Source organism: Mytilus galloprovincialis, chromosome 4 (genome assembly GCF_965363235.1).
Source record: "Mytilus galloprovincialis chromosome 4, xbMytGall1.hap1.1, whole genome shotgun sequence".
In the NCBI taxonomy this organism is placed as follows: domain Eukaryota; kingdom Metazoa; phylum Mollusca; class Bivalvia; order Mytilida; family Mytilidae; genus Mytilus; species Mytilus galloprovincialis.
The window spans coordinates 90,805,355-90,938,375 of NC_134841.1; the positions used below are offsets into that span (position 1 = coordinate 90,805,355).

The 133,021-nt window shown below is 32.0% G+C and overlaps 2 protein-coding genes and 1 long non-coding RNA gene across 10 annotated transcripts; 1 reads left to right on the top strand and 2 right to left on the bottom strand.

Moving 5' to 3' along the window:
- The first annotated feature begins 5,338 nt into the window (after positions 1-5,338).
- On the top strand, positions 5,339-9,845 carry LOC143073370 (uncharacterized). The gene is made up of 4 exons (XR_012977484.1): positions 5,339-5,550; positions 6,475-6,647; positions 7,621-7,747; positions 9,704-9,845. It is a non-coding gene; the product is annotated as an uncharacterized LOC143073370 (long non-coding RNA).
- An 867-nt stretch (positions 9,846-10,712) lies between these two features.
- Positions 10,713-96,654, bottom strand: LOC143073368 (uncharacterized). 8 transcript variants are annotated; one of them, XM_076248854.1, is made up of 40 exons: positions 96,501-96,654; positions 89,671-89,835; positions 88,819-88,866; positions 88,136-88,276; positions 86,689-86,859; positions 85,895-85,966; positions 84,885-85,001; positions 82,711-82,839; positions 81,858-81,941; positions 76,856-76,921; positions 76,100-76,210; positions 56,605-56,721; positions 55,363-55,506; positions 53,833-54,495; positions 49,009-52,065; positions 46,509-46,615; positions 40,987-41,311; positions 38,481-39,392; positions 37,864-38,142; positions 36,627-36,698; positions 36,146-36,206; positions 33,590-33,780; positions 32,582-32,644; positions 28,107-28,590; positions 27,611-27,762; positions 27,162-27,227; positions 25,503-25,565; positions 23,783-23,878; positions 23,199-23,345; positions 22,752-22,928; positions 22,071-22,238; positions 21,574-21,696; positions 17,052-17,147; positions 16,419-16,544; positions 15,730-15,916; positions 15,125-15,403; positions 13,756-13,853; positions 12,918-13,271; positions 12,442-12,507; positions 10,713-11,698 (listed from the first exon to the last, which is right to left on the bottom strand). In XM_076248854.1, exons 1-40 carry the CDS (start codon positions 96,579-96,581, stop codon positions 11,660-11,662), a joined length of 9,897 nt encoding a protein of 3,298 aa, XP_076104969.1. In that variant the 5' UTR covers positions 96,582-96,654; the 3' UTR covers positions 10,713-11,659. The 8 variants fall into 8 exon arrangements, with proteins under 8 accessions (XP_076104969.1, XP_076104968.1, XP_076104972.1 ...); XM_076248853.1 differs by having other exon boundaries at positions 13,756-13,859; XM_076248857.1 differs by lacking the exon at positions 53,833-54,495 and having other exon boundaries at positions 13,756-13,859; positions 96,501-96,653.
- A 21,812-nt stretch (positions 96,655-118,466) lies between these two features.
- LOC143073371 (uncharacterized) lies at positions 118,467-120,162 on the bottom strand. The gene has a single exon (XM_076248861.1). The coding sequence runs from the start codon at positions 120,158-120,160 to the stop codon at positions 119,015-119,017; it is 1,146 nt and encodes a 381-aa protein (XP_076104976.1). The 5' UTR covers positions 120,161-120,162; the 3' UTR covers positions 118,467-119,014.
- Positions 120,163-133,021: the final 12,859 nt, after the last annotated feature.

Here is a 133,021-nt window from a genome sequence, read left to right on the forward strand (position 1 = left end):
GAAATGAGGCCGCTCCAATCATGCTTCAGTGATACCCTATATAATCAACCAAAATCCCTCCCCCCCCCCCCCCCCCCCCCCCTCGCTGGATTCGTCTATGCTAAGATACATGATGTTTTATTAGGTAATATCATCTTTAGTACGGAACTTGAGGTGAATTTAATTATGAATCCAAAAAGGCATCTTTTTTATGTCGGTGCTCTCTTGCACGTGCGCATTTCAACGTGCCAAACTTAAGTTTGAGAAGATTCTCTGACGCTTTGTTTCTAAGACATAGACCACACACTCTTCGTTAGAGACACGCGTAAAATAAAGATTGAAATAAACAATTAATTTCCCCATAGGCGACAATGGTAGCCTTTTTCGAGATACAGACTTTAGAAAGTTGATTTTCTTAACGAAACCTTGCTAGAATCAAAGAAAAGTTATTATGACAGTATTTTTTGGTCCAAAAAATATAGGTTCGCGTTGCTTTTCTTAGCGTATTTTGTACTTATCTCCCATGCCTATCAATTTTGCCCTTAAAAATACGTGTCTTGTCCTAGCGTTGAAAAGTCATCTCAGTGCCTTTAGGGCTACGGAATAATTTTTATTTTGCCTTTTGTATAAAGCAGAGTGCACGAAGTCTCTAATAATAAAAAACAACGGGCGCACATATCGACCAATCAGGATAAGTCATACTCTTAATTCTGAATACCATGTTATGCTCATAAAATGGCTGCGCCCATAAAATCTAATGGTGTATTGTAACCTATACGGCATTTAATACTTTCTTGTGTCGTGCAATTCATAGTGCGTTAGATGCACAAATATATATGCCACAAATAAATCATCTTTAAAACGTTCTGGCAATCCTCTCTGAATTTTTACAATTTTTTATCGGAGGTGACCCCAGTCGAAAAATGTGAAGAAAAAAAATCTGGTTTTTTGAGTAAATGCGGTACTGCTAAAAAGGGCCTGAAGATAATGCCCACTTTCTCCAATGATTCTTTATATATCATCAAGTACTGATTATATTGATACCAAAACCAATCCAATATGTAACTACTACGGTGAATTTCGAACAACAGTTTTAAATGAAACCATTTTCGTAAAAAAGAACATTTTTGAAACAGACTATAGCATTTCAAAATATGAAATATGTGTAAAAATTTGTGTTTTAACATCGATAACTGTTTGTTAACTACAAAATGGCATGCCTATTCTTATTCTTTTATTTGTAATTCGTGTGAACATTTCAATGTTCGAAGGGGATCATTTTCGTACATTTTCGCTGAATTTGATAATTTCGATAACAGCATTTGGGTCGAGATTGTTATGTTTAAAAATCGATTTATATTCACAAACTCTAGATGTGTACTTGCTCTTTTCGAACAAATCAACAGAACTTCAGAAAATGACATATTCGCTCCACAGTAAGTCAAAAGTCGAGCCCACCCTTGTTTCTAAGGTAAAACGCAATACAAATATGAAACAGACTATAGCTTAAAAACTAGATAATCAATATTTCATTTGTCACCAAAAAATATGGTTTCACATCAAATGTCAAGTGAAATGGCTGTTTTTGACACTCATAAAATGGCTGCGCCTATAAAATCTAATGGTGTATTGTAACCTAAATTGCACACTGTTAAATGGAGGAGTCGCCTTATTTGTTTTAACATTCATTGTTAAACCCGAACACATTACTATTTTATTGCGTATTTGGTGTAACAGGTTGGAATGATTTTAATCCGCTACAAAGTACAATTCTTCATAGTGTTATACGATGGATTAGGAAGTGAAAATATCGATGAAGTTGCGACGTGATGAAGTTTTGTATTTTTGTTTTATTCTTTGTACTAATTGAAAAACAATGCTACTCTTGGTGCATGTATTACGAAAAGCAAGGTATGTACACTTTCATTTTAAACCATTTAAGCTCCACGAAAAAGAAGAAAGCGCCACCTTAAAAAAAAGTGATCAGTTTATTCAAACATGTAGCTTGTAGTAAATCACAGGCACATATCAACATCTGATTTTAGTCTATATAGATGTCTTGGTGATATTTTAAACAGAAAACTATCTGAATGCTTTTAATATTCTGATTATGTATTCTAATATTCTTTAATCTTTCATATATGATTTGTTTTACAAGATAGTGTCCTTTCCATTTGGTTGTTACTATGGAGGAGACTACATACCCAATGACAAAACCAAAATGATAAATTGTATGAGTTGTAACTGCAGACACAGTGGACTACTCAGGTGTTGTCCGTAAGTATTGTATGAGTTGTTTCTGCAAACACAGTTGACTACTTATGTGTTGTCCGTTAGTATTGTATGAGTTGTTTCTGCAGACACAGTGGACTACTAAGGTGTTGTCCGTAAGTATTGTATGAGTTGTTTCTGTAGACACAATGGACTACTCAGGTGTTGTCCGTAAGTATTGTATGAGTTGTTTCTGTAGACACAGAGACTTACTCAGGTGTTGTCCGTTAGTATTGTATGGGTTGTTTCTGCAGACACAGTGGACAACTAAGGTGTTGTCCGTAAGTATTGTATGAGTTGTTTCTGTAGACACAATGGACTACTCAGGTGTTGTCCGTAAGTATTGTATGAGTTGTTTCTATAAACACAGTGGACTACTCAGGTGTTGTCCGTAAGTATTGTTTGAGTTGTTTCTGCAAACAGTGGACTACTTATGTGTTGTCCGTAAGTAGTGTACGAGTTGTTTCTGCAGACACAGTGGACTATTCAGGTGTTGTCCGTAAGTAATGTACGAGTTGTTTCTGCAGACACAGTGGACTACTCAGGTGTTGTCCGTAAGTATTGTTTGAGTTGTTTCTGTAAACACAGTGGACTACTTATGTGTTGTCCGTAAGTAGTGTACGAGTTGTATCTGCAGACACAGTGGACTATTCAGGTGTTGTCCGTAAGTAGTGTACGAGTTGTTTCTGCAGACACAGTGGACTACTCAGGTGTTGTCCATAAGTATTGTTTGAGTTGTTTCTGCAGACACAGTGAACTACTCGGGTATTGTCCGGAAGTAGTGTACGAGATGTTTCTGCAAACACAGTGGACTACTCGGGTGTTGTCCGTAAGTAGTGTACGAGTTGTTTCTGCAGACACAGTGGACTACTCAGGTGTTGTCCGTAAGTAGTGTACGAGTTGTTTCTGCATTGAGACACAGTGGACTTCTCAGGTATTGTCCGTAAGTAGTGTACGAGTTGTTTCTGCAGACACAGTGGACTATTCAGATGTAGTCCGTAAGTGTAGTATGAGTTGTTTCTGCAGACACAATGGACTACTCAGGTATTGTCCGTAAGTATTGTATGAGTTGTTTTTGCGTACACAGTGGACTTGTGTTATCAGTAAGTGTAATTACTATGTTATAGTTAAGATTAAAGACCTGAAAAATAGCACGGATGATTCTTATTTCCAATCTAAAACTTTGAAGAAAGATCCGAATGTAAAACAGAGCAGCTATTAAATGCCAACGTTAAATAAATGAGAACTGTAATTTGATTATATTAAGATGAACGATTGTGTTGACATATGAATGTATAAAATCATTACATGTACGGTGGTACAAGTGTGTAAGCCGAGTTATAATTACAGAATTATCATGTTTTCCTTTTCGGTTGTTTCTCATACGAGGAAGTGTTCGTCAGTCTAAACATCAGCCCAACAATGTTAAATCTGTAAATTTGCTTTCTCAAATTTTTTGTTATTCCCTCATCGGGATTCGAACTCATGCTACTGAGATCTCGTGTCACCAAATCGCCTTGCACTGTATCCGACACGCTAGACCACTCGTCCATCTATGATTCACAAATAATAAAGCTTACGGTGGCCGGGATATATATACATATTCATAAGATCCGAAATCAAAATCTACTTTTGGAAAATTTAAATATATTTATAATACTTTTCCAGGGCGAGTGACGCAATGGACGGAGAAGAATGTCGACAAAAGCCAGTTAAAATGCTGCATCGAATTATGTATAAGGAACTAAAAAACATACATAGATATGGTGGCGGCTACAGGGCACAAAAACTAAATAAAAAGTTTTGAAAAAAGAAATTTCTTTTTTCTTTTTTCTTCAAAAAGGTAGCCTACATTTGTTTTCCTGTTTGAATGGTTTTACACGAGTAATTTTGGGGGCCCATTATAGCTTGCTGTTCGGTATGAGCCACGGCTCCGTGTTGAAGACCGAAATTTGACCTTTACAAATTATGACTTGGATGGGGAGTTGTCTCAGTGGCACTCATACTACATCTTCTTATATGTATTACCAATTAGAATCGGAGAGAGAGATTATCATGAGAACACATTGTAGCATACTAGAATGCACGTGGAATACTCAAACCTAAAATGGTATCGATAATCAATTCTATATATATATGCTGTCATCTCAGTCGGAAACCAGGTTGAAATAGAACAAAAGAATCGAAGCTCTTTGTTAGAGAAGGCGATAAATGTTTACTGTATTGTTTACTATAGTGACAAATTTTTTAAAAGTTAATAGAAACAAATAAAATTGCAATTTTCTTCTCAATTACGAGGTGTTTTATTTTAAAAACACCATTTGTATAAGTTTTCAATTTATCTAGTACATAGTTAAGCAGAACAATTAGATATCAAGTCGACGACATGGGTATCTTTCAAGTTGGATGAAGAAAATGCATAACCTCCGATTTTTATGAAAAAATTACCACGGACGGAAAACATATCAATCTATTAGTTCAGTAATTTTCGTGTCTGCCCTTCCATTATGTGACTGAAGAAAAAATTCCAAAAAATGGGTAACAATTGTATCGAAAAGAGAAAATCGAGTGCACCTTTTTATGTTAGGGCGTGTTTGAGTTGAGTATTTTGTCTTGATATCGTACAAAGTAAGAATATTTCATACATCGTCTCGCTTCATTTTATTTTTATATATTAAAGCTACAGGTTGACTTTATAACACAAAAAAATCACAGTACTAAAAGATGAAATATATAGGTCAAGTGAAATACCTATCTAATGAGTCACAAAAACAGAGAAGGTGTGTTCGAATAGCTATCTTTTTACTGAAAGTACTTGACGACAGTCTTTCAAGTTGGATGATGAAAATGCATATCTTCGAAAAATTCTAATTTTTGTGTGTGATTACCAGGGTTTATAGTCTTCATACACTAAAAAAATATAGTCTGCCCTTCCACGAAATATTTAATTAGAATTTTTTTAAATGTTTATGAATTTTCGAAAATTCCACCTGACAACCGATCAGACAATAGTTTTAAGTTGAATCAATGCAGACAAGATTATTAACTGATGCTCATTAGCTAGTTGATACATTATTCTTTTAAAATACAACTGACATATAAGGATCGTAATGGTGCAATGTGGATAAATTTATCGGTTTCCAAGAGCAATATTGGTAGCGCGTCATCCCTACAATGGCTTCCATTTCTACGATTGTGAAAATGAACTGGCGTAATGGGGAGATAATTTTGACGAAGTAGACTCCTGACTGATCTATCCTAATGTGTATTTATATTGAAATCAGTATGGTCGTTGACAAAGTAAGTGATTCTAGCTAGCGCACACTTCGATTTTGATTAAGCATCAACTCCTTCCAAAACACATTATATAGTTGCGTTCGTGCTGGTTGTTAACCTATACATTTCGTTCATACCCCATAGTTTAAGTGTCTTTAAAAAGTACATAGTGAGCAATGGTCGTTACAGACAAACGTTCACGTAAATTGTCCCAGTCAATGGATGAATTTAATGTGTCAATCAATGGCCACAGCCACACTGTTTTGAATTTCATTCTATTGGTATTGAATAGGATATAGAATTGCTAGGAACATACGGATTTTGAAAGTATGTAGGTAATTTTTATTGGACTGCTTTATGAAGCATATTGTTCAAATTACTTGCAAGGTATCTCTGAGACTTCTTTTAATTCTGTTTTTGTTTATAGTTTGACCATAAACTGTGATTTATAGAACCATAGGAACAAGTCAGCTACCAAAGGGTCGCAATAGGTGCCTATTGGAATACCTTCAACCTGTCAATAAACTTTATAGTTGATGTGTTCCTCGCATATCCATGTTTCCTTGTGTCAATTTAAATTTTGTAGAAAACACAAGTATATGTAACCACTTGATAAGGGACTTTGACGTTTTAAATTTCCTTGTAGTTCTGTATTTTTGTCATTTTTTTTTATATGCATATAGTACCCTGTACACAACAGATTCCACTTATTGACCTATGCAAACAAAATAGAAGTACTATAGATATGCAGACAACAGCTTTTTTAAGTACGATTGTTTTCATCTTACTGATGATATGTGAAATAATCGCACTCATCAATATCAGATTGGCCTATACTAAACTTGGTTTCAATTAGAAATCATTTTCTAAAACGAGTAAAGCAATGGTCTTAAGAAGAAAATAATAATTTGAAACAGCTGAAACTTAATTACATTGTTATAACAACAGTACAAGTAAGAAATAGAGACACATAGCCAAAACGACGGTCATATTTAAATCAGATATAGACGTATACAACTAGGAAAGGAAGATGAAATCTACTTTACCAGTAACCACAATGCTGTTGATTCTAACGTTTATGGTGTCTGGGTATTGCTGTCTGCATTGTTCTTTTCGTCCAGGTAATGTAATTTCTGATATAAAAATGACTTGCCAATATTCGGCATTGTACGTGTATTACCTTTTGTATTTGACAGATTTTAAGTAGATATAGAAAGACAAATAAGTATTTTTAATTTTAGTTTCTTGTGTATAATTCGGAGTTTAGTATGACGTCCATTATCACTGAATTAGTATATATATTTGTTGAGGGGCCAGCTGAAGAACGCCTCCGGGTGCGGGAGTTTCTCGCTACATTAAAGACCCATTGGTGGCCTTCGGCTGTAGTCTGCTCTATGGTCGGGTTGTTGTCGCTTTGACACATTCCTTATTTCCTTTCTCAATTTTAACTGTTATTTTTCACAAAATCGGATTGCTGACTCAATGAAAATTAAAGAACATCTCCTTTTTCATATATATTCATATTGAAACTATCAATTGGAATACGAAAGCTACATATGAATTGAATAAGATGTGGGGTAAACGTCAGTGAGACAGCATCTCAACGACAAAAATACATCTAAAGGGCAACATACAGTTCCCAGCAATAGACAGGACTGTGTTTATACAATATGCCAAGCTCTAAGTCGTCACGAATCTATAAAAGGTGTGAAATGTAACAGAAAAATCCAAGATCTTTCATTAACACCAAGTTCTGCAAACAATGAAAACCATTACATAAAATATTCAGCAAATATGGACGAGCCGGGTTCTCGACTTGGGACAAGCACACGGAAGTGTGCTAGTCTGTTAAACTAGTCAATCAACACATGTTTACATCTTCTTGAAGATAAGATATCAAGCAATTAAAAATATTAATCAAAACTCTTGAAGGAACTTTAAGCTAGCTGATAATAAGCTTTCAGATAATGATTGGTCCAACCAGCATTGTCTCCCTTGTTTTGAGTAGATTATTGTCTTTTTCAACTATACAGTACTTTTATTTATATACTATTACGAATCAAGTCATGTCACGGGTTTTAACTATATTAAAAGGGTTCGGAATATTTGGAATGCATCGCTGTCATCATGGCGGTAAATGGATAGCACACGGATCTTCTGTTGTGAACCGGGACTTATGTGAGAAGTGTACATGTATTAGAAATGGAATGCAGTGTTGTCAGTAAGTAGTAAATACGATTATCTGGTTAATGTTAGTAAGTTGTCAATACAGGAAGATAGTTAGTGTCAGTAAGTAGTCAATTAGGGAAGATGGTAAATTTCAGTAAGTAGTGAATACGGGAAGATAGAAAGTGTCAATAAGTAGTCAATACGGGAAGATAATTAATGTCAGTAAGTAGTTAATGTTCGAAGATGATAAATGTCAGTAAGTAGTCAATATGAGAATATAGTTAATGTCAGTAAGTAGTCAATATTGGAAGATGGTTAATGTCAGAAAGTAGTCAATATGGAAAGATGGTTAATGTCAGTAAGTAGTCAATATGGGACGATAGTTAATGTCAGTCAGTAGTCAATACAGGAAGATGATAAATGTCAGTAAGTAGTGAATGCGAGAATATAGTTAATGTCAGTCAGTAGTAAATTCGGAAAGATAATTAATGTCAGTAAGTAGTCAATGCAGGAAGATGATAAATGAAAGTAAGTAGTCAATACGAGAATATAGTTAATGTCAGTCAGTAGTCAATACGGAAAGATAATTAATATCAGTAAGTATAGTCAATACGGGACAATAGTTAATGTCAGTGAGTAGTCAATACGGGACAATAGTTAATGTCAGTGAGTAGTCAAAACGGAAAGATAGTTAATGTCAGTCAGTAGTAAGTGCAGAAAGATGGTTTATTCCAATAAGTTGTCAATACAGGAAGATGGTTAATAATGTTGGAAGTAGTCAATACCAGAATATAATTAATGTCAGTCAGTAGTAAATACAGAAAGATAGTTAATGTCAGTCAGTAGTAAATACAGAAAGATAGTTTATGTCAGTCAGTAGTAAATAAGGGAAGATAATTAATGTCAGTGAGTAGTCAATACAGGAAGATGACAAATGTCAGTAAGTAGTCAATATGAGAATAGAGTTAATGTCAGTCAGTAGTAAATACAGAAAGATAGTTAATGTCAAGTCAGTAGTAAATAAGGGAAGATAGTTAATTTTAGAGAGTAGTCAATACAGGAAGGTGAAAAATGTCAGTAAGTAGGCAATACGAGAATATAGTTAATGTCAGTCAGTAGTAAATACAGAAAGATAGTTAATGTCAGTAAGAAGTCAATATTGGAAGATGGCTAATGTCAGTAAGTAGTGAATACAGAAGATGGTTAATATCAGTAAAATGACAATACAGGAAGATGGTCAATGTTAGTAAGTAGTCAATACAGGAAGATAGTTTTAAATGTCAGTAAGTAGTCAATATTGGAAGATGGTAAATGTCAGTAATTAGTCAATATGATTTTCTGTTTAATTAAGATGTCAATACAAGTAGGTAGCTGGTTAATGAAAATTTGTAGTCAAAACAGATATCTGATTACTGGCATACAGAAGTCAATACCGGGTTACAGGTTTACAATCTTGATGTACCTATATTATAGTTTGGTACGTACTCAGCATCATACATAAACTTGATGGTTTTAACCCAAGTTACCTGCTAAGTTCTGTCAATCCTCTTAACTGTCGTGTTATCTAAAGATTGGTATAAACACATAAAGCAAAGCAATTATAACCATTTCTGTTGTTAGTTGCCACTAAGTCAGGAAACTGACATTCAAGACTACATTGATCAAGATCACTTAATCATTAGGAAAAAGACTACAGAGAATAGAGATTCACAAGTTAAAACTTTTTAACTTAATAATGCAGAAAAAGTGTGTTTTCACAAATCAAACATTTGCTCTTATTTACTATATATTAGTGTCCCCCTATTTTGAAAAAGTACAAGATACAAGTCACACAATAGTTTCATCACAAACAAAATTAAGAAACCAATAATCAGTCATATTAAAAACATATTTCAGGTTTATATGGTGTTTTGTGCTAGTAATATTACATAATTACTCTTTTAATATCACACAAGTATATAGATATATATTATATAAGCTCATTACACAAATAGTTTTTTCTTTTCAGTGAAGGTGTACATATTACACATCATCCACATGACTGTCATGTGATACAACATGGCTGTAATGAGTTGGCTGTCAATATATGGAACCATAACAGAATATGCCATGATGGAATCACAGCTCTTTTGTTTTAATAAAAAAAACTATGAAGATTTAAATGAGTGATAAGTTTCTGATAACAGTTAATAATATGATCCATTTTTTCTTACCCAGGCATAGATGACCTTGACCTTATCCAAATTAGGTGAAACTTTTTTCTAATTTTCAAACTTCCTTATAGATATAGGCCTTCCAACTGTTTTGTCTAAGGCACCACTAAGGAGTTGCATGAACACAGAACATGCATCTGGCATATCAAATTATTAGCCAGGTATCTTATAGACTGTAAATTGTCCTCAGGATGTCGTTCGATAATTAGTGTCAATTGGTTGCTGTCTCTTTAATGTGTACTACCACATATTGTTGATTATAAGAATTCATGTTGCGTTATGATAGAAAAAAATCTATGGTCCATTTCATTATATTAAACAGCAAAACGACATATGAATCTTATTTTCAAAGATTCCATGCATGAAAATGGTGTCACTATACATTACTGACAAGAATTACATAGAGGACTAATTTACGTTTTTTCCTGTAACTTCCTGATTTTCATAGTAAGTGCCAGCATACGTCCACTGGTCTTTTGAGTATCAATATGCATATGTTTGTATGTATCAAAAGTATTGTAATTGTCAGATTATATTTCGAGCTGGTGTTCACAATATTCAGACATCTTTTTCTAGCCAGTCATTTTGTTGTTACATACCTTGGATTATGGCTGTTGCCCTTAGTATGTACCTAGTTGTTTTAATTGTCTATAACTATTATCTTCTTTTTTTTTCTTCCTTTTTTGATGTTGCTCTTGGTTATAGCTTTTTGTTTTTATGATAGGTTTTTTTCTGATTGAAGTCTTGTTTGTTGGTTGTTTTTTCACTGTTATTGTTTTCTCTGAAATTAAATCAAATACACAGTTTCTGTTTCATAAAATATGTTTATTACTTACTTATAAAAATATATAAATAACAAATAGCTTTGTAACAAAGAGATTGCAAAACACATGATCTTCTTTCGATGCTTTAACAGAGTTATGTGCCCTTGAAACATTAATTCATATCATCTGACATCACAACCGAAATGTTTCTTTTATTGATACAACCATTAAATGATTTATAAATGAATATGAAGATTTTACAAGGTGTCTTTAATAATGATTATTTGTAAATATTTGACAATGATTTACTTAAATTGGAAGCAATGGACTCACAAAATGGTAGACTTTACTTATAAATATATGTCACAAAATATACACATTTAAGCATGTTTTATTCATAACAATATACAAGTATTAGAAATATATTTTAAATTACAAAATATAATTTCTTAATCAAAACATAAACATGTATTGCATAGCAAAATCTAACAAAATATTAAACAACAAGACAATAAATTGTGTAAAAATCATATATAAAAATTCCATTTCCTAACCAACATTTTTGGGGCTAACTTTTCATTTTGAAAGTTTGATAACAAATTAAATATCAGCAGATACTGTAACAAATTATTTTTGGCAAGATAACAATCCTTTCTATGTTAAAATGAATTGTATGGTTTGGCCTTTGACAATGCTGTTGGTTTAAACAAAAAATGAACTAAGTCAAGTTAAACTATCATAATGATGCCATATAATAAATACAGATAAATGGTTTGGCAGTAAAAGTTATAATTAATTAAGATGTTTACATATTGCACATTTTCAATGATTTCTCAACACAATGATACAGAATCTAATGCACAGTGGCCCATTCTTTAGTACTGTTTATATAGCACTGTTGTCATTGGTCAGCACTGGATCATGTGACCAATTCTAATCTTCCTGAGTAGTTGGGTGTAGCACTGTTTAACTGCTTCATGTGAGATGTCATCTAGTGTTGTATTTATGAGAATCAACATTAAATTTCTGTAATAAAAATCAATAATAATATCAAATCTAATGTATACATAAAAAATTTAAACAAATCGTTTTTTTTAAACTTAGTATGCCTTAGACGTATCCATATTTGGCATATTTTTTTTATTTTGATGCACTATTACTTTACATTAGCTCTTTTTTTTTGGACTGTCTTGATTAGAGACTCAAGATTCACTAAAGAGTCTTTTGCAGGAATAATGCACGTCTGGCATACCTGGGTGATTGCAACTGACTGCTAGCGGAAATTTTGCCTAAGCAGGTATCATTGATATTTTCATTTCCTATAAATTTACTTTATATAAATATTGAAAGCACTAAGATTTTAAAACCCCAGTCGGAGATTGATTGTCTAATCCATTTTTGGCACAACTTTTAAGGAATTTTCCTTTTTGATCCTCTTCAATTTTCTATTTGTTTAGCCTTCTTACTGTTGTGATTCCAATGTCACTGATTGGTCTAAGTAGACAGAATGAGCGTCTGGCCTATTATTGCTGAATTTTTATATATTTTAAAATTTTTACACTATGGCCGTCATATCAAGCCAATTTTTATGTCACATGAATTTGGTTTGAGATACTTTTAATGAAAGATATAGATAATGTGGTTTACAACTGGGTTATCCTTTATTGTATTTAACTATTTATGCATTGGATGAAAATGTATGGTTGAGGGTGGGAATCTGAAAAGGCTATCTGATGTCTAAAGAAGGGGTTAATGATATGACTATTTACCTGTCTATTTGTCTTTGGAATTTCTTCAACGAAATAAGACGGGACTAAACCATAATGTCCATCAACCTAAAAATAAAAGAATATAAAAAATTAAAAATGAAGCATATTTACTTATGAATAAACTAAAAGGCTTTAACTAATGTAAATCAACGAAGCTTAAAACAAATCTTAACTAACTAAAAAGTTTAAATCAATTAATATATTCATTAAGCAAATCTCTTCAATGAACACACATTTACTAAAAGAGAGAAAAAAATACTATTTGTTTCTGGGTAATTGATTACAGTGGTAAAAGAGATCAAATTATTAAGAATTGCAGGTTATTTCCAATCCAAATCAGCATGCTTTCTCATAAACATAAAGACATTTAACAGTTCTGATCTGCTGACTTCAAACATATAAATTCCAGATTTGCAGTTATATTATGATGTACAAGCTTTATCTTCATCTGTAATTTGTAATTAACAATTACTTACACAACCATAAAAGTATCCATCCCGTCTTTCTTCTCCGTATATTGTTATGGAATCTCCAGCACTAAATGCCAGTTCCTGTGACGTATCAGCTCTAGGAGACTGTTTTTGTGGGTCATAATCATAGATGCCTAAGTATTGTCTTTGATGTAACTTAATAAATTCATGACTTGTTAACACTCTGTCCTCTCTAGAATCGTTGTCTCCGTAGAAGATATCTATAATCTCTGACACTTGTCTGTCACAGACTGACTCGATACCAAATATGTGGTCCCTGTCCATACTGATACTGTGGAGGACCAGTCTGGTTATGCTTGCTTTGGTAAGGTGTCGGTGAAGTTTGCCATCCACAAATATCTACAAACACCATACACGTTATAAAGATTTCAAGCTTAGTTCATAGCTTTCTATAGATTATTTATATAAAGCAATTCACAATGAAATATGACCTGCCTGTTTTAGTGTTGTACCAGTTACTGTCAGAAACTCAGTATTTTTTCTTAAATATTGAACAGGAACCTCATTTAGAGATATTATTGTAACATGCTTATGACTACCAAAAGTTAGGTTTAACACCACAGACTCTGACATCAACTTTTCTTTTTCTAAGAAATGAAAAACTGGTAACTAGAGTGTCAGTTGTTGCATGATATTTATAGGTACAAGTAGATGTTACTGTCAAATTATGAATCTAACCAATAAATGATAGAATTTCCATTAAAATCAGGACTTTTATGTCATATTCTGCTTTCGTGTAAAATAAAAATTTACCCACAAAATCACAACCAATTATTAAGAATCCGTGGTTTATTATTTAACCACAAAGACTTGAAAATAATACCTTATATCCAGTAACAGGTGTTGCAGGAGGTTTCCATGACAGAGTAATCCCCCTTTCTGTTTCCACGGCCTGGAAATCTTGTGGTGGATCAGGAACGACTGTAACTAAAAAAAAAAAATGTTGAAGCCAGATCTTGAACAGCCTCTGTATGTCTATGAACTATATATTTTTTTCAATGATTTTGACCTTTACATGTTTTATAGACACTGTTCTATTGATGAAAACTATGTTGATCTCAAATTAGTTTTGGTAATGGGTGTTGATGAGTTGCTGATGTAAACCACATAACTGCTTTTATTCATGTTAAAAAAAATAAGTCATCTTTGAAAAATTGGATGAGTCTTCAAATAAAAATAATCAATAAAACAATAAAAACTGTTCAGCAAGTTCTTAACATTTAGAATTTTTCAATCTGTTAACATATAAAAACAAGTGAAACTGCGAGCTACTGCTCACTGATGATACCCCCGCCGCAAGTGGATAATATTAATAGTGTAAAAATATGCAAGTGTTCGGTAAACAGGAAGTTGTCAAGTGATGAATCTGAAAACGCATCACACGGTATAGCTGACTTATATAAATCCTGAAACCAAATTTCAGAAATCCTTGTATTGTAGTTCCTGAGAAAAATGTGACGAAAATTTTCAACTTGGCTATCATGTGTAAAATCATACAAGTGTTCGGTAAACAGGAAGTTGTCGAGTGATGAATCTGAAAACGCATCACACGGTATAGCTGACTTATATAAATCCTGAAACCAAATTTCAGAAATCCTTGTATTGTAGTTGCTGAGAAAAATGTGACGAAAATTTTCAACTTGGCTATCATGTGTAAAATCATACAAGTGTTCGGTAAACAGGAAGTTGTCAAGTGATGAATCTGAAAACGCATCACACGGTATGGCTAACATATATAAATGTTGATACCAAATTACAGAAAGGGTGGATGTGTAGTTCCTGAGAAAAATGTGACGAAAATTTTCAACTTGGCTATTATGTGTAAAATCATACAAGTGTTCGGTAAACAGGAAGTTGTCAAGTGATGAATCTGAAAACGCATCACACGGTATGGCTAACATATATAAATGTTGATACCAAATTACAGAAAGGGTGGATGTGTAGTTCCTGAGAAAAATGTGACGAAGTTTCATGGGACGGACTGACTGACGGACGGACTGATGGACTGACGGACGGACTGACGGACGGACTGACGGACAGACAGAGGTAAAACAGTAAACCCCCCCTTTTTTAAAGCGGGGGTATAATTAAACATATACAAAATGTAAATGTACATAAGCTGTCAGAATATCAAATAATTTCTGTAGATTTGTTTGCTTTTAAAACATATCCAACAGTTTGTAAATTATTACCTTGTTTGATGTTTTGACCTGTTGTTTTCCTTAATCCATTAAACTTAGGACTGGAACATCCAGATTTCCCTTGTTTAACCAACTGGCCATACATCTGAACAATATTTTCTGGTGAGGTATCAAGATGGTTTGGTGGCTTGTCATACTGTTGCCACCGCCTGTCATTAGCTATGGGAAAATGGTGGCCATTTACAGGAGCTCTACCTAAATAAGCTGCTGGTACCAGTCCTACTTTTCCGTTAACCTCAGCCTCAAAATACCCTCTATCATCTAATGGACCTGTTAAACAATAATCTATGTCATTTAATTTTCATATCTTTTACTTTATAGTTCCTATTTACTTTCAGCAATTAGTGTTCTTTTTTTCTGATACAATATCTGTATTTATTTATTTATTAATTCCCTAAATATTGTCATGGTTTTTACCAAAAGCATTAGTAAATTATATTACATGATTTTTTAAAAGAAAAACAGAAATTTCTTATTATTTCAATGGATAAGTTACCTGTACAAGAAAATATATCCCAATTTTTTCAAGTCACATTTCTAATTAAGGAATTGTTACCTTATGAAATGAAAACCTTTTTTAAAAATATAGAACTTACCTGTAATGAGGACATTATCTCCCTTTTTCAGTTGTAGTTCCAGTCGAGGACTGTTACTTTTAGAAAACATAGAAGGATCATAATCTGATACTACTGTGAAGTGTGGATTCTTTGGTATCTCTCCTTGTACAAACTGTTCTGATATTAAATGTCTGTCATTCTGATCAGGGACTTTACCATTAGATAACTATAAAATACAAATATAAATTGACATGTAGCTATATATAAGATTTATTTAGACTAATTTTTCCACTAATTTTGGAACCTAAACAAAATCATGTGCATACAAAAAAAGATGGACAAACCAGAAAACATGATAAAAAACTTTGTTATACCTGCACACCTTCAGGAGCTACAATGTGGAAGATCTCCATCCAGCTCGATTAAGGGGAGATAATTCTTGACATTTTTGAATTTTCATTCAAAATTAAGTATTCAGGGTACATGTCCAATGATAGGTATTTTATATTTATAAATAAAGAGGAAGTTTCACCCTAAATCTGATGTGTTGTCAGTTATACTGTCTTGAATATACCTGAGTTTATGATAACATTGTCACAGAGTGTATACATCTGAAATAATTTTGATTACCGGTATAGTATATCACCAAAATTCTTTTGATTTTTTAAATCTAAAACAATTCATATCTTATTTTTAGAAAAAATCTCTTTTATAACTAAATAACATACCATTGATGGACTTTCATTATCTTGTTTGTCCATATAAGATTCCATAACTTTAAGCTCCTCTAGCAGAGCTGATGATTTCCCAGATCCCTGGCAAAATTCATCTTTAAGGCGCCGTAAAAGGCTGTCCTGAAAATATAACAAAACAAATGCTTCTTTCAAATCACTACCTTCTGTATAGATACAAAATAAAACAGCTGATCTAAAACTTTTTATGTTGTTGGACATATATAGGCTTGATCTGAAAAATATGCCTTTGTAATTTTCTGTTGATTTTCCTTTAAAGTTAGTTGAGAATAATTCATGGGCGCTTGAATATATCATGATTTTATCAAAGGTTGGCCTATTATGTCAAATATTTTTACCACCTGCTATTTATATTTGTATTTTAACATGGGTGTGTACTCAAAGCATTTGAAGGACGTCATGTTATAATATCAAGTAATTTTTATGAGTACATCTAGATTTGACCACAACATCCAGTGAGATTCAATATTTGTCTACATAAGATAATTATATAATAAAATGTAACTGAGTTTATCTAATTCAAATATCAGAATATCCCATCACACATGATGCAGATAATTTATTTTACAAAGCCTAACTTGAAGAGTTTGCATCAGTAGCTTTTTATACCTTTTCTTTACATTTCTGTGACAGATGACTAATCCTTGCTTTCAAAATAGCAATGTTCTTTGTTAAATCTTCTTTATTTGTTTCTAATGTTGAAATCTGTGAAAATAAAGACAGAATAACATGTATTAAAATTACTAATCAATCATTTAGTTATTATGTAACTTTTTGTTGAAAGACCAATTAACATGATTTGACTATACACCAACTAACTCCAACTTTATTCATACAATCCTCAGTCTTAAATTTATAATTTCATCCTTCAAAAATACAAATCCAACTCTAAAAGTAGTCAGTGAGTAAGTAAATAATTGAGAAATTAATTTATGTTTGCACACATATACAGTTGACAACAATTTCAATAACACACGAGCTCTGACAACATACTTTAACATGCATACATCTCATTTGCATTGTTTAACATTGTCTTATCAAGGCCTTTTATAGCTGACTACGCGGTATGGGCTTTGATCATTGTTGAAGGCCATACAGTGACCTATAGTTGTTAATGTCTGTGTCATTTTGGTCTCTTGTGGACAGTTGTCTCATTGGCAATCATACCACATCTTCTTTTTTATATACAAAACATCACACAAAGCAAACATTCAACACGTACTGTATTAACTCCTATACTTATTTTATCAACAAAGGGAAATCAGGTGGGGCATTGAGATACCCTTCGATTGGAAAATAAATATGTTTTAAGCATTTCTTTTAATCGTAAAAAAAATGTGCATATCTCAGCTTCTTTTTACCATATGGGACACTTACGCCCCTTTCCTATAACCCTAGATATGTTCCTGGTCAGTATAAATTTTGAAAAAAAGAGACAGACAAGTAAATATATTAGTCTTGAAATATTAAGCAGTCATGCAGTTTGGTTGAAAATGAAGCCAAGATCTACCTTACCTATAGGATCCTCAATACCAATGAAAATGTACTACACTTTTTAACCAACAGAGATGAAGCAAGGTGTTTAGTAAAAAGCCTCGGAATTACTGAAGTTGACAAACTAGAGGCTCTAAAGAGCCTGTGTCGCTCACCTTGGTCTATGTGAATATTAAACAAAGGAAGCAGATGGATTCATGACAAAATTGTGTTTTGGTGATGGTGATGTGTTTGTACATCTTACTTTACTGAACATTCTTGCTGCTTACAATTATCTCTATCTATAATGAACTTGGCCCAGTAGTTTCAGTGGAAAATGTTAGTTAAAATTTACAAATTTTATGAAAATTGTTAAAAAGTGACTATAAAGGACAATAACTCCTTAGGGGTCAATTGACCATTTCCGTCATGTTGACTTATTTGTAAATCTTACTTTGCTTAACATTATTGATCTTCACAGTTTATCTTTATCTATAATAATATTCAAGATAATAACCACAAGAGTGCACACACTGAAATGTCTCGCCTTCTTTACTAATCATTGATATTACGTTGATACTCCTAAATATAAAGCTTTATTACGACTGTCACATAAACTTAACATGAACCATGAAAATGAGGTCAAGGTCAGTTGAACCATATGCCAGGCAGACATGTACAACTAACAATGCTTCCATACAACAAATATAGTTGACCTATTGCTTATAGTTTAAGAAAATAGACCAAAACACAAAATTTAACACTGAGCAATGAACCGTGAAAACCAGGTCAATGTCAAATAAAACCTGCACAACTGACAGATAGATCATAAAATATTTCCATACACCAAATATAGTTGACCTATGGCATAAAGTATTAGATAAAAAGACCAAAACTCAAAAACTTAACTTTGACCACTGAACCATTAAAATGAGGTCAAGGTCAGATGAAATCTGCCCGCTAGACATGTACACCTTACAATCATTCCATACAACAAATATAGTAAACCTATTGCATAAAGTATAAGAAAAACAGACCAAAACACAAAAACTTAACTATAACCACTGAACCATGAAAATGAGGTCAAGGTCAGATGACATCTGCCCGCTAGACATGTACACCTTACAATCATTCCATACACCAAATATAGTAGACCTATTGCATAAAGTATGAGAAAAACATCCAAAACATAAAAACTTAACTATAACCACTGAACCATGAAAATGAGGTCAAGGTCAGATGACACCTGCCAGATGGACATGTACACCTTACAGTCCTTCCATACACCGAATATACTAGACCTATTGCTTATAGTATATGAGATATGGACTTGACCACCAAAACTTAACCTTGTTCACTGATCCATGAAATAAGGTCGAGGTCAAGTGAAAACTGTCTGGCGGGCATGAGGACCTTGCAAGGTACGCACATACTAAATATAGTTATCCTATTACTTACAGTTAGAGAGAATTTAACATTACAAAAAATCTGAACTTTTTTTTCAAGTGGTCACTGAACCATGGAAATGAGGTCAAGGACAATGGACATGTGACTGACGGAAACTTCGTAACATGAGGCATCTATATACAAAATATGAAGCATCCAGGTCTTCCACCTTCTAAAATATATAGCTTTTAAGAAGTGAGCTAACACCGCCGCCGTAGCCGCCGCCGCCGGATCACTATCCCTATGTCGAGCTTTCTGCAACAAAAGTTGCAGGCTCGACAAAAAACAGCAAAATTTCCTTAAAATTACCAATTCAGGGGCAGCAACCCAACAACAGGTTGTCAGATTCATCTGAAAATTTCAGGGCAGATAGATCTTGACCTGATAATTAATTTTACCCCCATGTCAGATTTGCTCTAAAGGCTGAGGTTTCAGAGTTATAAGCCAATATCTACATTTCACCCCTATGTTCTATTTTTAGCCATGGCGGCCATCTTGGTTGGTTGGCCGGGTCACGGGACACAATTTTTAAACTAGATACCCCAATGATGATTGTGGCCAAGTTTGGTTTAATTTGGCCAAGTAGTTTCAGAGGAGAAGATTTTTGTAAAAGATTATTACTAAGATTTACGAAAAATGGTTAAAAATTGACTATAAAGGGCAATAACTCCTAAAGGGGTCAACAGACCATTTTGGTCCTGTTGACTTATTTGTATATCTTATTTTACTGAACATTTTTGCTGTTTAGTTTATCTCTATCTATGATAATATTCAAGATAATAACCAAAAACAGCAAAATTTCCTTAAAATTACCAATTCAGGGGCAGCAACCTATCAACGGGTTGTCCGATTCATCTCAAAATTTCAGGGCAGATAGATCTTGACCTGATTAACAATTTTACCCAGTCAGATTTGCTCTAAATGCTTTGGTTTTTGAGTTATAAGCCAAAAACTGCATTTTACCCCTATGTTCTATTTTTAGCCATGGCGGCCATCTTGGTTGGTTGGCCGGGTCATCGGACACAATTTTTAAACTAGATACCCTAATAATGATTTTGGCCATGTTTGTTTAAATTTGGCCCAGCAGTTTCAGAGGAGAAGATTTTTGTAAAAGTTAACGACGACGGACGACAGACGACGCCAGACGCCGGACGCCAAGTGATGAGAAAAGCTCACTTGGCCCTTCGGGCCAGGTGAGCTAAAAATGTGGAAATCTCATTTGTTACAAATATCCTATATGGTTTTTGTGTATAGAGAGAACATAAATACATAAAACAGTATATACAATATATTACACAGTATGATTTACTGATAAATAAATCAATTAAGAGCTAAAAAAAATAGGTAAGCCGTGATTTATAGCTGCTAAAAATTCCCAACACACAATTTTGACTGATGCATACACATATAGATACACAAACAAACAAAAAACAAAACAGAGATTTAACGTTTGACTAGCAATTTTCTGTGACATTTAACCCACCCACCACCAATTTTAATGTTTAAATTGTAATTCAAAACTAAATACCATAAAATTTGCAGTTTCCTTTTTTTAAATCTAAAGTGGAAATGACATCCCCATTTAAATAAATTGGTTACAAAATTTTAAAAAATATCAGCAAGTTGTCTGAAGGATAGTGAGGAAATAAACTTTTAATGGTATATGAATATTAGCTCCACTTTGTAGTGGTTGACTTGTTGAAATGAAGTTTCACCATGCTAGCTAACAAAGTAAAATTCCACAAAACCCTCATTGTGACACTCCAAACTTGATCATTGCTCCATTTCCTTAGCATAGAAGCAGACAAGAACTATGAATTGTGTCCTACTTAAAATCCTCCATAAAATCCCAATACCTCCAACTAGTTTCAAAATAATAATACAAACAATTTTTCAGTAACATTAACCTGAATAATTCATTAATTATATTCCGCTGCTCTACCATTACTACATTTTTTGAAAGTAGCAAAGATTGATCACTGTGCGGGACCAAATTATTCGGGGTACAGTAACATACAAATATAATACTCTTTATTGCAAAACATGAAACCCTGGCGGGTTAAAATGCAAACATAGTAAAATGCAAACATACACAAGTGACAAGAAACATAATACATGATAAATATTTAAAACAAGTCAAGTTGATATCAATATATAAGTAAATGTGACATTCAGTATAATTGAAACAAGTGCCAACAACACTTATTAGTACCCTTGTCTGAATGTTAACATAATCCCGTAGTTTTCTCTGTAGGTGATATTTCTCTTCCTCAAGGGAGATAATCGATACTTTCAGTTCTTTAACCTCCTTCATTTGGTTGTTAACTGTCTCAGTCTGTTTAGTTTTAAATATACAAATTGCTAAGTGTTTCACATTTAAGATTGAGTAACCAATAAGAATATAATTGATCTGTAAGTGGCATACATTCCTTGATAACGTTTATAAGAAAGTGAAATTTAAAAATAAATCTCTCATACCACATACTTGAAAAACAAAACAGCTTATCTTACAAGATTCAAATGTATTTCAGTTAAAAGACATTTCTTAATCATTTTAACAGTTAAGTTTTCTAGAATTAAAATTGAATCCACAGCTGACAACAAAAAAAAGCAAATATCTTTAAAATTTAACTTTTGAACTTTTGTTAATGCTAAATATAATACTAAATTCAAGGTGGATAATTTGTATTTATTACATAAAGGTAATACCTTGCAGTCTAAAAGTCTTGAAACACTTTGCATTTTGTCGTCAAGGCTATTTTTCTCAAAGTCCAGATGACTAAAGTTTTTGGCTTTCTCTTTCAACTGAATAATTTCAAATCTGAGTTGATCCCTTTCAACTTTCAATGAACGAGCTTCACTATCCATGAATTGCAGCTAATAGTGTTAGATAAAGAATTCACAGCTTATATTGTCAGTAAAAGTAGTGATTTTGTATGTATTAAAATGTTCATATTTCCATTCATTTCAGTATAGTCTAAATTTTTGCTTTGTGGAACATTAAATATATTTGTCATTGACTGGAACCTAAATTCAATAAATAAAGCATACTATGAGATGGGTGATTTTTTACCTTTTACTAAGTTTTACACTTTGAAGAATAATATCACATAATTGCTGTTACTCAGCCACACACGAGCCAATCCAGTAAACAGTACACACATATTTCTATCAACTCAACTAGACCTAATAATCCCAGTCCAAAAAGACAACACTTGCTTAAGTTTCAAAGTATACAAAAGGAGATAGAAATGAAATAGATGTTATCTTACTGGTTGGTGTTAAAATTACTCAAGTTAAAAAAACTGAATGCAAGCTTTCCGAGAAAATATTATATAGATTTATCAAATTGTAAGAAACAGGAAAAAGTGAAATGTTTATACAATTTACCTGTTCGTGCAGGTTATTATAGTCTTGCTTCAGGTGTTTTTCTGATGTGTGTGTTTCTGATACTTCTTGTTCTAGACAATGTAAAGCTTCAAGGGCATTAACTCTCATATCCTCTATTGTTCTACACTCCTCCTGCCATTGTCTTAACTCCACCAATAAACTGTCAACTTCATTTCTCTACAGAAAAGAACAAACATTATAATTTTTGTTTAGTTAAAAATGTTCACAACTAAAAGAGTCCACTACATTTGGTATAACTAATATTAAATTATAAAATCAGCTTTCATTTTAACACTATAAATGTTGGCCAATTATTTAATCAGTTTGTGAATCTTAGCTCATTATCATAATTTTATTGCAAAAGTGTGACAGAAGTTTGTACAATGTAGTATGTTCCACTGTTACTATTGGAATCTCATATTAGGTAATACTTGTAAATCTAAATACCTTTGCTTGAAGTTCTCTGTCTTTACGTTTGAGTTGTGTTGTGACATCACTTCCTGTACTACCTGTCACCTGATCAGTAAGTTTTTCTTTCATTCTGTGCACCTCAACTTCAATTTCATTTAGCACTTCTCTATCTTTTTTATTCTCCTTCAAAAGAAAAGAGGGTGGTAATGGGTTATTTTCGTGCAACATATTTTGCCATTTTTATTTTACGTGAAGCTGTGAAAAAGGATCGTTATTCAACATGTTTCGTGAAACCAGTAAAAAGATCAACTTGCAAAATTTTTTTAATTGTTCTTTCATTGTGAAATGAAAATTTTATTTCCCGTTCTTCTGTCAGATACCCCTCTTTACATCCCTCAGAAAACAGTAAGTAAGTTACAGAAATAATATAAGTAAGGTTTGATTACAATCTACAAGGACTTCTCTTCTTCTATGTTTTTTTCAGGGAGTTAACAGTAAAGTTTGTAGAATTCACATATTTAGTCATATTTATACTAAGATACACAAAAAAACTATTAAACATAGAAAAACTTATGTAGGAACACTAGTAAAGATACATCCATTGGTTGATTTATACTTACTTTGTTACAAAGTATTTTCTGTAACATTTCTACAAAAGCTTCTAAAATTTCTATGTGTCTACATTTTTCTTCAAGTTCTTTCTCTAACTTGTTAATCTGTAAATAAAAAAATAGGTTACTTGCTTGACAATATAAAAAAGAAGATGTGGTATGATTGCCAATGAGACAACTCTTCCCAAGAGACCAAAATGACAAGGTTGTTTTGAAATGACTTTTAACTACTTTTGCATAATACCAAAACTCTTTCTGGCAGTAACTAGTGTAGTTATGGATATTTCAAGGATATCATGAAATTCTGTGAGTGTCACAATTATGATAATTAAACAACATGTAAGTAAGATCTTTATATTATTCAACGCCTACCAACAACATCAAGTAAATATGCCAATCCACAATTTACAACAAGTCAATTATACAAGATATATAAAAACATATAAAATACAGAAATATTTATCCACAAAATTTTATTCATAAAATTAATTTCCTAAAATAGAATGTCACCATCTACAGTTTTGCATTAACTCCATCTAGTAACTCTTGAATAGGATGATGATGTCCTGGTCCAATGAAATTCTTCATCTTGAACAATACTGTATGAGTATTCCTTACTTATATTGTCCAAAAATTATCTGTCTATCAAACTCAGCTCATAAACAGGGAAAATATATAAATTTTTAAATATCAGTGGAAATATTTGTGTGCAATTTTCAACATGCATTACTATAAGTGATGTGGACAACATGTGACATACCCTTTGTCTACGTTTTTTGGCAGGAGGAAGCTTAGATAATAATGTAAATGGCTAAAATCCATAATAGTACATAATGTATTGTAGTGTAAATGGTGTAAAGAATCACTGATGTTAAACAAATAATTTGTTAGTTTTTTGTGTAGAGAATTCCCAGATGAACTTTGATTTTTATTTGCATTGAAATCACACTATATAACAACAAATTTTACTGATGATTACATAAAAAGTTTAGGTCTTTTAAATTCACAGATAAACAATAGAAAAACTATATTATTATTATATATAATAACAAGAATGTGTCCAAAGTACACGGATGCCCCACTCCCACTATCATTTTCCATGTTCAATGGACCGTGAAATTGGATAAAAAATATAATTAGGCATTAAAATTAGAAAGATAATATCATAGGGAACATTTGTACTAAGTTTCAAGTTGATTGGACTTCAACTTCATCAAAAACTACCTTGACCAAAAACTTTAACCTCAAACATGCACTTTCATTTTCTATGTTCAGTGGACCGTGAAATTGGGGTCAAAAGTTTAATTTGGCTTTAAAATTAGAAAGATCATATCATAAGGAACATGTGTACTAAGTTTCAAGTTGATTGGACTTCAACTTCATCAAAAACTACCTTGACCAAAAACTTTAACCTGAAGCGGGACAGACGGACGAACGAACGGACGAACGAACGAACAGACGGACGGACGAACGAACGAACGGACGCACAGACCAGAAAACATAATGCCCCTCTACTATCGTAGGTGGGGCATAACAAAAAATTTTTAATCACAAGAATCTTTGTTTTATTCCTACAACCACAGCAGTTCTCTTCATTCTACTGAATAAACAACTCTTGAAGTTGTGGGAAAAAACTATGTAAATTAAGTTTTTTATCCTACATTGAACTTTTCATGTCGTCCCTAACATAAATAGAATCAGAAATCAGACAGATTAAATGTAGCAGTACCTCATCTTTACTGTGTTTCATTTCTTTCTCTGCATTATCAAAATTTCTTCTGGCTTCATAAGCCTAAAAGATAAATAAACCATACTTATCCATAAAGAATATTTGTAGTATTTGTATTTTTATCCATCTGATGAGTTAAGCCTTTTTCAGCTGATTTTTATAGTTCTTTCTTATATTGTATTGTTACAACACTGTCCCAGGTTAGGGGCAGGGTTGGGATCCTGCAAACATGTTTAACCCTGCCACATTCTGTATGTATGAGCCTATCCCAAGTCAGGAGCCTGTAATTCACTGGTCGTTTGTTTATGTGTTTTTCGTTTATTTTTTGTACATAAATTAGGCTGTTTGTTTTCTCGTTTGAATTGTTTTCACTTGTCATTTGGGGGCCTTTTATAGCTGACTATGTGGTATGGGCTTTGCTAATTGTTGAAGGCCATATGTTGACCTATAGTTGATAATTTCTGTGTCTTATGGTCTCTTGTGGAGAGTTGTCTCATTGGCAATCGTACCACATCTTCTTTTTTATATTATACATGTATTCATATAGATATGCACCAATATTCATCATTGTTTATTATTGTACTAGTACTTGTTTTTTTCTTCTTCATGGAAATAGTAGGAATCTATAAATATGGCATTTACTTTTGTACCCGAACTATTCTGTTTTTCTTACACATAGAGCATTAATAATGACAATAGTAAAGGAGTAGGTCTGGTTAGGGCCGATTTTGGCCTCTAATTTCAGGTTCATCTAAGGAAAGATTTTGGGCCCTTTCTCAACACTTAAGTGTCTATTTCAATTGATTTAAATAGTTTTTGTGAAAGATTTGAACTGATTTAGTCATTAAAAACGCTCTGATTCAAGCTTATATATGAAAAATTTATCAAATATACCAAAAAACGTCACTTTTTAGATGGTTTTTGTCAAAAATGAAAGTGGCCGCATGTGTGTTCATCCTCAACCTTTTTATATACTTTGTATTATCATCAAATACAACTTACATTTCAATATTATGAATGAACACGAATGCGGCCACTTTCATTTAAGACGGAAACCGTCTAAAATTTAACTAAAATGTTAAAATTGTGAAGATTTCAGTAATTTAGCATGACTTAATGATGCTAGTACACCATATATGTACATTGTATTGTCAACAGCCTATATCTATGTAGCAGAAGCACTCACTTTCCAATAAATAGCTAAAGGATTACAATTTCACAATTTTGTAAAACTGCTATATTTTGGGGCCAAAAAGGGGTCTTACTGACCCTACTTCTTTGTGATAAAACCCATTCCTTAATCAAAGTGAACGCTGAAAGCAAAATATTTGAATTCATTTTGCAGTGGAACTTAAATTGCATTGTATTAAAAATAATATGAAAGGGAATAATGATGAACGGAAATATCTTCCTTTGTGCAAAATTGTTGTTACCTTATCTGCAATAATAGACAAAAGAAAGGTAACTCCAATTAAAAATATCAAACAGTGACATCCTTTATATTTCTAGAACTAAAATTTACTAATTCATATTTTATCTTAATGTTTTTGTGTTAAAATTCTTTATTTTCATTTTTGGGAGGCATGCACATAATGTAGCACGTCACTGGAATTCCTTTGAGCCATTAAATAAACTAAAGATCTTTATCAACCAGTTTACCTTTGTCTTCCATGTAAACAGACTCTCTTCTTCATCTGATATTTCTGAATTAGGAGCTGCTTTTTTCTGGAAATAAACAAAATAAATTTGATATATTAAATACAGAGAAAACAATGAAAATGCCTATCATGTTTGTAAACAAGGTTATTTTTAACACCACTATCTTTAAATCTGTAATGTTTACAGGCAGCTAGGTTTATTAATGATTAAAAAGGATGCAATTTTGAGCAAGTAACTCACATACATTCTCTCTGTCATATAAGCATATTCCAGAGTAAGGCTTGAACATTTTTAAAATATGAAGATCATAGAATGAACAATATGTGGAGGGAATTCTGACCATCAAAGTAATCTGTTTAAATCATTGCTTGTTTTTTACATCCTTTTTGTCTCTTTAGTAACTGATTACCAATTCTCATAGATTTTAGTTAACATCGTCAATAATTTACCTCTAGAGTTTTTCCAATTTCCATAATTCGCTCCCGCAGAGATGTGCCTCTTCCTGTCGAGGCAGTCACATGACCACTGTCATGGAGACTACCTGTTCTTGGAGCAGCATAATTAATGGGGGCAGCATGGCTTTTTATCTCTTCTACAAAACCTGAAAACAAAACAGATTTAAATTTCAGAATAAACTCATCCCTGTGTCAAATCACACGTCTCTCCCAATAAAATATGATATAGCTCAAAATTTCGGGAAGTACAGCATTTTGAATTTGCTGAAACCATGAATTGCAGTTGACCAGCTAACATTTTGAAAGAAAATTGCAACTTTTAATGAGGACATGGATAATGTTTAAATCATTTGATCTTATGCTATATCAAAAGATTTTTTGTAGATTTCTTAGCTATTTTTTTCAAATAAAGAAGCAAACTTAAACTCTCAATCACCAACTGTTTATGATCAATTAATTTTCAAAACAACCAGATATAAACTTTATTTACCATGCATGTCATCCCCACTATTGTGTTCTGAGCTTGGTAGATAGTACGATAGACTATCAGGAGTCTTAGAGACTGTTGATGGAGGCATCGTGTGGTGTTGTCCTGAGTGTGACTTTAACTTGTCAGTGCCGTCTGCTGAAAGGAACTTTCTTCTTTTCAGGACAGGACTTGACGTATTGGAATCTGTGCCATTCTGTGTCATTCCTTCACTCTCTGAAGGTAATTCTAGACTGAGAACCAGTTCCTCTTCTTTGTTCCTGGTATCACCTGGTTTGCTGGAATGTAAACTAGTTGCTTGCCCAACTGTTATCCATTTTCTCTCCTGTGATTTCACAGGGAGTAGTGATTCAACCTTTTTCCAATGAATCTCCTCTATGGAGCTGTCAAGGTCATCACTATCTTTATCAAGATGGCTGATAAGATCATTTATTAATTTCCTCTTCTCCTCTGCTGTAGGTTTACTTTGATCTGTACCCCTTTTACTCTAAAATCAAAACAACTTTAATTACTATCAATATCAAATTACTAAAACAATGTTATATATATTAATCAGAAAAGTAGCTAGTATGTCATCCCTCCATTCACTTTAGAGTAACTGATCAACCCATCCAGGGGTCGTCTTAGGACTTGCAGTGAAATTTTAAAAAAAATATTTTGGGTCCGTGTCAAAGGCTTCATTGTGACTTTAAGATCAAGGATAGCAATAAAAGAGCTCTCCCTTTGCTTTTTGTGTGTTATTTTCAGTGTATGTATTGATGCTTTTGTGTCATGGATGGATACACCTTATCCTTTGTTTTTCTATACCACTATACTAAATTAATCCAAACCCACCACTAATGATAACCGATAAATAATCCTAACAGAAATTCTAGTCCTAAAACTAAACCTAACCTATTTCTAACAATATAAAGCTGGTTCCTATTTCTATAGTACAGTGTCCCTTACACAAGCGAAGGTTGTAATTTGTATAGCTTGTCATTTACCTGCTAGTGGCAAAGAAACTGGACAAATGTGAATTTGTTTTTATATATAGTCTTTAGGCAGATAAATTGTTGTTTTCTTTAGGAAGATTCAAAGTGGAATTCCATTATCTATTTTTTTCCTTTCTTTTTGTTCTTTTCTTTTGAATATCAAACTTAACACATTGCAAAATGACCAATGAGAGACATACAACATGCAAAAAGCAAAAAATGTTGAAACATATTTATGAAATGTCTAATTTTCCTGTTTATTATCCCTGAAATTATTTCCAATCCATTTCTAGCTAATTATTATATAATGTTCAATATTTTCAAAGCATTTACTTGTGATAAGCAAGTACAGCCGTAGTAGTATTTTACAGAAAAGCTTATATTTATAAATTATTTTTATTTTTTCAATCTTAAACCAGGTGCTCCGCAGGGCGCAGCTTTATACGACCGCAGAGGTCGAACACTGAACAGTTGGGGCAAGTATGGACAAAACATTCAAGCGTGATACAGCTCTGAATTTGGATTGTGATCAAATTTTTGACATTACATGTTTTTTTTTTACACAAAACAAATGTCAAGATTTTACAAATCAATTAAAGATTTCTTCTTCAAACTTTTTAAATCTAAAATTAAATAGTTGACACAGCATAGGTTTCTGACACAGAATGAATGTGGTCTAATGAACTTAAAATATTTTTTTTGCCTTTGAGCAATTCACTATGCTGTTGAATATTAATCCTCTCAAAAAAATGTTTGAAGAAATTTTCTTTTTATTTATGAAATCTGAAATGAGAAAAATTTAAACCCCCCCCCCCTTTTTTTTTCACATCCCCGTTTCCCTTTTTCCAAAACTGATATCAATTCAAATTTCTAACGGAGTTTGCAACAATAACTACTCTTTTAAATACATCATAAAATATTAAAATGTAAAATAAAGTGCTTGTTATCACTGAATGGTAAAGATTGGTTGGTAGTAAAAGTGAATATACATTGTTTATTGTATAAAACAATAAAAAAAACTTCATCAGCAACATTTTATATTGGCAAATTTCCAATGAAGTTATTTACATAAAGTTATTGGCAAATAAAAATAGAAAATGACATCATAGTCATGTCTGGCAAATGTCCAACATACATTATCTAAAAACATTTTAGATAAGATAAGGAAAAAAAGCTTCATCAGCAACATTTTATATTGGCAAATTTCCAATGAAGTTATTTACATAAAGTTATTGGCAAATAAAAATAGAAAATGACATCATAGTCATGTCTGGCAAATTTCCAACATATATTATCAACTTCTATTCTATACAAAGAAAGATAACTCCAATTGAAAATTAATTGCTATTGCACAATATTGTGCAATTAGATATTTCTTGCTATTGTGCAATACTGTGCAATTGAAAATTTCTTGCTATTGCACAATACTTGATATGGAATCCTGATTTGGACCAACTTGAAAACTGGGCCCATAATCAAAAATCAAAGTACATATTTAGATAAAGCATATCAAATAAGCCCAAGAATTTAATTTTTGTTAAAATCAAACTTAGTTTAATTTTGGACCCTTTGGACCTAAATGTAGACCAATTTGAAAACTGGACCAAAAATTAAGAATCTACATACACAGTTAGATTTGGCATATCAAAGAACCCATTTATTCAATTTTTGATGAACAAAGTTTAATTTTAGACCCCCATTTGGACCAACTTGAAAACTAGGCCAATAATTAAAAATCTAAGTACATTTCTAAATTCAGCATATCAAACAACCCCAGGATTCATTTTTTGTTAAAATCAAACTAAGTTTAATTTTGGACCCTTTGGACCTTAATGTAGACCAATTTGAAAACGGGACCAAAAATTAAGAATCTGCATACACAGTTAGATTCGGCATACCAAAGAACCCCAATTATTCAATTTTTGATGAAATCAAACAAAGTTTAATTTGGACCCTTTGGGCCCTTTATTCCTAAACTGTTGGGACCAAAACTCCCAAAATCAATACCAACCTTCCTTTTATGGTCATAAACCTTGTGTTTAAATTTCATAGATTTCTATTTACTTAAACTAAAGTTATTGTGCGAAAACCAAGAATAATGCTTATTTGGGCCCTTTTTTGGCCCCTAATTCCTAAACTGTTGGAACCAAAACTCCCAAAATCAACCCAAACCTTTCTTTTGTGGTCATAAACCTTGTGTCAAAATTTCATAGATTTCTATTAACTTAAACTAAAGTTATAGTGCGAAAACCAAGAAAATGCTTATTTGGGCCCTTTTTGGCCCCTTATTCCTAAAATGTTGGGACCAAAACTCCCAAAATCAATCCCAACCTTCCTTTTGTGGTCATAAACCTTGTGTTAAAATTTCATAGATTTCTATTCACTTTTACTAAAGTTAGAGTGCGAAAACTAAAAGTATTCGGACGACGACGACGACGACGACGACGCAGACGCCGACGCCAACGTGATAGCAATATACGACGAAAAATTTTTCAAATTTTGTGGTCGTATAAAAAATGATAACTTGCCCACAACATATAAATACCAATGTTAGAGCAAATGAAAAAGGATTTACTATCATCGGAAACTTTGCCCCCTGTGCAAAACTTGTTTTTTAATAATTCTATAAACCCTTGTATGATTATTTTAACAAGAGGCTGTCACAACGACAGCAAACCGTATTTATTAACATTTATTTGTGTCCTGGCAATATCACAAGAACCATAACTAATGAACGGTGAAAGTGAAAATTGTCAATATCAAATTTGACCTCCATTTTGTCATCAGTATCAACATATTAAAATTTGAAAAGCTTTGGTTGAACAGTTCATGAGTAAATGCACGGACACGACTGGAAACGCCATTTTTTAATCTTTCAAGAACCATAACTCCTGAAAGTCAAAATCATAATTATTGAACTTGATCTCCATTTTGTCATCAGTAACAACATATTAAATTTTGGGACGCTTTGGTTCAACAGTTCATGCGTAAATGCACGGACACGAATGGAAACAACATTTTTCAATCTTTCAAGAACCATAACTCCAGAACGGTAAAAGTCAAAATCATCATTATTAAACTATTAAAATTTGGTAAGATTTGGTTGAACAGTTCATGCCTAAATGCACGAACAACATTTGGTTGCCGCCCGCCCGCCCGACCTCCCGCCGTATATCCCCATACCAATAACCGACATTTTTGTCACAAAAATCCGGTTAAAAAGTATTACACAGTTTATTTATACTTAATTGATAAAAAACTTCTGTTCATCAATGGCCTACGATTTACTGGTTATGGGTACTGATATTACTCGTGTACAAAAACACTAAACCTATAGTCCTTTTTAAAAATTCTAACAAATTTTAGATTAATTCAATTTGAGGACCCAATTCTTGTAATACTAGAATAAAACTGCGGCAGCATTGCAGCTAAGCAAATATTTTTAATGTTTAATAGAGCTACCCTGACATGCTAATGCTATCCTTTTCCAAAGCAGCAAGTTACCTGATTCAAGAGAATAAAATGTCCGTCCTCAGTGACCTCTAACTCAGCACAACTTAGTTCTACCTTTTATCAGAAGGTTGTATATCAAAACTTGTGAATTATTCTTTATATTGCTTTACTAATTGTAGAGTTCAGTTCTTTTTATGCTGATTTGTATAGTTATTGTATATATTGTAAATTCAGAAATTATTGCGTGCATTTATTATTGCGATTTTGTCGTTTTAGACTGAAATGAGATTTTAATTTAAATCCTGTTCAATTCATATAAAAAATTTCAAAATGCAAGTTATTATGATTATTACGATTACGAAATTATTACATTTATCGCAAAAATAAAAACATATCACAATAATTTGTGAATTTACAGTACCCTTTGTATGCCCACAGATCAATGATTAAAAAGGGAGATTGAGATGTTACTACACCAGTTTTACAGTCACATGTTCATGAGACTGTCCTAACCACCTTACTGTCTTTTGCCATATCTCACTGTTTGTTTTTGTTAAATTTGGAATTTGATCAGATCTTAGATCATGTAGATAGTCTCTTCATAATGTTTTCACAATTCTTGGTAATTAAAAGCTTCAGATATTGTAAGACATTTTTATGTTGTTACATATTATCCTTGAGGGGTCTTTTGATGAAGTTGTTTTATAGACCTACAACCCCACTTCCCTACCAATATTAGATGCAGTAATACAATTTAGTTGCATCTGTCCACATAACAGTCAGTGTTACTTTGTATGTAGCAGCTAATACATAAAATGACATTTTAAAATGACCTACATGCTTCAATTTAGAGTATTAGCTCATTTTAATGTGTAAGATCAATCCAGTATGATACACCTTTAAAGTACTTCACATCAGCTCTGACTCAATTTATAGTTCTTATTTTACTTCTTTTTCTTTCATTTTCATTCTCACTCCAATTATTTTGACTAAATCATTCACCAGTGTCTAACTAAAGCTCTTAACATCTGATTATCAATCCCTGTGCATAAAACTTACCGGAGTTATATACTCATCTACCATACTATCATCTGACTGGTCATCAGGGTATCTGGCCATATGTAGGTCAGTACTGACCATCTGTTTGGTCAGTTCTTCTAAAGGTTGACCAGCCATAGAGGTAACAGTCTTTCGTCCCTCTGTTGGGAGACCAGCTGATTCCACAGGTCGATAGCCTTTTATTAAATTCACTAAAAATACAATAACATTACAAATATAACAAAAATTCACACTGTAAATACAAATATTCATAATATATAAAACTAACATACCAATTATATACAAAATCCATCGTACATGTATGATAAACAAGGATTTTAGTGGTCTTTGTAAAATTATTGTTTTGGATGATGGATAACTAGTCAGATTGAGAAACTAGTTCATAAATAGTACATAGAAACTGACCCTTAATGCTAAGCAGATCTGTATGTACCTGGAGGTATCCTTTATTTCAATTTTAACAGAACAGAAGTGGCAAGACGCTGATTTATTAAGAGAAAGGCTATCATCTACTGACAGGAACACAATTTTAAATCATAACACTAGCTTTGAAAAGGCAAACTCAATCAACAAATAAGTACTATAAAAGAATGTTGACTGCTTAAAAGATAAATCATAAATATATTGTAAAAAGATATTCAAGCATCTTGATACAAGGTATGATCCTAATTAAGATAGTAACATTTACATTGGCCATCACATCACCCCTGGATCAGATAGCTACTTTAATGGTCATTAATAATTCAGCAACAGGATTTTCCAAGCTGACATTTCATGTTTTAGTGGAATCAATAGCTAAACTAATTAATTAATTATCATCTCAAGTAAAAAGGCCAATACTAAATTAAGATAGATCTAATATTACAAATAAACCAACAAATCATATTTTTTATTCGTTTGTCCTATATCACACTAATGTCTTAAAATTTCCATAAAAAGATGTCAAATCAATCAGTATTAAAAGGCTTTAACCAGCTTATCACAAAAGATAACTTAACAATAACTCTAGTAATTCTATAATTCACCAGCTATAAAAATTCAGGGTCTGCCAAGCAAATAATTTAATGTTTAGTTTATGCAATATCTTTGATGGGATGAACTGATCTTGACCTAAAAGTTTTGACAATAATTTGTCCACAACATGGTCCCCTTTATTACTGTATTATAAAATTCCTTTACAAGTCAAAACCTTGGTTGTAATGATACAATAATTATAATCCAGTTAATAAAATATTTAAATCCCACTGGTATAAAAGGTATTTAACCTGTCAACATATATTAAAGACATATGGGTGTAAGATATTGACAGTGTAAGCTTTATTGTGTCGTCCAAATGAGGTCTCTTGTAGGTTAATATCCCAGCAACAATAGCTCACTCATAATCCTGATGTTATATAGATGTTCCTCTAACTTATGCATGGAAATGGAGGAAAATTAATGGCTATAAAAATAAATGGCCTACCGAAATCATCTATATTAAGTACCCTGGTCTAATTATAGATAGGGCAATGTTAAGAAAACCAGATTAAGTGTTTAAATCTGTAGAATAATGCATGGGTTTACACTTAGAACTTTTAAGATCTATTTTGTAAATGATATTCTTACTCCCACATCTTAAAGTTCATTGGGTTCTTCAAGATTTATATTTCTTGGTTCTTTAATTTTTATTTGTTTTATAAGCCTTATTCTATTCACTGAAGTCATTTAATGTTCTTTGCATAAACGTATTATCTTGAACAAATAGAACATATAGTTTAATAAGATGTCAGGTTAAGATCCCAATTACAAAAGATTGGATCAATGACCAAATATGGTAATCCTTAACATTTCCCCTTGGTTCACTCCAAGCATCTGTTGCCTTATATAGATCAATGAAATAAGTAATAAATAAAACACTGCCTCTTCACATTCTCATGGGAATATCAATAAACATTTCATAACAATCTGTTGGAAAAAATAAAATTTTCACTTTACGACAAATTCCTTAAAAAAATGTGGATAAAAGGTTTGCTAATTCTTGAGTTATGTTTATTTTATGATCAAGAGAAAGTTTTATAGTTTATTATTTGGTCATAATAACCAGCCTTTGTTGAATGACTCAACATCAAAACAAACAACTATTATATACCATCTACATAAACACAAGCATGGAAAAATTTAAATCATGTTTTTTTTTTGAAATTTAAAAAAAAAATGTTCTATATAAATAAAAAGGTAATTGAAACTTTGAAGTATTTATGATTTAAATGACAATTTTGAAATGTTTTTATTATATGGCTGCAGAGAAAAGAAAAACAGGTTTTGGGTAAAAAAGGATGAGAGTCAGCATAATAATGGCCTTTTTCATTTGAAATTCTCCACATATATGCAGTGTCTTATCTTTGCTGTCTGAAATCCTAGTAGTAGCCATATGCATTCCAAAACAGTACTACTAAATATTCTTGTAGTCAGAAATCACCTCTTGATGGAGTCTGATTTCCCTGCAAGTTTTAAGGGTCATTGAAGTGAAGTAAATTTCAAAAGCTAAATTAAAAAAAAAAAAAATTTGTACATTACCTGAATTTAATATAGGGAGAATCTCATCCCATTGACCATCTATAGCAAGCTGTCTGAAAATCTGAAATATATGTACACATGTTTATTGATGAAAATGTAATGTATGTGTTTTTGTACAACTTAATCATTATGGTTAAACAACATTTGTTATTAATTGAATTTATGTATTGTTGTATAACATAAAGGAAAAACGAATTGATTATTTGAAAAGATTTTTCATACAGAATCTCATTCTTAAAAAAATATTTAGAAAAAAAAAGGATGGAAAGATGGATAATTTTACTATGATTCATTCATGTTCCTAGGTTTTCATCAAGTTCTTAGCAAAGCTTATTGAATATTTGCCTACCAGAGCCTTGTGTATTTTGGAAACAAGAAGCTGCATTTATAGTAGATTCTGAGGCAAATTAACTGAGGCAAGTTATCTATAAAAACTTAATAGTTTTGTAGAAAATACAAATGCTATCATTACATGTATTACCTGAAGATGAACTTCATTCTGTTTCAATCTTTCCTTTAAAATTTTCATTTCTTCTTCAGTTTCAGGAGCTTGCTGCAAAATACATACAGGGTGCTGCATTCTTTTTTAAATATCATGAATATAATACACATCTTTTGTAATTTCCAGTTATGTCCCTTTGTAAAACACTTTTCATGTTATATGACCTTTCAAATGATTTCAAACTAAGCACCCAAATGTGTTATTAACCCTTACCATGCTGAGTTGTTTTCAGAAATTGTCTAAATTTCGAGTATTTGCAAAAATATGCAAATGATATGCAAATGAGCTGTACCCTGATGCTGATGCATACTGATTACAATAAATCTAAAATAGGTGATCACGGGGTGGGGTGGTCGGGGTGAGGAGGTGCAATTTTTTTGTGGGGAATTTGCCCCAAAGTTGGTCCTCAGGTACAAAAAGCGTCAATTTTGACCTTTTTTCGTTCTTTTTCTCGACCTGTAAGTCCGAGAGATGCTAATAGATGCATCCATCTGTAGTTTACATGTAGCGTGGACACCAGTGAACACTTTTATCACAACAGTTGTTAGGTCGGAGTGAAACTGATCTGGGTTCATCAGTGTAAAGAAGGTCATTTGCACCAAAATTCACCAAATTTCGGAATTTTTCCAATTTTGAACTTTAACTGGACTTGCAACCGGAAGTAGTCATTTCCTCGGCGTATTTTGATAATAGACACGACCAGTCGTTATGTGCCTTTAGGTTAACGGTGTTTGTCAAGGTTTCAATCCTCTGAACTCCGTGATTCAGACCTTGAAGGTAAGCCCACCCCTCCAAAAAACCCAATTTTGTCCGATATCAAATTTTGAAGTTCGTATTTGAGCTCAAAATGAATATTTAAAGTGAGAAACATGACATGAATAGTTTCAGATTGAGGAAACGTTCATACACTACGAAATAAATGGTATTACGATGACCTCTAAATGTATGGAGCGCCATTGATGCCAAAATAACGGTATTCTGGGTACGGCCGTAATATTACGGCCCCCGCACGACAAGGGTTAAAATAAAAGCTAATATGGAAATCTTTTAAATGACAGTAGATTAACTGTACCTCACAATTTTTTTTTATCATGGCTATGTTTGAGGTTGTAATTTGTATGGATAAACTGCAATCAACTACCTGGAGCAATCTTGCAGTGAGACCCATGAATATCATTTAATGCTACAATTAAAAGATGGAAAAACTCATACAAACCTTTCCCTGTAGCAGCTGGTCAACTCTTTGTTGTAATTGAGCATTCAACTGCTCAACTTTATGTAACTGAGCTTCTGTATGCTCTATCAGGGCCACACATGCCTCCATCTGTTTATACTCCCTCTGTGGGAGTTTGACTACTGACTTTGAAGACGCTAGATCCTGGTACTCCAGTAATCTGCTCTTCAAGTGAATATTCTGTTTCCTCAGAATGACCAATCTCTGTTGACATTCCTCCAGTTTGTGAGGAATTTTACTTTCGGACACCTCCGATAATTCCTGTGAATATGAAATATTTCTGTTTAGATATATATACTCTTTTTTTGGCAAAGATAGGTACTTAAAACAAAGTCATAATTCATCAACATATTGAAATTAGGCTGCTGATTTAACACTAATAACATGCAATATTTGGAAGGGGACCAGAATAACCTTCTGGAAAATTATTTCATATGGTAAATGACAATTATATCTCTGTATTTTTTTTTTAAAATCACTGTTTTGAAGTATTGGAAAATCTTAAATTTTTCTTGAATGTTGTCTAGATTGATATCCTTGATACTACATCAAATATATATATATAGCACACTGGAAATAAAACAAAATTCACAGCTTACCTGACTGTCAAGACTTTCAATTTGTTGAACCTTATACTTCAATCTATTTTCACTTCTCTGTAATGTACTGATTTTTTCTTTCAATGTTTTCTCATTTTCCTCCAGTTTATGTAATTGTTCCTCGATATCAACTCCAGACAAACGTTTAGCCTTCACTCTACCTTCCAAATCCTTCTCAGACTTTTCTAACACATGTTTTTCTTCCTTGAGTTGTGAGTAAGCTTCATGTAAGGAAACACACTGCTGATCTAACATGATCAGCTGACTTTGCAACTGAGACGTCTGATGGACTAAAGCACCATTTTCCTGAATAGCTTGATTTAATTGTTGTGTCAACACTATGTTTGAATTATGAAGTTCCATAGCTTGTGCTTCTGTGCTACTTCCCGAACTTTCTAATTCCCCAAGTCTTTGATTCAGAGCTTTTTCTTTGTTTTCTTGGTCCTTCATTCTTTGAACTAAATTAGCTTCAGCATTTTCTAATTCCTTCAATCGTAATGCCAAATATTCTGATTTTTCTGAATAACTTAATTTTTCCTTTTGAACACTTTCTAATTGCTTTTTCAAATTATATTCCGAGACAGTTAATTCTGAGACTGACGTTTCCAAATTGACAGATTTTGATAACCACACTTCTTCATCCAGTTTATATTTCCTAACGAGTTCTTTCAGTCTCATTTCTAGAATTTCAAGATCACTGATCCTGTCCTCCATTTTGCTTATTTCATTTTCAAGTTCTCCAACTTTCTTGTATAATTTATTTTCCGAGGCTTCATAACTTGAGACTTGCACCTTTAATGTTTTCTCCGCTAGCTGTAGTTCCCTTATTTTCACATTCTGTTCATGAATCAATGCTTTGTCTTTCCTTGCAATATCGTGTAATTCTTCTCTATCATTTTCTAAATCTGATACCTTGAAAAACAAAAACATATATGTTTTTAATAAGGAGTATTGATATAATCTTGATATATTTCCTGTTGAAAATTAAACTCCTTTCAGCAAAAAATACAGTTAAAATTAGCAATAGTTATTATCTTTGCATCTGAAAATGCACGTTTAATTATTGTTTGCTCAATGCTCAGTAGCAAATTTTTCATGCATACTCCAGATGACTAGTTAAATGTGTGACCATTAATTACCCTCAATAATATCATGTAGTATCCTAACAAAAGTTGTACAGAGTAATGAAATAATCTTATTTTTATTCAGCATTAAGAGGTAATACTCTCCCATCAATATAAAAGTTGAAGATAGGAAATGTTTTGCAAAGGATTTTATATTGGCCTTTTCTGTTGCCAAATTCTGCAGTTTGTTTAGGAATAAAATACAATGTATTGTTTTTCAAAAATCTTCTTCTGTAATAAACAATAGATCATACATATGTTTTAAACTTTTTTTCAAGACACTTATCATCTGTTTTATACTTTTTTGCCTTGTATTGTTTTGTCTAGAAGAGTTTCATATTAGATAAGTAAATGTATTCGATGTTGTAAAGACAATCCTAATATTATTCTTAGTTTTTATGAACAATTTGTTTGCTTTCTTTGGTTTACTAACAGAAAATAATGCAGCAAATGATTCCAATAACTATTTCACGTGATGATGTTTATATTACACAGATTCCTGAAAAAAATCTTCTATGTAAAATATCCCAGTGCAAAAGTCATTTTTTGTCAAAACATCAATAAACTTATAGCGTGCTTAGCTTTTCTCAGAATGCTATCAACCCAGTTTTATGTAGAGTACATTATAAAACAAACATCATTCTTGTTAATTACTAATTGGTAGACTATTTCACCCTCACCAGCCCATCAAAATCATCTTCTTTATTGTAGATTAAGGAAAGGAAAAAATGTCTATAGCCACTCTTTTTTTAAATAACTAGTTTTAACAGAGACCTTTTGTTGTTAATTTCTGTGACATTTGGTCAAGAGTTGTCTCATTGACCATTATACCAGATCTTCTTTTTCAATTTTAAAGCTTATGATACAGTGCATGATAATTTTCCTTCATCATGTTTGTTTCATGTCTCAATTTGATTGAAATACAAATCCTCTGTCCAGGCTTCACTTTCATGGATCAGACAACACTAGTCATACTAGTTCTACTTTCTGATCTAAAGACCTTTCTCGATCCTCTGGTTTTTTCGTAACTATTCTCATCTTTCAAAATTTTTGGCTGATATAATAATTAACAGAACAGACAGTAGACTGAAGTGTTTTCAGATCCACGTTATGATAGCGTGGACACAGAATATGTATTTCAATCAGAATGTTTCTTTTTTCAACTGACCTTTACACAATATTCTCCTATTCTTCCAAGTATAAACAGAGGTACCTGTCTGGAACAAGATTGTTTTTTATCCATACATTATACGCATGCAGAACATGTTCGTCCTTTATTATTTGGTGGATAGTTGTCTCACTGTCAATCATACGACCACATCTTTTTATCACACTTATTAGAATACATGTATGAATTAAATATATGTAATTGACTATGTTACCTGTTTCTTTAAATGTTTTTCTAATTTTTCTAACTCCATGATTCTCTGCCGAAGAATATCTTCTGGTTCTTCCATCTCCCCCGTCATGGTTAATGGTTCTCTGACTTGGTTTTCGTCTGAGGTATCAGTTTGACTAGAACTGTCTACAGTTTCTACATTCTGAGGTAATTTTTCCTCTAGTTTTTGACAGGATTCTTGTGGTTTCTCCTCTAACACAGATAATTCTTCCTGGAGTGTAACTTTATCTTTTTGGACTGTTGCTATAGATTTATTCAATTCCTCTATCTCGGACTTGTAATGGTTCTCTAACAATTTGTTAGCATCTCTGAAAAACAAAAGTTTTAAGTTAAATTGTTGTATGATCATTTTTTTTCTGAAGGTATTGTCAAAATTTAATAAATCATTATTCTTTTTCTGTTCATTGAGATATACTTTAAGGTATATACAAATAAGAGAGCAAACTCAATGACATCCATAATACCAAAGACATCTGAAGGTCAACATACTGTCTTGAACAATAGACAACCATCTATACAGAATGTACAATAATACCAAAGACATCTGAAGGTCAACATACTGTCTTGAACAATAGACAACCATCTATACAGAATGTACAATAATACCAAAGACATCTGAAGGTCAACATACTGTCTTGAACAATAGACAACCATCTATACAGAATGTACAATAATACCAAAGACATCTGAAGGTCAATATACTGTCTTGAACAATAGACAACCATCTATACAGAATGTACAATAATACCAAAGACATCTGAAGGTCAACATACTGTCTTGAACAATAGACAACCATCTATACAGAATGTACAATAATACCAAAGACATCTGAAGGTCAACATACTGTCTTGAACAATAGACAACCATCTATACAGAATGTACAATAATACCAAAGACATCTGAAGGTCAACATACTGTCTTGAACAATAGACAACCATCTATACAGAATGTACAATAATACCAAAGACATCTGAAGGTCAATATACTGTCTTGAACAATAGACAACCATCTATACAGAATGTACAATAATACCAAAGACATCTGAAGGTCAACATACTGTCTTGAACAATAGACAACCATCTATACAGAATGTACAATAATACCAAAGACATCTGAAGGTCAACATACTGTCTTGAACAATAGACAACCATCTATACAGAATGTACAATAATACCAAAGACATCTGAAGGTCAACATACTGTCTTGAACAATAGACAACCATCTATACAGAATGTACAATAATACCAAAGACATCTGAAGGTCAACATACTGTCTTGAACAATAGACAACCATCTATACAGAATGTACAATAATACCAAAGACATCTGAAGGTCAACATACTGTCTTGAACAATAGACAACCATCTATACAGAATGTACAATAATACCAAAGACATCTGAAGGTCAACATACTGTCTTGAACAATAGACAACCATCTATACAGAATGTACAATTCTATAATGCACAGTCTGGGAAACTTGTGAATAAATTAACATAAATTTGCATCAAAAGTCAAATTCCCAGAATGACAAGAACATGGGGATAATGAATGGCAACCATTGAGATTCATAATTATGAAAGACACATGAACCTGGTGTTAGATTTAATTAGTTCTACAGCACGTATGATGTGACACATATCATATATTTGTATCTTTTGGTTATTTCTGTCATTGGGTTGCTGTCCCAAGGGCACATTTCATGTAACCCTTTTATTAGTATACAGTCTAAAATGTTGAGAATAAGGTTCCTGACTGGTTACAGTCACATAAACATAATTGCCTACTGGGTGTTCCAGAAAAAAATACATGGTTCTTTTATGGCACTTCTATGGATTTTCAGCTAAATAACATAGTGTATAGTGCATTTCTATGGGTTATTAGATTTCTAGAATAGAAATGTTTAACATCCTACTGAGCAGATAAAAAATCTTAATATGGCAACTCTTACCAAATTTTATTATTGATGAAGTTTTACAATAAGTTTATAGGTCCCTTTTCGTTTGAATGTCAAAATGTTTTATTTTTGAATTTATATCAGACTTGGAGTAATAGATAAGTTCCTGGATAATGTGATGATCCAAAAACATAAATAATTAATTGGTAAACAAAAGTTTACTTATAATATGATAAATAAAACTGTATTCCACAATGCCTATCTGTTATAGTACCTTTATGGTCAGAATGTATTCATAAAATCCATGTTTTTCACTTAACATGTATTCCTTTAATCATATTCCAAAGACAACCCAGACCTTATATATCTACTGGAATACATAAGTACCTATTATGGAATGGTTCCTAAGTAACTTATGAAGTCTTTATAAAAGGTGGTGTTAAATAACCATCATTCTATTCATCTCGTCTATGAAACAAGGTCATATCTAATGCATCTTATAACAACAGCTATATTCATGTGAGAATGCAATATGAGAATTCTATATAATTATTGACATGAAGTTCTTGGTAAGAAATAAAACTCCCTATAATCAGGTTTAATAAGACTTTCTATAAGGTATTAATAAAAGGCAAACAAAAAATCAAGTGATTTAATAATCAAATTAATCAGATTATTGAACATGACGACTTTTTGTTTTCCATTAGCAGGGGATGGGGGTCTATAGGGATTATGTGTTTGTTCGTACAATTGAGTTGGAATTTGTCTATAGGCACTGTGTATTTACAACTACTTCGTAACTGTCAAATGGATTTCAATAATGTACAGCTTTCAGAATAAGCTTTTGCCTATCTAAACCAATTGGACTAGATTGTTCAGTGTTTTACTAGACCTTCTGTCAACTGTACTGCTCATGGACAAAACTTGTTTATAAATCAAATTTCAAACAAACTGACCTGTTAAGTTTGATGATAAAACAATTATTTGGTCATTTTAGCTATGGAATGCAATATAAGGAACAAAACATTTGAAGTCACAATAGAGTTTTTATTTACCAATATTATATATATTTCTTGTCTTTAAAGAAACTAAGGATATGTCTTTATATTTAAATATTTTGGTACATCTCCTGGACTATTTGTCCATGTTTATAATGATCTGGGTTAAATACCTTCAGGTATTCAATCTCACAAGGTAAACAAGCATTTAAACTATCTTAATGTGTCTTATTTTGCTTTAATGGCTAGGGTGTTGTAAATTCCTTTAAAATTTTGACTGACAAAAGAAATTTACCAAACTATGTCAGGTATTGAAATTATTTGTCAGCAAGATCATTTTAGAACTGCTAAGTATACTGAACTAGATCTTTTAATATACTGAACTTATTCAAAGACAGTTTTTAAAGAGAGTATGTTACATTGATATTAAAAACAGGGATCAAATACATTTCAAAATTTAGCTTTTCAAAGATCAATAGACTGTATGTAATGTAAATAGATATTTATAAGAAGATGTGGTATGAGTGACAATGAGATAACTCTCCATCTGTGTCATAATTTGTAAAAGTAAACCAGGAAAGTTTTCAACATGGAGCCTTGTTTTAATAAGGATGTTTTGCTGTATTTGATATTCAACCAGTTAATGATAATTAAATCAGATTTCAACTTCATTCAATTTTAGGATGTTTTTTATTTGGATTTTTTTTAGGGTACAGATCTGTTTGAAATTTTATATTTAAGATAATTCAAAATATGTATAAATTTTTTTCAAGGGAAGGAATATGAATTCATACTCGGTATACCTGTTTTATCATTATACATGTACTACAAAACCTCTGTTATTTTTTACAAGTACAAAATGTATTACTTTTGACATTTTGTTTTAAAATTTTGGTTCAATAACATTCATTGTAGGCAAATGTCATTATCTAGGTCATCAAGTAAAACTGTTTTCAGTGTAACAAACACTTTTACCTTCAAATAAATTTAAAAGCCCTAGACAAGACTTTAAAAAAAAATATAGCATCTAGTGTTACTGTCTTTTGTGTCAAATATCTGAATATGACCAAAAAACAAACACAATGCTTGCTACGAAATGTGTTTACGAAAAATCCTTCCAAACTGACAATACATATTACAATTGCCTCAACAGAGAATACTAAGGACTGACAATGCACGCCACAGCACCACAAATTTATTCATTCTTTCAAAAATTTCTCAAGTTTGTTTACAAATTTGTAAAATGACCAAAATGATAAGTAAAGTTTACCTTGATTGAGAGTGAAATTCCAAGTGTTTGATTTTCAAGATACAGCATGTACCTAGTAAACATTTAATATATTTACACCTTGATTACCTGGACAGGTAAGATTAACTAAAGTCAAATCAATAATCAATCGTACTTTATTTGTTTAAGACATTAATTATTGACCTAGAAGAAACTGATGCCAAATGGCAAGCTATACTTTTATATGACTACTTAATTAAAGGTTAATTAATAATACAGATAGAAGATCAATATCCAAGTTACAGACTGCTGGGGTGGGATCCAATTTCTATTTCCATTTAATATCTATTTTTAGAATGAGTTTCCTGTAATGGAACTAGCTGGATTACTTTATTTTTAAAGTTTTTGGTCATTAAGAATAGTGCTGTTTTAGGAAAAGAATTACTAAATATTAAATATCTTCATGTAACATTTTAAACTTTAATATCAAGGTATTTAAAAGTTCTTCATTAGATCTTAAGCTAATTATCAGTGGGACATTCATTGGCATGCATAACTAAGGTTTAAAAAAAAAATACTGAACTTAGTACAAATTTGGCAAATCTCCTGATTCAGCATATAACTACATGTAATTTAAACTGAAGATTTTTTTTAGATACATATAAATATGTATCTTTCATTCAACCATCAAATTTCATCAGACCACAAAATCTACCCCACCCATTACGATAGTGATACTATATACACAACTTTCTTCTAGATATTAATTATTATCATTATTATTATCACATAATTTTGCATTCCATAAATATTAGAATATAAAGTGAATAATTTAGTTGAATAGTGAAATGAATCATGTACATTCCTCAACCATCCAGCCTATGAAATGGACTACTGAATAAGGGTGTCGCCTATAAGTGGGATGAATAAACAAATTTTAAATTTACATCTTTTACTTTTCCAAGTTTAGAACATGTGTACCAAGATTTCCTTCATTTATCTAGTTATACTAAAAATCTAGGTTTATATTTGTATATGGACATTTCATATTCCAATAGCCTAAATAATGATCAAGACATTAATTCTACTAGATCCCATCCCCATCAAAACAGTATACTTAAGTGTCTCAAACTCTTACACTTGTCTTATTCCTGGAAATTAGACATTACATTCAGAGTGTAGGGCTATATCTTATGACCCATTCTCTTAGAGACAACTGTATTGACTACATTTGAAGACCAATTTTTTTAAGTCAAATGATTTAATTGTCTTGATTTCTTTTGAAACCAATTGGAGTGACTTGTTTAGAATCCCCCTGGAGACTTTTCTTTACCTGCTATGCAGGCACTAAAGTGATGTGTCCTGTGCAGACCAGAAAGACCTACCTGAGTGACTTTTCTTGTTCCTGTAGACCAGTAATTCTGGTCTGTATACAAAGTTTACATGTCATAAGATCTTTCATTATCACTTGGAATGGTTCGTCTAAGGTCATCTGAAAAAAATAATTTGCAATTGAAGATTTCTTGATATTGCGGAATACTGTGCAATTGAAAATTTCTTGCTATTGCACAATACTTAATATAATAATTTTGGACCCCGATTTGGACCAACTTGAAAACTGGGCCCATAATAAAAAATCTAAGTACATGTTTAGATTCAGCATATCAAAGAACCCCAAGAATTCATTTTTTGTTAAAATCAAACGAAGTTTAATTTTAGACCCTTTGGACCTTAATATAGACCGATTGGAAAACAGGACCAAAAATTAAGAATCTGAATACACAGTTAGATTTGGCATATCAAAGAACCCCAATAATTCATTTTTTGATGAAATCAAACAAAGTTTAATTTTGGACCCTTTTGGCCCCTAATTCGTTGGGACCAAAACTCCCAAAATCAATCTAAACCTTCCTTTTGTGTTCATAAACCTTGTGTTAAAATTTCATAGATTTCTATTAACTTATACTAAAGTTACTGTGCAAAAACCAAGTAAAATGCTTATTTGGGACCCTTTTTTGGCCCTAATTCCTAAACTGTTGGGACTAAAACTCCCAAAATCAATCCCAACCCATCCTTTTGTGGTCATAGACCTTATTTTAAAATTTCATAGATTTCTGTTTACTTATACCAAAGTTATTGTGCGAAAACCAAGAAAAATGCTTATTTGGGCCCTTTTTGGCCCCTAATTCCTAAACTGTTGGGACCAAAACACCCAAATACACTCTCAACCTTTCTTTTATGGTAATAAACCTTGTGTTTAAATTTCATAGATTTCTATTTACTTTCACTAAAGTTAAAGTGCGAAAACCAAATGTCTTTGGACGACGACGACGATGACGCCAACGTGATACCAATATACGACCAAAAAATTTTCAATTTTTGCGGTCGTATAAAACATAGGGGCTTCCTCATCCTAGATGCAGGGCCCATATGATCAGTGCAACAATGTTTTTAGATCAGCTAAAAAACTCAGGTGATGCAGACAATTTTAAGACATCGCTTTAAAACAAATATCAGTTCATAGTAAAATGTTGAAATGTTCCACAAATATTTTGATTTCGTATGCCTATGACCTTGTCTCTGAACTTGTCAGAATAAATCAATATTTAACTGAGTGAACTGTGACAAACAACATGACATGGGGAAGAGAAACCTGATTGACAAAGGACATACAAAATACATCTGTTAATATCAGTTTTCTTTTCCTTCAATGAGGAAAAAAGTACATGTTTTTTCTCACCTGATTTACTCTTATTACTTTTTAAGTTATTGGAAACAAACTATCTTAGTCAGAAAAACATTGAATTATTTCAAAAAAAAATTATAAATAAAATTACACAAATAGTAAAAAAAGCCAATTTTATGAAGACACCTTGCACTGGTATTAAAATGTTATGGTCTTTTTATTAAAGGTTTATACTGATTAAAGACAATCCCTTAAAGTTTGTTTTCTTTTCTTAATCCAATAAATTTATTTGATAGCCTATGATCATCCAGACACTATGTTATATCATCCAGCTTCAGGCCAATACTTAACAGATATGAATGTCCTTTAGATGACTGGACAATAGTTTACACCTTTATAACAGGTTGTGTCTGACTGAAGAACAATAGTTTACCCCTTTATAACAGGTTATGTCTGACTGAAGGACTGATGTTTGTTTGTTGTTGTTTTGATTGTCCAGTGAAGATTATCAAGTAGTTCCCCCGCTGTTTTAGTTTTCCTTGTCAATGTAATATTACTGATATTTTAAAATGTTTTAATGATCACTTTACACTAATGATTAGGATAATACAGTAACACAGCAGGACAATGTAAATAATATCCAGTGTCGTTAACCTGTACCTCAAATTAAAAAATATGGGGTGGTTGTTCAGGTGATAAAAAAAAAGGAAGAAGAGAAAGAGAAAGAGAACATTGATACAGATTATCTTCGGCTCTGGGAACTACTGGTAGAGGAATTTCTCAGCTATAATTTCATCGAAGGGTGATAGCTTTGAGATGGGAGGTATATGAGAAACTTCCTCCAGTTTGAAGGATGGCAATATTTTCCTAGGCTACATTCCTGGATGAATATCCCATATCCTTTGTTTTTCTATTATTTCTTTTGATAAATATCTAAATGTTTTAGTTTGGTTAAAACTTTTGAATTTCACTGATATTTAAAATTTAGTTTGATTCACTGTCAGTATATAAATAAATCTAATTTGTTCTTTAATATTGTTCTTTGTTTGTTTTCTTTCCGAAACCGATCAGTGAATGTATTTATGCATTAGAAATTTTTGGCAGTTGATTCTAAATGTTTTTTATGTCAGTGGTTGTATTAGTGTTATTTGACAGTGGATATTATAACTTTGATATAGTAGAGATATAATTTGACTTACCAGATGACTTGGGAGTGTACAGTCAGTGGATGAAGAAGTATCCAGTTCTAATTGGTCCCTATAGTCCTGAACTAAATCATCTAATCCACCCTGGAATGTGGATAACTGTTTCGGAAGTTTCAGATTTGATCCACATGTCATACATGTATCTGTGTGGATACTTTCCACAGAGTTTTGATTATTATCAGAACTAAATCTTGATCCCGATCCTTTCATTACTTTTGATTGTAAATAGCTATTTGATTTTCGTACTATTTCTAATTGTTTTTCAGCATCATTCTTTGCCTTGTTAGCTTTTTCTACTTTAAGCTGAAATTCCATACCTGATGTTTCAGCAGTTAATGATTTTCTTTTTAAACTTAGAATTGTCTTTTTAGAATTTTCTAAATTTGATTGCACTTCTTCATAAAGTTTGTCCATCTCTTTAAGTTTATTCTCCATTTGCTGTCGTGAAATTTCGGCAAATTCCATTTTTCTTTCTGCAGTTTTCTTTGATTCAATTGCATCCTTAATTGTTTTTTCAATTTCATCTTTTGATTTTTGAACACTTTCTAAATTTGATTGTAATTCAAGATTTGATTTTTCGGAATTTTCCAGTTTTGATTCTGTCTCTGTTTTAGCATCCTCTGTCACACGTAACTTATTTCTGGTCTCCTCCAATTGACCCTCCAAGTCCTTATTCCCCTGCGTTAGTTGGTCATTAAGTTTGTGTACCTCAATATTGTCCTTTTTCAATGCAAACTCACTTTCCTCCACTTGAGCCAATTCATTTTCAAGTCTTTGAATTTTTTCATCCAATTTATCTTTTAATAAATCAAATTGTTCTATATCTTCTTCTGATGTCTTAACTTTATGTTCTAAATCATCAACAGTGTCTAACAATTTCTCTTTTTCCTTTTCTAAAGAATTCAGATTTTCTTTCAAACTTTTTTCTGAAATTTCAGTTTCATCCAGTTTAGTTTGAATTTCATTGAATTTATTTTGCAATTCCTTTAAATCATTGTCAGCTTTCAAAGCTTTAGTTTTCTCCTCAGATAAATGCAACAATAAGTTATCTCTCTCTTTGGTCAGATAAGCTTTAGCATGCTCAAGTTCCAGGATCTTTTCAATGTTTGCTTCACTATGTACTTGGCTAACACCCGAGGAATTAAGTTCATTTCTTAACGTGTTATTTTCTAATTCTAAACTTTCCACTTTGTATTCCATATCTTCCATTGTTTTTTGTACGTCAGACAATTCTTGTTCAACTTCACCAAGACGATTCTCCGCTGCTTTTGCTCGTTTTAACTCTCCCTTGACACGATCTTCAATTTCTTCCAACTCCATGACTCTCTCCATTAATTTATCCTCAGATCCTTCCAACATTTTAATTTTTTCCGATAACTGTCTCACTTGTTTATCAGTTGATGTTAAACTAGACAATTTCTCCGTCAAACTTGTATTTTCATTTTCAAGATCTTGTAAGCGTTCAAACAGTCCAGTGACCTTACCAGGACTGTTTGATCCGTCACATCTTACATCCATAAGATCAATGGTATCAGTTTGTTTATCACAACGTAAGTGGTCAGTCTTACTTTCAGAGATTACAGCCAGGGATTTAACACAGAATTCCTCAACACAAGTGTCATTAAGAGGGATTTCTGTCAACAATGATGGAATGTTATCATTCAGGTCATTCGTGTCAGTTTCTTGATCACCTAATTGAACATCCTTGTTATTATTGTCTAACTGAGCCCTAAGGCCCTGCTCTATCTCTTCAAGTTCAGTCACTCTATCCATTAACTTTATCTCAGCATCTTCTAGTACATCTACCTTTTTACGGAGGTGTGTTAATTCTGCACCTTGATGTTCGTATTTATGTAATTTTTCTAAACATTCCTGCTCGGATGAATCAAGTTCGATCAAGCGTTCATTTAAATCGTCATTTTCCAACTGGACTTGTTGCAGTTCAGTTTCAGTTCTTTGTAAGAGTTCATCTACACGACACTTTTCAGTTTTTATTTCACTTAATTCATTATTTAATTGATCAATCATTTCAGTTTGACCATTAATTCCAGATGTTTCACTTTCCACTAATTCGGTATCAAGGTGATTGGTTTTTAACACTTTGTCAATAAGTTGCCGATTTTCTTCTGCTAATTGTTGATTTTCTTCATCAGCAGCATCTAACTTTTCCATCATTTCTGTTTCAAATTTCTCAAATTCACTTATTTTCTCTGTAAATACCTGTTCCTGTTCTATGTAATTTGCTATTTCTTTCTCTAGATGTTCAATCTTTCTTTCATATTTTTCCTCCATTTCTCTCATCCTTTCTTTCAAGTTTGACTCGTGATCTTCCATTGAATCTAAATGCTCCAGGAGATTTTCCTGTGACCGATGTAATTCATGGATTTTCCCTTCATACTGTACAACAGCATCATTTGAATACCTTTTCCCTTGATTAAATTGTAATTGACTTTTCAATTCTTTTTCTTCACGTTCCATTTCACTAACAGTCTCACTCAATCTAATTTCATTCTCTTTTAATTTTGCAATTTGTTCTTGTAAACTTTCAATTTTTGTATTCTTTGCCTCCTCCAATGAACTTAATGTACTTTCTAAATTATTAATCCTGTGGAGCAAAAACTCAATGGTTTGATTAATTTGAGAATCACCTTTTGATTGGTCAACTTCTGAAAGTTCAAGAGCTAATGATGGTCGGTGTGCATCTGCTTCAGTATCCTGCTCTTCCAATTTACTCTTCAGTTCAATATTACTAAACTCTAAACTTTCTATTTTATCCTCTAAAGATTGTATCCTATTGATATGTTCTTGAGCACTTTTCTCCCAATTAATTCTTAATATTTCCTCATTTTCTTCCAGTTCTGAACATCTCATTGTCAAAGAATCATTTTCAGATTGAAGTTCTGATATTGTGTCGTTTAGATTTTTCTCAAAAGTAACGTCTGCCTCAAATTCCTCTTTCAAATCAAGCCTCTGTTTCAATTCATTGTTTCTAGCCTCCAACTCCTTTATTTTTTCTGTGGATATCAGTTCTGCCTTTCCCAAAATAGTAACCTAAAATAGTCAGGAGTTCAAATATTTAAATGTGCTGTCAAAAACCCTTTCAACAAATATTGTTTATGACAAGTGAAATTGAATAAGGATTATAAACAAGTAAATTATCAATACATTTGATAAACTTAAGTTATTTGATTTTAAGTGGCAATGTCAATACATTTTGCAAATGTGGTGGTTTTTTTTTTTTTTTTTAAATATTTTGATGTTGTAAGAAAAAATTCCTAAATCTTTTATTGAATCTAATGCATTTGTAAGCTTCAGAAAAATTGTCATTAAAATTTTTTTTTTTTTTTCACCAACATGATGGACACAGATTTTGTTTTTGTTTTGAAGTGTTTAATACTGTGTGGTAACATGAAATAGTCTTATTTTTTCTATGCTACAGTTTGTATCATGGCATTTCACTAATGAGTTCATGAGGGTGAAGATAGCTGACATCTTACTTGTTAGACATTTGGTCTAGTAAACAAAAATACTCAGACTGTTTATTTATAAGTCTGATAGACTAAATAAAATAGCTTCAAAGTTTGATAACATATATATTCATAACATTCACCTTCAGGGCGTTGTGAATGTTGTATAATTATTAATTCAAAATTAAGTATTTTTTTCTTCAAATTCTTTAAATTTTTTATAATTTTTTCTTGTATTGACTTTCTATTTTTTCTAATATCTACATTTAATCGTCTTTCCTTGTTCCGACATTCCCTCTAGGAATTTGGTAACAGACAATTTTGAAATGTTTTAATAAAAACTTTATTGAGATACTGAAATAAAATCAGTTTAAGGGGGTACCCAACACGTTCACTAAAATCAATTTGGCTCGTTTAATTTTCATAAAATTTTCACAAAGTATTTACTTTGACCCTTTAACAAAAATATAAAAATTTCTTAAATTTTGAACCAACCGTTTTATCAGAAAAATTACACTGGTTATATAGCAGTTTGATAAACACCAATTTTTATCACTGAGAAGATTAATATTCCCTTTACAACACAACGTAATTAAAACGTTTAGTTGACTTTAAAGAGTTATCTCCCTGTAGTGTTAGGTACCACCTTTAATCAAACTATTTCCTTAAATACAATTTATTAATTTTTAAAGTGTATCTTCATTTTGTCAATAAAATGAACAACAATTTATATTGTGTCAATAAAATGTCATTTTAAATGTTTTTAAAGTAATGTAAATATTGTGTAATATTTTATGTCATAAAAATGATTTTTATTTATGATACATGCATTTATTGAAAGCTTTAAATGATAAGATTAAATCAAATGAATACATGCACACTCAAGCAAAGATATGTTATAATTCATGATGTCATGTTTATGAAGTCATGCAAGATGAATAATGAATTATTACACTAAAATTATCACACAAAACTTATCAGATACCAAACAAGAAACTTAAATTAAGATATGCAGCAAAACTTTTTGACTAGGTCAAATTACACCACAAATCCTTTTTTATGTTTCTCCCACCTAATTAAAAGTTAAATGTATTAACCATGCTCACACATATTTTTCCTTTTTTCTCTCAGAAATCAAATTATTAGCTAACATGCAAAAACATAATGCTAAAAAACAAATAAGGGACTATTTAATGCTATATTTATTTCACACTCTAATTCAATCATTTGATGCTAAAAATATCAACAATCTATTAAAGGAGACTGCGATATATATCTAAACAAGATGCGCTTGCGAGTTCACTACTAACAGGGGTCATGCTGCCCATTGAGCATGCTCCATATATTGTACCTTCTCACTCAGTTTGCTTTCCACCATATCTTTATCTAATATAATTTCCTTCAACTCCCCAATTTTGGATAAATACTCATGAGTCTGTCTCCTAGCGCTATGTTCTTTTTCCTCAGCCTTCAAGGTCCTCTCTCGTAACTGAGATTCGCTCTGTTCTAACTCAGCTAAAGAATTTTCTGTTAACTTTAATTTTTCACGCAGTTGTTTTTCAGTAACATCAAACTGATTAACTTGATCTTGTAAAGATTTATAAAGTGTCATAATTTGGACTAATTTATTTTCATCTTGTTCAAGTTCCTCTTGTCGCACGCTACTGTTATGCAGTTCATTTTTAAGCGAAACATTTCCTGCATGCATTTTGCAAACCTCTTGGCTGAGCATATTAAGATGAATTTTCAGCTGTGACAAGTCACTGGAAGACATGTTCTGAGTGTCAAAAATACGACTCAGTGTGGAATTTGTCTCACGACTCAATGTTTCAAAATCAACACAGTTCTCTGCAAATGCATTGCTATGGTCAGTATTTGACATAAAAGAAAGATTTGCCTCGCCACTTAAGTCCAAACTAGTATTGCTCATATCTCTAGAGGAGTAATTTGAATCAAAAGAACCAGCTCTATGCCTTGGAGAAGCCTCTCCGCCATCTTCCTCGACCTCTTGAACCTGTAATATCAGTGTTAAATTGACAGGTTAGGTTAGTAGGTGTTATACCAAACACCAAATAAACCTCGCCCCAGCATGTATCAATACCCAATGTAATCAATGGATGTTTCATGCCAATGAAATGAATGATAATGATATTGCTCAAAGAGGGTCTAAAGTTAACAATATAATAATAAAGTTTATATCTAACTAGCTTATACAATGTACCTGTAGTAATTTGTAGATAGAAGATGAAAGCAAAGCAGTTTATTTTATAAAGCATAATCGATGGAAGAAAAGCATGAATGCATTTTGTGAATTTTTTGGGAAAATGTTTCTCCTTTTAGTTGATTCTGTATTTATACCCTCTTTTTAGCATTTAAATTATAAAAGAATATAATTATTTAAATAATTAATTACACATCAGATAAAGAAAAGATGTGTTTAAATTATTCACAACAAAAGGTGAGGTGCTTAAATATTTAAAATATTTGAAAAATGGGAACACATAAAACTTATTTAAACAGACATATTTAAAATAAGTAATATGTGTAATTATCTCCCCTTGACCCCATTCACCACAAATATTTAATTCAATAATAAGTTTAAATTTTCTTTAATGAATAGATAAAATTATATGACTTTTCAAATAAAAGTACATATAATATGTACATGAAAAAGACACAATGATACAGCACAAATGAAATTAAGCTTTGAAATATATATTACTGATTTTAATATCAGATGAGCAAATTTAGGAATAATTATGAACCTTTCTAGAAATCTTCAACAGACAATATTTGAAAGTAATTAAAATTAAGAGGGCAAATCTAGAAAGATTGATAACAACACTGAAGTGGGTGACTGATGACAGAAACCTAACAATACCTTAGCTTCCATCACTTCCATTTGTTCTCTCTCTTCCAAAGTCCCATGATGCTTTAGTTTAGTTTCCATGGTTTCTTTCTCTTGCTGTAAAGTAATTACTTTCTGTTGAAGTTCATTGGCAGTTTGCTCTAGACCTTGGACATGCTGAAAGAAAATAATTAATACTATCATTGTTATATATATGTAAGGGAACAGGGACTTGCAATAGTTTGTATTTTAAAAGTTTTCAAAAATCATTTTTTCGTGTTGTGTCATAAATTGATGTCATACTTTGAACATTATTATTCACTGATGTAAGTTAAAAATAGTTAACCAAACTTTATAATAAATAGTATACATTATGTATCGGGTAATACAGTACTTTCAAAAGCTAAATAATTTGAGTACATTAGTATGACAGTGTTCGTCTTAAAAACAAGAATGAGGTTACCTTGTGATCAAAGATAAACCCAATGCAGCACAATGATTTAATAATATCCACTGTTAAAAGAGTACATGAAATATTGTTTTAGGCCATAAAAAAAAATAGGTTTGTTTGCCCAAACGCGACCTACCCAGAAAAAAGCTGCCTACCCAAATTCTTTTATTGTCCTGATTTGAAGAAGTTTTTTTTTAATCAGATAGCCATGAAGACTTATAAACCATAGATACTATAATTTCTTTATGTTGAAAAAAAAAAAAAAATGCCTACCTACTTACCCACTGTCTCAACCTTTGAGTATGGTTTGGGCAAACCAAAATACTTTTAATTGTGGCCTTAACAGATTCTGTCAGTTGAACAATTAGAATCATCCAGTTTTCTACGGTAACTAAGGAGCATAACTCCTAAATGACAAATACCAAAACTATCAAAATAGCACTAGACTTGTATTTTGTGGTCCATGACAATGTGTTCAAATTCAGAAGTGTTGGTTAAGTATTGCACCAATAAAGTTTTGACTATTTACAGGTCTAAGATGGCTGTAAAAGTCTGATGTATTACCAATAGCTAACATTGTGTGACACTCAAGGCGGGTCTCATTGGGGTCCAAATGTGATGTGGGATTGGTCAATTTAAGTTCAGCCTGACATGTGAAAGTCAAATTATTTTGCATGAAACAGAGAGACGAAGTCAGATGTGACATATGAAATTACAAGCACTATTTTTGCAATGATAAGTGGAAAACAGATTTACCATTTAATATCATTCTGTGTTATTTTTAACATATGTTGTTTTTTTGAATTCATTTCCATGTTGTTTACCTGAACTAATTTATCTTTGTCCATGTTCTCAATGTTACTATCCATGTTTATATCAACTTCGCCAGGTTCTTCCAGAATGGTTTCCAACACACCACTCTCATGGTAGCTGTCAGGATTCTGAAAAATAAACATGAGATCATAAGCATTGAACATTTCTAATATAGAATAACTTAAACTGAACTATAGAAAAAACAGCAGCTCTTATGACTTGAAAGTATAAACAATTGTTGATTAACTTTTGTAATGATAGCAGTGGTAAATCTGCAAATGCAAAGAAAATAATTATTGTTAAATACCATGTTTTTGTTAATTTATATATTCCATTCTCTTTGAACACAACAGATGAATTTGGGATCAATTAACATTACCAACACATATTATATTCCTCTCTAGTGTTAGGAAGGGGTTAATTTTTAAAAGACAAAACAGTTTCTTGCAAAAGAACTGTTCAGGTGATTATAGTTTCAGAAAAACTTGGCCTCCCAGATTTTCTGGAATATGATTTTTCACTTTCCTTCATGCTGAATGAAATTATGTTACAGCAATAAAAACCAGACATTTAATTACTGACTAATAGATGTAATATTCTGCATATTGTATCAATTGCATGTTAATCTAACTTCAGCTTCACTATATATTCAATGGATAGTAAGCTACGATTTTCATAAAAGTTACTTTCTAAATCTTAATGCAGGGTTTTGTAAAAAACAACCAGTTAATTAAGTATAAAGTAAACCACAAACCATCACTGTTTACTTTCCATTTAACATTTAGAAGCTTTTTACCTTTTTACACCTGAATTTAATTGATGAAACTTTAAATTTCTTGAAATCATTAACATGAACGGAAATGCACATCTACAAACTAACTGCAGATATCTTTACTTAAAGTCTAAGATTCCAGAGCAGTATTTTTTATAATCTGGTGCCAGAATATTAGAAAAGTATGTAATGTTATGTAATATTTCTGGCATTACATTTTGTTTTAATACGAAAATGTGCTGAGTCAAGTCATCTAAAGCTTATGATCATGAGGAACTTAACATTTATCAGCTTTTACTCATCCTAAATATTTCTTTATGTCAATCCTTAGGATTTTTAAGTCATCTTAAATGAAAAATCTTAAATAAAGTCTGAAATATTCTCTGAAGTTGAAATAAAATAAATATGGAATGTGTCCATGGGACACAGATGATGCCCCCACTAAAATATTATATAAAGTTATAAAGGGAGATTTCGGAAGAACAGTAAAAGTGATGCTACCCAAATGTGTACTTGATCTGAGTTTTGTTGTAATAAGTATTGTGTATAAATTTCATAACATTTGGTTTAGGCAAACTAAAGTATGAGAATGGAAATGATCCAATTGTAAAGGGGCCAAACTCTAGAACAGTAAAGTGACACCACTAAAATTTAAACTAGATATGTGTTTTTTTGTGGTAATAAGCATTATATATTGTGTATAAGTTTTATAACATTTGGTTGATGCTAACTCAAGTAAGGGAACAGAAACAAAAAGTTCCTTGTATATACAACATCTCCTTTGTCTCAACTTCTTTGTTATAGCAAATAATTGTCATTTTTATCTTTTTTTATAAATAATTAGGCTTCACAGTGATAAGTATACTTTCAAAACTTGTATTACATTTGCTACAAACATATTAGAATTTTGAAACTATATCAAGTTCCCTAGACAGAAATACAATACTTAATCAATTTTAGGTGGAAATGTGAGAAAAGCATCAACTTATCTATATTATAAACCATTGCTTAAAAAGTGTCAAAAAGAATTCAAGCCAAGAGATGTCAGAAGGTACATTCAGCTTACTTAAAGTAATCTATTTACCTATATGAGTTCATCTTTTTGGTCTGTTGACCTTTGAAGATGTTAGTTTAGTAGGTCTGATGACCTTTATATTATATTTAATTGTCAACTTACCAAGACCTAACTGGTATTTTGATCTAAACATCTTAATAATAAGATTTTATCATTATAAACAGTGTCAAAACAGGCTAAACAGCTTGGATCAATGAATAAGTACTATACAAAGATATTATATCCTCTTATTTAAACATTTTAAGTTACAAATATTTTGTTTGTTTAGAAATCTCACGTTCTTATGCATAAAGGAAACTGACCCTAGCAGTAATTATATTTCTATGTATCGCCATCGTTTTATCATGAGTGAAACTAAATATGTCCAGATCAGTAGGTATGTACCAGATTAGTTGATGAAGGTAACATAAGTTATATCTACCTTGGAGGGAATATTATAGACAGGAGGTAATATTACCTACATGATTTATGAGAAAAGTCATTGTAGACAGGTTGCAGTAGGTAGAATAGTATTTCAAACTCTGATATCAAAAGAGGGGTTTGGTGAAAAAAATAAAAACATCACACTAACAATTATTTGCTGTATTGTTTAGCATCAAAATTTTAAGGATTTAATCAAGTTGTATTTGACCTTCAATATATGAATAAACTGATCTGTTTGTCTCTTGTAGCAGGTTTATAAGTTTGAAATCATGAAAGGTTAAAAAGTTTTAGGAGATTTCCTATATTTTGAAGAGAAGAAAATCAAAAAGAGATGCAATTGTCCCAAAATTCCAGAAAATCTATGTAGATTTACACATAAATTAATATTTCAAGATATTAAATAAAACATTGTCAGCATAGGTAAATTTACTATTGCAACTTTTGTCACATACTACATGCACTAGTTTAGAAACTACGCAAAATAATGGGGCTTAAAATTCTCAATTACATTCCATTACTATAAAACTATAGCAAAACTGATTGTATGAGAGCTCATTTTGGTGACAATAAAATTTGTCAATTTATCAGACATGAAAAAAGTATTTATAAAACAAACTATAGATTGATTAGGCTTGAAATGTTACGTAATTTTAACAATTGAGAAAAGATGACTAAGTTTAAGCAATAAGAAATGTCACAGTTTATCTCATCTCAAACAAACACAATACTATTTCATTCCTTGTTTACACATTTAAGTTATCTGATTCTAGCAATGTAAAATTCTTCTCATTTAAAAAATGTTTTAATGTAAAACCTTGCTCTTTTCTGCAAAACAAACTTCTTGTTTTCAAATTACATGACCAAAAGCAAAACAACAGAAACATTCTATTAGACATGTTAGATATCCTGCAACATTAAGTATGTACACCTCTGAGGAGCCAAAAATTTCTAGAATTAAACTTTTTTTCTTAACCTGATTTTTTGATTTATAAGACTGTAACAGAATAATTGGTGAAGAAAAAATCATATGGTGGTGCACTTCTTTTTTTGCTACGGCCCTTTGAAAATGCCCAATTTTGATGATTTTCCCATTTTCATTGATTTTTACTTATTTTTGGGCTATTATCATGAAAAAAATCACAGTTCCACAATTAAACTTTTTCTCATACTTTCTATAAAGATGAAGTGGACCAATCTGAATAAATTTTACTTACAAAAACTATAGGTAGGTGTTAATATAAGAAAGTTTTATCATATTTTGACGCTTTTTTGTGTAAAATTTACCATGCTGTCAATTTTGTATTTTTGTGATTTTTCTCAGTTTTAAGAACAAAATGCATATTATTTCAACTTTTTTGTTATAAATGAATGAAAAAAAGACATATCTAAGAAATTTGAAAAGATCAAAATGATATGGGATGTACATGATTCTTGTAAAATCATTTTTTGTATCCCTCACCCATTTTCTCAAAATTTTGGATAAAAATACTGACTTGATTGGTCGTAAAATTTGAAAACTGGATTACGCAAAAACCATTCATTGTAAATACACAATTTTTTCACAGATTTATGTTTGCTTATAATATTTTTTAAATTCATTGATATTTTCCACTTCTATCACATGTTTTGGAAATAATTCAAGAACGAGATTTCAACGAGACTGAACGAGACTGAAAAGTCAGAAGAATACATCCTTAAGTATTACACAGATATCCTGGGGTAAATTTTAAGTCTTTTTATAACAAATTCTCTTCTAAGAGTTAAAAAAATCCTTTGCCTGCTTTCTTAAATCTTCGATCAGATTTGGACTAAAAAAGCCAGCCAAGAATAACAATACAACTTGCTATAAAAATCATCTAATTATAAAAACACAAGTCTACCTTTTTTCCAGACCTTGTGTTTGGGCATAACATAAAAATACAAAATTGATTATATTTTTTCTTGCAATTCACTGCACTTTGCTTCTTATTAAGATCATTTGTAGCAGTGCATTAAATATGGACAAAATCTAAGAGGTGTTCTATACTTAAAAATAGACTTTGGGGCAATTTGGAACTTGACATATTTTATAGACATCTGTATACATAGTGGATGACTATAATTGCCCTCACGATGTAATTCACTTATTTTTGTTGGGTTGCTGTCTCACATCTGTGCTACATATTTAGAAGCATTACTGACATTATAATTATTTAAGTTAAGAATTTTGTGTTAGTAATTTTGTAGCCACAAGGTTATTTTTATAGTAAAATTGTGTAAAACTGACCTGAAAATCCATGTGTAAAAATCACACCATTGTAGCGTAGTATACTGTATGTGTGCCGAGAAATAATTATCGTAATAATTTTGTCAGCTGTCTTTTGTGGTGGGTAATGTTATTATTACAGTTTGTCGATTATTATACTGATACTGTTACAAAAAGACATTTAATGTAGAAATTTAAAATCCTCCTAACATAGGTCAATAATTACTATTGTACTAACGGCCATAGGGTGGATGGTAGATCTTCTCCTTTAATCAAAGTGTTCACCTGTGCTCAGGGCACATTTTTTTCTTCATTTTTCGGTGAAATGTATCACTATTGTGAAATTGAATACTTCATTCTTGTGATGTTTTTTGTATATTTGTCAGCAAATGGTGGTATGATACATATTGATTACAAAGTTGTGTGCATCTGTTAACATGGGGAATGTAAATACACACATATTACATGTCAAATTAAAAATTAACAACAAAATTATTGTTTTGGTAAAGTGTTTTACTCTTTTGTGTTCAAACATGTTAAAAATTTTTGTTAGCTATTATTTTTTAGAAATGTCAACATGTGTATGTACTTTAACTACAACATTACTTCCTTTCCCCCTATGTAACAATATGCAATGAAGTCTTCTGAGAGAGCCAATAAACTCTGATTCAACAATTTACTCATGAGTAATTCATGATAATTATCATCAGTCTACAATTTCTACTGAAAACATGATTTAAGTCAAGAATTAGAATATAAGTTCCATGGGACACCATAGCCCACTTACACCATCAAATTTCTGTGTTCAATGATATATAAAAGTATAATAAAACCTATTTATTCAAACCCTTATTTGGAAAATCTCTTTCAAAAAGTTCATTGTGTAATGAAATTGTGTACTAAGTTACAAGTTCAAAACTTTATCCTGATACAGGAAAGACTAACTAGAGACAGAAAGTTCGATACCATATTCTATAATTCATGGGTATACAAATTTGATAATGCTTACATTACAGTAACAATGGAAGGACCTTTGTGGGTTCAAAACTAAGTGGGTTAAAATGTCCCAAAACACACGATACCATTTTCATAGGTCTGTTACTTTTTCTAAAAGCAAAGTTATAAAAAACTTTTAAAAGAGTTAAAGAGAAATCACTGTTTGTAAAGCACACGTACAACCTATTTTGTAAATTTCCTCAGAACTTGAGAATTATTTTGTTGTGGTATTGTCATGGAAACCGTTTGTCAGACTAGGTTTTTTTCTCAATAATTAATGATCACTTCACTCCCTTTCTTGAGTAAACCTATTTACCTTAGTAACATCAAAGTACACCTGAATCACCTGTTCAATCATCTTAACTTTGAACATCTAAGGCTGCACAGGATAGATAGGAAAGAATAATATTGAATTAGCATGGTGATTTACCCTGGGCATTGATTATCAGAATATGGTATAAACATCCACTCTCTTAAGTGTAATTTCAACCCAGCATTGGAACTTCTGAGATATAAAAATCAATTTGAAATTCCCTGTCATGCATGTTACAATGTTTCATCCCATATATTTTTTAACTTATCAACTCACATTTGCATTCATGTTGTCAATTTACTTTCTCTTTTATATCTCTACTTGGACAGTGTCATTTTAACTCTCTTTATAGAACCCCTTATTATTCCCTAATTTATTTCTTGTCTAGGTGAATCCTGTCCTGAGGTTAGACACACTTATTTACAGGTTGATAATTCCTTATCAAAGTTATCCAATTATTATCTGGTACAACTGGTTCTGTATTTTTACATGATAGTTTTATATGATTATTTGCTAAAAGCCCAGTGGCAAATATTTCATGAATGTTCAGCATGAGAACAAGTTGAACAATAAATAAGTAGCTTCCAGTTAAAATACCCTGCTCTACATGCAGGTTCCCCAACTTTGTACTCCAAGAAAATCAGGAAATGCTGGATATTGAGAGGAATATCTTTTATACAGAAAAAGATTTTTTTGAATATAGTATAAAAACTTAATATGCCCCCTTCGTCTTAGTTTTCATAATTGAATTGTTTTATATTTGTCATTTTAGGGCCTTTTAGAGATGACTATAAGTATGAGTTTTAATCCTAGTTGAATGCTGTACTGTGACTAGACTTGCTACAATTCCCTTTCTGTTACTTCTCTCTTACTAATTTATATGTTTACTGATAAGAGCCAGTCCTCCTGCAGATGTCAGTATAATTGTAATCTCCTAGTTATAGCAGTAAAATTATTAAAGGGGCAAAATTAAAAAAAAAAAAAAGAAAAAACATAATTAGGAAGGGACATGTAGCAAGTCTATACTGTGACCTATAGCTGTTAATTTCTGAGTCCTTGATCTCTGGTGGATAGTTATCTCATTGGTAACCATACCATCTTCTTATTTTCATATCTTCAATGCTATAATCTATTACAATTGACAGAAATCATTTTCTAGTAAAATATGTCAAATATTTGTTACAAATTGTAACTAATTTGTCACCTTCAAATCAATCAAAAAATATATATATATATATATATCTATATGTTGTTTACAATGTGGTAAATTCTGTGATACATGTCAACAATTTAATCAATCAAGATAAATTACTACTAATACAACAACTGTGTCACACATAATTTGTAGCACACAAACTTACACTTTGACAAATTACATCTATGCATGTGCATTCGTTTTTTGCTTCAATAAATAAATCATTTTTTAATTTAACATATGTCCTACAGAACAAGTGTAGATAGTTCCTGATATGAAATATGAAGATTTCCCTTCATTTGTTATACATATGTTAGCTTCACAAGGTTAATGTTCAGTTAGTACATTCATATAGAAATTTAAATGTTTCAGGGGACATACAGTACAAGGAGGATTCTTTGTTTTTGTATTCCTAAAGTGCATCCAATTTTGATGTATTATTCTCTCCAAAAAAGGCATTTTCAACTGATTTTTATAGTTTGTTCTTACGTTGTACTGTTATACCACTGTCCCAGGTTAGGGGAGGGTTGGGATCCCTCTTAGACATGTTTAACCCCACCACAGTTGGATGTATGTGCCTGTCCCAAGTCAGGAGCCATGAAATCCAGTGGTTGTCATTTGTTTATGTGTTCCATATTTGTTTTTTTTATATAAATAAGGTCGATAGTTTTCTTGTTTGAATTGTTTTACATTGTCATTTTGGGGCCTTTTATAGCAGACTATGCAGTATGGGCTTTGATCATTTCATTGTTGAAGGCCATTCGGTAACCTATAGACTATAGTTATTAATTTCTGTGTCATTTTGGTCTCTTGTGGAGAGTTGTCTAATTGGCAATCATACCACATCTTCTTTTCAATATTAGTTTATAGGATTGTAGTTCTTTATCCATTAAATTCAATTCCAACAAAAGCATCAAATTATTTCACAACTTTTCTTATATTTGTTACTCTAGCATTTTTGGTTTTACATCAGCAGAACCCTCTTTGAGAAAAATTAGATTTTGGTAAAATCAGAAAATAAAGCTAAAATATGTATCTACAAATTTACTTTGACAGATACATATATCATCAGTGTGCACTTTTCACTTTGTTTTTAAACTATAATCAAAGTTGTTCAAAATTAAAGGAAATATTTCTATGTTATAAGAGATTAATTCAAATCTTAAAGATAGTTTAGAATGTGAACTATACTGGCCTAAAAAGATTACATGCTACAAGGCAATAAACAATAGTCTTTTAGTGATATTGAAACTGCCTAGGTTTTTGGTTTATCAAGGTAGGGGTATACAAGCTATAAAGTCTATCCTAAAAAAATGTTTATTACATCTTGTGTAAATATATATCAGTAATTTATGATATAAAATAAATTGTTTTTATTTGAAAACTCTCCCATTTTGTTTGATTAGTTAATCCTTGTTTTATTACTTGTCAAAAAAAGATTTTAATAAATGAAAAATCATGGGTGATATAATGTATCAGTCCTAGTGTAGGTCTCATACATGTTTGTATCCATAGTACGGAACTCTTCAATGTTGGAAAGTACTGAAAGATAATGGTGCATAAAAGAAGTACAGCCAAAGTCTCAGTTCATTTCTATCAATTCAAGATAGTCCCAACAATTTGTTCCTATTCCAGACCTACTTGAAACCTAAACAAATCTGAAACAGCCAGAATTAAGAGGCCTTGAATGGAGCACTTATTTGTCCTAACATTGACTAATTATATATATAATTGATCCAAACATTGACCGATTGGTTCAATTAACATTGACCAATATTCTGTTGGTGCATCAACATAAGAGACATTGCAATGGTGTAGTTCATTTATTAAGTAGACATATAGGTAAATAATTGCCATGATCTGGCCTGTATAGCAGACACATCAATTTAATTACGACTCATTAGACATGGTAATTCATGCACAAAACCATGAGTAATTAGTATAATTAAAATTATGCAAATTGGAAAGAAAAGTTTCTAAAAATAACCTATAAAATCTAACATTACAATGCCAGTGGTTTATCATCCAATTTTAAGCAAACATTTATATCAATCCTTTATACTTGAAGATTGAATTCAAGTATTTATCATTTCTAAAGAATTTCCACTTTCCCCTCCCAATAAATACATAAATGTGAATAAAATTAAAATGAAGTCAATAACTTCTCAAAAGTGTCAATATTTTGTGTACATATTAAGCAGCTTAAGAGGGAAGGGAAAATCTTATAATACACTCAAATTCTCCTAAAAATATTGTATGTAAACAGGAAATTAAATGGACACGAGCAATCGTCCCTTCCTAGAAGTGGTGGTGACATTTAACCAGAGGGTCTGACAGATACGTGATGAATGACCTGTGTAATTATGGAGGTATGGTCAGGTAAAAGTGTCCTTAAGGTCCAATCAACAACATGGTGGACAATTTTATGTTTGTACAGTAATTTGTCTACCTTGCCATGAGCAGAAAAAATAATCTGTATACTACTATCTGATCAGAACAACACATTTACACATATGTTAGTAGAATTTAATGACTACAGTTCTCTTTGAATCTACCTTTCCTATCAATTTTACTCTTTTTTCCAATGTTTGAGTAATAAAATTCCAAAAAGGAGATTGTCATCAAAAAATGAAATAGGCTTGTATGAAGCTGTTTAAATAAAGGTAGATTCATACAGATCCTTTGTCATAAATGCATAAACGTTGGGGTATTATGATATTTTAAAATGTTCAGCTAAGGCCAACTAAAATTAATTAGTAGATTTTCATCCAAATTTTTGAAAATAATGGGGCGGGTGGGAGGATTTTATTTTTTAAATTTTATTTCATATGAAACCCTTTTGCATGTTTTTTGACAAGTTCCTCATATATGCAAGTGTAATACTAAGCTTATATCATGTATTGTTAAGGCCGTACAGTGACCTATAGTTGTTAATGTCTGTGTCATTTTGGTCTTTTGTGGATAGTTGTCTCATTAGCAATCATACCACATCTTCTTTTTTATATACACAAGTATGAGGAATCTTACATAATTTTTCAAATCCTTAAATAAATATATCTAATTGTGGCTTTAAAAAAATAACAACAAAAACGTGTGAGAAATACTCTCTTCAGTTAGACTACCTACACCAAATTTATTTGGGTTTCTAAACAATGATTTGTATTCCCTTAAAATAAAGCAAATGCATTGGTATGCAACACAATTATTATGAGTACAGAATAAAATGAAAACTCAGAGAGTGTTGAAAATAATAGGGTTGGTACTTTATATGCAAGATGAAAATATAATTATCATGCATATGTAAAACATAAACTTAATAATAAAAAAAGTTGTTGTTTAATGACTCTTTTTGGGTGTATTGGAACATTTGCTGTTTGTCAACATAAAAAGACAGCCATGGGTAAAATCAAAGGGTTTGCATAAATAAAATGCATATGTTAGTCGACTTTTTAAATTCAATAAACGGTCATAAATCTGACAAGTTCGTGCTTGTATTTCAATATCTATAATCCAGTCATGTTTTCTGTATCAATAGTTTCCACGAATCTTGCGCTTTGGGTATCATTTACAGTTTAAAGGAGTAGGTCCGGTAAGGGCCGATTTTGGCCTCAAATTTCAGGTTCATCTAACGAAAGATTTTGGACACTTTTTAAACACTTTTAAAGTGTCTATTTCAATTGATTTGATTAGTTTTTTGGAAAGATTTTAACTGATTGAGTCATTAAAAACGCTCCGATTCAAGCTTAAATATGAAAAATCTATCAAATATGCCAAATAACGTCACTTTTCAGTGGGTTTTTGTCAAAAATGAAAGTGGCCGCATCCGTGTTCATCCTCAACCTTTATATATGTTATGTATTATCGTCAAATACAACTTACATTTCAATATTATGAATGAACACGAATGCGGCCACTTTCATTTTAGACGGAAACCGTCTAAAATTTAACTAAAATGCACAAATTGTGAAGATTTCAGTAATTTAGCATGACTTAATGATGCAAGAACCCGATATATATGTACATTTGTATTGTCAAAAACAGCCTATATTTATGTAGCAGAAGCATTCTACTTTCCAATAAATAACCAAAAGATTACAATTTCACAATTTTGTAAAACTGCTATATTTTGGGGCCAAAAAGGGGTCTTACTGAACCTACTCCTTACCTGAGACAAAGTCATTGCATAAATAAAAAAGTCCGCAGTTTTCTAATCACAGAAATTTGTGACATACCGCGATTTGCAGTCTTGGAAACAGCGTGTTTCTCTTGACAACAATATTTCACGTCATTCTCGTTATCAATCTTTACTCTCGGAAGATGATGTTGTCATCATAGAGCAGCGGAAAGGTCGACTTAATCATTTTTGTTAGATTTACTTGACGTACAAAACCGAAATTTGAAACAGGAAGCTTTGAGGATGAAACGAAATTTTAACGGTTACCGGTAACGGGAATGAACGAAATCCGGAAATCGTAAATTTTATAAAATAAAAAAATTCGGGGCGGGACGATTTCAGAGGGGCGGGCGGGGATGAAAATCTATCAATTAATTTTAATTGGCCTAAAACTGTTTGCCTGTCAAATTACGAAAAGTTTCTTTAATATATATATACATACTTCTATCCTATACAGCTTCATCCCTTAAATTAAGTATGTTAATTCAGTGGTGTTTATTTTAGCTGATAATCTCAAACTAAGATTTGGAAAGCGTAACAAGATGTTTGTTTATAGACATACTTCTAATGTCCACTTGTATGGTTAGAGATAAGTCATACCCCACATATCCACTCTAAGTTATCTCATGTTTCCTAGGTTAAGTCAATAATCGGGGACTACAGAAGTCCATTATTAAACTAGCCCATTTCATCATAGGCCAGTCACAGATTGATTCGTCGTAAGATTGATTCATCAAAGAGACTAACTTATTTTATATACCCAATATTAACTGTCTCAATATAATGATTGCATACAATTGAAACCAGGTTCTAAAACTTAAAACTATAATTACAATTAAAGGGGTACAGTCAATCGTTCAGTCAATGTCCAAATTTGGATCTTTGAATTTCTATGATATACTTTTTATACCAAGAAAAATTGTTTTTGGTAATTAAAGCTTTTCAATTATTCCTTCATATTATATTACTATATATATATATAACAATCAATATCTGCTATTTGTACAACTAACATTCAATATCTGCTATTTGTAACAATAATCTACTGTTAAGTTTTCAACTGACTGACTTATAATATCAATTTCTACTTATATTCTTTATGTTTTGTCTATGTTAAACAAAAGATTTAGTTACTGTTAAAATCAAACAGAAAATTTTCTATTCCAAATTAAAGACAGTTGAAACTTTCAATCAAAATATAAAAATGCATTCATATTTTTTTGCACTATATGAGTAATTGTTTTGCAATGTATAAAGTTTCAATATTATGAAACCCACCCAAAATCATTAAATCCAGAGCTAAAGAGTAACCCAAACATCAGTCAAAATACAAGCCATTTTTGTGTAATTTGTTTCAAATTATCACAATAGAGTTCAGAGTTATGGTAAAAATTACACTTAAATGCTTAACAACTAATACTGTTTTACAAAGGTTGCCATGGAATTAAATTGTCAAAAAATCATTTTAAAATTACCCTTATTTTCAACAGCTGAATAGTTCATCTATTATTTTCCTACAAATTATTCTTTTCAAATATTTTTTTTTAAAGTTCTTTGCTATTTAAGACTTACAAATTTATACATAATAACATTTTTCAGTACTATTCTATTTCATCTTTTTAACTATGAATTTAAATCCCTCTGAATGATCTTAAATTCTTTCTATTCAAAAAAGAAAATAATAAAAGATTTGTCTAATAATAGTAACACCACATGGTTATCATTTAATAAACAACATATTTGTGATGCACCAATCTATACACACCTGAACAAATATTACAATTGCTGCATATCTGGATAAAAATTATTGGCTAAAACATTGAATTATTGAAGAAAAATAACAAACCTGCTGCTAATATATAAAATATTCCATAAATAAATCTTCAGAGAGAATATATTTATCCTGGAAAATCACATTATTAGAAAACAATAAAGTTGTTATAAGATATCCAGGTATGAAACTGATTGCTTCCTACCAGCTAGAGATGTTCATTTCTCTTATCTCTCTACCATTCGAATGGCATAAGGGGACGTAATTCTAGAAATGACCTAATTTTACCTGGGGAAATTAACAACATTATTTATCATTTTCAGCTTGATTGAAAGTTAGTTATACTAACAAAATACCTGACATTTAATTAACGTATTTTTTACATAAAACTGATTAAATGGTGATCAGATTAAAAAGATAATTATTTCGTGATAATTGTGTATTGGGTAATTGTAGAGAATTACTTACTTAAACTAAATAAGAAGTATTTAATCTTGTTAACGTAAATAGGGATTTAAGACATAACTTTTATTACTTTTCTTTTTAAATTGACTTTCAGGTTTAATGGATATATCTTTAAAGGTGACAATGAATTATATTACATTGTCAATATTGATATTATTCATTTAAAAGTTGAATTGTCAATTTCACAGTATATCGCTTTCAAAATTTCTTTCAGCCATGTATTCTGTTAGTTTACTCTCAGTTGGTTAATATTATTTAAACATGTCTGGCTGAAGAATTAGTGAAATCATCCAAAAATCTGATGTAATATTGTATAAATCTTGTACCAGTTATATGTTGATTTAACCAAATCTGTTATAATTCCTCTTAAAATTTCTGTGTATTACTGTTTCTCTTTTGGCCTTTTTTTCCTTCCCTTTTTGCGATGGCCTGGAGAAGATCATTTTTGTCTTTTGAGTTTGAATGTTCCTTTGGTATCTTGAGCCTCTCATTTTAAAATCTAAACGTCATTTCATTAATTTAATTTTATTACTAGATTTTCTTATATTAATTTTATGTTTTAAATCAATTCATGCATACATGTATATTCAATTAATTATTTATTTGTTTATTAATTTTTAAGTCCATTTTAAAAGTTTAAAAAATATGTATAATAGAGAAAATGTGGTATGATTGTCAATGAGACAATTCTCCACAAGAGACCAAAAACACAGAAATGAATAGCTATAGGTCAACGTACAGCCATCAACAACGAGCAAAGGCCATCAAATAAATTGAATTTTCCACATCCTATATTTGTTTGTATGTTTGGGTCCTTGTTATAGAGAAGATTTATGTTAGTAATTATAAAGTAATTAGTGCACAGATTCTGTGTGGTTCTGAAACTAATGGGGAAATAATGAAATACCAGTAGCAAAAGTGATAAAAAAATACAACAGATACCCCTTCCCTCTATGAAAGCCAGGATGTCAGGAATATTTCAGGAAATAGAAATACAGTAGTTTAAGTGTTGATTAATGATCATCTGCAGACAATAGCTGCTGTAAATCTGCCTGAAATACCTACTGGTAAACATTTACTGAAGGTACTGAACTGAAAATTAGAAAAACAAACTTTTCTTCCATAGATGGTAAGACTTAATCAACAATATCAGCATATGATATTTTCAAAATCAGTGACAAACATTTCATGGGTACTGGTTAGATAATAAAAGTCTCCCATCATCCCAACCCCTTCAATATGCATGATTTCAAAATACCAGTTACTCTATCTAGACCTACATTTTACTAATGTTACAACTACGTGTTAACATCCTGAAGTTAAAAACACACAGGAAAAAAGTCTACTGAACAGTGAGGAAGAAGAGACAGTATGATTGCCATTGAGACAACTATCCACCTGACCATAGTCTGGCTCTGTCCACTATCTGAACTAAAGATCTCTAACATCAACATATAAATATATCAATAAAGATCGTATCTACACAGTATAATTATAACTAATGACTAGTTACTACAGTACTAATGAGATAGTTTACACTAATGGTAGACATATGTTATCTACATTACACTAATCAACTCTCTGTAACCATGCCAATTTATATATCTTCTTTTATAATCTTATCTTTCCATCTTTCTAACTGTTTAACTATCTGTCAACATTTTCACCTTATATTTTCTTACTTTTCTTTAGAAAAAAAATTCAGGTAGATTTGTTGAAAAAGTTTATATCTATTATCCTTACTATTTTACTGACAGTTATCCTCTTTGAGCCAGTAACTAAATGCACAACATCTATTTGGACAATCTCCACACAAAAAGTTGAAATAGCAAAACAAGCACAAAAAGCCACACACAAATACATGTAATATTGAAGTTATATTGACCTACTCATATATAAAATGATTATAGTAAGAACATGAACATATATGTACCTCTCACAGCATCAGACGAGTATTGAAATTAAATAAATTACTTTTACTGGTTACAGACTTTTACTGGTTACAGGGAGACAGACCATGGGTTAATTAGTCCATTTTAATATTTTCCACTTCTAGATAGATTTGTATGTTTTTAAACACTATTTTCACTGAAAGCTTCATGTCTATTATATATATATATAGTCAAAACTATAAGGACTGAAAACATATAACAGGCTATTAATTGAACTTGGAATTATTTTTAATTATGGAATTTGCTTGATTTCTTGTTATTGAAATTTTTAATAAATTTCATGTTTATTCTGTACTGAAATGTTCTGTGCTGCGCACAACACTTTCTATTACAAAGAAAATAATATATTTTCAATAGAATGTACTGTGCCACGCACAACACTATCTAACCAAAATACATTGTATGGAAAGTTTTATTAACCGCTCAAAAGATTATAATACCAAATAAACATGGAATTTATTAAAAATTTTAAACACAAGAAATTATGCAAATTCCATAATTAAAAATAATTCCAAGTTCAAATAATAGCCTGTTATATGTCATTCTGAAATGCTTTATTATGTTTTACAAAATATTAGAAGGTCTGGAATTGCAAATTTTGCGAACAGCAAATATCTTTCCTGTAGCCAAAGATAAAACTACTATTAAATTGAAATGTATGTGTTATCACTATTTGTTTCCTTGCCAAATATTTCTGTTTTTTTTTCTTTCTAGCTTTTCAGTACAAATGTATTTCAAATTAACTCGATAATAACCAGAATCTAAACTTCTGTATTTCCAAGTTATAGAAAATTTTATCTTTCTAATGTCTATGATTTGGCAATGTTCTTACATACTGACTGTATGGTGAGTCACAAAGAAAATATATATACTACATTTCAAGGCCTCCTTTAGATAGAAATACTAACATCAAATATTTGCTTCCTCTTCTTAATCAACAGATGCTGATAAAATACAATAACAGATTGGAAACTGATTGAATGTTTAAAGCTTAAAGTTTGTAAAAATATCACAAGTGACTGTGTAGCAAAAAAATTTTATATATTTTTTCAACAGATGTCTTTAATACTTTTTATATGCGTTTGTGAATAAAAAATGATGATTATGCTAACATTTGTTGAAAGCATAGTTCTTTTAGTTCCAGCTTTCCCTAAGCTTATAATTAGAACATTATAACCTGGACTCCATATCCTCACTGGATACAACTATTAATATGTACACCTTTATAACTGTAAACAAGAACCAGATGCTCCACAGGGCGCAGCTTTATACGACCACAGAAGTCGAACCCTGAACAGTTGGGGCAAGTATGGACACAACATTTAAGCTTGTTACAGCTCTGAATTTGGATTGTGATAAAATAGTTGACACAACATAGATTTCTGACAGAGAATGAATGTGGTCTAAGAACTTAAACTTAAAAACTTAAAAATTTTAAATGGAACGTTTACCTATTATGGTCCAATATCCAAAATCTAAATACATGGTTAGATTCAGCATATCATAGAACCCCAAGAATTCAATTTTTGATGAAATCAAATAATGTTCAATTTTAGACCCTTTAGACCTCAATGGGGACCAATTTGATAACTGGTCCCATTTATCAAAAATCTAAATACATGCTTAGATTCAGCATATTGATGAACCCCATATATCTAATTTTTGTTGAAATCAAACAAAGTTTAATTTTTGACCCTTTGGACCCTAATGTAGACCAATTTGAAAAGGGGACAATACTGTGCAATTCGAGATTTCTTGCTATTGCGCAATATTGTGCAATTAGATATTTCTTGCTATTGCGCAATATTGTGCTATTAGATATTTCTTACTATTGCGCAATACTGTGCAACTGAAAATTTCTTGCTATTGCACAATACTTCATATAATAATTTTGGACCCCGATTTGGACCAACTTGAAAACTGGGCCCATAAAAAAAATCCAAGTACATGTTTAGATTCAGCATATCAAAGAACACCAAGAATTCAATTTTTGTTAAAAATCAAGCTAACTTTGATTTTGGACCCTTTGGACCTTAATGTAGACCAATTTGAAAACAGTACAAAAAATTAAGAATCTGAATACACGGTTAGATTTGGCATATCAAAGAACACCTGAAGAATTCGTTTTTTGATGAAATCAAACAAAGTTTAATTTTGGACCCTTTTGGCCCTTAATTCGTTGGGACCAAAACTCTCAAAATCAATCCAAACCTCCCTTTTGTGGTCATAAACCTTGTGTTTAAATTTCATAGATTTCTATTTACTTATACTAAAGTTATTGTGCAATAACCAAGAAAAATGCTTATTTGGGACCTGTTTTTGGCCCCTAATTCCTAAACAGTTGGGACCAAAACACCCAAACTCAATCCCAACCTCCTTTATATGGTCATAAACCTTGTGTTTAAATTTCATAGATTTCTATTTACTTTTACTAAAGTTAGATTGCGAAATCCAAATGTCTTCGGATGACGACAACGATGACGCCAACGGGATACCAATATAGGACCAAAAAATTTTCAATTTTTGGGGTCGTATAAAAACTCCAGAACTGTTACACATTAATTATTTCAGATCAAAAGTATGAAAAAATAAAATGTCACTTTTAATATTTCTAAAGTTTTGTTTTTTTGCTAGTTAAAATTATAAAAATTGTTTGACTGAATATTTTGATTACCTACTTAACTTAAAAATAATACCAATTATGGAAACAAAAAAAGTGCCACTGTCAGCAATAATACAAATGATAAATCCAGAAGGATGAAAGATAACAGCCATTATTTGACATCAGCAATACCTAAATTCTTTAAACTTTATACAGATTTTATGGATAAATGAATCAGATTTTTACACCAATCTGTGGGAGGTTTCAACAGACCCCCCTGAAAACATTTTTTTTTTTAATCATGAACACTATCAAAGTCAAGACTCAGATAGAAGTTTACCTTTTTAAAATTAAATTGTTATGACATGAAATAACCCCTATCAGGGACAATCTGGCTACATCCTGGCTACAGACCTGAAATAACCCCCATTAGGTACAACCTGTCTACATCCTGGCTACAAGCCTACATACAGTCTGTCTAGTTAATTGTAGAATGACACTTGTGTTGTCTCTGTCACATCATAAGTGACCTAAATACTAATTCTACATGTACAATGTTTGGCAATAGCCTTACCCTAAATGATACTTGATGGGGATTTTTTTAGTAATGTGGTTCTTCATACTGTTAATTTTATGTTGTCATCAATGTGAAAAAGGACAAGAACAAAATCTTCATTTCATATTATAATAGCATATTTTTAAATGCAGAATATTTTGATGTTACATCAACAAACCAGAATTTGTGTCAGTTAATCATTGAACACAATATCAAATCCACTAACACTTATTTTTGTACATGTAAAAGTATACCTGTTGAAAAAGAAATGGAAATACAAAAACAGAATTTTTCTTAAAATTACGATTCAAGGCAAATATATTAGACAAACTTTAAGTATATCATTATGTATATCTAACAAATATCAGTGCTGATGCCATAGAAGTGACATATAAAGAAACATCCATCTTCATACGATTTAGAATAAATGTTATGCAATTATTTTTAAATTTTGTGAATAAATATATAACTGAAGCATCAAAATAGAAGTGATGAGGTAAAATTTTCAACAAATTACTAAATTTATCAAAATGTCAATAATATATTCTAAGTTGTCTCCCTTTGTTCATATCAGAAAAGTTAAAAATGTTATATATGTAAATTTAAATCAAAAGGGCATATTGGCCTGATTTGGTATATAAGCCTTGTTTAATTTAGGCAGGGGTTTTATTTTGAAATTTTATATTATTTCATGGTAAAGCATGATTAATAGGTCATTTTAGATATTTGGGATTCTGCAACATTTGAGAAAAAACAATTTAATTGCTACACTTTGAGCATTGATGCCATACAACAATCCCATTTTTTCTATGTGGTAAAGATATTTTCTTCTGTTACATCAAAATTAAAGAGAACATCTGTGATTTCAAGAAATAGCAGACAAATAGTGATAAGGCATATCAAATTTAAGGACATATGGGTGTATAAATATTCAATCCCGCAAACAAATAATCAATAAAGAACTTACAGGATTCTGGCTCTCTATTTCTACAATTCTGAACTCTAAATCATCTATCTTCTCATAAGCCTCCACTAACTCATCCTTTAATCTGGAGTTTTCTAATAGCAACTCATTCTTCTAAAAGGCAAAACATTGTGAGAAAAATAATCATTAGAATATATAACAAAAATATCTGAGTAAGACATAATTTTTTATATTATGTTATTTTTTTCTTAAATTAGAAATTTTCTAAAGTAGTTCCTAACAATAATCCATTTTTTTAAATATCATTTACACAATATTTGAATTAATAGGTCTTGCTGCCATATACTCTATTTGTGCTCAGGTGATTTAAAGCAAACACTAATCAATTAAATCATCAATGAATACCATTTTAGTTAAAAAATTTGAATTTATTTAAATATACAATATACAATGATTGTTTAACTTTTTCACTACAGTGACCAGTCTTCTCCATTTAGTAATTCTTCTTCAGCAGAATGCAATATATCTCTCAATTAAAACCAGATACTAATGACATACAACTAACAGTTGACATAGTTTCATTAACATTTATATAAGTAATAGTACCTCAAGAACAAAAGACCTATGCCTACTGTAATGACATTTAAGTATAGCAAATCCCCAGCATAAGTACATATGTCTGCATCAAAGAAGGTACTTGTTACTGAAACTGCCTGATAATGACAGAAGTGCAACATGGCCTTGTAAACAGGTAATCCATCATTAAATTAGCATGTACAATATTTAGGTACTAATTACCTTTTCATTCAATTGTCTTTCAGATCTTCTTAGATCTTTAACTTCTGTTTTTCGTTTGCTTGATTCCTGAAAAAAATCATCCCATATGAAACTTGATACTTTTTAAAATTCATAAAAAATCAAATGTTATTTCTGCATATTTTTGTACTCTTGTTTCATTCGTGTAATAAACTTACTGTATATGTAAAGTTAGCATTAGCTATATATTAATAGCAAACAACTAGAGTATCCAAGGGACTCACTTTGGGCACATTGTTTTTATGCAATTTGAATATTTCCAACTTCCAAGAAAATGGTAAACAAATACCCATTCAAGAACAATAACTCCAATTAAAAGTAAACCGATGATTTCGGTCACATTAAATTATTTGTAAATCTTACTTCCCTGGTAATTTTGGTTATGTATAGTTTCTCTCTTTCTACTATGGTTTCCACAAAATAAAAACCCACCCAAAATGGAAAAGATTACTCAGTAGTTACCATAAATAAAAGCCAGTGACTTTCACCATTATCGGCGTGCATTTTCAACATTGACAACTAGAACAAAATTCAAGAAGAGGATCTCTTTATTGTTGATTTTTTTCATACCAACCTATTTTACTGTTTACTTTTGTTTTTTGCTACTTTTTAATTTGTAAAAAAACAAGTGAAACTGCGAGCTACTGCTCACTGATGATACCCCCGCCGCAAGTGGATAATATTAATAGTGTAAAAATATGCAAGTGTTCGGTAAACAGGAAGTTGTCAAGTGATGAATCTGAAAACGCATCACACGGTATAGCTGACTTATATAAATCCTGAAACCAAATTTCAGAAATCCTTGTATTGTAGTTCCTGAGAAAAATGTGACGAAAATTTTCAACTTGGCTATCATGTGTAAAATCATACAAGTGTTCGGTAAACAGGAAGTTGTCAAGTGATGAATCTGAAAACGAATCACACGGTATAGCTGACTTATATAAATCCTGAAACCAAATTTCAGAAATCCTTGTATTGTAGTTCCTGAGAAAAATGTGACGAAAATTTTCAACTTGGCTATCATGTGTAAAATCATACAAGTGTTCGGTAAACAGGAAGTTGTCAAGTGATGAATCTGAAAACGCATCACACGGTATAGCTGACTTATATAAATCCTGAAACCAAATTTCAGAAATCCTTGTATTGTAGTTCCTGAGAAAAATGTGACGAAAATTTTCAACTTGGCTATCATGTGTAAAATCATACAAGTGTTCGGTAAACAGGAAGTTGTCAAGTGATGAATCTGAAAACGCATCACACGGTATAGCTGACTTATATAAATCCTGAAACCAAATTTCAGAAATCCTTGTATTGTAGTTCCTGAGAAAAATGTGACGAAAATTTTCAACTTGGCTATCATGTGTAAAATCATACAAGTGTTCGGTAAACAGGAAGTTGTCGAGTGATGAATCTGAAAACGCATCACACGGTATAGCTGACTTATATAAATCCTGAAACCAAATTTCAGAAATCCTTGTATTGTAGTTCCTGAGAAAAATGTGACGAAAATTTTCAACTTGGCTATCATGTGTAAAATCATACAAGTGTTCGGTAAACAGGAAGTTGTCAAGTGATGAATCTGAAAACGCATCACACGGTATAGCTGACTTATATAAATCCTGAAACCAAATTTCAGAAATCCTTGTATTGTAGTTGCTGAGAAAAATGTGACGAAAATTTTCAACTTGGCTATCATGTGTAAAATCATACAAGTGTTCGGTAAACAGGAAGTTGTCAAGTGATGAATCTGAAAACGCATCACACGGTATGGCTAACATATATAAATGTTGATACCAAATTACAGAAAGGGTGGATGTGTAGTTCCTGAGAAAAATGTGACGAAAGTTTCATGGGACGGACTGACTGACGGACGGACTGACGGACTGACGGACGGACTGACGGACAGACAGAGGTAAAACAGTATACCCCCCCTTTTTTAAAGCGGGGGTATAATAAAGCGGGGGTATAATAATTAGTAAAAATCATTATAAGAGGGCAATAACCCTTATAAACTTGCAATTGACAACTTCCCCCATTTCAATATGTTTTGTCAGTTTTCTATGACTACATACAGTCATAAAAAATGGTAAAAAATGTGAAAACTTGGTAGTAATGTTTCTTTTGGGACAAAAACGTGTTAAAATTGCATTCTACAACTGAACTACATTAAAACTTAAATCATGATAATTGACTAAACCTTCATTTAGTCACAGGAAACAACATATCTAAATTTGAAAAGATTTTGTCATGAAAGTACACTGTTTGGATATCGCCAGCCGAACATCCCCAAGCCAATAAAACATTTAACTTTGGAAATCCGGTTAAAAATTTAATACTGTAAATTCAGAAATTATTACAAGTGTTTTTAGTAATGTGACTGGGTGAGTACCGTATTCCAATAATAAGATCTCTGATATCTCATACATATATCTGTATCCAAATTTACCTGAATGCGCAATAATCAATCTCACTTTTTTGTCTTTTTTTCCAAAATCGCAATAATAAATGCACTCACTAATTTCTGAATTAACAGTAGGTTTTAGTTTTAGTAAGTTTTAAAATTATAATTCTGGTAAATTATTTCATATTTCATCTATCACTGTTATAGTTTTGCTAAATATGTTATTTACTCAAAGAGTTGTGATCCTTTGCTGGCTTCTCCTATTAAAACTACAGAAGTAAAATATAGCCAAGTTTAACATTATATGTGTGCAAGCCTTCACTAAGTATTCTTATTTCAAGCTATTGAAAAGATTGAAAACCGTGCCAAAGAGAGACAAATGAGATTTGTGATAATTTGTTACTTCCACATTTAAAATAATTTGCTTAGGCCACACCAATTTAATTTCTTGTTCTACGGATTTTTGGACTCCAAAATTTGGGGTGAGCGAGCGATTTGAAAATTTTAATAAAAAAATATTTAATTTGAAAATTGTTGAGGCGAAGCTTGAAAAGTAAAGGCGAGCGATTACAATTTTTTATTGCAAACATAAAATAGTAGGTTTTGACAATATTAAAACTTATTTATCACTTGTACTTTGACATTTCTTTAATTTCTAAAGTATTTTTTCCCTGTTCACCAAGAAATAATTAAATCTGGTCTATGTATGTGTGACTGACAATGAGACAATCCTCCATCCAAGTCAGAATCAGTGTGGGGGCAACCCCTTAATGTTATAAATATCCCTTTGTAACATGTTTTAAGAGGGATCAATATAAGTTATAATATATTTGTTTGTACAAAAGGGCTCATATTTTCTCAAAGAACAATATATCTATCTGGTATTAAATGGTCAAAACATGTCCAAGAATTTTGTAATATTCCTGGACTATAACCATGTTAAAAATTAACACATTTACTTTAACAGTTTAATCATGTTAATATTATTCAAAAATAAGTGGACCCCTCTTTTAGAAAAAGTTGTTTAAAATATGATGTAACTCTCCTCTTTTTGAGTACAAAATTCTAAGTTTTCAAAGGTTTTGTATAGAAGAACTATACAAATCCTTGGTATTTCTATTTTCTTTTCTACATCAGTAAAATGGCCCCTTGTCTGCGGGAGGGTTGTTCTCAACCTGATAATAACAAACACAGGTCAGAGTACGGCCTTTTACACAGGGCTTTGATACAGACCAAACAGCAAGCTATAAAGGACCCCAAAAATCATAGCGTACACAATTCGAAACCAACTATCTAATTTGTATATCCAAACGGGGAAAATACCAATGAACAACATCAACAAACGATAACTGCTGAACGACAGGCCCCTGGATCAATCAGGACAGGTGCATAAACATGCAGCAGCTATAGATAGTTTTGTTTCGCCAGCATACAATATAATTGCAGTTGAAGGCAAATCCTTCAGAAGTTCTTTGTACTTTATTCTAACACACAGCGAACATATTTTGATAGGGAATATAAGTAAGGGGAAAGAAACCAATTTTTTGTTCTTTACAGGTATTTCCGCGGTTATAAATTTATAATAGGAGCACTCCAGCTTTGGATAAATAGGTTTTATGTTGAAACAAGTATTCTCACAGATATTTAAACAGTGTGGTGGGGTGCTTTTATGTTTAAAATCGTTATATATACAAGTTAGACTGTGATTTTAAAAACAAATGTTGATATCTTTCTATAATATTTACAAAAAAACGATGCGGGAAATGGACATGATTACAATTTCGGATGCGGGAAGCGGGAATATAAAAAAAATAAATAAAATCTGTTTTTAAAAAAATAGGTGCGGGCGGGTCCGTCGAACAAGGAATCAAATTGGTGTGGCCTTAATGGAACTGAGGTCACTGAACACAGACCAAAGATTCGGATGGGTTTTCAAGTCTATTCAAGAGATGAATAGCTAACAAATGTTGTATAGGCCTAAACCAATAAATACCATTAATTAAGTACATCAACCACATTTTAAAGAGCTTGCTTTAATACACCAAAATATTATATTCATGCAAATGAAATGGTGACCTATAGTTCGTTAACCTCTACTTCAGTTTTTCTCTACTAGAGAGTTATCTCAATGGCAGTCAAACCACATCTTCTTATTTTCATAGTATATGTATAACCACTTTTCTTCTTCTATACTCAGTTAGTTGAATGGTGCTTTACTGTGCTTAGTGTGCTAGAGGTAGTGGGTTCAAACTGCCACAGAAATGGTTTTAGAAGGAAAATAATGCTCTTTTAAGATGTGACAGTACTTTTCTTCATTTCATTGGGGACATCTAACAAACATGCAATAACTTCTACGAAACAAATATGACAACAGCACAAAAAACAAAACAACAACAACAACAAATAAGTATTTGAAACATTTTTACATGGATTTCAGAAACTATAAAAAGTGCAAATAAAATTTTAAACTATAAATCAACAATGCAAAACAAAAATCAACACACAAACAAATAAAATCAGGAAAAAAGTAACACTCAAACATACCGTGTGCTAATAAAACACATGCAGATCATGCCACAATACCTCCTTGCTTTCTTTTATTTGTGTCCTCAGATTTTCTATACTCAACGTGGCATCAAACAAGTCAGATTCCAACTGCTTACAAGTCTAAAATATAGGTATTGTGAGATATAAAAATATCAACATCCAGATGACTTATATACATAATTTGTCTTTAAGTTTTATATACTGGTACTTAACAAACTGTTCTAGCTACTTCACTGGTTCTACATTCAATTTTTTATTAATAACTTACACTCAGACTCATTTTGGTATTGGTGTGTTGTGTGAGCTGTTTTGTTCACCCTAAAAGACCTTTTTTGAATTGTCAAGATATGGAACAGCAATAGAAGCACTTTTTTTTATCTTGGTTTTATCTTATATAAGTATTCTCTCATCCATTTTTGCTATACAATTACCTTGCTTGATTAACAGATGATTGCTGAAAGTTGTATCAGCAACTTGACAAAGATTGATTTATAAATTGTGGTGTATGCTCATTGTTGAAGGCAATATGGTGATCTATAGTTGTTAATTTCTGTGACATTTACAACATATTTTCTTTTTGATATTAAAGCAAGTTTAAGCTCCCTTAGCTTTATCCTGTTGTTTTTGTGTCTTTGGTCCGTGTAGTTGTAAGATAAGATTTTTCTCAACAAACATGACAATATGTTACTTTAATACAGCAATCTGTATTATATAATCGACGATTGGTTGTTGTTGGCTTCACAACTAGTGGCAAAAAGTTAAAGCATATACAGGATAATTTGCATGATAAAGCATTGAACATGGCTAAATTAAGCCTATTTTTTTAATGACTTGGTATTTCTTTTTGATTTTTAGTTATAAACACATTTAATCCTGTTCTTTTGAATACCTTAAAATGTCTTTCTGGATCCATGGTGCTACTACCACAATATCTCTGTAAGATGTTGTGTAATCTCTGAAGTTCTAAATGTTCCTTCATTAGTCTCTGGTAATTCTTTTCTATCTCTTCTCTTGATAACTAAAACATAATCCTCATATTCACATTTTGAATATTATTCCTCTATTTTGCCAACTGCAAAACTTTACAATTTTATTCATTTTTTGACAACAACCAATGGAAGATGTCAGCAGACATTTTGGGTCTTATCAGTAATAATCTGCATGGGGACTATCTAAGACACTCATGATCTGCATGGGGACTATCTAAGACACTCATGATCTGCATGGGGACTATTTAAGACACTCATAATCTAGGTGGCAGTATTTTTAACTAATAGTCCAACTAACAACCATATGTAACAGATCTTCATAAGATAATTTCAGTCAAGTTTGGTTAGAGTTTAAAGTAGTTTCAGGCTTAAAATGAAATAACATTTTTCCAAAAAGTTTCAGTTTCAATTGTGTACCGAAATTGCTGCCATGTTTGCCAACTTATAAATATTAAATGAGATCACAGTAGACATGGTAGAGTGTCGTCAATAAATTAATCTCTTACAGTTTCATTAAAATTCCTCTTTTCCTGTAACTTAGTGTAAGTGTCAGAGTAGAACTTTGTTGAATTGGCCATTCAGAATAAAAAATTTCCTCTTGCAAAAACTATTTTTCATTCAGTTAGAAGTGACTGAAGAAACTTTTTAGAAGATCCTGGTGAAATTATAGCTTTTATTAGAATACCATATAAAATCTTAACAAGAATGTGTCCATAGTACACGGATGCCCCATCCACACTATCATTTTCTATGTCATGTGGACTGTAAAATTGGTGTCAAAACTCTTAATTTGGCTTTAAAATCAGACAGATTATTTCATAGGGGAACATGTGTATTAAAATTCAAGTTGATTGGACTTCAACTTCACCAAAACCACATTGACAAAAAAACTTTAACCTCAAGCAGGACAGACAGAGAATGGTCTAACAGACTGGCAGATGAACCAACTGACGCACAGACCAAAAAACATAATGCCACTAGGTTGGCCTAAAAGTGGTAATGATTTATAAAATGTGATATTTAAAACAAATGGTCCCTAGGTATACCGGTCAAGGTAATCAAAATATGAGTTGACACTGTGTGGTAGACTTTTACATGTAGCTAGCATAATTCATCAGCATAAGTCTTAGAATTTTGATCCATCAGTGTACAACTATCAAAAACAATTTAGACTTGTAAATTGAACTTTAAATTTCAGTATGATGATTCATAATTTATTGTTACCGGGGTAATCTATATTCCAGGAGAATGAGATAACACTAAGAATGTTTCTTATATTTGGGAGCCATCCAAAGCAATTTGGCAAAATTTATATGTTTCAAAAATAAACTTAATTCATCTTTTATATAAAAGACTTAGTCTTAAGTTGTTTATTTATAATTAAATTCTGAGTTGAAAGCTGTTGTTTATAATTAAATTATAGTCTTCAATTTATAATTTTCTAGAAGCCTTTATTTATTTATTTTAAGCTTAATCTTTTTCATCAACATCCATCAAATTACCAATTTGATAACATGTTAAATTGTTAATGGAACTTATTTTTACATTGATCAGCAGTATATATCATTAAACAAATGATACCAGAGATCTTCAGTTGTTTTTGCTGATATTTATCCACAACTTTTATTGACTCAGGTTTTTTTTTGAGCTTGAAGGAAATTGAACTGTTTTCATTGTATATCCTTGAAAATCAAAATTTGTGCTAATTGTCAGGTCATTGTTAGAGCTATGATTCATTGCAGTAATGGTTTATAAATACTCATTTGAAATTTAATCTACAAATAGGAACAATGATTTGGGCCTTATCAAACATACTTCTTTGAGGGAAAAAAGTCTTCAAAACTGATTGCTTATCTAGGGTCACCTATATAGAGGCTAGTATAAAGAAGGTTTTGATTCATTCTTTTTTGGTTAATTCTAATTAACACATATAAACATAATCTTTTCAAGCTGGCCACATTTTGCAAGTCAGTTAAATATTTTCATTACAAGATTATGTTTTAGACAGTATTGAAAACAGAATTTTAACTTTTTAATAAACCTGTAAACACAATTACTATAATCCTCAACATACCTCATCACAAAGTTCCTCATCAGATATGGTGCCCTGAGACAATATGGATGATGTCTCGGAAGAATCTATAGAATCTTCTTCATAACCGAAAAATGTCTCCTTTACACCACGAGAACTCTGAATTATAGCATAAAATAAGGTTAAAATGCATTTCCCTCCCAATGTTTAAAATATATCAGGAAAAACATTATACACAAGAGAAATAGTATTTTTTCTAGTTACCTTCAAATGAAGAAATTTCAAGGTCAAATTAAAAGAATTTAATATATTCATGAAAATAAATAGAAATGACATTGAGACATTTAGAAATATTGTACAACTATAAAGAACTCGTCTTACACAAGGAATTTTCAAATAATAAAGATGATGCTCATAATGAGATTTTCGTTGTAAAACAGGCTACATTAGCACTTACAAATCTTTATGTTGCAAAATAAGTATATTTTTCAGGTGCAAAATAAGTATATTTTTCAGGTGTTCTACTTAGTTTACTTATCATTAATTTGCTATGATAGTCATTAGCGAAAAGTGCACTTAAACAACTTTTCATATCCGATGCCATTCAGATCTTGAATAGAAGAATAAATGTTAGGTGAAGGTCATAAAAAAATCTTTGGGGAATATCAAACAATGTGAATTATGATTAGGCAATGACATAATGTATCAATACTGTAATGTCACATGGTCAAGTCCAGTCCCATCAATTTATTACTGAAATTTATACAACTAACCAACTATCCCAACATTTTGTATAATTAAAAGTAGTTTTACTTAAAATATTCTGTTTTATTTCATATTCACAACCAAAAAACATAAAGTTAATGCAAAGTGCTGATAAAAATGGCATTTTATTTTTTGATATTGACTTCATTAACTCGAATATCATCTCTCCTTGTACCAGTCACTATAATTATTTTAGACTTTAAAAGTGTAAGATAATTATATTGACTGAATATCTAAACAATATTGTAAATGTAAGTTTTTCCATAAAATTTCAAAAAACTAATGACCTTTTCTGCATTTCTATTCTGTCTTTTCTTCTTTTTTCTGTGTTGCAATAATTCAATTCTTCTGTCTTTCTCCTATAAACAAACAAACAATAATGAACAATGGACTCTCAAATTATAATGTGTATAAATATTCATTTAATGATCACTTGCTTACTTTTCACAAATATTTTTTTTAAAGTTTGAATGCAATATTTAACCTACCTTCCCCACCCTCATTTCTGCTACCCTGAATAATGTATATAAGTTACAGCACATGCTGGTCTGAGGGCAGAGACAGCTTAACTTTTTGACAATCAGTTCCAGTTTAGGACAATCTCTCCACTTGCCCTCAATTCTCATCCCTTGACTTATATATATAAACTACAGCACAAAAAAGTCATGCTATAAAAAAGAAGATGTGGTATGATTGCCAATGCGGCAACTGTCCACAAGAGACCAAAATGACACAGACATTAACAACTATAGGTCACTGTATGGCCTTCAACAATGAGCAAAGCCCATACCGCATAGTCAGCTATAAAAGGCCCCGATATGACAATGTAAAACAATTCAAACGAGAAAATTTACAGCCTTATGTATATAAAAAAATGAACGAAAAACAAATATGTAACACATAAACAAACGACAACCACTAAATTACAGACACATACATAAATAATGTGGCACAGTTAAACATGTTAGTGGGATCCCAACCCTTCCCCTAACCTAAGACAGTGGTATAACAGTACAACACAATCTCTCCACTCCCTTCCCCACCCCCATGTATTCTCCCTTGACCAATGTATATTACTTACAGCACACACTAGTCTGAGGGCAGTGACAGCTTTATTCTGGACAGTCAGTTCCAGTTTTAAATTCTCCATCTCTTGGAGTCTTATCTCCAATTCTCCATTGGTCATTTTCTCTTGGTTAATCTGCTGAGTCAACTGTTTTATTCTCTTCTTTGAGTATTCCTGCTGCTCCTTCTGTTAAATGTAAATATAAAAATACTTGATTAAATATAGTGAAAAGATACATTAATATGGTTTCCAACTTTTGCAGATTTTTAATTACATGAGAAAGACTATGTCAGGCTAATAAAATGAACTCCTCAGGCTAATAAAATGAACTCCTCAAAGTGGCCAGCGATTTGGTCATATTGGTACCAACATGATTTAAAAAGTAAAATCACAAAAATACAGAACTCTGAGGTAAATTCAAAACATAAAGTCCATCATCAAATGGCAAAAATCAAAAGCTCAAACACATCAAACAAATGGATAACAACTGTCATGTTCCCAACTTGATACAGGCAATGTAGAAAATGATGGATTGAACCTGGTTTTATATCTAGCTAAACCTCTTACTTGTATGACAGTCGCATCAATTTCCATTATATTGACAACGATGCATGAACAAAGCAAACAGACTTCCATTCTCAATTTTATCATAGGTAAAAATGTCAAACATACAGCAGTCAACATTCTATTATAGTTTTAATAACTAAAAAAAGTAATTATGCAACAAAGAAGCACAAAATGGCATATAGACCATGATACATTTTTTCTGTAAATCTATGTTTCATAAATAATGTAATTGTATTTAAACTAAGATTGCAACGCGTAGAAGGAGTGCATATCTAAGAGGGTTTGGAATGTTCTGTTTGTGTCCATTTGTTTCAATCCTCTCAAATGTTTTAAGATTTTAGGCCATCAAACCTTTGGTTTCAAGCATATCTAATGAATGTTGTTTCAGAAACATATGTTGCTAAAGTAAAAATTACATTTGTTTTTTTTTCTCATTGGCTCAGTATAGCTGCTGATGGACTATCAGTCTTCAAGGAAAGCATATGCCCAGTTGTCAGTGCATTGAAAGTGATAAATCACAAATGTTTCCTTTATAAAGTATCTAATTGTAAAAAAAATAAAGTTTCAAATCCTCAGATTAAGAAATGCTGTCCTCAAATTCTTCTAGAAACATATGACATAGACATTGTAATCATTGTAATTATCATGTATGATATCAGGACAATTGATCTTTAGAGTGGATCTTAAAGTTCTACTGGTAAAAGAATAGTAATGTTTATAATAATGAATCACATATAATGGCATTTTTATTTTATTTTGAGGTGTCAAACTCTTTCCTAAATCAAAGTCAAATTCCCCAATGTACTTGTAACAAGTTTAAGTAAACCATTAACTATTGTATATTTAATATGTTTACAATAAGTCAGTACTTTTGGGTGTATGCCATAGTCATTACCATTTTATTGTAGTCTTTAGTAATTGTTTGTATATTATCTGCTAGTTCTCTGTTCTTAGTAGTCAACTCTATATTCTTCTCCAGAAACTTTTTATTCTTTTCTTTAAAGTTTTTCAGTTTCTGTTCACAGTTTTTCAACTTCTGAAAAACATAAACTTACATGTTAGAGAATATATCTATAACCAAAACCTTTATACCGATAATTTTATCCAATATCTATCAGAAAGATCTGGTTTTGCTAAAATCTTAGAATTCAAATTAAGAGATTTTCTATTTAAAAAAGTTTCTTACCAGGCTAGGGGCGGATGGATTCAGAACAAATGGATGTATACACAATATATTTTAAGCTCTAAATTTCCCAGTTAACTGAGTTGTGAACAATAGGAATTCTCATTATCACAAAATTCATTCACAATGAAATTAACATATGATGTAAGATGACAACAGACACAGTTTCTGACTTGGACAGACACATGAACATATGGAGCCAGGGTTTAAAAATTAGTTTAATTAAAATCTAAACACTCCCCCTTTTTTCTCATTGGGAGGACAAATATTCATTTGTGAATTCATTATAGATATAGCATCTATACAAATGTTTTCGCATTTTAATATTAATTGTTAAGAGAGAATCATTAGTTATTCTTGATTACAGAACAAATCTATCTCTAGAGTCAACTTACCATGGTTGAATTTTTTACATCAAGCTCAGAACTAATTGACTCCCTTTCCTAAAAAAAAGTTATTATACTAGTATGTTACAATAAAGGATATTTATGTGTCTGACCAAAAATAAGTTTTAGTTTCAATGTGAGAGTGAAATAAAACTTGAGACTCCTTAGAGTCTTTTTTGCTTGCTTTAATCTATGTGTATCTTCAACAATGGCTTGGCCTACCACTACTCTCCAACATTTCAGACTAGTATGTTATGTATATAACTCCTGCCTCTTTTTGTTGATGTTGCCTAACAAATCATTCTTTCTGTTTGTAGAATTAGTTTATCAATCAAAGTTTTGTCAAAAATTGATAGATCTTGTCTTGCTGGTCATTTTTGCCATTTACAGACATAAATGAAAAAATCCACATTTAAGGGCAATAAATCATATAAGATGTTTTAATACAAATGAACAATAAAATAAACATTTATGCATCTTTAAGATTTTCTCCAATTATAGCACCTTTAAAGATAATTGTCAAACCTTATTTAGAAACATATATTTCAAACAAAATACCCCAATGATGATCGTGTCTAAGCTTGGTTCGAAGTGGCCCAGCAATTTCAGAGAAGAAAATTTTTGTACAAGTTAAACAGACAGACAAGAATAGCTCACTTAACATGCTTAACCCTTCCGGTCTGATGTGGTAAAAATAAAGCAGCCATTTAGAAATTTCTAAGTAAGCAGAATCTATATATTATTTGTATCTTTATCAAGATTGATGGAATACATCCAGTGGCCAGTACCTCATGCAGTTTGAGGGCAATCTTATCTCAGCTGTTTCTGTAACAATGATTACTCTAATGAATTAAAACCTACACTTTGGGAGGTTGAAGTCCTCGATTGGACTTGTGATAAAGCCATTATCCCAGAACTGCCCTGGGCAGCCATCTTATCAAGACATGATTCACATTCCAGCAATAGTTTTATTGTATTCCTGGGCAGGTCTGGGTCAGGATCATCTTCATTTCTCAGCTTTTCTATCTGAAAATAGAATGGTTCAAAAGTTCTAAATAGAAATTAAATAAAACATTAAAGCTCACACACTGAAATATATTATTTAATTAATTGTTAACATAAGAGTATGTTGACAGTTTTGTGTTATAAAGGGCTTATGGCAAGTATCAATAAAAATTATATGAAAACTTTTAAAGATGAAAATTCTGTCAAAGTCGGGTAATCCCTATGAGACAGACACATACAACTAACTGATTTTATGAACATGATGATAGATTGAGCTTCTCTTGAAAATAAAGGAAACACTTTTCCAAATCCTAAATACCCATCAGTGAAATTAAAAGTCTCCTGTTAACAAATCTAAACAATTACAAAGTACTCATAGTGAACCCAAAGTTAACATAAGCACACACATTTCATAATGATTGTATCATTTTTTAAAACTGTAATTATTAAATTAGTAAACTAATACAAGATAGACATTTACCATTTATACAGCTAACAACCACCTGTAGTTTATTCCATGAATGCATTACCCATGTAAAGGATAATCTGACATTATGTCATATATAAATGTTACCTGTATGTAAGCTCTTAAAATTGCATTGACCTTGAAAAGAGGTTGCACTCAAGATTGACAATTATAAGAATGAACAAAAAACTATGTGTGTTAAGGGTTTCATATATGAGAAGAATATGGTACTGTAGCAGGTAGTATTTCTGTGTTAGTTACATAATTATTTAAATTGAGTATATGGTAAGATCTGAAAAAGAAGAGCAAAAGATACCAATGGGACATTCAAAGTTTTAAACAAACTAACAATGCCCTGGCAAAAACAAGAAAGAAAAAAAAAAAAAAAAAAGACAAACAACAAAAGACAAACAACAGTAGACAAACTAGTATCTCAATTGTTTGTAAAACAATTGAAAGGTCTTTCCTGTAAAAGTGATGTTTTCGTAATGTACTTTGTACGACCTTTCGTTTGATATACGACAAGCATACCTTCTCAAACTTTTCGCTTTTAACACTTAATGACCTCATCCGCCTACATTTTAGAGATCGGAAGTATGATATATGAAACACAGAGTAGATGAGCTTTCATTTGATATGCGACAATGCCATGTTCTAGAAAGTTTGATTTTTGCACTTAATAACCCTATCCAACTAATTTTTGGAGGTCGGGAATTTGATATTTCAAATGTACACATCATGACATTTCATTTGATATACAACAACCCTATCTTAAAAGAAAATTTATTTTTTGCACTCAATGACCTCATCAAACCAATTATTTGGGGACATCAATTTGAAATTTGAAATGTACGCTTTATGTTCTTTCATTTGATATGCGACAACCTTACCATCTGAGAAATTTGAATGTTTGCACTTAATGACCCCACCCGTCCCCCTGGAATGAAAATGGGGTTTAAAATTTATATTTTTAAGTGGAGTTTATTAAGACCTTCAATTTGATATATCAGATGACCCCATTTGACAAAGTGCAAAAAATGATGCAATATCAACTATATAAATAGAAGTTATGAAACTTACAAAGTCAATGCAAAACTTGAAAATTTCAAATTGATTTTTTGGTGTTTTTTTCCATGGAATGTTTTTGGTATTTGGTCAAACATATAACTATGTTAACCTCTTCAATTTCTAAAACATTTTAAGTGGTAAGCTCTTGTTTATTCAGAAATACATGCCTCCGCTCGCAAAACTTCAAACTGCATTATCTCTATAACGATAATAGATATCTCAAATCTGTTAAATGATAAATGATCTACAGTTGAAGATCAACATTATAGAAAAAGAATTGGAACAAATTCAAATTTCACCAAGGTCACAATTAATCATCAAATATATGATGCAATATCAAACTTGAGAACCGGAAGTCGTAGAGACATGGGACTAGCACCATTCAACTCAGGACTACTTGACCTTTCAACTATCACAAGGTCAAGGTCATAGTAATATGTGAAGGTCAAGGTGAAATTTCATCATGACCTGACATTGACCTCAAATTGAAGGTCTTGAATTACTGATCATCTTTGCAGTTTATAGTAGGTTGATATCTGTTACCTATAAAAAGATATACACACAATACTATACTTTTAAGAATCATCCCGTCGTAACTTTTGAACAGACAGTCGGACATTTTTGGGCTTATTACATAAAAGGTAGAGCTCGTCGAGAGGAACATTTTATACGCTGTAAGTATGCAGCAAACTCTTATCGTTTTCTTAATATGCAAGCTTTAAATTGCAGCGTAATTTTTTTTTGCACTCGGTGACCTTTGACCTTGGGTGCAAATTAAAGTTCACATGAACTTAAGATTATTGGTGTAGGTCCCAAGTCTTTACGACTTCCGGTTCTCGAGATACAATTTTTCAAAAATTGTGTATATTTTTTCAGGGAAATAACTCCTTATAAGGGTTAACAACAAAATGATTGTATATGTTAATTAACATTGCCATCTGGTCCTGTACATGTTGTCGTTTTCAAATCGATTCTATCTTGAATACTTTTTGAGAAAAATGTAAAAGAAAAAAATTGCTTCAAGGGGACATAACTCTCATAGGGGATGATGAAATCCTTAGCAGCCTCATATGGTAACACATCATGATGAGATCTAACTTTTGTTCAAATAAGGTCATGATATCTTCAAAAACAACGAGGGGGGGCCATGTCGAAAAAAACCAATAAAAGGGAGATAACTTCTAAAGGGGATGATGAAATCCTCCACAGCCTCATCTGGTAATACTTCATAATGAGGTCTACCGATGGTCCATATTTGGTTTTGATAACTCCAATAGAAACGAGGGGAGGCCATGTCAAACAAATGCTGGATGAAAAAAAAAAAAAAAAAACATGCGAAAAACAATAAGGTCTTTCCTCACGGAGAGGAAAGACCTTAATCATAGACTACTGACATATATCTGTTTGTTGTACATGTTATAGTAGATTCAGACAAAACAGAGCATAGAAAACCAACCAAAGAGCAATATGAACCCAACCAAAATAGGGAGTGATCTGAGATGATTCTGAAGGGTATGCAGATCCTGCTCCTCATGTGGCATCTGTTGTGCACCTTTAAAATATTTTGCTCAAAATCTGATGGTTTAAAACTTCATAGCCAGAAATTAGTAGTGGTTTTGCTAATTAATATTCATAATATGTAAATGAGAATTGTACCATGTGATAGTACTTTGAACTGGACTGGCTTGATATCATTAAAATCTTTAAAACACGGATATTATAAGTTGCCCGTCACAGAGTCCTTATTTACAATCACTTTGATATTTCCGTAAAGTTGTCAGGCGGTCAAAATCAAAACAATGAACGGGAATTTAGTGAATTTTTCGTGCTTTCGTGAGTTTATTCTTCTTGAAATAGTGACATTTTAATTTTACGTGGGAAACCTAGAGTTCAACGACTACACATACAAGGTTTGGACTTGCTTATTCTTTGGAAATTCAAGTTTCATATTTCACCCCGGCAACCTGTTTTTGTAATGACCTTGTAAGCTAATTTTCAACACGAAGTTTGCAAATTTGACGTTTCACCCATTTTAGCCTGTATTTTATACTGCAATGTTAAAAGCCTCTCGCTTCGATTTTTAAAATAGCTCAGGAACCTGTATTTTTGCAACAACAGTCATTGTGTTTCGTTTAAATGGTGTATATTGTTGTGTATATTCATTTTCTGCCCCGGCAACCTGTCTATCACTTAAATTAAAATTAAAACAGACATTTTTTCAAAATTTCCTATCATTTTAATGTAATTTCCGTGACCCGTATCCGATTTCTTTAGTATAATATTCAATTAAGCAAAGTGGCGTTGATTTCTGGATATGTATTGATTGGCATTTTAATTCTTTACCAAGACCAATATCAAGTCTATAACTGCATCACTGGTAACAAGATAACATGTTTACTGAAGCATAACTGATCATTCTCAGAAGTTGAAGCCACAAAAACTTTGACGGACATTTTCCATGTACATTTATAGTGATAGCAAATTTTAAACTACCAATATCAGCTAGCAGTTAGATGTTATAAGTGCTTACAACCTCCATCTGATCAATAATCATTATCAAGCTGCAAAACATTGCAGGGGTTGACACTAACTTTTGTAAGCACTAGCCCGCAGGGCTAGTAAAAATCATATTCAACTAGCCCTGTTCTGTGTCAGGTAGCCCGGTGAGTGTGCCAACGGCCCACGAGTGAGCTGGCCGTAGGCCAGCGAACTTGCTAGGGGGGTCTGGGGGCATGCCCCCCCAGAAATTTTTTGAAATTTAGATGCAAAATCCTGCATTCTGAGGCCTTTTAAGAAGATGTTTTCAGTCTGAAAAATAACTATTTCATACTTGTCATCTTCATAAAAAAATGAAAAAAAATGAACACCAAAGAAATCTAACGGCAGGAATTTGTTTGTCAAAACTTGCATTTTTACTGTTAATGAATTGATTAAAACATTTCAATGATTGCTAAATTATTTCCCTTTTTTAGGGACAGAAAAAAATAGCTACACTATGAAAAATTGTCCCTTGTGACATATTTTTATAAAACATCCATGAAATTATGTCCAAGCACTTGGGACAATTTTTCACTAAGGGGGACACTATTTTATAGTTTAAAAATGTGATATTCTGTCCCTGAACGAAATTTCACAAATGAATTGTGAAATATAGTTCAAGAAGACACAATTTCATGGGAAACTTTTTTTGCTTACAAAAAACTCAGTTTTTTGCTTACAAAAAACTCATAAAATAAAATAATCAAATTAAAAAAAACCAATGTTTTTGATTAATTTTATTTACATAAATAAGTTGACTTGTCCCCTATTTTACTTTTGGTTTCTGATGCGGAGTCTTCATGTTCCAACTGATTTGTCTCTAGTCCGAGATTACTCTGACGTCCAACGACTGTTTTGCCAGACACGCTAGGGCCGTGGGACGAGCTCTGACGTCCCACGGCCCCAGCTTGTCTGGCAAAACAGCCGTTAGACGTCAGAGTAATTTGTCTCATGACGAGTTTTAACCTTGTTCTCGTTAATGCATTATGACATGCATACATCCCGATACGTGCAATGGACGCTTTTTGATACCAATGGCTTAGTCTTGTTATCATCATCACCCCTCAGCTCTCAAAAAGAAGCTAATCGCATTTAATATTATTAATACCGGAAATTTACTTTCGTTTCAGTCCATTGCAACTGTAATGATAAATCCCGAGCAATACGAAATGAATTATGACGACATGACAAACGCTAATTCGATAAAGACAGATTTGTTCGAAAAGTTTTCATCACCACGTGTACCTTTGGAGTAAAGGAAAATTTCAACAGGGAACCTTTCAATGCTCTATTTTAAGAACGAAAGGACATTTCCAATTTAAACTATTTACGCGACGACTATGTAATAAGGATAAACTATGCACACGATTTATCAGGATCTCTGATGTGATTAATGATAAAATATAATAAAATCAAAATGTATATGTATATGCAGTTTAATTATTGTTTATTTCAAAACGGGTAATCTTGAAACGTGGTGCATTCTTACTTTAAGGGCCGAGTAATCTTAGGCCGAGTTGACTATATATGGCGACTGGTTTACGGTAGAAATTTTACCCTCCAGTATCTGTATCTGTATGTAAATAAAGAGATCGTGGAACCAGTGTAGACAACATTCGACGAAGTTGTCAGATATGACCAGCGTTTGGACTGTACTTTGCCGAAAGTACAACAGATTGATGTTCAATGACAAATAAATTTACTAGCCCCTCGGGCTACCGCGCCACGGACATTTACTAGCCCGACACAAAAGTTACTAGTCTCGGGCTAGCGGGCTAGCGTTAGTGTCGAACCCTGCATTGTATGCACCCCAAAACTATTCTTTTAACTCAATTCAGTTAACCTACATGTATGAAAATTATATATATTCCTCCAAGATAATTTCACCCATATATACAGCTTAAAAGTATCAACTTCTAAAGTTCTGCATAGAAACTCAGAAACGGATACCATGCCCCACAACTTTGATTATTTATACTCTTTAAAATGCTGCATGGGCAGGCAGGGTTATGTTCTTTATCCTTAAATACTTATAGTCAGATAGTGTTCTTCAGCTGTGTAAAGTTTCACCATTATCTGTTCAGCTTGTTAGAAGCTGTCCTTGAAAGGCACATGGATATAAAAACCGACAGACTGAAAGATTACTATATATGCTCCAAATTTTTAGAATAAAAAGTATATTTTCCTACCAGGTATGGGCTCATAGTAGCTCAAGAATGACAAAGAACCATTTTGGTATGGAAAGAATATTTATATACATGTACATGTATGTTAATAGGAGTTTCTATTTGGTAAATGATTGTTAATATTTACATCACACTTATATTCAACAATAGGAGTGTCATTATACACTACATGTACATTTACAAGAAAAAGAAAGAGTACATGTATATATTTAATATACATGAAGCTTTGACTAAAATCACATGACTATATATATTTCGATAATTAAAGTTATTTTTTTTGAGAGAGAAAATTGTCCTCAAAAATCAAAACTTCCTTAGAATTATATAATGTTGTTTCAAACATATGTATCTTTATTCTCCCTGTTAAACTGTTTTCACTTAACAAATAAAAAGTTATTTTTAGACATTAAAAATTTAAAGAAACTTACAATAGCGATAAGATGTCCCAATGTACTATAAATAGGTCTCACATGACACTCGTCATAGCCTTCAGAATGACACAGTTCCATACCACCATAACAGAGGGGTGTTGACTTCAGCAGGGTTTTGTTCTTACTGACGAAAAATCACAAACTTTGGCACAAAATCAGATTGCCATGGAGAGAAGAGGATAAAAAAATACTTGGCTATAAAATAAACAGTTTTAGGAATTTGGCAGTTAATTGTATATGATGCTCATGCACTCACAGGAGGCAGAATAATGGAATTAATTTAACTAATTATAACTTACATACACTGCATAAATTTTCTTTATTCCTTTCACTCTTTTCATTAGAATTATAACAGGCACCTAACAGGGGGAATTTGTATTTTTTCTAAAAATTAAAATCATGGATAAAAAAAATAATTTTATAGTAATGATAATTTAACTAGACTAAAATGTTCAATTATGGTTAAACTGTTTGGTGAATTCATAAAGTCAAAATCTAATTGTATTCTATTTTCCTATAATTTTCTCAAATGTTCCCCACTGGATACCTCCCAGTATGATGCAGACTGTTTCATCTGTTACTGTTGAGTGTGTGTTTTTGCAATAGTCTGATATTCAAGTTGATTAACAATTAATCATGACAGATTTATCACTGATTACTTCTTCTTCAAAAGTCAGTTTAAATATATTTTCTACTTCTACCATGTTTAATGGACTTTAGAAGTATTAAAGCAAAATGCCTTAATTTTATATTGAGTAAAATGCCATAATTTTATATTTAACTTTTTAACCTATATTATACAAAAGAGGCATATAAAAAAGAAACAAAAGAACTATTAAAGTAATGTAGATTATACATAGTACATTTATGCAAGGATTTATAAACTCTATTAATTAATAAAAAGTACATGTACATTTTTTGTACAATTTTGATTTGATTTTCATCATTTTCTATTTTAAAGGTTTTAAATTCTTATAAATAATTTTCAACACTATGGTTATTTTTATAATGTTATGTAATAATAATTTGCCTGCCAGAAACAGATGTTAAAATGACTAATAATTAAATTACATAGCGCTATCATTAGGACAATCTTTATGTCATAGGAAATAAATGAATGATTCACATTGTCAGAACAAAGAAATAATGGAATTTCAAGGAACTTTAGAAAAGATATTCACATTTTTTCTTTATATGAAAGACTTCATTTTTCTTAAGTTTTTTTTTAATAGCTGGACAATTGAGACTAACTACTTTAAATCTTGCATTCACAAAAATACAAATTATTTTAAAAATGTTCATGTCATACCTCTTAACAAATTGTCAAATCTTGGCTGGTCCTTTTTCATTTCTTAATGATTTTATGTTGTTATTTTCATTTTTCTTTAAATACAAAGTCATATCGGAATACTTTGAATTGCTCTAGTGGTAACAAAATAATATATAGCACAATATTTTGCCGGAGCCTCCTAAAAAAGTTAATTGGTGAATAAAATTCAAACTTTTTAATGTGCACACATTATTTCCATGTTGAGCTCTATAGAAAGAACCAAATGATTATTATGGGGTGAAATAAGCAACCAAAATATTTTCTTACAAAGAATTTGAAAAACAAGTCTGGTAACTTGGTTTAAGCTTGTCCACATTCTGAAGGACCAAATGTTATGTAATCACTATAATAAATATTTGTGAATATAGGTAAATATTCACATATGGGACTATAGTCTAAAGTTGTTACCAATTCACACATTGTTACAATGATGAGGCGGGGCAGGACCTTTTACGGGACATCAGGATTTATGTTTTTTTAAGCTCGGGATTTCGTGATTTTATACTTTCGGGATTTCGGAATTCTTTCGGGTTGTCCGGATTTAAATTTCTTTAAATTCGGGACTTCTAGATTTCATGTTTTTAAGCCCGGGATTACGGGATTAGGACCCTTTCGACCCGATCTACCCGACACATGTCATTTACCTCAGCATTTACACACTGTTAAATGTTAAAATTAACTTTTCCAGCCAAAATGCACACCGGATGTCTCAAAACTAAATTTAAAATGGTTCACGTATTTGAATTACCGGATCTATTATTGAGATTGGTTGATTGTTTTATTCAGTGTACTGTGAATCATTGTAACTAGGACATAGGAAATGTTCTTTAGCCGTGCTCCTTTTTTTTCCAAAATCAGTTGATTATTTGTTTTCTATTATTTTAAATCGTTTGAACATTCAGTTGTATAGGCCGTGGATACGAGGTGGATTCACGGTCAGGGCCGTAACTAGCTTCTTTTAAAAGTGAGGCAAAATATATTCGCCGAGCGAAGCGAGGCGAAGGGTCTGGAGGCCGCTCAAGACCCCCAAAGAAGCTCTGGAAAAAAATGACGCAAAATCGTGCATTCTGACCGTTTCCCGGACTCTTTCTTACTCTGAAACGCAATTAATTGTTAGCTATTTTTTCGACAATATTCTGGTCTCAAAGCAAAATATATAGATTCATTGTAAATAAAAACTTTTAGGTTGAAGGGACAACATCAAAAGACCGATATGTAGGATAAAGCAAAAATCGTAATTCTCATAATCATTTTAATACCAGATCTGTTCTTGTCTTGTCTTGTATTGTGTTTAGACTTTGGAGAATTTTTTTTGACTGAATTTAGATATAGTGACAGTGCAGTATTATACTTTAAGTACCACTTAAGTCGACATTAGGGACCATCTTGACTTTGTTTTATGGTATTAATGATTATTTCATTGCTGAAGACCCTCAGGCCAGCGACTATCAAGATGAAGAACGGGGATAAAAACCCTGATCATAGATAATTTGTATTTTTTCTATGTATTGACTTTGTGTGCGATTAAGTCCCGTGCACGTTAACTCCATATTCCTTTATTTTGTTTTAAAGGGTATGAACACGACTTAATTGCAAGCGGGTACAGATAAGACACATAACTACAAACCGTATATAGACCATCAACACTGAAAACTAAAAGTAAATTAGAAACATAGATCACGAAAAACATGCAGGGGCGACATCAGAGAGTGAAGAGAACTTGCTTCTTGCAAGACACTCGCCGTCAACAATTTGATATGAAGACAAGCTTTTGTCTCAATTTTTTTTTTTTTTTTTTTTTCAAATTTCAAACATGAGGCATTTGCCTCATTTGCCTCCATGTAGTTACGGCCCTGACGGTACTGACTTTAATACAAGTTGATTCTTTGTATAACGAGTTAACAGTGTAAACAAACATGTCCCCTACTTGAAAAAAAAACACCAGGGGAAAACAAACACGATAGATAGATCAGGGGTATATTAAACGACGAAAGGGCTGTCTGACGAAGAACAGAAAAGGGCTACCATGGGAAAGAAATTTTGGTATACATCAAGTCCAGGAAAACTGAAAGCATACAGTAGTCAACATATTAACTTATTCAAAATTCTGACCAAATTGCCAATTAAATCAAATTGTTCAACTGGTCAGAAATTTGAACTAACTGCTGTAGTTTTCTACAGTCAAGTCATGAAAGTGCAAGGTGATAAAAAAAACATACTTACAATCCTATAAGACTTTTACTCCACTTTAATGATGTTGTGACAAAATCAGTCTATCAGTTTGTATAGGTATATTATAGTCATTTCCATGCTGAAGGAAGTGTTATTATAAAGTGTCCGAACTAAGCTTTCATATATATAGTATTCTATATTCATAAGAATCAGACATTATGTGAATTAAAACATTTCATATTCAGTAAAATATGTGTAAAACTGCAATATGTTTGCAATGTTTGTAGGAAGTTTCCATGGGGAAATAATCATTTTTTTTTCTCATAAGTTTTTATTCAAAAGAATAATATTTTAGGTTATCTCCCCATGGAAACTTATCAATGACATATTGTTATTTTACACATATTTTACTGATTATGAAATGTTTTAATTCACATAATTAATGTCTCACATTCTTATGAATATAAAATACCTTTAGAAAGAAAAACTATATGAAAGCTTAGTTTGGACATTTTTATATATATATAGCAATTCAAAATAATAACAGTTCCTTCAGCATGGAAATGACTGTAATATACCTATACAACCTGATAGACTAATTTTGTCAAGCCGACCGTGCAAGGGCTGTATAGCCAGTCAAGGTCGTTAAAAACTTCCATATATATATATAATTTTGTCATATCATCATTAACCCTTTAACCCACAATCCCGCCTGTAGGCGTGATGGTGACAACCATTCTTTGATGGCCCGTATGACCGTCCACACCTTTTTTGAACTGCCCAACCGGAACTGTTATGAGATATAAATTGTTAGTTGGATGGAGAGTTGTCTCATTGGCACTCATATCACATCTTCCTATATCTATTGACACATCTGTGTCATCTCAGCTATCCTTCACTAAAATATCGTCATTTGAGCTTTATGGACCAGCATTAGATTGTAATTTAGGTTGGATTTGTCGGTCCGACATCTCTGCTTGATCAGGATTCGTTACTATCAAAGATCCCTCTGCCTCTACATCAACCCCTACCACCACGCCTGTTCTAGTAGATTTTGGTGGCATGACGGTTTTGTTTCCGAGAAATCTACGTATTAATCAGAAATAAAAGGAATGGAATTGTATTGATATGGACCACGATGTTGACGTTATTGCTGAGAACGTAGTAAAATCGCTGTATGAACGTAGTTTAATCGTGCTAAGAACGTGCTATAATCGCAGTAGAAGCGTGGTAAGATCAAGACGCAGTCGGATAACTCGTGGTATTTTGAACGTAGTGAGAACGTAGAAAGATCTTTATAAGCGTAATAAGGTCGCAGAAAAAGCGCGGTGAGAACTCGGTACAATCGTAGCGGAATCGTTGTAGAAGCGTAATGAGGACGTAGTAGCATCGCGAAAGTAATGAGAATTTACATTTTCATGCCGCTCATACCGCGACCTCTCCCCGGTCTGAGTTATTTTAGATCGCGGTGAGCGTGATGCGATCGTGGTCTAGTGGGACTGGGGCTTAAAACTTGTGTCTTGACTGTGAACAAAATATAATGATTTCAATATGGTAGACATCTTCATCATTTAAGTCAAGACTGCGACCTTGGGTTGTCAAGAATTTATTAGATCATATGAATGGATAAATATTGCCAAACACAGCATATAAGTCTGAGCCTGTCCATTTTCTTCTTGTTTGTTCAATCTTTGAAGTACAGAACACATTTTATACTCTTGCCATATGAGATGCCCAAAATATCTAAAATATGGCTCATTTATGACAAAAATGACGCGATGACTTACGCTATATATAGTATGTTTTAGTACTAATGTCTTTCATTTTTTTGCTGATGTGCTTTGTCTATAAGCCCTTTGTGCTTCTTTGTTACATATTTGTGTTTTTGTAGTGATTAAGATTATAATACAATGTTGACTGCTATACCCCTAAAATCTTACTTATTATGTCTGTTTGTGTTGTTTACACATCGTTCTTATATAATGGAATTTTATGCGGCTGTCAAACAAGTGAGAGGTTTAGCTAGCTATAAAACCAGGTTGAATCCACCATTTTCTACACAATAAAAGGCCTGAACCAAGTCAGGAATGTTACAGTTGTTATCCATTCGTTTTATGTGTTTGAGGTTTGACTTTGCCATTTGATTAGGGACTTTTCGTTTTGAATTTTCGTCGGATTTCAGTATTTCGGGAATTTACTTTAAACAGATTGATGAACATCATAGTTTGAGAGGAAAACATGATCGTTTCCCCATGACTGTCACTCGCTTGTTGACACCACATATCTATCTGTCTCTGTCAGTGTTCGCATATTGTTGTCAATCGAATAGAATTCAATGCGACTGTTATACGTAAGAGCAGTTTAGAGCTATAAAACCAGGTAGCATACCTGTTTTTCTTTTTATAAGTTAATGCCTGTACCAAGTCAGAAATATGACAGTTTTTTTCCATCGTTTGGTGTGTTTGAGCTTAATTTTTTTCTATTTGATACTAGTAGTGGACTTTCGTTTTATATTTTTCTGGAGGTTCGGTATTTTTGTTATACTTTTTTTTAACACCCCGTTGTTACGCCATATTCATTGAGGCGGTTATTAAAATTCAATAAACCTTAACACAAATTAAACAGCGTCAATGTATCAGAAGAGGTTGAAAAAACCTTCTTTTGTTAATGTGCTTTGTCTACATGCCTTTTTATATTTCTTTGTTACATATTTGTTTGTATTTACAGTGATTAAGATTATAACACAATGTTGACTGCTGTACCAATATTTTTTACATTTTTACCTCATATGTCTGTTTATAGTTTAGTTCAGACATTGTTGTAAATATAATGGAGTTGCATGTGACTGTCATTTAAGTCAGAGGTATAGCTAACGTTAAAACCAGGTTTAATCCACCGTTTTCTACATAAGAAAATGCCTTTACCAAGTAAGGAATATAACAGTTGTTGTCCATTCGTTTGATGTGATTGAGCTTTTGACTTTCCCATTCGAGTACGGACTTTCCGTTTTGAACATTCCTCGGAATTAGGTATCTTTGTTATATTAAATAACTATTTACAAGGCTCGTGTGAATGAATATGAGTCAGTTAAACATGATTTCAGCCAATTCAAATGTCCTTCTGGATTGGCTATCAGCTTTGGTGTATGTTGATGATGTCTATTGTTAAACTATAACTTCCACGTGTTACTGGACCAAATAAGAGAGTAATGTCATTGTGGTCTACCGGTACCTGTAAAGAACATTTGACATTGACACTGTTTTATCATATTAATTAAAATGCACTACTTGAACACTTGAGATCACGATGTCCTAATTAAAGAACTATAACACATAATGTGTTTCCTAAATTAGTAAAACCACAATTTTCTACATGTCTTTGATTTAACTACAACAGAAAATAAGTTACAGTAAATAAAGGCAACAGTAGTATACCGCTGTTCAAAACTCATAAATCCATGGATAAATAACAAAATAGTGGTAACAAACTAAAACTGAGGGAAACGCATTAAATATAAGAGAACAAGATATGATATGTAACACATCATATCGTGATGTCACAGTGTTAGAACTGTACAAAAGACTTGCTATCACCATGGTTAAACTTCAACTTAAACATGTAACTGCATATAATACTTGAGATCATCATAGTTATCATGTGTGGTAGCTGAACATACTGTACAACTGTATGACTTTATTATCCTTATCCTCATGAGTTATCAGACTACCAGGGGTCTTTTTCGTTTTGACACTGTTTCATGCCAGCTTTAAACACATATCTACTAGATTAAGGCAGACAATACTATGTTTCTCTTTTCAATTTGATATATTGTAAAACTGTTGAAAGAAGTTTTTTAAGTTTTACTTTTTTTGCATATGTTTATCAGAAAAGTAGCAAAAAGCTAAACTTACATGTTTATGTCTGTTTTGTTCACGCATCGTTGTAAAAATAACGGAATTTGATGAGACTGTCATACAAGTGAGAGATTTAGCGCTTTAAAACCAGGTTCAATCCACCATTTTCTACATTTGAAAATGCCTGTACCAAGTCAGGAATACGACAGTTGTTGTCCATTCGTTTGATGTGTTTTATAATTTGATTTTGCCGTTTGATTGGGGACTTTCCGTCTTGAATATTCACCGGAGTTCAGTATTTCTTTATTTTACTTTTTACATAACCTACATAACCGTAGCATTTTCCCAGGCCAGTCATTTTAACATTGCCATACAAGCGGGAGGTTTGGCATGCCACAAAACCAGTTTTTTTTTTTATTAAAATGTTATGTATTTAGTGAGGAAAATGTCCATTGCTATATTATAGTTCGTTTCTGTGTGTGTCACATTGTCGTAGTTCTCCTCTTATATTTGATGAGTTTTCCTCAGTTTTAGTTTGAAACCCGCATTTTTGTCCCAATCGATTTATGAATTTCGAACAGCGGTATACTACTGTTGCCTTTATTTGTAACTTTCTCGATTTTTGTTAGATATCAGAAGTAGTGTGACTGCCTATTACACATTTCCTCACCAGATGTGATTTGGGGTTAGTTTACGTTATAATATATATCGGTAATCCACTTATTGTTTTGTACGAGTTCAATGAAATACTTTAATAATCAATTACTGTTATGTTGTTTTCCATTTCATTATAACTTTAATTAACAGAAAAGCTTTAAACCTTTTTTTTTAACTTTTGATCTTTAAATCAATTACATTTGTTAATTTACAAGTTACAACGTTTCACTTTACTATTCCACAATTTTTGCATTTTTGCCTGTTGTGTCTGTTTGTTTTGTTCACACATCGTTGTCAATATATGTAATTTCATGCAAATGTCACACAAGTGAGAGGTTTAGCTTGCCATAAAACCATGTTTAATCCACCATTTTCTATATAGGAAATGCCTGTACCAAGTCAGGAATTTGACAGTTGTTATCCATTTGTTTGATGTGTTTGAACTTTTGATTTTTTTCCCTTTGGCTGGACTTTCTGTTTTGGAATTTCCTTGGAGTTTATTATTTTTGTGATTTTCCTTTTTTTTTTTATCACATCCATTTGAAATTAAAACAAGCAGTTGGTAGATCTGATACAAGGAAATAACTCTCCACCAGAGACCAAATGACAGAAAAAGTCAACATTTACTGGTCACCACAAAGTTTATTAAAACTAAATATATGCAGTTATTTATTATATTCTTTATCTATATAAACTGATAAATGTTTCTGAAAATAATTTAATCTACGTCAAAGTAAACAAAAAGATCACCTGATCAAAATCAAGCAAGTATTATACCTGTATCAGACTAAAAAATGGCGTTTTCTCAACCCATTAGAAAGGGACAAATTCCTGTTAATTGAGGATTATGTGAAACCGATAGACACATTAAATGGAAGTGTTTAGACTGTGACCTTTTATTGTGTAATCATTGTAAGGAGAAGGTACATTTAAGAGTGAAAACTGCAAAGGATCACAGAGTAATTGATATCAAAGAAATTGGACTACATAAAGAAGAACTAGATTTTGCAAACATTCCCTGTCAGGATCATGCTGGACAAAATAACTGTCTTTATTGTAAGACATGTGACAGTCTTATTTGTCCAACCTGTGTAGCAAAAGTTCACAAGAAACATGATCTAACAGAAATTCAGGAAGGATATGATATAATAATAGACAAGTTGAAAAATAGACAAAGAAAAATTCAAAGGAAAAGGAAAGATATTGTATCTTATAAAAAACAGCTTAACCAACTTTTATCTTCAGAAAATCATAAATACAACCAGGTAAATCAAGCTATGCACAAGCATGAACAATCTGTCAAAGTGGCAGTTGAAAGGTACTTTAAAAAGCTACGCGTTAAATTAGATCAGAATCTTGAAACAGTTTCTAACACAATTAAATCTGATTTAAATGCTGTCTCAGTATTACTAAAACAAGCTGACAGAAAATACAATGAAGTCCAGGAATTCATTAAAATAACCCATGCTTCAAAGTTCTTTTCAAATGTCAACAAAGTGGAAAAATCTATAGACATCAAAATGCCAAATAAAAGATCTAGTTATGAGACTATACCAAACTTTGTTCCAGGGGAGATAACCCAGTCTAACATTGGAGTGCTGGAATATGATGAAAATTTATCTTGTATTAATCTGGAAATAAATAAACAATATCCAACTGAACTTGTGGTTGTAGAATTTTATGCTCTTTCATTGGTCAGTCTTTCTGGATAAGTTCTGGTTTAAATGGTTTAGTTCAAAAAGTTAAATTTAATGGAACTAAATTGGAGGTACTATCCAGCTTCAATAACGTCATGGTCTTTGGAATGGCTGTTACTCAGTCGAACAATGTACTTGTTAGTGCTAATTCTGAATCAAGACTGCAAGAAATTTGTAGTAAAACCGGTACACTTAAAGACACAGTATACAATGTGTCTCCTTTATTTCCTGCAGCAATCCATATTACCAGTGATAATAAAGTTCTAGTAGGGTGTGTTGATAAAGATTACCCTGAACAAGGAAGACGAGTAGTAATACAAATGAATCAGAATGGCGAACACGAGAGAGTGTATGAATATGATCAAAATAAACAATCTATATTTACCTTTCCCTTTAGAGTTACATGTGCCAGTAATGGGAATATTCATGTGATTGATAAAGTCAGCGATGACAGAGGCAGAGTTGTAGTGTTAGGACAGGGCGGGGATATTATCAATGTCTACAAAGGAGATACAGAGATCAACAAGAACATAACTTTCGTACCAACAGACATAGTGACAACATCTAAAGACAATATAATTGTAAATGATGTAAAAACCCATACACTTCATATCCTGAACAATGCAGGAGTACCAATGACCAATTATAAAATAAGTGACATAAACATATTATTACCATATTCTCTTGCATTCACCCCAACAGGACAACTCTATATAGGATGTAGAACACCAGGGGGTAAAACAATCAAAGACGCCAAGATATATGAAGTGACCCTATCAGGATGTTAAAATATTCATAAAATATCATTTGATATAAGATAGGTAAACCAGAGTAAATTATATGTTTGGCGACCTCAACTTATTTTGGCAGAATGTTTTCTTTTTGTTTTGTGTTTTTGTTTTGTTTTTTTGTTGTTGTGAAAAACAGAAAATGTGGGCAGGACATAATGATAAGTAAATGTTCAACCAAATGCAAGTTACAGATTACAGGCATTTGGATATTTTAATTATAGAGAAAATACGGGTGCCACTTGTAAATTATTCCCAGATTTTGGTGGGATTCGTGTTGCTTAGTCTTTAGTTTTCTAGGTTGTGTCTTGTGTGCTTTTAATTGTCTGTTTGTCTTTGTCTTTTTTCTTTTTTTAGCCATGGCTTTGTCAGTTAAATTTCGATCTATGCATTTGATGTCCCTCTGGTTTATTTCGCCCCTCTTCTAATTATATCAAATAAATCTCATATAATTATTCTTTGTCTGACAATAGATCAATGACAAACACATAATTTTTAAACTGTTCAACCCCGAAATGACTTGTTGTTTACATTTATGGTCGGGTTGTTAATGTCTCTTTGACACGTTCATCATTTTCATTCTCAATTTTATTTGAATTACTTGTCATACAGTTAAAGCTCACTACAGTCTAAGTTTATAGATACCAAATTTGTACCATCATTTCAATATTGTCCATTGTTATGATACGCTTTATTTCATTTGTTTTCTCCTCTGACATTCAAGAACTTGAAATACATTTTCCTCAAATAGGTTTTGAAATAAAACTTATGTTTTAGCATCTGAATTTGTGAGTGTTCAAGGTTACAATTTTGGGTTTGATACAAATAAAAGGAGATCTAGGGTATATGTTTTATAGTATTTGTTTTTATGTTATGGTATGTTTTGTAACTAACTTTTCAAATAAAAGTTTGTTTACAATGGTAAAAACGAGATTTTAATCATCTAAAATACAATATATGTATGAAAATTTAATACTCATTTTCTACCTAATACTTTTAGAAAAGTTGCATTTTTTGTCTTATTTAACAACACAACATATCTGTTAGCAGAATATTGAAATTCCAATTTATAACAACAGTTACAGCTGATTACATTGAGTGTGTATGCAAAGGTACTATCTTTGGTTAGCTTGCATGCTAGATCAACCGGGAAGTATACCTAACTTATAATAACTTCACGGTTCAGTTAGCAAGCATGCTTACCAGAGATAGTACCCTTGCCTACACTATCATTTTGATTATCTAATTACCATTTAGTACTTTGTGTGAATCTATTTAGGGCTACATTTTGTGTACGTTTATGCTTTTTATTGGTGATACATGTAGTTACAAATGAAATGCTAATGCAACATTGTTTGTAACGTTAATTTTGATTGGATAAAGTCACCAATTTGAATGGCATTAATTCACCATGAAAGCTATGAAAATGAACATGCAAGCGCAGATGACGTATGCCAGATAATCATTTATGGTTTGACATTGTTTTCATTATACTGATGATAACAATATTGTATTTTAAGTTCCGACGACATCGATTGGTGATTTTAGGGTCGAAAATACAAGTTAACTGCGAACACGTCGCCATTAAACTAAAATGGCGACCACCAATTCACCAAGTGGTGCCGTTGGAGCTTAAAATTAAATACAGTTATCTCCTCAATAGATTATTTTTGCTTGATTCTCATGACAATAGACCATGTTGTGAAGTTAGTTACCTTATCTAACACTGAATAGATAATTATATTATGTCTGTGGTTTTCAGCTTTTTTTCTGTATGTTGGTATATATATATATATATATATATATATATATATATATATATATATATATATATATATATATATATATATATAAAATGACTGAATAAATAGTCAACGATCAATCTTACAGGGCGATGGATCATGTAATATGATTCTGTACACTACAAAATATAATATATAACAAGTCAAAAAGGGTACAACATCACCATTAAATAACTATAAAATATACAAATATTAGATATTTCGGATAACAGATATCCTTTATCAATAATAGCACGATGTCAAATGAATCATGTCAATATATTCAAACTGAGATACTTTTTCTAAATCTTGAATTTATACAATTAAAGCGAACACCACAGACGCTGATACAATTTTAAAATTTAAAAACACGGCGCAAAGATTACTAAGATATGCCAAATGAAAGTAGTTATTTTCGTTGTGAACTGGCACAACTCTAGATTTCCAAAGGTTGTGACAGTTGAGATGTTATGACTGCATTGAGGGCAGTCCTCAAACAAAAAGATCAAGAATGTCCTAACCGATCCAGGATGGTATAAATTAGACAACGGTAGGGCAATTACAACAGAAACTACATATTTAAGCCTCCCAAACGAATAGCAGTCTAATAATGATTGGAAAAATAAGTTTTATATAATGAGGTAAAATAATTGAACGTGGCAACGTACTTATACATCATCCCGAATAAATGGAAACCTGTAATTTAAACTGTTATTTTTAAAAAAAATTTCGAACTGTAAAGCCAGTACTAAATCCGGCGTTGTTTGAAACAGGTGGTCACAGGAAAATGAAGGACTCGTTCTATGTTTTTTCATTTATGCCCTCTGGGGAAACTGTCCGTAACTTTCTTATCCAAAATCTTTCCCGAGCGACTCTGTCGACCTTCGACCAACCCTCGTTGTGGTCTATGATTGTGATGGTAAGGTTTTTGAGATCAGCTTGTGTGTGTCCAGGTGATCTCAAATGACGACTTACGGGTAGGTCGGGCTTGCAAGTGTAGTCACTTCGATGACCATTCATGCGTTTGTTAAATGGCTGCTCTGTCTCGCCAACATACTGCATGCCACATCGACACTGAAGGAGGTATACAACATTCTGGGTTTTGCAAGTTACATTGCAATATATAGTGTACACAGACCCAGTCGAGTGGCAAGTGAATGTTTGAGTATTCAGTATTTGTTGACAAGTCAGGCAACGTCTGTTACCACATGACTTGCACCATCCTGCAATTGAACAGCTTTTATTTGAGGAGACGTCAGCTCTAACAAATAAGTCTTTCAGACTTGCTGGTCTCCGAAAAGCTAAGACAGGAGGATTGGGAAAGATCTTGGATAATTTAGGGTGTTTGGCAATAGTTTGCCAATTGGCACGGATCAAACGTGAAAGGTTATTAAAGGCTGGATTGTATGTAAGAACAAAATAGTCCCGTTTGTTCTTACATACAATCCAGCCTTTAATAACCTTTCACGTTTGATCCGTGCCAATTGGCAAACTATTGCCAAACACCCTAAATTATCCAAGATCTTTCCCAATCCTCCTGTCTTAGCTTTTCGGAGACCAGCAAGTCTGAAAGACTTATTTGTTAGAGCTGACGTCTCCTCAAATAAAAGCTGTTCAATTGCAGGATGGTGCAAGTCATGTGGTAACAGACGTTGCCTGACTTGTCAACAAATACTGAATACTCAAACATTCACTTGCCACTCGACTGGGTCTGTGTACACTATATATTGCAATGTAACTTGCAAAACCCAGAATGTTGTATACCTCCTTCAGTGTCGATGTGGCATGCAGTATGTTGGCGAGACAGAGCAGCCATTTAACAAACGCATGAATGGTCATCGAAGTGACTACACTTGCAAGCCCGACCTACCCGTAAGTCGTCATTTGAGATCACCTGGACACACACAAGCTGATCTCAAAAACCTTACCATCACAATCATAGACCACAACGAGGGTTGGTCGAAGGTCGACAGAGTCGCTCGGGAAAGATTTTGGATAAGAAAGTTACGGACAGTTTCCCCAGAGGGCATAAATGAAAAAACATAGAACGAGTCCTTCATTTTCCTGTGACCACCTGTTTCAAACAACGCCGGATTTAGTACTGGCTTTACAGTTCGAAATTTTTTTTAAAAATAACAGTTTAAATTACAGGTTTCCATTTATTCGGGATGATGTATAAGTACGTTGCCACGTTCAATTATTTTACCTCATTATATAAAACTTATTTTTCCAATCATTATTAGACTGCTATTCGTTTGGGAGGCTTAAATATGTAGTTTCTGTTGTAATTGCCCTACCGTTGTCTAATTTATACCATCCTGGATCGGTTAGGACATTCTTGATCTTTTTGTTTGAGGACTGCCCTCAATGCAGTCATAACATCTCAACTGTCACAACCTTTGGAAATCTAGAGTTGTGCCAGTTCACAACGAAAATAACTACTTTCATTTGGCATATCTTAGTAATCTTTGCGCCGTGTTTTTAAATTTTAAAATTGTATCAGCGTCTGTGGTGTTCGCTTTAATTGTATAAATTCAAGATTTAGAAAAAGTATCTCAGTTTGAATATATTGACATGATTCATTTGACATCGTGCTATTATTGATAAAGGATATCTGTTATCCGAAATATCTAATATTTGTATATTTTATAGTTATTTAATGGTGATGTTGTACCCTTTTTGACTTGTTATATATATATATATATATATATATATATATATATATATAAGCATTACTATCCTAAATATTATAGTACTCGTTTTCTTGAATAATTAACACCTGTAAACCGTCCTTGTTTTATTCATGCTATGTAATGTACATTTTACAAACTTCTTTATAAGGATGAGGGCTGAGAATCAAAAGTCAGAGGCTCTAATGAGCATGTGTAGTAGACAAGTCTTTGTGCATCTTCAACAATGAACACTCCACATCTTCATATGCATGTAAAGTCAGATGCCTACTCAGTACTTTTCTAATCTCGCATCTAAAACATGGTTATAACTAATATTTGGAAAATTGGCTTGTAATGACAATTCTTTGGTTGATTCTGATAAATGGATTCCCAACTTATATCAACTTAGAACAATTTAGAACTCGACATATTGCATTGACACCAATCTATTGTTTATATAAAAAAGAAGATGCGATGTGATTGCCAATGAAACAACTAAGATAACAAATGACACCGAAATTAAAAAATATAGGTCACCGTTAGGCCTTCTATAGTGAGTAAAAAGTTATCAAAGTACCAGGATTATAATTTTGTACGCCAGACGCGCGTTTCGTCTACATAAGACTCATCAGTGACGCTCATATCAAAATATTTATAAAGCCAAACAAGTACAAAACAATTAAATCGAGAAAACTTCCGGCCAAATTTATGTTCAAAACATATTTAACACAGCAACAAACGGCAACCACTGCATTACAGGCTTCTGATTTGGGAGACAGACACATTCATACATAATTTGGCGGGGTTAACATGTTAACGGGGTCACAATCCTCCCTCAACCTGGGACAGTTGTGTAACAGTACAACATAAAATCAGAACGAACTACAAAGATCAAATGAATACAAATAAAAATCCATTTAACAAAAACACAGAGTGGACGTGGATGGGTACAACAAAGAGACACCAAGAACAGATCAGAGAGTAGTCGCACTTACTGACCGTTAGATCAATGCCATTAACATTTAATTCTTTCTTTTCTTTATCTAAGACTAAGACTGTATGATGGTTATTTCTTTTTATCCTGTCGCTTTAATTTGGAATTTTTCGATTTGAATTTTTCCTCAGCGTTCGGTATTTTTGTGATTTTGCTTCTTCTTCTTCTTTTTTTTTTTTTACATGTAACCAACATCTTATATTATCCAACCATTTTGGAACAGGTGACAACGTTACACTTATGAAATAACAACAGTGCATATAATTAAGTTCATGATGAAAGTCTGTTATATGAGTTTTGCAACAAGTATCAAATACACTTTACTTTATCACCGATCCATGCAGATGAGGTTAATGTAAGATAAACCATATGATTCCCGTTTGGGATGAAAATTTCAGGAACTCAATTTTCGGCTCTCCCTTGACACCATCTTCGAGTATGGTCTTGAGGAAACGATGATAGTCCGTCGGAAGGGGACGATAAATGGCTGGCCCGTGTTAAGAGAGAGCCATATCTCTTGCACGTTAAAGACACCCTTGTAGATTTCGAAAAAGAGTTGGGTAATGCCGCTACAAGGCAGCACTCGCACCCGCAAAGTGGAAAGGGATTAATATAAGTTGCAAAACTTGTTTCCCAATCCACTTTAAATAAATATGTTTAAACTAAACCCTGTTAGACAAACGGTTACACCTTACAACCACATCATTCAAGGAATATAGCCTATGACATAAAGTATCTGAGAGAAAAAGGTAAAACATATTGAACATTGACAAATGAACCATCAAACTGAGATCAATGTTAGATGAACCATGCCATACAACATGTTCACAATGCATTAATTCCATACACTATATATGTAAAGACACGACCATACCAACTTAACATTGGCTAATGAATCATGCAAATAAGTCAAGGTAAGATAAACCATGCCACACAGACAAGCATTCCTTATTCTAATTAGAGCTGTTTAAATAGTGCAAACAATACTCTCCCCACATTTCAGTTTCTGTTGGGAAATTCAGTATTAGGAGTTCTAGTTCTCCGCCATTCATTTAGTATAACCAATGCGTCTGTGTTAAACTGACATATGGTGTTATGTTACATCTAAAAGAATTATTATACTGACCCAGGAACAAAGAGGAATTCAAAAAGTAAAGGTAAAGTCAAGTGCAGTACAATGCTTCTGCATACAAAGTTTTATAATCTTTGTTGAGTACTATGTTTCAAGTTGATGTAAACGCACATTAAAGGGAAACTCATACACTTAAAACAATGACTTTTAACTGACTCCTGGTAGACAGACGGAAGTACGCACCAATCAAAAATGTATACTATGACAGTAGGTGGTGCATAAAAAATACCTGGAGTAGGTCCAAGGACACAGCTATCGTCCTTTGGCTTTCGTTGTCTACGAATAAAGTCTTTCGTGTAAAATATGTATAACTTGGCAATTTGTTTTCTTACACTTTCCCAATTTATTTCTTAATACTTCTGCATGAATTATTAAGTAAGGGAATGAAATTGCATATCAAAAAGGTTTAGGTGCTAAATGTTTAACTTAAGTACTAATTTGGTCTATTAAAAAAAGGGTCAAAAACTGTCAAACTGAATTTTAGACCAACTTAACATGGCATTGTCCATATTTTGAGTCCCAATTTGTCCCAATATTAGTATACTCCATTGTAAAATTCTTTTTGAAATAGAGCTAGTGCGATTTTTTAAAATCTTTATTCCTTGCCTAACAACATGCACTACAAAAATAACATAATAATTCTCAGTCCAGTAGTGGACTGGTTTGCATTATCATATCCCTTAGAGAAGAAGTTAGCAATATCCTTTAACTCTACTTTCCGCTATATAGATGATTTTCTCTCACTAAATCATTCAAAATATGGTAGCTACTACTATGTTGAACGCATCTATCCCATTGAACTAGAGATAAAGGAAACAACCGATACAGTAAAGTCGGCCTCATATCTTGATTTACATCTAGAAATTCACAATAAGGGTCGGTTGAAAACAACACTTTACGACAAAAGAGATTATTTCAGTGGTTGACCGTTATGGAATAACCGTTTCACAGATGATATCGGATATGTTCCTTACGTCGTAACTACAATCCACTTCCATTTCATGAATATGACCTACCGAATTAGACTATTTATCGGATTTGTTATAACATGCGCGACACGAGGGGTGCCAAATGTGGAGCAGGATCTGCTTACCGTTCCGGAGACCTGCGATCACCCCCAGTTTTTGGTGGGGTTTGTGTTGTTTATTCTTTAGTTTTCTATGTTGTGTCATGTGTTCTATTGTTTGTTGTCTTTTTCATTTTTAGCCATGGCGTTGTCAGTTTATTTTCTATTTATGAGTTTGACTGTCCCTCTGGTATCCTTTTCCCCTCTTTAGATTTAGGGTTAGTATTTACTTGTTTTACTTTAGACATCGTTTGTATTCGATTTGCTAGATGTATCCCCTATTCAATTGTATTCTTTTTAAATTTGGTTTCTTGCGATTATTATTTTATTTACAGAAATGAAAGTCTCTAATAGTTTAACGATTTGAAAAGATAAAAATATGTATATTTTACAAATTGTTAAAGGATCCATATAAACATATGTTAATTATGTCACCCGATCGACAATGTCGGGTGACATATTGCTTTTCCTCTGTTTCTTTACTATTATTATTATTATTCTTCCAATGATTTTGTCCGGCAGTTTTCTTGGAGACAATGGAACCAATCTTAATGATAGTTGACTATAATGAGGAACACAAAATTCCGGGTTGCAGTAGGTCATAAGACCATTAAAAATGGCTGCCGTTACCATGGAAACGGAACAAATGTGAAAAATTAAATTTTTGGGTTTTGGTGAATAATTTGGAGATGCTTAAACTCAGAATCATTATATTTTGATACAATGTAGGTGCCCACTATATACTTCTTTTGGATGATTTTTGGCATTCATTGGAACTACTATGTTGCCTTTTGGATACTACACCAAAAATTTCAAAAATATCAAAATGCTCCAAATTTTTTGAAACTTTAGCATAACGATGAGCAACTTTGGTAGATGTGGAATTTGGCATTGGAATTTCGAAAATGTCTTGTGTTACCATGGAAACAAGGCAAAAATGGTCAAAACGCTTTAAAAACCTTAAAAAGTGGCATCTACTTCCTTAAAATGGTAGGTCAAATCCATTGAAACTCTTATGGTATGTCCCCTCCCATGTACCAATGTGGAATCTGCCATTAGAAATTTGGAATGGTCTGTGTTACCATAGAAACCAGCCAAAATGTCAAAAATTTCAAAAATTTCAAAATGCTCAAAAGGTAATGAAACTTAACATGATTGTTGACTGTCAAGTCTGCATGAGACTTATGGAGCTGGAATTTCCAAAATGGCCACCGTTGCCATGGAAACTGCAGAAATGTCAATATTTTCAAAATGCTCCAAACTTAATGAAACTTAATAGTATTGTCAACTGGCATGTATAAATGAGACTTTTGACTTCGGAATTTTCAAAATGGCTGCCGTTGCCATGGAAACAGCAGAAATGTGAAACTTTTGACGATGCTCTTATTGTACTGAAAATTTACAGAAAGATATATCGCAATTCATAGATCAGCATTCACTGTTAAGTTGTTTTGAAATGGCTACCGCTTAGTAGCAATGGGGGGAAGGGTGACATCCGCTATTGCTTGCAATGGCAATTCTAGTTAGTTTTTATTTTTCGAAGTAGTAAATAGCTATTGTTTCAATTATTATCTTTCTTTGCCAAGCACTATTAGTGAATCAACTGGAACATTATTAGTAAAATTTTGAATGGAAATTGGGAATATTTCAAAGAGACAACAACCCAACCAAAAGGCAAACAACATCCGAATGCAACAAATGAGTCTTCAATTGCAACATAGCCAGAAAATCCTACACCCGAAGGCATGCTTTAGCTGGCCCCTAAACAAAAATGTGTACTGACCAGTGTTCATATTTAATTAGTAACAGTAACCGGTTAATAACCCATAAACGATAGTGTTGAAACAGGTAAATCATTAAAGAATAGCTATTATAGTCAATGATTACTGACCTTTTAAGATGTGTATCATTGGTTGATGATGTAGTTACATGATCAATAATTTCTGTATTTTATAACAGAAACTGGTTACGTACCCAAACATGATATTATGGGATATTAGTGTAGCCACATTAACATTGGTGTTCAGTATAACTATGATCTTCAGTTGTCAATGATAATTTATTGCTAAAACGTATTACTTGAACACTTGAACACTTGAAATCATGAGGCCATAATAGAATAAGCATATTTGATATTTGAAATTCCAAAGATCTGCATAATTGAAATAATGATTGTCATTATCATGGATTTACACAAGCTGACATATATTACTGGAACACTTGTGACTATTGAGTTACAATATAAAACAAACTGCTTGTCCAAATATCTAACATTACTATGGTTTTACTATATCTCATGTAAATTACTTTTAAAATACATAAAATCGTGATGTCACAATGAAATAATTGATTAGAATACTTAACACTTCTACAATACCAAAAATGAATATCCCAATAAAAGAACTGTTCACAGAATCTGTCATAGCCATGATTTTTGTTCTAATCAAAACGTATTACTGAAACACATGAGACCATAATTTCATAACAAGAGACTTCTGAAAAAACCTTGACATTATCTCCAAGGTAAATTCAAAAAGGGGGAAATATATTAAACCTGAAAAAATAGCAGTAGTTGTGACAATATCAACTGATGGCACGAATAGAAAACACTGTCGTATTTACAACTTAGTACAACTATAACTTCATTCTTAGTTCCACGAATAAGAAACAATGATTATAAATTGGTAACTTTGGCTCATGACTTCATCAAAACCAAGGATAATTGATTGAGTTCAAATTGGTATGGTTGAATGCTAATGTTAAAAATAGTCATAAGGAAATCAAACGGAATATGCCTTTTATGTCTTTCTGAAGCTGACAACATCACATCGATTATTACATGAAACATCAAGGCATGCATTGAATGATTGTTGATTGCTTAACGTCCACTGGCAAATATTTCATGAATGTTCAGGACGATAAACATTTAATGCATATGAATTCATTCATTTAACTAGTGAAGATTATCATTTTAGCCTTTACTGAATACATTGAATCAAGTAATATATGTATCTAATATACAACAAAAAATGTAGGACAGTTATGCACATAGTTATACAATTTGTGTAATACAAGTTATGATTGTTTTATTGTTCGTTCGTCAAATGTACTTTGACATGTTTGCGTTGATCGTTTTTATGCCCCACTTACGATAGTAGAGGGGCATTATGTTTTCTGGTCTGTACATCCGTCCGTTCGCTCGTGCGTTCGTTAGTCCGTTCGTGCGTCGTTCGTGCGTCTGTCCCGCTTCAGGTTAAAATTTTTGGTCAAGGTAGTTTTTGATGAAGCTGATATAACTTATTACACCTGTTTCTTATGGTCTGATCTTTCTAATTCTGAAGCCAAGTTAGACTTTTGACCACAATATCACGTCCCACTGAATATAGAATATGAATGTGGGAGTTTGAGGTTAAGTTTTTGGTCAACATAGTTTTTGATGAAATTGAAGTCCAATCAACTTGAAACTTAGTACACAGGTTCCCTATGGTATAATCTTTCTAATTGTAATGCCAAATTAGAATTTTTACCCAATTTTTTTGTTTAATATGTTGTCAGCAGTCAAGTGACATCACGAGCGAGCGGAATGGTTATATTTCTGCTGGATACATGATCATAATTAATGTGTAAATCATTGTGTCATTGTTATAATAAAGAAAGCTGGATTTCAGACAATGTTGATTTATTAATGATATAATGAACACGTACATTTGTTTTGACATTTGTCATATGACTAGATACCGGTATAAGGTATACTCTGGGGTAATGAGTATTCCACGAGCTAAAATTAGCGGGAAGAATTGTCACGGTAAATCTGTTTGTGCGGTTATGCAGTTGTAAACTTGAATTCTACTGGCTGCCTTGGCATCTGCTAAATAACCATGTTCGCCGTACACAACCCAATCAAATTGTCCTAATAGAAGAAACCTTCTTACAAAACATGTGCCTGTAGCCAATCAGAAATCTTGTTGTAATATGTTGACCTTTAACCTATAACTATTGACTTGAAATCATGTGTGCTATAAAAAGAACAAAGGTACACACTGTCTTGTGATAACCTTTGTGTATTTATGTGAAATTTCCACTGGTTGACATCTATACATGCATGACGCAATCAATGGCTTTATCAATGTAGAGAAATTCAAATAACATATATTTATTATACATCTCTGTATTGTATTATACAAACTTAACAGTAATAACAGATTTAAAAAAAATGTTTTTCGTCCAGAAAACCGTTAAAAATATAAATAAGAAAAAAAATATAAGATGGAATGAAACAAAGTGAAATGCTCCCGATCACATTAAACCAAACGGTAAATAAAAATATGTTCAAAAACTATCAGAACTGTTCTTCTTCTAAAAATGAAGTCATTCTTTTTTATAAACAATAGTTACGGAACAGTTGTTGAAAACTTGTGGACAAAGTGTAGTACGATTTATGTTTACGGCAGTTTCAGTAAAATCGTTAAACAGCTCATTTAGATTAACACCTTGCAATGATTCATTAAATGACTTTGTGCTGTTTCCTTGTTGGGTTGTACTTAAATGTTTTGGCTTAAACGTATTGCATGGCAAAGGTCCACTAAATGGCAACGGCGGCGCTTTGTGTTCCTTAGCAGATGTATACAGAGTCTTTTGTCCAACGTTATAAGTAACGGAACTACGCTCTGTGCTCATAAGTGTGGTGCTGGCTGTTGTAATATTCGGTAGAGGAAGAAATGTAGAAGGAGCAATTGCTAAAGTTTTAGGAGGCACTGTACAACTTGAGCTTGGTAAAGCACGAATATTTGATGATGTTTCACCAGCAGTTAAAGCTAATGCTTTAGAAGGTTCAGTGATGCTTTCTGTTAATGTCTGTCCCATACGTATCTTATCATCATTATCAACCCGCTGATACAAAGAAAGGGATGATACTGACTTATGTCCAGTTACGGCCATGATCTGTGCATTGCAATATGAGTTTTTAGCTAGAACAGTAGCCCCGGTAGCACGAATTGAATGGTTAGTGTACATTTCAGACAAGTTGCACTTCTTGCTCAGGTATGACATGAAATTGCCAAGCGTTTTTTCGCCCACAGGAATGTTATAATACCATGAAGGGTCCTCTTCCCAAAACTGATCTTTTGGTCTCTGCCATAGTTTGTCACACTCTGGATTTAATTTATTTACATACTTTTCAAAGGAGGACACGGGGCAATACTCAGAACCGGAATTTTCTGGCATTATCCCTGAAGTTTTTTCTTTGTCACTGCTGCGATGGTTTTTTGTCAACTCATCTAAAGTTTTAACAACATATTTAAGCCCCGTTTTCGGATCTTTTTTTACAGAAAACGTGGATTTTGTCATTTGTGGCATATTTTCCATTCCCCTTCGACAAAAATACAGGCGAATATCAAACTGAACTTTATTTTGAAGTCCAAATGGAGTATTTGGTGATAAATATATTGAGGTATACATTTTTCTTCTGTCAGCTTCGTCAATACACGGATAATGCTCGACGTCTCCTAATCCCATGCGTTTAAGGGCATACGATACAGTTACAGGGAAGGTAATGACGTTGCTAACGTAAAATGTTATTTTCGCGACGTCAAACTATGACATATCGGGAAAAGATGCATTTTTCGCCTGATTTTTATCATTCAACCTGATTTAATTTGAAAACGAGTGCATGGACCCCTATTTTCTAAAACAGCAATTTGTTTCATTTTGCAAGGAGATTATGTGACCCAAATTTTATAAAACTGTAAATAGCGCAATTTTTTTAATTTTGATAAACATGCAGCAAAAAATGACGTTTTTTCCTCTATTCATGAACATTTGATAAATATAGAGTTATTTCGGAATAAAAATTGCATAATTTTTAATGATACTTATAAAATACAGAAATTACCGGTTATTTAACAAAAAACAATTTGTGTTTATCTTTTAAAACAAAAAAGTTACGTCTTTCTTTCGAAAAAGAAAATACAGACACAAATCTGAATTTTGAGCAAATATACAAAATTTCGACCTCATTTTACTCAAAAAGTAGCACATGAAGGTATATTTTTTATTACATATTTGATTTAATCAGGTAAAAAATAGCCTATATGCAAATTTTCAGCAACTTGTAAATACAGGTTCAAAACTGTATCGTATGCCCTTAAGTTCTGCCATTGCCGCTTTAAAATTTTCTCTGGAAGCGCTAAAACTTTCATCATTCACAATGTCAATTTTTTTATTGTACGGTGGAGCCTTTAAATATCTATTCAACGAGTATCTCAAGCATTGCAGTGAATTTGTTTTATAACGATTTCCATCAGCTTTACGGACATCCATATAAAAATGACCCAACACTTCATCTAGTTTTAAGGTGTCATACTGTTCAAATCCAGGATCCATTTTCTTTACTTTTAAATACTCCCTGAAAATAGTGGCTGCTGCTATATTCTGCTTTATTGTTTTGTCAGCACTCATTTTCAAACGTTTTTGTTCAATTTCTTCATCACTAGTATCAACAAATCGTCTTTTACCAGACTCCATCTTTAGTTGGCATAAAAACACATGAACTATGCACTGCATGGAAAATCAATAGATCATCAGGTTACACAATACACATTAAGAGTGAGGTCAGTGGGCGGAGTTAACATGTTACTATTGCGTAGTGAAATCTAGGACACTTGTGTATTAAACGTTTCATTAATTATATACCTAATACGGTTAGCATAACCGCACAAAAATGTTATCATGCTTTGACCCAACTAGCATGATTATTTAGACGGAGTCGAAAATTGTTGAACGGTTCGGGCTTTCGCCCTCACCGTTCAACAATTTTCGACACCGTCTAAATAACCATGTTAGTTGGGTCAAAGCATGATAACTTATAGTGTAACTATGTGTCATTCGACGCTCGCCTTCAGACAGTTCAGTATGGTCATTTCTGACCTCACTCACCCACCCACTTTTATTTATCAATGTTGTTAATTAATGTATTCATACTTATCATTGTGGATGTTTTTTGAGATTATACATGCTTGAAAAGATTGGTAACAAAGATATTTCTTTTGTATATTGTGTAAAATTGGAAAATGATATGTTTAAGCAGCGTCTACGGACGTGCAGACAAACATTCGTGCATTTAAAATAAAATGGATAAACATGCTTTACTGTACTGTCGGTGCGAGCTGATATCCCAATAGTTTTTTTTTTTTTTTATGTATAAATATTTTATGTTCGTTTGAGTAGACGAACAAGAACATAATATCAGGTGTCTATCATAAGGGAACAATCATATAACTTCAAATGGAAATGGTAAAGGTGGGTTTATACTTCGGTTGCTACGAGCGATGCGACGAATATTTATGTCGCCAGGTAAAACGCAGCTACTGCACGGCCGACACTCGGATAACCGAGAGATTGCTCGGTTTATCTATATTGAGTATGCGGTTATATCGGCGGTTGGTCTGTTAATCGGGTTGGCTAAAGTCCGTTAATCACGTGTTATCGAGAAAATCATTGAAAGTTCAGCATGTTTCATTGTATAACTTTTTAAATATATTTTTATCATAAAAATTATTCATGTCTAACAAAACAATTCAATGTACTGAATCCAGTGGTGTGATTATTATTTTTCTAGCTTCCATGTACGATCTATTAAATGAAAAGGCGGGTTACTCATCAATAAATTTATACACATTTTACACACACAAATTGTACACAAAATGACACGTTGGTTGAATTTACTTCCATGCAATATTTTGAACATCGAAAAAAGACGGACATTATGTTTGTTAACCATATTGATATCATTGTGTGAAAAATATACACGAAAATCTGTATTTTGGTGACATAAATCAATCTTTATTTAAAACCTTGTCTGTTAATAGGTCGGATGTATAAAACCCGGTCTGTTAATTGGTCTGTTAAGAGTTATGAATGGCAATAAAGTATAATTTCATTGCTATATGGGGTGTTATCGGATCAAATGGGTATAGGCTCAAAACGAGCGGCTAAAATATGAAACAACATACAAGCATTGAAACATAAAATATACGGAAACAACACATGAACAATGGACAATTTACACAAAGGAAATTGGAAATTGATAAAAATGGTTTCAAAAAGAATAATATAAAAGTAATATTAGTTTCATCTAAGAATGATAAATAAAATGTAGAGAAAAGTGACATAACAATTTAAAGAATACAAAAATAAACAACACCCCCAATCCGGACGCTCATGGTATACACGAGAATCTGGATGGAGACGCAGAATATAGAATAATAGATAAGGACAGTAGAGAGTGATGCATTGCTAAACAAAGAGAGAAAAAATAATAATTGTTTAAGAATACAGACATGAAACACCCCTGGGAATTGAAACAGTAACGGATTGCGATGTACTCATATTGAGGCTTGTTTAGGGGGGGTATCAATATCCCATATCCCATTAAGTTTTTATCACAATATCCCGTATCCCTATAATGTTTACCCCTAATATCCCAATAAATATTTTTTACAAATATCCCATATCCCTAAAACTATTTTGAAATATCCCAAAAAATCATAATAAATTCATTCCCAAGCCCATTTTTTCCCTCATCATCACAACGTCAACAATTTTGACTGGGAAAACAAACTGTGTTAAAGGAAATTTACAGTGCATATTTCCAGTGTTAAATAAGAATAGAATGAAATTCATAACAGTGTAGCTATGGCCATTCATTGACTGGGGGAAATTAGGTGAACGTTCGTCTGTAATGCCCACTGCTCACGACGTACTTATCATAGAAATTTAAACTGTGAGGTCACCAAAGGTTCTAAACGCCTAAATAAAATAATTAAAAACACTAATCAGGAATAACCTTTGTAATTTGAAAATAAATAAAAATGGCCTTCAACACGGAGTCTCGGCTCAAACCGAACAGCAAGCTATAAAGGTTGAATACTTAAGGGGGCTCCTGGGTATAAATCAATTTTTTTTTCTAATATAGGATTTCGCTATATTTTTTTATAAATGAACTTTATCATATACTTAAAGGAAAAATGAAATAAAAAGATGGAGTCACCGTCCATTTAAGCTCACAATCTGCCTCTGGAAGAAGCATACATTTTTGTTAATGTCCTTTTTTTCTGTTGAACTAATAGGAGAAATAGATGTAATATCGAAATAAAAAAATAACCTAATTACAGAAATCGCTTAAATTTTACAATTATTTAGTTGATGTACAGCTTATTTGAAAACAATAATAAAAAATATAGGTCACCGTTGAGTTAAAAAAGTTCTTTCAAATTTAATGCCAAAAAATGGCATTTTTGCACCAAAGGGAGATAATTTGGAGCTTTTTCAATGATATAAACATTTTAAAAGTCATCTGGGGCCAAACTGAATCAATTTTTTGGGTTGATTTTTGTACCATATCATAAAGTAATAACTAATAGTGTAATAAATAAAACTTGTAATGAAAAAATAAAGGTTTAATTTTTTGCTGAAATTTTTGTACCCAGGAGCCACCTTAAAATTCTTTACTTGATTTTTTGTTATGGTTTGACCATCAATTTTCCTAATATGATATCGCACGTTCTTTCAGATTTTTTTTTTTACTTAATTGGCTTTAAAAGTTACAATGCATGATGTCGTCTGTTTATGTAGTTCATATGTGTTTTTCGTTTCTCGTTGGTTTTCCCGTTTGAATGGTTTTACACTAGTAGTTTTGGGGCCCTCTATAACTTGCTGTTCGGTGTGAGCCAAGGCTCCGTGTTGCAGGTCGTACCTTGACCTATAATGATTTACTTTTATGAATTATTACTTCGGAGGAGAGTTGTCTCATTGGCACTCATACCACATCTTCCTATATCTATCTATATCAATACATTTTTTTTCCAACAAAAGAATACATCACAAGAATATAAGTTTTGTAAGAAACGTGAGAAATTGTGTTGGACTTGGAGATAAGGCAAAGTGACAAATATCTGAAAGAATGAATCGTTTTATGGTATTAAACAAAGAAATCAAATGATTTTTTAATTATCCAGAACTCTTCACAAACAAAACCCACATGTATACGCATTGAATAAATAGTAGGCCATTCTTAAATGATCACACCGTAGAAGTAGTTGTGCTCTTAATCAATGAGATATTTTGTGAATTAACCCCATCAACTTAATAGTTTTTTTTACAATGGATAAACCTATTTTTTTTATTATTATTAAATAATATCATCTCTGAACATTATTATTCTTATAAATGACACGGTTGTATGTGATGATTATAATAAATATTTAAAACAAATTCCTTTCAAGCTTTGTAAAAAGAAAGTTTCATTTTATGTATCGGAATGTGTAACAAGTGAATATTTCAATCCCCACTGGAAGGCCTCTGACAGACTGGGTGAGCATAAAATCATAGCCGTTGACAAACACGTTACAACCTACAAACGTTTTACTGTCGACCACACTGTTATGCAATTAATTCTATATGTGTCCAAAAGATGAAGTGTTCCATCTTAGAGCCTTGTATAACAATCTTTTTATGTGATCTTAAACGATAAATTTAGTGTAAGGGGTCTAATTTCAGACTTTTTTTTAATTGTTCAAACCGTGATGCATATGACTGTAAAATTTCATTTTGATAGCATTCTTCTTTCATTGATAAGAAACTTCATCCTACACGTTAACCTACAATGTATAGTGGAAAGAACAGAAGGACTCAACCCTGTCTCTTGTCCGAGATTACTCTGACATCCAACGGCTGTTTTGCCAGACAAGCTGAGACTGTGGGACATCAGAGCACGTCCATATCAAAAAGTGGATATTTAGCATGCAAGTTCAATAACTCAAAATTTAACACAAGAAAGCTTTCTGCTAATGAACCTACATTACACTTAACTGTTGCAATATTTTACAGCAGGCAAAATTTGCACAGCCCTTGTTTTGCAAAGAAATAACACAACATATTTGACTCTGTGATCTTGAACTTTATGAATTACATAGATTCCAATATTTTTGCTACTTATTTTTAATTTCCTTCCTCACAACACCAGTAATAGAAAGAAAATATATTGATTTACATTGATTATTTAGTAATTATTCGTTATTAACATAGTTTATACGGCGAAATATCTACTTTTTGATATGGAACGTGCTCTGACGTCCCTCGGCCCCAGCTTGTCTGGCAAAACAGCCGTTGCACATCAGAGCAATCTGTGAAACGTGGAGACCTCTGAAGATCCTCGCCACGTAAAAAATAAGAGGTAAAACACTAGAAAATATCCTGTAATCATATAAAGCATCAAAACAAATAAAAACATTGACAACAATAAGGCTTAACTCATCAGATGGATACATCTAACAAAAATCTATGATTATTTTAAGAAAATTATCAATGCATATGAGCATATAATATATAAAAAAAAAGATGTGGTATAATTGCCAATGAGACAACTCTTCACAAGAGACCATGTGACACAGAAATTAACAACTATAGGTAACCGTACGACCTTCAAAAATGAACAAAGCTCATACCGCATAGTTGGCTATAAAAGGTCCTGAAATGACAAATGTAGAACTATTCAAACGAGAAAACTAACGGCCTAATTTATTTATAAAAAAATGAACAAAAAATAAATATAAAACACTGCAACAAACGACAACCACTAAATTAAAGACTCCTGACTTTGGACAGGCACATACATACAGAATGTGGCGAGGTTAAACATGTTAGCGGGATCCCAACCCTCCCCTTAACCTGGGACAGTGGTTTAACAGTACAACATAAGAACGAACTATACAAATCAGTTGAAAACGGATTAACTCGTCAGATGGATACAAATAGAAATACATCTAACAAAAACAGAGAGTGGACGTGACCGAGTACTTGTACATCCCATCAACAAAAAAAACACTAAGTACAGATCTGAGAGTACTCGCAGTTACTGACAGCTAGTTCAAAGCCAATTACAACTAATAAAAAGTACTAAGAGACTAAATTATCAATCATTACACATCCAGCATCCAATGGCACGGTAAACAACATCTCCGTAAAAATGAGGATGTGCTATCCCGTTTGAAATAAGTTTTCTACAGGTAGAACCAAACTTCAAAACCAAATCTAGAATTTAGTCAAGATTTTAAGTGATTTGTGGTAACGAAATCCCTGACTTAATACTTTACCAGTAATACATAGATTTCTTTCATTAAAATCCAAAACGTTACAATAGACACGGGCATAGCGGAGGAGTTGTGATATACAAACACCGTAAGATAATGCCAAAGGATCATCACCATCAAAAAAAAGGAAAATTAACAATAAGGAACGAAGTATGGAAAGCAAAACAAATACTTTAAAAGTTATCAGTACATATGAGCATATAAATATCGAAATTAGATCGATACTTTTCGCTTGGGTTTGGATGACTTTTAAATAAAACGGCCATAAACTCAATTAAAATCAACAAAGCACTAAAATGACCTTTAATATTAAACTTTTTTGGGCAATTTTATCAAGTGAGATGTAAATATTTCTGTACTTAACTTTTAAATTCCACTTATTTTTTTTCATGTTAAAAATTCAATATCCTTATAAACGCATCAATATCCCATATCCCATTTACTTTTAGGACAAATATCCCATATCCCTAAAATTAAAATGGCAAATATCCCGTATCTCAATACACCCTATACAAGCCTCCATATTGGTGACAAATGCTAGAAGTTAACATGCGCACAACTGCAGTTTTCCTCTGCAGTTATGTAGAAAGGAACTAAACGGAATAAAATGAATTAAAACTAAAGATAACCAAATGTAGCTGCATTCGCTCCTTTCTATTTACTTCTTTAGAATGATTTGTAAACAACATATGATTAAGTAATAGAAAAAAAGAACCAATTGGATGATGCTGACGAATTAGGGTTTAACGTCCAGTGACAAATACCATGTGCATATGAGAACGACAATAAGTTACATGTACCCTGTGTTGTATTAGAAAGACACTTTCAGTCGGATTTGAGAACGTGCTACTTTGAACAGACATAAAAATTAAGGCTGATTGAAAACGTTAATAATAAATTCATGCATATTCCAGTGGCCAATCCATTTCACGCTATAATTTAAGTGACACACCCTTCAATAAAATGCAAAGAAAGTCAAAATTAAAATGTTCTTACTAGAAGGATACTGTTGCACCGTATTGTAATTGTTTTTTCTCAAGATCATCTCATTCTTAACTTTTTCAATGGGAAAATATAAAGGTATCAAAACTATTGTCGTGGTTAAATAACTCTTAACTTTTGTGTCCTTTAAATGATATCTAAAATTGTTTGTTTCGCCTTTTATTAAAACAAAAGCTATGCGCATAAGCATAAATACTACATACTTGCGCGACGCCTTTTAGTTTTACTGAAAACTGCGCAGACTATGAAATGTTTTTACAGGTGGAAAATGTTCCATGATAGATATCATTTTGTCAGACACTTTTTTTGATTTGGTTCTTATAATATGCCAAAAATATGTATATTTAATAGAGTTTAACATTAAATTGTGCATTTTACTCTTAACAGACGTATAACCAACCCGATTAACAATACAATCGCCCATATAGCCACATACTCAATATAGATTAACCGACCAATCTCTCTGTTAGCCGAGTTTGGCCGAGTGTCGGCCGTGGACTGTTCACGACAACGCGCGATAGCGCGCAGCATCGCTTCTATCGATTACAAAAACCATTCACGCAAGGTTTCTTGTCAGTCAGAAATGTATTTAAATTTAATACTATAAAAGAGGGACGAAAGATACCAGAGGGACAGTCAAACTCATTAATCGAAAATAGACTGACAACGCCATGACTAAAAATGAAAAAGACAAACAGACAACCATAGTACACATGCACAACATAGAAAAATAAAGAAGAAGCAACACCAACCCCACCAAAAACTGGAGGTGCTCCCAGGTGCTCCCAAAGGGTAAGCAGATCCTGCTCCACATGTTGCACCCGTCGTGTTGCTCATGTTATAACAATCAGGTAAATAGTCTAATTCGGTAGGTCACATTCAAGAAAAGGAAGAGGATTGTAGTTACGACGTAAGGAACATATCCGATATCAACTCTTGATGGCGTCCGTAAAATTTGGAGATGATTTCAACTTCACCATTTGGAACTCTTGGTTTAATAGCTTCCTTGTGAGCAGCAACCCTGCTATATATATAAGGTTCGGGGGAAATCTGGATTCAGAATGTTTTTGTCATCAAATTTGGGACCATAACATTATTTTAGGAAAAAAAACATAATTATCAGGCAACATAAGTATACAAGACACAACATAGAAATCTAGAACAAAATATAATATAAGTTTGTGAGCCTGTATTACAAGTTATTGGTTTAGCTATGGCTACAAAATCAAGTTCAATCAACCATTTTCTACATTTGGAAATGCCTGTACTAAGTCAGAAATATAACAATAGTTTTCCATCGATTGATTTGTCGGAGCTTTTGATATTGCCATTTGATAACGCACGTTCCGTTTTGAATTTTCCTTGCAGATCGGTATTGTTGAAATTTATTATTTTTCTTAACAACCTGTTGCTAAGCTTAATCGGTTTATGACTATTTATGACTATTGATCATCGGTATACTACCGATATTTTTATTTACGCCGTATACTTTGAAACGGCTATACTATCAAAATTTACAGACTTTCAAATCTCCTTCTGGTTTCGGTTTATTTCGAAGATATCTATCGTTGAACTATAATTTCCATTTGTTACTGGAACACACGAGGACATGATGTCGACATGTTGATACTGTATAGAACATTCAACATTGTCACTGTTTTATCATATTTAAAATGCACTACCGGAACACTTTAAGATAATGATGTCCTTATCAAAGAACTGTGCAGATCTTATCACTACCATGGAATAACTATAACATTATGTGTTACCTGAACTTACGAAAGAATAATGTGCCTATCAAAGAATGCAAATTACTCAACATTTTTATTATAATAGAAATATGTTACAGGAATACATAATATCGTACTGTCACTACAGAAAACAGACATAACCATGGTTTTACTTCATCTTAACATGTAACTGCATCGTATATATGGAATCATAATGTTGAAAAATAATTGATATGCTGCAAGTGAATAATTGATTGTTTGATCAGAGTTGCCAAACACCAATACTCATTTTCATTTCATTCAGAACCAAACAAAGGATTTTTTCTTAAAGTATGGCCAACTTCCACTGAATTTATTTCACACCAGGGCCTTTTGCAAAAAGTCTTTAAAATCTTGATAAAACGAATAGAATCACAGCCTGATATGTGTATTTTTTTAAGATTCTTGTAAAATAATGACATCTTTCTTAACAAATAACTGAATTATAAACTCCTGAAGATAGCAAATAAAGGCAATGTTGAAAAGTTTAGTCAGTTAATCCGGGAAAAGTAAAAGTAAATACAATTCTGTTGGAAATACGGGTATGTACCTTCCAGGAACATAAGGGACATTAAAACTCATAGATTGAAAATAAACAATACCTTAGATAATCAAAGCGCGAAAGCGCTGTAAAGGCAGTTAATTACAGGTTGTGTGTATTTCTAGTCCAGTTATATCATTATCTTCCACAGAGGTGGTTTGTAGAATTTAAGATTTAGAGTTCTTTTGTACCTAGTTCACCTATATCTATAGTCTACTGTTTACAGTATATTTTCTGTGCCTCGCCATGAAATGCTTTAAATTTATGAGTTTGACTGTCCCTTTGGTGTCTTTCGTCCCTCTTCTTTAGACATATAAGAACTTTTCCTTTTCAATATAAATAGACTATTTTTAATTATTGATTGTATACGCATATTCTATGACTCCCATAAAAAATAGTTCACAAAGATTGACTAGTCTCTGTACTGTGTGTATAGCAAGAACATCAAGTAACATAATGGTAAATGTACATAGTAACTTTTTTGATGACCATACCTGCCAACTGTCAGTATTTGCAGAGTATTTCCCCCATCGAGCTCGAGGCTCCCAAATGGAAATTTTGTAAGAGCAATTTTGTCGACTATTTTAAAGAAAACAATTAATTCAACAATGGCAATGAGCTTGTTTATGCACGAAGAAGCCTAAAACCACATTAGAATATATTTGAACGGAATCCATGACAAATCGCCCCATTAGCAAATAGCCCCACTTTTTCACTAACTCGCCCCACTTTAAAAAAAAACTGCCCCAACCTGGATAACCAAATCGCCCCACTTGAGAAATGTGTTATATCCCTTAATATTACTCCTGCCAACTTGCCCCACCTAATAGAAAACGATAATATCTAGATAAATATATTATTAACCAGGAAGAATTTACTAATGCCAACTCGCCCCACTCATGTAAAAAGATGTTATCCCGTTGTATATAAGTTAAATTCCGTTAATATTACTCCTGCTAACTGGTCCCACCTAATGGAAATCGGTGAAATCTAAATAAATATATTATTAACCAGGATGAATTTAGTAATGCCAACTCTCCCCACTTATGGAAAAAGATGTTATCCCGTTGAATATAAGTTAAATTCCTTATATTGCATTATGATACAATTAACAGGTTTCTTTTCAATTGTTATGCAAATAACTAAGCTTCAAAACTTAGTTTTTCTTCAACAATACATTTTTTTTTTTAGAATTATAATTTCAGTATATCAATAATAGTAATTAAATAAATTTTCGGTTTGTTTGTATTCTGTGTAGATTAGTTTTCATTAAAGTGGTGCGAGTTTTTATTCTTAATTATATATATATATATTAATCTAAATATTACCGTTTTTTTATAAGTAGGGCGGGTTGGCAGGAGTAATATTTAACATGATTTAACCAATTTCACATGTGGGGCGATTTGATAAATCAGTTTGTGGCGTTTTTTTTAAAAGTGGGCGATTAGCCAGTGGGGCGACTTGTCCTGCTTCCATTTGAAGGCCCCCTTGAAGGTTTTGTATGACTATATGAACCATCTTTCACGTAAAACCCCCATGTGCATTTTGAAAAGTTGGCAGATATGTTTCTAACTCCAGGCAAAATCTACCGGTATGAATGAAAAAGAAGTTTTCAATTAAGGCTCTGTGGCCATAACAGCTGTCTCATTAGCATTTTAACCACTTCCCATATTTGCAATTAAAACAATAGAAGAAAATTATTCAACGCAAAAACAAAACTTACTTGTAAATATGAAATTCTCTTTACGGTATGAGTTTTTCTCATTGTTTGAGATTGTACAGTAGTACCTGTAACTGCTTATACCTATTTCTTATTCACTTTTGCTTGATAAACTCACTAAATATCATGTATATACATTGTACCACATCTCCTTATTTTTATATGCATTCCAATAACATGAACAATTGTAATTCAATTCTATATACCAAAGCAAAATGAACTGCACCACTTTCATTCACTAGTATGCATCTTTTGGCAAAATACAAGTTCTTAAAGGACACAAGATATATTTATTGATAAAAAAAATAAAATTTAGTATACAACTCTTTAACAGGTATAAAAAAAAAGCACAGCTGTGTCATAACTTGTGAAATCTGTGCTGAAAACATAGACATTGATGGTATTTGAGTAATTCCATATGTGAAGCTCAACATTAGCTCGTCTGGTGGACAGTTATAGTTCCTTTCTGCAGGCTAGGATGAATGACTTTTCAGGAAAACCAATTTCACAAATCAAAACTTTCCTCTAGATTTCTCCTACAATATTCATCCAGTTTAGTTCTTTTGGTTTAATTGGACACCGTCCTGATTTTTAATTTTGCAAACCATTCAGTCTCTTGCTTGCAAATGGTGCATGAAAATAGGATGGGTATGGCAGTAGACAAGTCTCTTTAAAGTGGGTTTGTGCCCTGAAAAAAAGTTTTATAACTTAAGTTTTTTTGAAACTTGTGCAACACACATACCTAAATAACTATAACATAGAAGAGAGCATCATTCGTGTCAATGTTTTGTTCCTGTTTACATTGTCATTGATATTTTTTCAGAAAGCCTGAGGCATAGCTCATGAATTCCTGTCATTACATCCTAAATTAACATAATTACTGCTAGAATAATTATCAGTATGATATACGTACACTATCATTGTACAGCCCAAGTCTTCAGTATATATAATTGTTGCATTCATTCACTCCTGTGTTCAGTCGTTCAAAAATATTTAAACATCAACAAATGAACTTTAATAAGGACAAGAAAACACTAGAAAAGATACGTACATACAACCCGTGTTTAAGTGTATTTGAAAGAGAAATATATCTGGTTAAACGATGTATAAAGGAGGAAAAAATTGTAGATATTGCATTACGATGCTTTCTACCTAATAGCACGTGGATATGTTTACATATTTAGACTTGACCCAGTA

What these genes read in the sequence shown, in the direction of transcription:
- LOC143073368 (XM_076248853.1), bottom strand. Translation starts at nt 96,581, where the DNA reads ATGGAACTGTGTCATTCTGAAGGCTATGACGAGTGTCATGTGAGACCT. An exon ending in TGTTTACATGGAAGACAAAG is followed by an intron (nt 25,566 to 27,161) that starts GTAAACTGGTTG and finishes TTTATCTTTTAG; the next exon opens with GCTTATGAAGCCAGAAGAAA. An exon ending in AGGTCAAAACATCAAACAAG is followed by an intron (nt 13,860 to 15,124) that starts GTAATAATTTAC and finishes TTTTTTTTTTAG; the next exon opens with TTACAGTCGTTCCTGATCCA.
- LOC143073371 (XM_076248861.1), bottom strand. Translation starts at nt 120,160, where the DNA reads ATGGGATTAGGAGACGTCGAGCATTATCCGTGTATTGACGAAGCTGAC.